This window comes from Ursus maritimus, unplaced genomic scaffold (genome assembly GCF_017311325.1).
Source record: "Ursus maritimus isolate PB19 unplaced genomic scaffold, ASM1731132v1 scaffold_13, whole genome shotgun sequence".
NCBI lineage: Eukaryota > Metazoa > Chordata > Mammalia > Carnivora > Ursidae > Ursus > Ursus maritimus.
Genome location: NW_024423675.1, coordinates 21,597,673 through 21,737,140, shown reverse-complemented (window position 1 = coordinate 21,737,140; position 139,468 = coordinate 21,597,673). Strand labels below are relative to the sequence as shown.

Here is a 139,468-nt window from a genome sequence, read left to right as displayed (position 1 = left end):
AAGGCAGAGTTGCATTAAAGACTGTAGCCAGAGAGCCTCCCTTTGGGGACCTTTTCAATAATCCACTTTTCGTTAAAACTACTGAATTTTTAATACCTAGATTTGTACTTTAAATACCCAAGAAGGGAGGATAACGTGCAGTGTTTCCCAAACTTATTTAACCACAGACCTCCACTTTAAAGAAAGGCTATTAAAGAACACAATTTGGAAATTACTAAAAGAAGGAAGAGTCTACTTGACCAAGCCTCTGGACCACAAAGACATAATATCTTCAAAAGGATATCATTAACTACCCTAAATACTGATTCTGAAAACACACTTGTTTTAAATAAATATATTTTAAAAGTGAATATACCATTAAAATATTTCTCTTTTTTCAGGAAGAAAACAGATAAAGAAACTAGATTAATATCCTAGTAAGATCCCAGAATGTCCATAGCGCTGTATCTGAAGATAAAAGAACCCTTAATTCTTTTCCTTAATCAGTTCCATGAAGGAACTAAAAATGGGTTTTCCAATATCCAGCACACTTGTGATTTCTAAGGGAAAATAACGTTTCAGTTAATTGTAGGAGCTGTTTTAGTTTTCCCTAAAGCATCTGATATACCTGTGCACATGTGAACAGGTAAAAGGGGAACTGAAAAGAGACAACTCAAGTTCAGCCTGCTCCCTCCGATGCAGCAGTATGTGTGAAGCATAGCTCTGAGTATCCTGTCATTGGCAGCTAGGATAACTTAGTGGGGCTGTGAGGCACTCCACATTTTTCTCTCTTTCTACTGCCAGCTTGTAGTTCAGCTTGCTTCCCCCTTCCAGAGTCCTAAATTCACAAAGTAAGATTTATTACCATAGAGAAAGAAGCCATCAAATGCCTTTCCCAGCCCCCACCATTCACAGGAATTTCTTAGAATTTCAGCTTTTTAAAATTAGATTTAGTCCTGATATATTGCAAATGCCTCAGGGAAATATTCTGTTTACTCATTTGTATACCACAGCAGATCAAAAAATCCTTGGGAACTGCTGACCTTGTTTCTCTCAGTTACCATCTCCGGTGCCAAGCACAGAGAGTGTCAGAAACTTGGTAAACATTTGTAGAATGAATAAGGAGTAACATTAAGATGTATAAACTAGCCTATATTTTAGTGTGAATGAAATTCTCCTTTTCTGAGAAGTTTTGGGTAGATCATCAGTTGCATTGGAAGAGTTAAGATAGCCCTGAAGAGGGCCGCCTGCGTGGCTCAGTCAGTTAAGCCTCTGCCTTCCTCTTCGGTCATGAAACTGGGGTTCTAGGATCGAGCCCTGCATCAGGCTCTCTGCTCAGTAGTGAGTCTGCTTCTCCCTCTCCCTCTGTGATCTCTCTCGCTCCCTCTAAGTAAATAAAACTACAAAAGATAGCCCTGAAGAGAAAGCCTGAGAAAGGCTCCTTTTCAATTCTGTCTGGAAACATCATCCTACCATGGATCAGTCTAAAGGAACATGGTTCTTCAAAAGAAACCCCATACTTCTGCTGAAGGCCATATGAAAGTATCTTGTGGGGCGCCTGGGTGGCACAGCGGTTAAGCGTCTGCCTTCGGCTCAGGGCGTGATCCGGCATTATGGGATCGAGCCCCACATCAGGCTCTTCCGCTATGAGCCTGCTTCTTCCTCTCCCACTCCCCCTGCTTGTGTTCCCTCTCTGGCTGGCTGTCTCTATCCTGTCGAATAAATAAATAAATAATCTTTAAAAAAAAAAAAAGAAAGAAAGAAAGTATCTTGTTTCTCCATGTAAGTCCCTCTACAAAAATCTATTTCAATGAGACATCAACAATTGGCAATCCTTTACTGACAGCAAAGTAAGACCAAGAAACAGGGACCCTAATCTTCAGACTTCTTTTCTAACCCTAGAATTCCTGGTATAGTACTCAATCAATTGCTAATGCTTGAATTAATCAACAACATAAAGAACGCTGGATTAGCAGGTTATCTCGCCAATGCAAAGGATCAATCATTAAATACCCCGTTTCTGGAGTCAGATAAACCTGAGATTGAATCCTGGCTCCACTGCTTACTCTGTAATACTGAGTTTCCACATACGAAAAGAAAGATATTAAATTAAGCCTGTATCATGGAGTTGCAATAAGGTTTAAACAGGAATGCATGCAGTTCTTTGCACTAGGCCTGGCACACAGTCCTCAAGAAAAGTGAGCTATCATTTAGAAACCTAGATTCACATTCCACCACTACCTCCCTACGTATCCTTGGGCTCATCACTAGGAAGAAGGCAATGAAAACATGAAAACAAAATTAAGTGCTCTCTAATGCTGGGATTATCAATCATAAATAAGGTATCAGAAAACGGATCAAAACTTCCTGAAAAATAAAAGCCTTAAACAATTCAGGTATTTTTTGGCATTGTACTTCAAGTTTGCATACATTTAATCACAGATGACTCAGCATCAGAATATCAAAATGAAAAGGCCTGAACAGGCCGACTTCGGGTATTCTCAAATACTTCGGTGCCTGCTGGGAAGGATGGACCTGATGAAACACCTGTGTGTGCTGGGGGTGGGGGTGCAGGTCTCAGTACTAACTGCCTTAAAGACAATCTTGTTTCCATTTTTTTTCCACAGATGAGGTTAAATCTTTTTTCTTAGACCTTAAAATTTATCACTTATCAGCTCTGTATAGCATAGCATCCAAGTAAAGGTCACTGTTCAATCTAGCTGCTGTGTTATACAGAACCATTACAAGTGCATAGGCAGGCACCCACAGCACGGTCTGGTTCTCAGTCACCACTTACCCTGCGGTGGGCACCTTTGTGCAAGGGCACAGCCAAACACAACAGTCAGGCAGATAAGCACAAAGATCTTCAGTATTCAACTGGCATAGGTATACCTGTATAACTATTTATACAATATACACCCACACATACACAAACATGACAAAGTTGTCAGGATTTAACTGAGTAAATGAAGAAGGATATTCATCAAAAATGAAAATACAGAGCATCAAAAAGTTCAGGAGAGCAGATTCCTGTCCCCTCCCTCACCTTCAGCTGGCCAGTCCTGGGATACTGTAGCCAACAGGAACTTTGGGGATGGAAGATAGGTAGAGGCTTCAACATTGTAAAACTCCAACCCTCGGCAAAACTATGGCCTTTCCCCAGCACCTGCTCACTCACACGCTCACTCTCATAAAATGAAGATAGGGAAAAAAACCCCACAGATAGCAAATGACCTACTCACCTGAGTTTGCAAGAACAGTGGTAAAAAAAAAAAGACTGTTGTCTTGTTGTTTGAACTGCATTAAAAATCTGCAATCCCAGGCAAGGATATGCTAAATGCTGAAGGAACCAGTCTTAAAATGTTGACTGTCAATTCTGCCTCCTTGAACTTTTCCCTACCAGATATCCAATGCTCATATAAAAAAATTATTTTTGTTCAATATTGCATATCAATCCTACTAAACTTTACAACAGTTGCCTTCCATTAAAAATAAATACACGACATTACATTTCTAACACTGTGACCTGTGTAACACCGTAGTTCAAGAGCTATTTAAGGAACAGAAATTCCAGGTTAAATATGGTATATTATCACATCTGCAAAGAGAGAATGTACAAGAATATTCATTGCAGCACTGTTTATATTAAGTTTGGAAGTAATCTAAATGGTTTTTTAAAGGGAGAATGCATTAGTAAAGTATAATACATTCATACAATGGAAAACCTTTAATTAAACTATAAAGAATTTAAGCCACCAGCTCAAATTGAAGTATTATGTGGGTAAACTGCAAACAATGCAGAGTAGAAGAAAAGCAAGCTGCAGAATGATACATGCAATACTATTTATACAAGGTTTTAAAAGTCCCAACATTACCTCTGCCCTAGAATTTGTTATAACAGTCTTGCATGTTCCTTGTATGCACAATAAAGACCTAAGGAATATTCACTCTAGAAATAGAAAATTAAGGTTAAAAAAAAAAAAAGACTATTAATCATATAAAGTTTCCCCAATGGCAGGGAGGAGCCTTATTTAGTAATGGAAATCACTTACCCCTTTAAGTCATAAGATGGGTGTTCTATCTCCATTCTACTACTCACCAAGACACTATTTTACCAAGCTTCAGTTTGCTCACCTAAATGGGGTTGACACCTGCCTCACAATTGAAGTGAAATAATGTATGTAGAAGAGTTTATACAAAAGGTCTTGGACTTGTTTTTTTGCCTATCAGTCAAGAAATCACGTAATAATGCTCTACAAGGAAAAAGATGTTGAGTCTGCACTTTTTCATCTAGTCTCATATATGATTAAATATGGCAAAGAACACAACAGGAAAGGGCAACCCCTCACCTTCCTCCTCCCGGTCCCCGGATCTGGCTGCCTCCTATGCTTTCTATATTTAGCACACAGTGCCCCCCCCCCAAAAAAAAAACAACAAACAAAACACGAAACCGTGGCTCTTGCAAAGGCTCCCTTTGGAACTCCCCGTGACCTTGGAAAAAATCTCTTTAATCTCGCCAACCCTGCCTCCCCTCACCACACACACCCCTCTGCAGCCCCGGAGGCAGATAACCGAAAACCCAACGGTCATGGCCAAATAAGAGACCGTAAAAATCACAGTGCAATGTTGTTGGGTTTGAAAGGTTCTGTTTGTTTTCAAACATTCAGAGGAAAGTATACCTTAGACTCAAACCCTACTCCTAGAAAGAAGATCTGGGCAAGTAAGTTCTGCAACTTGTTTCCAAACACACAATCCCCACATCTGGATCCAATACAGAGCCAGGCACACCGAGGCCCCTGAAGCGGCAGGAGGCGTTTGCAATAGGACAGACCCACCTCTCACACCCTCCCGCACACAGGCACCCACCCAGGCGCACACGCTGGCGCCGACACACACTCCGCACGCGGGATGCGCCCAGAGGCCCCGTCCCCGCTCTCCCCCCACTCCCAGCTGGCGCGGCGGGCTCCGCGCCTCACCTGTCTTGAAGACCATCTTGTCATCGTCCTTGGACCCGAAGGTCTTCAGCATGGCCACGAAGAGCACCCCGCAGGCGTTCTGGATGCCGAACACGGACCCGTTGCACCACATGGCGGCAAGCATCACCAGCCAGCCCCAGCCGCCCTCGGGAGGCTGCGGGGGCTCAGCGCTCGCCGGCCCCGCCAGCTCTACCTCCACCTTCTCGACGGACGCCTCGGGGCCGTCCGAGAGTCCCGGGCCGGGCAGCGGGGCGGCCCCCACGGTGGGCGCGGGACCCGGTGGCTGCGCCTCGCTCGTCCCCCGCGCGGCGGCGGGCTCCTCGGGGAAGGGCACCATGGCCCGAGGCGGCCCCCTCGGGCGCCAGGGGAGCGCGAGGGGTGCGAGTTGCCGGCTGGCTCGCCGAGGAACTGCAGAACGCCGAGCGGGCGGGCCGGTGAGGCCGAGGCGAGGGCGGTGGAGCCCCCGGTGGGCGGGCGGCGCAGGGCAACGGAGGTTGCAGCCAGGAGGAAGGCGGAGGCGAGCGAGCACCTCAGAGCTCAGGGACTCGGGCCTCCAGTCCACAGCCCCGCACCCCCCACTGCGTCGGGGGCCCGCCAGCAGGCTCTTAAAGACGCCCCCCGCCCGCTGGCTGGGGGCGTGGCCGGAGCGGGACGTGCCCCAGACTCTCCAATGATTGGGCTTCAGGAGAGCGGAGGCGGGGCCCACCGCCTGGAGGAGCCAAGACCCAGGTGCCCGCGGGTGGCCGTCTCTGCGCGCGCGCCTGCGGCAAGGCCTCCTCCTACCCAGTGGGGGGTCACAGATGTGTAGGTTACCTCGCGGCAAAGTATTAACGGAAGGGGCGCGAATCCTCCTAGGTACAGGCTGGGTGTGTCATCACACAGCACTACGGGAGCTTCTTTAGCCTTAGCTCTCTGACAGCTTCACAGCCAAACTAACATTGCCTTTTTGTTTAGTTTTTGTTTTGCTTTTTGGCATTCACCTCTTATTACTAATTATAATATATAAGCTACGTAATGCCACCTGCTTAATTAAAAGAAAGTCAGAAGAGGACTTACTGAATTATTTCATTTCTCCTGCTTTCATACACAATTTCCTATAAATACTTGGCACGTTAAAGATCCCCATTTTGTTAGACGCAGACTGTATAATACCAAAGCCTTCAAATAACAAACATTTTTGACAGCTGGAAAACGTTACTTTTAAACTACAGCAAGTTGTTTTCACTTTAAACAAAAATGAGCACGTATATTCAACTCCTCTATCTCCCCTAAACGTGGAGCAGCAATGTATGTGAAAGAAAAGGAAAAACGGCCGTGCAATATTGAGCACACTTCTTAATTTCTCAGTTATTCAGATTCTTCACTTCAAAGTCAAAATATACTAGTTATTTTGTATTATGGTGGAGTACACGGGTAAGTGTGATTGATCGTATTTCTTCCTCTACCTGTTAATGAACTCGTAGGAGAAAATCCTGGGATAGAACAGGAGGCTCAGATGGTATTGCAATACATATACAACAAAGAGAAGTGGGATGGAACCCTAAAATTCTCTTCAAAACACTGCAGAAGAGCTTCTACAGCAAGTCGCCATGGAGCTGAGCCCGGAATCCAACAGGGAACTTGAGCAGGCAAAGATAGGAGAAGAGCATTCTAGGAAGAGAAAATCACCTAAGATGTGGAAAGCAGGGTGTGCTCGAAGAACAGGAGACATAGCTCAAATATAATGTGTCTTAGGGATGGGGTTAGAGTAATAGACTAAGATTAGTCTTACAAGTGCACAAAAATGAATCCACAAGGATGTTAATCCAGCATCGTTGGAAATAAGGATAAAGTGGAAGCGAAGATACACATCAGTGACTGGTTGATTAAATACTTACTACATATTCTCTAGAAGTTAAGATGTTTACCTCTATTGACTTTAAAAGTTACATGCAACATTTTATTTAGCAAAGAAAGCACATCATAAAACAAGGTATGGGTTATAACACAAAATATAAAATAAATATCCATGAGTCAATACTGATATAAGTAAATGATTAAGTATATTAAGTCTTCCTCTCAAAACCCATAATCCCAGTCTAATTGTTTAAAAAAATAAATTAGACAAAGGTGCCTGGGTGGCTCAGTCAGTTAAGCCTTGAACTCTTTTTTTTTTTTTAAGATTTTATTTATTTATTTGACAGAGATAGAGACAGCCGGCGAGAGAGGGAACACAAGCAGGGGGAGTGGGAGAGGAAGAAGCAGGCTCATAGCGGAGGAGCCTGATGTGGGGCTCGATCCCATAGATCCCATAACGCTGGGCTCACGCCCTGAGCCGAAGGCAGACGCTTAACCGCTGTGCCACTCAGGCACCCCAAGCCTTGAACTCTTGATGTCGGCTCAGATCATGATCTCAGGGTTGTGAGACTGAGCCCCTGATCAGGCTCTGCACTGTGCGTAGAACCTGCTTAAAATTCTCTCTCTGTCCTTCCCCCTGCTCCCACAGGCATGAGCACACTCTCTCTCCCTCTCTCTCTCTCTCTCTTTAAAAAAAATTAGGGGCGCCTGGGTGGCTCAGTCAGTTAAGAGTCTGACTTCAACTCATCTCGGAGTCCTGGGATGGAGCCCCAGATTGGGCACCCTTCTCAGCGGGGAATCTGTTTCTCCCTCTCCCTCTGCCCCTACCCCTGCTCGTGCTCTCTCTCTCTCTCTCTCTCAAATAAATAAATAAAATCTTTTTTTAAAAAATTAGACAAGTCCCAATTGAGGGACATTCTACAAAATACCAGACCAGTACTTCTCAATGCTGTTAAGGTCATCAAAAACAAGGAAAGTCTGAGAAACTGTCAGATCCGAGAGGAACTGAAGGCAGTCTGACAACTAAATAGAATGTGACATCCTAGATGCAATCCTGGAACAGGAAAAGGACATTAGGTAAAAACTAAGGAAATCTGAATAAAATAAAATAAATTATTAATATTGGCTCATTAATTGTAACAAATGTGGAATACAAATTAAGATGTTAATAATAGGAGAAACTGGGTGAAGAGGTGTGGAAACTCTGTATTATCTTTATGATTTTTCTATAAATCTAAAACTGTTCTAAAAATAAAATTTGTTTTTTAATTTTTTTTTTTAAGTAGGCTTTAGGCCCAGCATGGAATTGAATTTACAACCCTGAGATCAAGAGTCACATGCTCTACCAATCGAATCAGCCAGGAGCCCCTAAAGTTTATTTTTTAAAAGTTTATGTATCATGATCCCATTCTTGTAAAAATATGTATACATGTACATAACAATTTTTAAACATGATACGGTTTATTTCTAAGTTTCACTTTATATATGATTGTTATACATATAGCATTTATAACATTATTTCTAAGCATTATATAGTGTGCTTTATTTTCAAATTAAAGTTTGACATTTTTCACAGGGATTGATTTAGGAATAACTCGGACTTAAAGGATTAAAAAGTTAATGCCCACAAGCCACTTAGTGCCTGGTATATAACAAGCTCTTATGAAATGTTAGCAGTTACTACCATTATTATTACTATTAATGACATCAATGATTCCTTCTAGTGACTTCCCAATACCAGCATTTTATTGGAATCAAACAATTTAAATGGATGTTTGCATTTTTATAAATACAACCTTTATTTAATTACAAATATATCAAGTTAGGAAATTAAAATATGAAAACAATGAAATTTAGGAGCTTAGATGTCCTTGTTCTCAACTATTATGTTATCTATTCCTTAAAGAGAAATTTATTTTCCACTAGTTACTCTATCCCCAACTCACAAAGGTACCACTTAAATAACCTGATACACGGTCTACAACACAAATAAATGGAAAGATACTCCATGCTCATGGAATGGAAGAAGTAGTATTGTTCACATGTCCATACCACCCCAAATCAAACTACAGATTCAGTGCAATCCCCATCAAAATACCAATGACATTTTTCATAGAACTAGAACAAATAATCCTAAAATTTGTATGGTGCCACAAAAGATGCTGAATAGCCAAAGAAATCTTAAGAAAGACACACAAATCTCCCTAATTTCAAACAATACTACAAAGCTATACCAATAAAAATAGGATACTGGCACAAAAGCAAACAGATAGATCAATAGAATAGAATAGAAAGCCCAGAAATAAACTCATGCACAGAAGGTCAACTAATCTATGCAAAGGAGGTAAGAATATACAATAGAGAAAAGACAATCTCTTCAATAAATGGTGTTGGGAAAACTGAACAGCCACATACAAAAGAATAAAACTGGACCACTATCTTACACCATATACAAAAACCAGTTCAAAATGGATTTAAGATTCAAATATAAGACCTGAAATCATAAAACTACTAAAAGAAAACATAGGAAGTAAGCTCTTTGACATTAGTTTTATATATATATTTTTGGAACAGTCTCCTCAGGCAAGGCTACAAAAGCTAAAATAAACAAATAGAATTACATCAAACTAAAAACCTTTTGCACGGCGAAATAAACCATCAACAAAATGAAAAGGCAACCTGAGTGGCACAAGATATTTGCAAATCATAGATCCACTAAGGGGTTAATATCCAAAATTTATAAAGAATTTATACAAGTTAATATTAAAAAAAAACCCAAACAACCCAATTTAAAAATGAGCAAAAGACTTGAATATACATTTTTTCCAATGAAGATGTACAGATGGTCAACAGACACATGAAAACATGGTCAACATCACTAATCAAGGAAATGCAAATCAAAACCACAACGAGATAGTATGTCACACCTGTCAAAATGGCTAAAATCAACAACACAAGAAATAACAGGTGTTGGCAAGGATGTGGAGAAAAGGGAACCCCTGTGCATTGTTGGTGGGAACGTAAATTGGTGCAGCCACTCTAGAAAACGTTATGAGGTTCCTCAAAAAAATTAAAAGTAGAACTACCATACTACCTGGCAATTCCACTTCTAAGCATTTTTCCAAAGAAAACAAAAACAATCAAAGAGATATATGCGTCCCTACATAATGCAGTATTATTTACAATAGTCAAGACCTGGAAGAGATCTGGGGATGCCTGGGTGGCTCAGTCAGTTAATCTGCCTTTGGCTCAGGTCATGATCTCAGGGTCCTGGAATCAAGTCCCACATTGGGCTCCCCGCTCATCAGGGAGTCTGCTTCTCCCTCTCCCTCTGCCTGACACTCCCCCTGCTTGTGCTCTCTCTGTCTCTCTCTCTCTGACAAATAAATAAAATCTTTAAAAATATATTAAAAAATAAATTTAAAAAAAAGATGGAAGCAACCTAAGTGTCCATCAATAGATGAATGGATACATATATGTCATGGGATATTATTCAGCGATGAAAAAGAATAAATCTTACCATTTGGAACAACACAGATGGACCTAGAGGGTATTATGCTAAGTGAAATAAGTCATACAGACAAAGAATTCTGTATTATTTCACTTATATGTGGAACCTAAAAAAGACAAATGAACAAGCAAAACAGAAACTGACTCATAAATAGGAGAAACATACTGTTAATTACCAGAGTGGGGAGCAGTTGGGGGTTGGAGAATGGGTGAAATAAGGGGGATTAAGAGGTGCAAACTTCCAGTTACAATATAACCATGGGGATGTAATGTACAGCACAGGGAATATGTCAATAATATTATAATAACTGTATGGTAACAAGACTTATGGTGTAGGTCATTCATAATGCATAGTAATATTCAATCATTATTATGCACACCGGAAACCAATAGGATATTGTATGTCAATTATACTTCAATTAAAAAATTAATCTGATACAAAATTTCTCTCTCGTTATTAACTTGATCTGTTTGGAACTATTGGCTCATTTACACTAGGGGAAATTATTCTTCTAGACTATGTTCTGAGTAAAGGGCATATACTGAAGATTACCAGTAAAAACAGAAGTTCCAGTCTGGTTAAGCCACGGATTGGCTTCGCCTTCATCTCCACTGCTTTGCCTTTCTCAAATGTCTAAGTTGGTGAAAGAAAAGAAGATGTCATGATATGAAATGAAATAATCAAGCAAAACACTTTAAAAATAATAAAGTACCTTAGACATTAAAAGTCAAGAGTTATTTAAGGTTTCTATGCTCTTTGAAAAAGATATTCTGGACCACCAGTTGGATTCTGGGTTGAAATCTTATTATTAAATCTGGCAAGTTTGTGCTTGGCATTTTGTTTTTCTGTATCAAAGGGGGAAACTTGAATCAGATTTCTTATCTGAATGCTTTTTACAAGAAAGTTTTTACTTATGTTTTTTAAGATTTTATTTATTTATTTGAGAGAAAGAGCATGGGCAGGGGGGAGGCGGAAAGGCAGAAAGAGAAGCAGACTCACAGTTGAGCAGGGAGCCTGAAGCAGGGCTTGATCCCAGGACCCTGGGATCCTGACCTGAGCTGAAGGCAGACACTTAACCGGGTGAGCCACACAGGCTCCCAAAAGTTTTCACTTCTGAATGCCAGTAAGCTACTGACTGAAGCAAAGACTTGGGTGTGAAGAGAAACTACATTCTATTTCTATGTCTACACCTGCCACTAACTTACATATTGTTATTGGATTGACCTCTTGCTTCACCTTCTCCATCTGAAAATATGGAACTGTTTATATATAACTACCTCCTAATAATGCTATGTTCTTTAATGAGTTCCTATTTATTAAGCACTTTGTGATCATGAGATAAAAGGATTTAGAAAATACAAAACAATATAAATGTTCTTTAACTCTAAATGCCAGCAGTAACTTCATGGTTAGGCCTTTTCATCATAGTTTATATTAAACTTATTATTTATAGGGGCACCTGGGTGGCTCAGTTGGCTAAGCATCTGCCTTTAGCTCACATCATGATCCCAGGGTCCTGGGATTGAGTCCTGAGTAGGGCTCCTTGCTCAGCAGGGAGTCTGCTTCTCCCTCTGCCTGCTGCTCCCCCTGCTTGTGCTCGCTCACTCTCTCTCTGACAAATGAATAAATAAAGCTACACTTACTATTTATAAACTAATTATTTAGTAAAATATCCTTACTTGACTCTTCACTATAGTCAGAAATGTCATTCTTTCCTACTTAGGAGGGTCTCATTTTTTAGCTAAATGTTAACACTTTCCACTCTCCAAGGAATGTTCTCCATCTAGTCCGGTTCAGCATAATGCTCCTTAAACATCAGAGTTAATCTGAATATACTCAATACTAAAGTACTAAGTTATGTGGTCATGGATTTCCAGTTATGCTCTATGTAATCCTGTACATAATACCTTCTTTGATGCCATTTTAATTACTGTTTTAATTACTGTTTTAAATCTAGTGGCCAACAGTAGCTTTGGACTGCCTTAGTGGCTATGGACAAATTGTAACACATAATCTTTCTGTGTCTCTATTCTCCAAATCACAAAATAGGACTAGTACTATCATGGTGATTATTTGGTAGGAAGTTGAGAATGTTTGGTAGGAAGTTAGGAACTGCTACAATAAAATCAAATTTAAACATGCATACACAGATATGTGACCTAGAAATCTTTTTGTGAATGCTTTGATTAAAACACATGCACAGAGATTCTCCAACACTGACTTGCACAAATGATAAATGAGGATTTTAACACTTAATACTGCACTTTATAAATGACACTGAATTAACTCTCTGACCTCCACTTCCTCACCTCTTTTAAAAATCCCCTCAATCTGCTCCTCCCCTAGAATCCTCCTAATCCTCCCAAATCTAGGCTAATAAACTAGAGCTCTTCCTTTATATACCTCTACCCTAGATAGGGGCCCAGGGCAGGCTACCCCCACATGTACCCCCAGGGCATATTGATTATTTTGAATTGAAGTTACTTAGAAACAGTAGTGCAAGCACACTCAGACCCTCCTCTGTCTCCCTGAAAGCAGGAAATGAATCTCCCATATGACAAATACCCTCCCTATACTAAGAGGTAAAAAAAAAAAAAAAATCCTTATCACCAGAGATAGGCACTTTGAAGTGGAGAAGCCATAAAAGAAAACCTTGTTACTTTTTTCTAATCCACTAATTTGGCCCAAAATCCACTTAGAATTCCTTTCTAATTAAAAATCCCAAACACCTGTTTTCCTTATCCTGTAAATTCCCCACAAATTTATTCTCTCTTTGTCTAAAATGTACAAGAACTGCATGCCTTGGTCATTTGTTTGGGTCTCAATTTCATTATTGGGCCTCCATGTGCACGTAATGAATCTGGTTTTTTTCCTCCTGTTCATCTGTCTCATGTAAATTGAATTCTTACTCCAGCTGGAAGAACGTAAAGGGTAGAAGAAGAATTCTCCCTCCCCTACACCTAGTTCTCCCAAATACAATCCAAAGCCAATTCCAGCTCCAGAAGGTCTTCTGACTGGCCCCCTCCCCTCCATTTAGTTGCTAGTTCCCTAATGAATCCTTATGATTTCACATGGACTGCCAAAACGACCTCCTAACTAGTCTTGCTGTCAAAATCTCTGCCTCCATCAATTCACCCTCTACCCTATCTCTGCCCAAACTCTATTCTCCAGGCTTAAGACCAGCTCCTTGTTTAAAGAACAGGTATAAACACCTCTATGCCTGACATCCTGCAGACTCTGCTTTTGAAATGACTTCCTTTCCCATTTCTGAATGGTGAGATCTAACCTGACATTCAAGGCTCAACTCTAAAATGGAAATCACCCCTGGGAAGCCTTTATCCATTCAGTGGTTTTCAGTTTCCTTCACTAGAGTAAGAATTTTCAGACAGGTCAAATCAGCTCATGAAGCTTTGACCCACAGCACCAAGAACAACATAGGTGCACAACAAATATTTGTTGAACCAAATTGAACAGAATTTTTTAAAAAGTTCTTTTAAAGAATCACAAAGCATGAAATTGAGGACATCGAGTCTGGTCCCATATGTTCGGGTGGAAATTTTTCAACATTTTTTAACAACATGGCTTTGTTTCCTAATTATAAAAGTAATACATGCTCATTATAGCAAACACCATAAAAACAATGAAATCAAGATAATTTATTATTGCATCACTCAAATAACCTCTCTTAACCTTTAATGTTTTTTATAATTTATGTACTTATGGGAGATAGTCAGTTTTGTAAATTCCTTTGTTGCATGTTTACCCTATAAAATACAGATCTGGTATAACCAAAAAAATGTAAGTGACTCTTTCAACCCTTAATGAAAATTGCTGCATCCAAGATGATGAGTGAGACATAAAGAAGCCTGCTGAGGTGATGATGCCCAATGGGCAGCTAGAGTCACTTACTAAATAGGGGCTCTTACTAAATGTGACTCAGATTTGTATGTCAGTAAAGCTATTTACCAATTACCATGTATTACAAATTTTCAGCATTGCTCACAAAGCCATAGGTCTACTCTACATCCTTCTAGGTTTTTTTTTTTTTTCTGTCCATTTTTAAACGAAATCAGAGTCACAGTGTTGTGGACTAAATTGTGCCCCATGAAATTAGAATGAGGTCATTAGAGTAGACCCTAATACAACCTAACTGGTGTTTTTCTTTTTTTTTTTTTAAACAGGTAAACTTTTCTTTTAAGATTTTATTTATTTATTTGAGAGAGAGAGAGAGCACAAGTGGGGGTGATGGGGGGAGGGGCAGAGAGAGAGGGAAAAGCAGACTCCCCCCTGAGCATGGAGACCAAAACAGAGCTTGATCCTAGAACCCTGACATCATGACCTGAGCTGAAGACAGATGCTTAACCAACTGAGCCACCAGGTGCCCCTCTTTTTTTTTTTTAAGATGTATTTATTTATTTGAGAGAGAGAGAGCACGAGTGGGAGTGCCAGAGGGAGAGGGAGAGAGACAAACCCAAGCAGACTACCCACAGAGTGCAGAGCCAAATGTGGGGTGCAATCTCACAACTATCGTGACCTGACTGAAAACCAAGAGTCAGAGGCTTAACCGACTGGGAAACCCAGGCATCCCTTACTGGTGTTTTTCTAAGAAGAAATTAGGACATACAATGAGAGACACCAGGGAAAGGCCAATGTGAAGATGGAGGGGAAGGGAACCATTTGTGAGCCAAGAGAATGGCCTCAGAAGAAACCAAATATGCTGACACCTTGACCTTGGACTTCTAGCTTCCAGAGCTGTGAGACAATTTTGTGTTGTTTGGGCACCCCAGATTGTGATATTTTGTTATGGAAGTCCTAGTAAACTAATATACATCATAAAGCACAATTTTATGTCTTGCATTTTCTTCATTTAACCCTCATATCACAAATAATTTCCCATATTATTAAATATTCTTTGGGTCATCTGGGTGGCCCAGTCAGTTGAGTATCTGACTCTTGGCTTCAGATCAGGTCATGTTCTCAGGGATGTGGGATCGAGCCCCATGTGGGGCTCAGCACTTAGTGTGAAGTCTGCTTGAATTTCTCTCTCCCTCTCCTGCTCGTGCTCACTCACTCTCTCTCTAAAATAAATAAACAAACCTTTAAGAAATATTCTTCAAAAATATGATGTTTGGTGGCTATAAAGTGTTCTACTATAGAGATGGACCAGAATTTATTTAATCATTTCCTATCACTGACATATCAGTTATTTCAGGTTTTCCCTATTATAAATAATCTGCAGTAAACATCCTTACACACAAATCTTTGTCTGCATCTCTGATAATTTTTTAGGATAGAGTTCTAGATGTGGGATTACTGGCAAAAAGCATATGAATACTTTAAGGCTATTAATTTATTGCCAAATTTTAAAAAAAAAATTTATTTATTCATTTGAGAGAGAGAGAAACAGAGAGAGACGGAAAGCACCAGCAGGGGGAGAGGTAGAGGGAGAGGGAGAAGCAGACTCCCTGCTGAGCTGGGAGCCAGACGTGGCTCTTGATCCCAGGAAATTTTAAAGCAACTTTATCAATTTACCCTCCCATCAATGCTACATAAGAATGCCCACATTGGGGACGCCTGGCTGGCTCAGTTAGTGGAGCATGTGACTCTTGATCTCAGGGTTGTGAGCTCAAGCCCCACATTGGGTGTAGAGATTACTTAAAAATAAAATATTTTTTAAAAAAAGAGGGGGATGCCTGGGTTAAACATCTGCCTTCGGCTCGGGTCCTGTTCCCAGGGTCCTGTGATCAAGCCCCATGATGGGCTCCCTGCTCAGTGGGGAGTCTGCTGCTTCTCCCTCTGCCCCTTCCCCCACTCATTCTCTCTCTCAAATAAATAAAATCTTAAAAAAGAGAGAGAGAGAGAATACCCACATTAGCGTACCTTAGAAAGTATTGAATAATATGATTACTTTTAAATCCTGCCAAGTCAGGTTTAAAATGAAATCTCAACGTTAGTTTATGTTTCAGATCTGTAGTTATGAGTGAGATCATGTTTATTGATGACCTGTGTATCCTTTTTTATAAATCATCTCCAGTTATTCTCCACATTTTCCAACAGGGAAATTGATGTTTTTCTTATTGATGTTCACGGGTATTTCTCCATATAGCTGCCATGCATTTCTTGCCAGAGTTAGTCCCAGGCATTTCATTTCCATGTTGTCCCTGCTTTAGTGAATGAAATTCTTTTCCATGAGAACTTCTAACTGGTTATTGCTAATATAGTAAATGGCAATCAAGTTTTTATATAGTTATCTGATCCCACCGCTCTAGTGTATTACCTTTTTGAGAAATCTGGAAGAATTTATCTATAGTGCTTCAATTAGGATTAAATGGTTATTTTTACTTTGGTCTAACTTTGACAATAAGGCAAGCTCCACTAGATTAACATAACTAATACAAGCCTAATAAAAACCTTTATCATTTTATAGTTTTTGTTAGATCCTAATTCTACACCTTAAATGGATAAGTTTTAACTGTGTGTGTACATTTATGCAGGTCACATTTCTAATTGCAAATAACATCAACATTTTCTTTTTTTCTAATGCAACAACTTTTGACACAGTGACTTGCCTTCAAATATCTGCTTCTCATAGAAAGTGTCTTTAAAAACAAAATATTCTGCATCAGTGTGTATACTGTTGACTGTTCCTTCAGCCTTCTCAAACTCTGTGCTGTGGTGGTCTGTAGGACAGGGCAGAGACTGACCGGGGCTTGCTGGACACTGCTCAGGCTAGCGTCTGAGCATCTGTGCCCTGGTGGGTGCCATGTGGGTCCAGAGTCTGGTCTTCAGCAATTTGTGTTCCAGAATTCAATTATTTCCCCTCACCTCAGGGTCATTTGTCTTCTAGAGAGTGACTCAATCAAAGTAAATCCATAGTAAAACTAATTAAGAAACTGGGATATAGTTTTTAAACGTAATTATATACTTTCAGGCCAACTTGGATATTCTTAGGGGTTGCACAGTGCCTTATTTTCCCAGAGGGAAAAATCTGCATCACAAAACCTATTACTATCAAAAGGCTGTTAGGGGATCCTAAGCCAGGTTAAGAAGGTTGAATACTCTTCAGAGAAAATGTGTTCAAGCCTATGCTACCCGGATGCCCCCTAATTCCACTATAGAGGACACAGGCTATTATAGCAAGAATACTCGGAATCAGAAAACGGGCTTCTGTCATTTCACCATGTGTATGACCTCTTTCCAGTTACTTGCTGTCAGGAGCTTATCTGCAGGTCAGTGCTGGAGAACCAAACAGCATGTAACCCCAATCCACCCACCCCACACACTCCATCTTCCCAGCCTCACCCAGTACCTCAGCCGTGCTACAGCTTACCTCAAGTATGTTTTGGTATCACTAAAGGTATTTGGTGAAACCCTTTCTTTTTTCCTTCCTTCCTCCCTTCCTCCCTTCCTTCCTTCCTCTTAGGAAGTGGGATCTGGGTATATTTTGAGGAACGGAAACTCATTCTTCAGTAGCATCATCTCTGCGAATATTCTGGAATGAGAACATGTGTATTAGATACTAAATCAGCTTCATTTGCAGAGGGTAACATTGTCCAACCCTATCCTGAATTTTGAGAGTATGCCCTATTGGTGGCCCATGGCTCTCCCTGCCTTGTCCATCTGTACCAAGTGTCCCCAAAGTATGACTGCTCAACAAAAATCTCTTGAGTGCAGTATGCTACCTTTAGCACATATTTTTAAAACATTTTTTTTACTGTAATCAACAGTTAGAAATACATTTAATGTAATAACCCAGTACACACACATACACACAAATTGGAACAAAAGTTTAACAAAACAATATTTACTTTATAAATCACGTTCTGATCTATTTTATTTCATTTAAAAAAATAACTTGCTAATCTTAAAAATAAAGAGCCAGTGGTTTTACTGAGTAAAGCAAATGGCTTTACTCGGGGATAGCAGAGGATTGCAATTGGGGACGCACAAGCTACGGCAAAACCATAGGCAAGTCCAGAGAAGGAAACAGAGCAGCACTCTTTTATAAAGGAAAGGGGGGAGTTGGGACGGGCTGTTACAAACAGAGAGGCCGTTGAAGTAAACTGAGTTGTGACAGTCTCTCATTGCCAGGCAGGGGGAAAAACTTCTTCCTCCTGCTGGGGTAGTAAAGTGTAGGCTTCTTCCTCTTGGGCCTGAGGAGCTGAGAAGGAGTGGTAAGGCATGAGAGCTTCTCCTGCTGGTCTCCTGACTCCATTTTAAATGAGGTTCCCCTTTATTAATTTTCACAACCTGCTGGTGAAAATTCTAAATTGATTTTACAACCTACTAATGAATTTGGATTTGAGGTTTGAAAAACACTGATCCAATCCAATGCTCTCATCTTACAAGTGAAAAAACTGTTGCAGGGGAAGAGGAAATGACTGTGTTTTGACCACTCCATGAACACACACACAGTGATGGCACAATAGTGACAAGACTCCAGGCCCCTGATCCTCATCATGACCTTCCCTCAGAACTTCCTAAGACTTCTCCTGTCTTCATGTATAGAGACAAAATTACCTATTTCTATTTTAAGAGTTTTTTAAGCTTAAAATAATTAAAGCTAGAGAAAATTTAAAGTTCAGTTTCTCATTCTCATTAGTCACAGTTCAGATGCCCAATTACTACATGTGGCTGGTTAGACTCCCATATCAGACAGCACAAAAATAGAATATTTCCATCGTAACAGAAAGTTCTGTTGGACAGCCCTGATCTAAGGAGCAAGATAACAATCCCCTTCCACTCTGATACATTCAGTCAGTCTGGGCATCTCTCTTCAAATGAAACAAGGACAGAGAAAAAAAGAAAAACTAGAAGAAGATAACAACAAAGCTAAAAGACATCATTGGACAAATAATCTGAAGGATCAGAGAGATTTAGTCTGGAGAAGAGGAAAACCTAGTGTAAATGTGAAGATTATCTTCAAATATTGAAGGACTGTCATAGGGAGAAAGAATTAGCATTGTTCCATGACTTAAGGAATAGAATTAAACCCATGGGTCAGAGTTAGAGGGGGAAAAGATTCTGGTTCAACAGAAGGAGGAACTTCTTCCATGTCAGAGCTTGGACAGGGCTCAGGAGGTTAAGTGTCTGACTCTTGATTTTGGCTCAGGTCATGATCTCAGGGTTGTGAGATCAAGCCTCACATCGGGCTCCATACTGGCATGGAGCCTGCTTATGATGTTTTCTTTCCCTCTCCCTCTGCTCCTCCCCACTCCCTTTCTAAAAATAATGATAATAAAATAAAAATAATTTGGGGTGCCTAACTGGCTCAGTCAGTAGAGCATGCAACTCTCAATCTGAGTTCCTAGTTCGAGCCCCACATTGGGCATGGAGCTTACGAAGAAGAAGAAGAAGAAGAAGAAGAAGAAGAAGAAGGAGGAGGAGGAGGAGGAGGAGGAGGAGGAGGAGGAGGAGGAGGAGGAGGAGGAGGAGGAAGAGGAGGAGAAGAAGAAGAAATGTAATTGGAATTAAATGGAGCAGAGGGACAGAAAAGAAGATGCAGGAGGAAAAGGAGATCTTGAGAAAAGGAAAGACGAAGAGAAGAAGGAATTGGGATGGGGAGAAAGAATGAAGGGGCCCCTGGGTGGCTCAGTCGGTTAAGCATCTGCCTTCGGCTCAGTTCATGATCCCAGGGTCCTGGGATTGAGCCTGCGCCGGGCTCCCTGCTTGGAGGGAAGCCGCTTCTCCCTCTCCCTCTGCCCCTGCTTGTGTTCCCACTCTCGCTATGTCTCTCTCTGTCAAATAAATAAAATCTTTAAAAAAAAAAAGAAAAAAGAATGAGATATTTGTAAGAGGTCTGTGATAAAAGGCACAAATAGAAGCTTCAATTTTGACTCTCCCTGACTCAATAAGTGACCTAGTAAGTTTGCTTAAAAAGGAGTAGAAAAATATGAATGGGATATGTAACCAGAAAGCTTGATAAAGGGAGAGACAGAAACAGAAGAATACAATAAACACAAATTATTACTTTTTGAAATACCAAAGTGGAAAATATTTGACTACCCACAGAGCCAACAGGATTTCTTCTACTACTACCTATCCACCCTCTAGATTAAAATAATACAACTATTTTGAAATGAAGATTGTATTGGTTTTCTATTACTACTATAACAAATAACCACAAATTTAGTGGCTTAAAACACTAGTAGCTTAAACAAATTGATTTTCTCACAACTTCGGAGGTGAGAGGTCTGAAAGGCATCTTAACTGACCTAAAATCAAGGTACCTTCAGGGCTGGTTCCTTCTGGAGACTCCAGCAGAAAAGTCTGTTCTTTGCTTCTTCCAAATTCTAGAGGCTGCCTGCATTCCTTGGCTCATGGTGACATCACTCCAATCTTTGGCTTCTGTGATCAGATCTCCTTTTCTGATTCTGACACTCCTGACTCCTCCTGTAAGGACTCTTGTGATTACTTTGGACCCATCCAAGTAATCTGGGATAATATCCCGATCTTGAAATACTTAACTTAATCACATTTGCAAAATCCTTTTTACCATGTAAGGTAACATATTCACAGGTTCTTAACCAACTAAGCTACCCAGACATCCCTAAAATATTCACAGGTTCTCAGAATCAGAATGTGGACTCCTTAGGAGGTCATTATTCTGTTTACCATAAGGATGGTAAGCATTTGCATGTAATAGTTAGAAATATTATATGAAAGTATTCAAAATTAAGGTCACTGACCCAGCATTTGTAGGACATACTCTATTAGGGAGCATGGTGGTAGAAAATGCAATGAATCAGGATGCAGAGGTCCCAGGTTCTAGTCCCACCTCTGCCATTAGCTATGACATTAGGCAAGTCGCTCCCTCTTCTCTGGAATTCCCCTTGCCTGTGAAATAAACTCTATCATTCTCTAATGCAGAATTGTCAAATTAGTACTCTTAGCTTAATTTTTTCTTCCTTGTGAAAAAGGGCATAAATCTTTCCTGAAAGTTATCAGTTCACTCATTGTTGTTATGAAGCAAATTTTTCTCTTAATGACCAAATGGTCTGGGCTTCTAGATAAACTCAAGGGCACTTTATGAAACATGTCACTTAGTCCCTGGAATAGTGTGTGTACTTTGTGTGTGTCAATCAAGACTCTTAAGAAAACAATGCTCTGAAGTTTGTTAAGATAAGACCTATGAATTTTATATGAGTTCATCATCCTAGGCTTGTCCTCTCAAATAATGATTGAAACTATTATTTACACACATATATTCACTTATTCAATAAACATTCATTAGTACACCGAGTACCGCAAAGCACTGTGCCAGGCTGATTCCTAGCAACCTCGGTTCTTGATTATAATAAAGCTACTATACTTTAGTCTTACCACTCAACAAACAATTCAAAAAACATTTACAAGGAGTAAGCACAGGAAATAGGAACTCAAGTTCTCTGGCCTCAAGTAATACCATACAAATATAATATGAAGTAACATATTAAATATGCCTTAAGATCAGGATTGGTTTTTTTCCAAATTTTTCATTTTCCTTTGTATTTATAATTTTTTTAAAAGAGGAAGGGATGGGCAGAGGGAGAGAGAGAATCTTAAGCAGGCTTCACGCCCAGCGCAGAGCCCAACAGAGGGCTTGATCTCATGACCCTGAGATCATGACCTGAGCCAAAATCACAAGTCAGACACTTAACCAACTGAGCCACCCAGGCACCCCATGTATTTATAATTTATATTGAAAAAAATGTCAGCCTCCACCTCCACTCCTTTCCAGGTGCTCCTTCTTCTAGTACAGGAATATGAACGTAGACTTCTGATATTAGGTTCTGAGTATTTTTCCAGTTACAAATAGGATAATCCCTTTCTTTCATTTTTAAAAGTATGTGTGTGTTTTTCCCTTCAGGATAGGATTTTGAGGGGTTTTCTCCCCTGTTTTGTTTATCCACGTTTTCTAATTTTTCAGTAGTGAACATTTATTTATCATATAATGAAATATATCAAAATGTTTTCATGGAAAATAGATCCTTACCACTTATGATAAATTTACTGCCCAAATGATCTCTCTGTTGGAAAACCTAGAAGTACTACTTGATTTCCCCAATGGTAGTTAGTGCATGTCTATACCACCTGATAGCTTCAAGGAATAATTGTAGTCATAAAGTATTTATGAGATTGTAAGATTAAATTTTGGCTCCTCTCTGACTCATTCTGGAACTGAACAACTGTTAAACTTCTCTGCACTGTGATTTCTGGCCACATTTCACTCTGGGAGTTCTTCCCTAACCTGGCACAAATTAAGAATGATACGGGCTTTGAAGGTCAAACAGCCTTCGAAAGCTTTCTATTTATTATATTTATATCTGCTAATGGTCACTTATGATATAAAAAATTGCGGGAGTTAATTTGGCACAATTATAAATCTCTCAAAACTAGTAAGTCTCAAAACTTGACTAGCTAATTAATGTCCAAATTACATACTAAATCCTCATTGCAGCTTCCTGAAGGTCAACAGGTGAAAGACAGAAGCTAACGTAAGCACCAGCGTAAGGTTATAATTTAACCAGTGGTTCCCATTAGAGATGACCACATTCCTACACAGAAAACAAAATGTTTGTTCAACAGTTTTATCTGTTTTCTTCCATGAGATTTGAAGGGATTGACAACTGAGAGCCAGTAATGTATTATTCTAACTCCAGCTACTTTCTTTAACAAACTTCAGGATGGAGCCCAATTCACTCATAAAGCCCATCAAAGGTGGTAGTCTAATATTTGATTATACTCCTTGACTCAACCCCAGAAAGATTAAGTCACCCAAGGTTACATAGTTACAAGAAGAGGAGGGATCAGAACATAGAGTTCCCAGTCTCTGGAATAATCAAGGAGCCTTGTTTGGTGTTTTACTGAATCACACAATCCCCTTTTTAGTTTCCAGCCATGACAGTCTCCAGTTCTCACGTATCACAGCTTATTGTTTCAGTCCTTTGCTTTCTTCATTCACTCAACAGTTATTTTTGAGCACCTGCTCCTTGCCAGTCACTGTATAAAGCATTGATAGGATAACCAGCACATTATAGTGTTGTGCCATTTACAAGCCACTGTCACAAACACCATATCATTTGGTCATGTAGTGTGAATAGTGTGACCTACTCAAAGTCAGGCACTGGGACTCATTCATCATTGCATCGCCTGGGACTTAGTCTATTGCCTGCACAATGCACCAAACATGCATTGAATGGATGAATAAATGAAGGAGAAAATGAAGGGGTGAGTGAATACAGAAGGCCTCATATCTCTGGTCTATGCCATTTTTTGTTTTCATAGGATTGGCAAACATTCACTTTTCTCCTTAACTCTTTTTTCCTTTAGAAAATCTTTCTGGTTCCTACTCATTGCTTTCTCTCCTGTAGAGCAACACCTCCTAATTATGCTCAGAGGCACACCTCAGTTCCCCAGAAGTTCCTAAAACTCCTACCTGTGTTCCTTGGCCAGGACCCTTGCTATTAGCTTTCAATCTCTGGGTAAAGGGATGCAATGGATCAGTCCACCTGTTTTTAAAACTGATCAACTCTCATAAAGAGTTTAGGGGGAGAAAAATTTGGCAATTGGATTATAATACAAATTCTTGTCACTTGTCTTACTACCGTGGAAGAATAATTTAATTGGAATAAAAAGCCATGAAACTAGGTTTTCCTTGTTAGATTTAGAAACCCAGAAAGCAACAAGTCAAGAAACCTAGAAAACAATGGTGGAAACCACAAGTTAAGCTGATGTGCAGTTAGTGCTCAGGGTGAAGTCAACAGACAGAATCAGGAAGCAGATTGTGTCCAAGGATTGCTAAAAGAGTTCAAGCAATTATCTATTAGTCTCACAAACAGAAAGCCTTTTTTTTTCCTATTTTTTTTTTACATACCTCCAGATCACCCTAAGATTTTAAAACTTTTCAAGGCATCACCTTGAAAACAGCCCAGAAGACAGATAAGACCCCAAGAAAACGAGGCACACCTTTCCCATCTAAAGTGGCAATGGCCAACTTCTGGGGAAGGTGGCAGAGTAGGAGGATCCTAGGCTCACCTCATCCCATGGCTACACCTCGATAACACCCATATCAGTGTAAACAACCCATGGTAGGACTCACTAGCCACAGCTAAATGGAGAGAAAAGGCCACATCGAAAAGGGTAAGAAGGGTAGAGATGCAGTCGGGAGCCAAACAGACCTATGGGACTGTCCACAGGGGAAGAAAACAGATATCCAGATCCAGGAGGCACAGAGAGCCCCCAGTAAAATCAACTCAAGGTGGCCTACACCAAGACACATAGTAATTGAAATGGCAGAAAAAAAAAATAGAGTGATAAAGAGAGAATTTTTAAAGCACCAAGAGAAAAGAAAATAGTTACATACAAGGGAAACACAATAGGGCCATCAGCTGATTTTTCAGTGGAAACTTTGCAGGCCAGAAGGGCGTGGAATGGTATATTCAAAATGCTGAAAGAAAAAAAACCTGTAACCAAGAATACTCTATCCAGCAAGGCTATCATTCAGAAGAGAAGAGAGAGAAAGAATGTCCCAGACAAACAAAAGTTAAAGGAATTCATCACCACTAAAGCAGCTCTACAAAAAATGTTAGAGGGTTCTTTGAGTGGAAAGGAAAGACTATAAGCAGGAGTAAGAAAAGTAGAAAGCACAAAAGCAGTAAAATTAAGTATATCTATAAAAATCAGTCAAGGGATTCACAAATTAACAGGATGTACAATATGATACAATATACCTAAAATGTGGGGGAAAGGAGTAAAAATTTAGTGCTTTTAGAATGGGTTCAAACTTAAGCAACCATCAACTTAATACACACTGCTATTTGCATAAGATGATATACATAAACCTAACGGTAACCAAAAAAAAAAAAATCCAGTAATAATCAAAAATCAATAATAGACACGCAAAAAATAAAGAGAAAGGAATCCAAGTATATTGCTAAAGAAAGCCAACAAACTGTGAGAAAAAAAGAGTAAGAGAAGAAAGGAACAGAGAACTATAAAAACAATCATAAAACATGTAACAAAATGGCAGTAAGTACAGACCTACCAATAATTGCTTTGAATGCAAATGGACTAAGCACTCCAATCAAAAGACAGAGGTTGATGGAATGGATAAAAAGTAAAACCCACCTATATGCTGCCTACAAAAGACTTATACCACACCTAAAGATAACATGCAGTTTGAAGACGAAGGGATGGAAAAGCATTTATCATGCAAATGGCAGTAAAAAGAAAGCCAGGGTAACAATACTTATATCATACAAAATAGACTTGAAAACAAACAGTGTAAAAAGAGACCAAGAAGGACACTATTAGAACCATAAAGAGAACAACCTAACAAGAAGATATACCAATGATAAATATTTACACATCCAACATGGGAGCACCTAAACACATAGCTAATAACAAACATAAAGAAAGTAACTGACAGTAATACAATAATAGAAAGGGACTTTAACACCCCACTTAAATCAATGGATAGATCATCCAAACAGAAAACAACAAAGAAACAGTGGCTTTGAATGACACATTGGACCAGGTGGATCTAACACATATATTCAGAACATTCCATCCTCAAACAGTAGAATACATATTCTCAAGGGCACATGGAACATTCTTCAGAATAGATAACATGTTAGGCCACAAAACAAGTCTCAACATATTAAAAAAGATTAAAGTCATGGCATCCTTCCTGTCTAACCACAACACGATGAAACTGGAAATCAACCACAAGAAAAAATCTGGAAAGAACACAGATATGTGGAGGTTAAATAAGATGCTATTAAACAATGGATGGGTCAACCAAGAAATCAAAGTGCAAATCAAAAAATACACGGAGAGAAATGAAAATGAAAACACAATGGTCCAAAATCTTTAGGATGCAGCAAATGCAGTTCTAAGAGGGAATACAGGCCTACCTCAAGAAACAAGAAAAATCTCAAATAAACAGCATAACCTTATGCCTAAAGGAATTAGGAAAAAACAAAACAAACCCCAAAACCAGTAGAAAGAAGAAAATAATAAAGATTAGAGCAGAAATAAATTAAATAGAAACTAAAAAAACAAAAATAAAAACCAATAGAACAGATCAATGAAACCAGTAGCTCGGCCTCCACCTGAGCGTGGCAGGAGGTGCGGTCAGCCCCACCCCTGCATCCTTCCCTGGACAGAAGAGAAGGTCTTTCCACTGCTTCATGACCCCGGCCCTTCCCAGTTTACCTCATCCTCTCTGCTTTGTATGACCCTATCCCTCTATTATCATTTGGATGGTTAGGTCACTGAGGAACACAAAAACACTAATTTGAAAAGATATATGCACCCTTCTGTTTACTGCAGCATTATTTACAACAGGCAAATTATGGAAGCAACCCAAATGTTCATGCGTAGATGAATGGGTATAGAAAATGTGGTAGGTGTAGGGGTGTGTGTGTGTGTGTGTGTGTGTGTGTATACATATATATTTGGTATATATATGTATACACACACACAATTTATACACACACACACACACAATGGGATATTACTCAGCCATAAAAAAGAATGAAAGTTTGTGATTTGCAACAACACAGATGGATGGATTTAAAAGGTATAATGCTAAGTGAAATAAATCAGTCAGACAAAGACAAATATATGATTTCACTCATATGTGGAATTTAAGAAACAAAACAAATGAATAAAGAAAAAAAAGAGACAAAAAAAGACTCTTAACTACAGAGAACAAACTGATGGTTACCTGAGGGGAAGTGGGTGGGGGGATGGGTAAAATAGATGAAGGAAATTAAGAGAACACTTATCATGATGAGTGCCAAGTAACATATAGAAGTGTTGAATCACTATATTGTACACCTGAAACTAATATAACACTATATGTTAATTACACTGGAAACTTTAAAAATAAATAAAAATAAAAAATAGCCAAGAAAAGTGGCAATGGTCCAGGTCCTTTGCACACTTGTTCAACAACTATTTATTGAACATCTATTTGTCAAGCAGTCTCAAGAATATAGTGTTAAAAAAAAAAAAAAAGACAAACAAGGACCCTTCTGGGTGGCCAGGGAAGAAGATGACACTTCAACTCAGCCCTGAAGTACATGCAGAGCTCCTTGGGCAAAAGGTTCTGGCCGGCTCCCCCAGCCAGAGACCAGAGAGGGACAGAGGGTAGGAGATGAGATCCACAATGGACGCAGATGAAGAAGGGCCTCAGTTCCGAGCAGGCAGCTGAGTTTTATTCTGAGTACAATAGAGAGCCATAAGGCGGCAAGAACTGAAGGTAAAATGGCCATCCAAAATGGCACAGAAGTTACTGACTATCCCTTTGCATCATTTCTTTGGATACCATTTTAGAGGATTAGCTAAGTCAGTACATTTCATTACTTTACTAAGCTCTTCCCTTTTGATGTAGGTTTTTCCAGGTTTTGTCCAAATTATCACATTAAATCTTCATGAAAACTTGCTCTATGTCAAAACCATCTACCGGTCTTTGACAAGAGACTTCAAAGACTTGGCCACCCCAGAGCACGACTGGGCTGTGCCTTGTTGAGATGATATTTCAATAATGCTGCGGGAGAGAGTCAAGACGAAGATCTGCTCCTGCGATATCTTTCACCACCAGGGCAAATGCATCTGCTTGTAGATTTTCATCAGGAGTAAAAGTTTATTTCCTCACTCAGCACATAGTCATGAGCACTAGAGATATGAAAGTGGGGAGAACATAGCCCCGATTCTGTCCTTAGTGAAGTAGGATGGACTCTTGTAAGAGCTCAGATCTGTTGCCCTCCTTTTAGTCACTCTCCTCTCCAGCTACACCCCTCATGTGTTTAGTCACTCTCCTCTCCAGCTACACCCCTCAGGTGTTTAGTCACTCTCCTCTCCAGCTACACCCCTCATGTGTTTCTGTGATGGATAATGGAGGAGAGCTCGTGGGAGAGTCACAGGGGAAGAGGCAGAATTGTGTCCTTCAGGCAGCTCACGTCTGGTAAACGCATCCCAGAAACATTAAGCCTGAGACCAGGTGAAAATCGAGATCAAAGTTGACCCTCGGAGAAAAGAAGGCAGGCCAGGGTAGTGGCTACAAGCATGGGCTCCGGCATTATCCAGGCGAGGGCTTGGGGAGTGTTCCGCCACTAACAATGACAGGACTGCAGGCAACTTACTTAACTACTTTATGTCTTAATGTCTCACCTGTAAAATGGGAACAACAGTACCTACCTCACTGGGTTGCTGTGAGGACTAGAGGAAGTAGTATGTGAGACACCTACCTCAGAGCCTCACGGGTGGTACGTGTTCAACAATCTGTGGAGAGGGGCGCCTGGGTGGCGCAGTCGTTAAGCGTCTGCCTTCGGCCCAGGGCCTGATCCCGGCGTTCTGGGATCGAGCCCTGCATGGGGCTCCTAGCTCCTCTGGGAGCCTGCTTCTTCCTCTCCCACCCCCCTGCTTGTGTTCCCTCTCCCGCTGGCTGTCTCTCTCTCTGTCAAACAAATATATAAAATCTTAAAAAAAAAAAAAAATCTGTGGGGAATATGGCCCCAAAGAATACCGCAGAGACCCGGATGCGGAGAGAAGAGGTTGTCCCACCGCTGTGCTCTGCAGGTGGGCTGGCAAAGACCGGGCCCACAAAGCCGCCCGTGAAGGGACACGCACGCGGCCTATACCAGCTTGCACACATGCACATCAGGTCAGAAGGGAGCTAGGCAGGGTATTGGCACCAGTGGGAGCGCTGCCTTCTCAGCCCCCTCCCCCTTCCCCCGTCCCAGGAAGCACATGGAAGGTGGCGGCCACAGCAGCCACCGGGAGATCCTGGGAAACGGGGTGTGTTTACTTGTTCTGTTAAGTTTCTGTCTCCCTCAGCCCACGAGGCCCACTCCACCCCTCCAGCCACGCAGAGGAAAACGGACACTTTAACTGGGCCTGGAGGAACACGATGCGGCCCAGAACCGGCTGCCTTCACAGCCTTTACCTGTGCCACAAAGAGTTATCCAATGCCTGGAACATTCATCCTGCTCTGAATCTGGAAGCTAGGACGACATCAAACAGGACAGGGACAAACAGAGCTTTGAGTTTTAGAGGAAGGAGGGAGGGAGGAGTGACTGCGTCCTGTTGAGGGGCCTGGGGGTGCTCTATGAGACAAATGACTTCTGAGGGGATGGAAAGGGAGGGTGTGTGTAGATCACAGACACTATTACTCAAGCAGCTCAGCTAATGAGGGAGAGAGAGAGAGACTCGGGAGTGGGGGGAGGTACAGAGAAGAGAGAGAGAAGGCATTAACTAGAGAGAAGGAGGATCAGAGAGAGGAGGATGCATGTTCTTAGACCCACCTGATTTGAGCAGGGGTGCAGGCTGAGGGAGAGTGCCCGGATGGCTGACGGCGCCAGCTCCCAGAGGGGCTGTCAGGGGTCTGGACTGGCCTGAGCAGATGGGGCCGATGTGCCATGCGGAGAGGAGGTGAGATTAGTTGTAAATGTAGGTAAAACAGAGCGGGGGCAGGTTGCTCAGGTCCTTGAAGCTCTGTGGTTCAATTTTCTGGATGAAGTAGGGAGTCAGTTCCTGAGACAGAAGGAGGGTCGGTCAGGTGGAGCTTGGGGAGATTTTGCAAGAGTCACTGAAGGTTGCTGATTGGTACGGGAGACCCGGCTGCCACTGGAGACAGAGGTTGCCTTGCAGCCAGAGTCCTCACAGGTGTGCGCGGTTTCCTTCTGCAAATGAGAGAAGCCTGTGTGTCCCCATGTAGGCAGACTACAGAGTGAGCAACAGGAAGTTGTGAGAAGGGTGGTGAGGTTCAGGTCGTCAACCGTGTGGTCAAATCTGGATAGAAAAGACGGAGGTCAACAGAAGACTGACACACTCGGACAAAGTAGGGAGACAGTGAAACTGGAGGTCCCTTGGGGGACAAAGAGAAAGTGAGGGTGGAGTGAGATGAAACAGCTGGGAAAACTGTGTACTGGGATGAACAGTGTCCTCCAAAAGTCCATGTCCGCTGGAACCTCAGAATGTGACCTTATTTGGAAATAGGCTCTTTGCAGATGTTATTCGTTAAGATGAAGTCATACCGCAGGAGGGTGGGCCCTAAATCCAATGACTGTTGTCTTTATGAGAAAGCAAAGACACAGAGCTAGCCACGGGCACAGAGGAGACTGCCCTGTGAAGACAGAGGCAGACATGAGTGCTGCATCTACCGACCGAGGAATGCCCAGGATTGCTGGCAACTACCGGAAGCTGGGCAAACCGCATGGAACAGATCCTCCTTAAGAGCCTCTAAAAGGCAACTACCCTGCCAACACCTTGATTTTGGACTTCTAGCCTCCAGAACTATGAGACAACACATTTCTGTTGTTTTAAGGCACTCAGTTTGTGATAATTGTCATAGCAACTCAATGCTGTGTTAATGAAGACAGGAAGAAGGTCACGGTTTAAAAGCTGGGATTGACGATAACTGCGTCACCACTCCTACTTTTGTGCTCTGTCAGGGCAGTGAGGTTGAAGAGGGTTGGTGGATGCTAGAGAGATCCCGTGGAGGTGGTCTCAGCATGACCTTGGCAACTCAGTAGAGGATGACCGGAGGAGGGGAGAGGATGTGCACAAAATGAGCAAAAGTGACCAAGGTTTCACAGACAGTAAATGAGAGACCATCTTCCCTGATCTCCTTGCTCTGTGAACGGCACTACTATTCTCCCAGAGGAAAACAGGATATAGTCTGAGAAGATTCAGGAGTCCTGGTGTCTTCTCAGGAAAGACGTGGGGGAGGGGCCACACTACAAAGTGACGAGTAGGTTTTGATGAGGAAATGGAGGTGGTTAGACGGGATGAATCGTCAGATGTTTAGGAATGAAAGAGGAAGCTCAAGTCACACTAGTCTTTGCTGGGCTAGAAAAGACATGTCCTTTGGACATCGGTGTGGTTTGTCTGCTAAAGTTTACCTTGGATTAAGAAAAATTAATGTTACTCTCATTTTTTTCTCTCCCGCCCATATGTATGCATAGATAGAGGTATAGAATATATGTTACATAGGACCACAGGCCTGGCTATTACAACCTGGTACTTGAGTCAGCCACAGACAGTGAAACAGACTCACAAAGTGCACGCCTGTGACCATGAGTGTGTGTGTTGGGGGGGGCGGTGAGGACACAGGGAGTGATTAGAGACAGGGAGTGCCCTTTGGTACACTGGTATTGTTCTTCTAAGACTGTGGCTCCCTCCCACTGTCCCCACCCTGCCTACATGCTGGTCTCTCTCTGGAGAAGTGGGATAGTGGCTGCCTTCAAGAGGTCCTGGGCCTGGGTCTTCTCTGGTCAGCAGGGGCTGTGGCTCCAGGGGAAGCTCAGGGATTACCTCCTCCCCGGTTTCTAGATCACAGCCAAGGTGGTTCCCGCCTCTTATCTCTGCTAGATAAGGGCCCATCTCCTAAGGTTGTGTATGTCTGACTCTGACAGCAATTTGTTGTTGTTATTCTTTATTACTTCTAAGTAGGACCCCTTGGCATACGTTCCTGGCATAGAAACAAAGAGCTGGTTAAAGCTAATGCCTTGTTCTAATGGAGCCCTGGAGATCAAAGCCAGAGGATGGGGATGGGCAACTCTCTTCCAAGAGCCTGATAGGCATCTCCCTTCCAGCACAATTTTCACACTCCCCTTTCCTCTGTTTGCTCAGAAGATTCCTCACTGTAATATAGTTCTCTTGCTCCACTTGCAGTCTGATGCCAAGGGGAATTCACACTTATTTATTAAAACTTGACAAAGAACAGAGTTGAGTAGGATGAAAATTAAGAACAGAAGAATCAAATCAAAGGCATAGGTGTTTTATTATGCATTCCACCACCCACACTGACCAGTCTGACGATGAAAAGATAAGGGGTAAAGGGCTGAAGGGGAAAAGCCAGAGAAACTGGTGAAGGAAACTTTTCTTTACTAATCGTTTCTCTAGGCCACAGCTCCATCTCATCCAAATGATGGGACAACATGGGAGGGATAGAATAATATACTAGGAATACTGAAGAAATGCAAACCTTTTATTAATTCATTCAAGGTCTTGAGCACCTGCTATGTGCTGGGCATTGTGCAAGGAAGGCTCAGGGAATATGGAAAATAATAATATACAATCCTTGTTCTTGTGTAGTGGCAAGGATTAAGGATTAAGGCCTAGACAAAGCACACAGAGAAGGGAGCTGCAGATAACCTCCTGGGGAAGTTGGGAAGGCTTCAGGGAGGAGGTGATAATTCAGGTAATTCTGTGAGGTTGAGTAGGAGATCACTAAGTATTAGAAACAGGTACAGAGGGGTGCCTGGGTGGCTCAGTCATTAAGCGTCTGCCTTCGGCTCAGGGCGTGATCCCAATGTTCTGGGATCGAGCCCCACATCAGGCTCCTCTGCTGGGAGCCTGCTTCTTCCTCTCCCACTCCCCCTGCTTGTGTTCCCTCTCTCGCTGGCTGTCTCTCTTTCTGTCAAATAAATACATAAAATGTTTAAAAAAAAGAAACAGGTACAGAGTTGTAGAGAATATATTTGTTCAAGGAACATTACGAAGCTGAAGCTTGAGGTAATTCAGGCAGTGGTAGGGGATGGGGCCAGAGAGGCAAGCCGGGAACATACTCTGAAGAGCCTGTTCTACCACACAAGAAATTCGGATTTTATGTAAAGGGAGCTCTGCGGGGAGTATTTAAGTAGGAGAGCTGCTTGGTGAGACTTTCCTTTTAAAATGGTAGATCAGATGGCGTGCCTGGCTGGCTCAGTCTATAGAACACTAACTCTTGATCTCAGGGTCGAGAGTTCAAGCCCCACGTTGGGCATAGAGCATACTTAAAAATTAAAAATGAATTAAAAATAAAATGATGGATTGGACTAAAGGCTGGGAGACTTCAAGGCTGGTGAGCTGGGAGACCCCTGGGTGAGTGGGAGTGCTCTTAACAAGAGTACGCGGCAGCCAGTAGGCTTGTTGGCGGGGAGCTGTAGGTACAATTCAAACCCACTGAATGCACTAGGTGCTCTCGGGTGCAGCTGACAATATGAGACGGTTGAGGTAAGGACTTTTAGCACAGGCAGGGACAGGCCTACAGGTGGAGACCCACCGGAGGTGGAGAATCAAAATGGACACTGGTAGACAGTATAGAGGGTAAGTATGAAATTATGAGCGACAAACTACAAAGAACTTAGAATCTGAGTCAGTGATCCAAGGAGGAGAGCACTGTAGACAGAGAGAGCTTTAAGGAGTACCTGTGTCTAGCCAGGAACGCCTGACTCTCCCACACTGGATGAAGTTGATGAAGATGAAGAAAATTCCTCAGGGGAAGGCTGCTGAAATCTTCCTGTCTTGTCTTTGTTTGGCCCTGCCCTCTGCCTCTCACCTCGGCCTCCTCTCTAGTCCATGTCGAACCCTTCACGCCACAAGGGGAGACAAGACCATGTGGACAGGTCAGCCCTCGGACAGCTCAGTTGCTGCCACCTGGCAATGAAAAGCAATTTATTTTCTCAGTTATAAGATTTGTTTATTTTTTTGCCATTATGAAATAAAACATACCAAAAAAGTTGGAAATAATGGAAAAAAGAGAGAATACCTCTAGTTTCAGAAACCTCCTTCCAGTCTTTTTCTACATACATAGGGATACTGCTTATTGTTACTTTTGTTTGTTTTATACATACCCATAATGGTTTATTTAAAATATTTTAAACATGTTATCATACATGTTTCATAAATATCACTTTCAGGGGCTGCATAGATTGCTTTGATTGGAAATAATTTATTTCAATAGGTTAAAACACATATGTGGTAAAAAAAAAAATTCAAAATGCAGAAAGGATATACATGAAAAATTAGTTTCTCCCATGCCTATATCCCAGCCACCCAGTTCTCTCAAACATAATACCAGTTCTAGTCTGTTGTGTGTTCTCCCAGAGATAGTCTACATATATTCAAATATGCATTTACAAATAAATAACCTTCCATCTTCTCCCCCTGAGGTTAGCTAGCATATTATACATACCGTCTACACTTTGCTTTTTTCACTCATCGGTGTTTCTTGGAACTTTTTCCAGGCTGCCAAATTAAAGCTGCCTTGTTTTTTTTATTGGCAAAGGAATTTCTTAGCAGGCAACAAATACGGTGGCTCTCTCAAGAGTGGCCGGACCCTCCCTTGAGCCAAAGTGACAGGAAGCAATAGCCTGCCTGCCAGGTCTTGCTCATGTGAGCCAGGAATGTCAAGTCTGAGATTTCCACTCCCCACCCACAGAGTGGGGATATTCGGAAGCCCAGGAGACAGTCATGTCTGCTGTTAATAAATGAAGACAGCAAATACAGAGAAAATGAGACAGGAAGAGTGAACTTTGCTCAAGAAATGAGGTTGTTTTCTGTCTGGCGGTCACTAGCTTGTGCAAGTACGCGTGTTCCAGGAAACCTCCCCAGACCTCCCTGTCGTCAGTCGCTCCAAAGCTTCAAACGCAGATGGGCTGCTCCGACGATAGTGGGACAACGTTGCCCACAAATGTCCCCCTCCTCCTTGTCATGGCCCTTTTCCCTTAGTTTTCTTGAAATCTCCCAGCTAGAGGAACAGCCTTCTGCCCTAGCTTTTATCCTGCTAGCCTTTTAGGGTGTGTTACCTTACCAAATCAACCAATCCATGCATTAAACATTCAGAAAGGCACCAGAAATCTAAGGTTTGATATAATAACAACATTGAGTCCTAAAAGGAGGGAGATTAACAAAGAGAAGTGTGAACAGCAGCCTGAGGTCTTTGCTGGGAACAAGATTTTCCTTTAACTTCTACCACCTACCCAACCCCAGACAAACAGAAAGAATGGTTTATCATGTTTATAGTATCAAGGAGACCCAAAATTCCGTATTGCATGGCTCTTGATCTCAAAGAATGTACAGTCCTAGCACAATGCTAGGCACTATGGACAGAGACAAAAACAAGGTGGGGAGAAGATCATGGTCCAGATGGTAAGACAAGACATTGGCATGAAAAGTCAAGTATCAAGGTAAGAGATGGCACTAGGTGGTGAAGAACAGATGTCAAAACAATAATTTAGATCAAGTTTTCAAACTATGGTTCTTGACTCCTCACTGGATCATGAAAGCAAATTTAGTGGGTGGTACATGTGACCAGAATCCTTTTTTTAATGGAGTAGAATAGAAGGTGTGGCATATATTTTTGATTACTGCTTTGTAAGGCTTTTTTTTCAGCTATATATCTGTATGTACGTATGTGTGTGTCTGTATGTCTCTCTCTTTCTCATATATATATATATTTTTTCTTCCCAGTTACATGTGTTCTGGCCATGAGAAAACATATTTATTACTGTGGATTATAGAATAAAGCTTGAAAACAACTGACTTCCCAGGAAGAATTGGTCAATGTACGTTTGAGTAGCCAGGGAAAAATTCCTCAAAACTACAAGAGCAGCACAAAGTAGGTACACCAAAAATGTTTACTGAGGCAGCACATGCTACAAGACTTTGAGAGAAGGCCAAATAAAGCAAGTTTGGGCTCAGTGGCCCTGATAAGTATGGGAAAATTCTTGGTGTCCACATGGGGGTTGCTCAGGCAATGCACCTTGTATCTGGAATTTGTCCACTTTGCTCCAAGTCTGCCATTCTAATCCAAGTCCTTGTTATCTCTGGTTCTGGACTCTGGTCAGGGCCTCCACACTGGCATTCTTCTTCTGGTCCAGCCCTCTGTATCAGTTAGGAGTGCATTCAGCTGTAACAGGAATCCCTACTGCCGTGGTTTAAACAAGCAGGGGATTGTTCTCACGTAGCAAAAAGTGTAGGGGGAGTCTAATAAGAGCTTGCATAGCTGCTCAAAGGTGTCATCTGAAAACCAAGCTCCTTCTATGTTCCTGCTGTATATCCTCAACATAAAACCTTCATCCTCATCGTTACAAGATGGCTGCTGCACCTCCAGGCATCGTATCCTTTTCCAAGATAGGAAAAAGAAGAAAGAGTATAGGGCAAAGGAACGTAACTTTTCATCAGTAAAACAATAGCCTTTCCTGAGACTATTAAATTCCACTCAGTAGACCTGCAAATTATATCCATTAGCCACTTGTAACACTGTCACATGGCCACCCCTTGTGCCAGGAGAACCAGTCAGTTTGCATTTTGGCTGAACACATCGATGCCTTGAGCAAAAAACAAGGTTTTGTTGGCAAAAAATTAATATCTAGAAGCATCTGCCACATCCCCTTCAGCATAGCCCCAAACTCTCCAGTGGTTTTCCACTGCTCTTAAGTGCAAATTTGAAATCCTTACAGTTATGCTGTTATGGACTGAATTGTGCCCTCCAAAATTCATAACCTTAGCCCCCTGTTGAAAGATAAAGTGAGGCATACTAAAAATTTTAAGGGTTTATTTAAGCAAATAGCAACTCAACTTGGGCAGCATCCATCTCGCAAAGAGAAAGGAACCCTGAGTTGCCGCACAAACGACTTTCACAGCCAGAAGGGGGCGGAACACGGAGGTTGTACTAGGCACAAAGGCGGTTGGTTGTTACAAGGTTACTCTCCTTTAGGGGACGGCAGGGGCCTATCAGGCAAATCACCAAACTAGCGCTGATCAGGCAATTCCCGATTGGTTTAAATTTCCATTTCTGGGAGAGATGAAACTGTAATTAAGTCAAGTCTTGGTTTGGTGATGCGAGGCTTAGCGCAAGCAATTCCATTTTGGGCCTGCTGTCTTGCGTTTCAATACCCCAGTATTTCAGAATGTAACTGTATTTGGAGGTAGGCCTTTAAAGAGGTAATTAAGTTAAAATGATGCCCACGGCCAATGGTTCAATCAATCATACCTAAGTAACGAAGAAAAGGACCACGTTCAGAGAGCTTCCAGGTTGATGAACACGTGGATATTTGGGAAGAGTGGTGCACCCAGACAGCAGGGACTGTCCGTGCCCTTTCCCCATACGTTGCCCTACACATCTCTTCCATCTGGCTGTTCCTGAGTTACACACTTTTATAGTAAACCAGTGTTCTCGTCAGTAAAATGTTTCTGAGTTCTGTGAGCCACTCTAGCCACTCTAAATTAATCATACCTAAGGAGGGGGTCGTTCGAACCTCCGATCTATAGCCAAGTTGGTCAGAAGCACAGGTGACAGCTTGGACTTGGCAGTTGGCATCTGGAGGATGAAGGGATGGGGCAGTCTTATAGGACTGAGTCCTTAACCTGTAGGATCCGATGCTGCCTCCAGATAAATAGTGTCAGAACTGAGTTAATTGCTTAGAGGCATAGGGAACAAAACACATATCCTACAGCCCTAGCAAACTAATACAGCTGCTTAAAGGAGCTAAGCATGATCTGGCTTCCCACTAACCTTAGACTCCCTCTGACGCCATGCTCCCTTGCTCACTGCCTTCCAGCCAGGCTGGCCTTCTCTCATTACTACAACAGGTAAGCCTTGTTCCAGGCTCTGGGCCTTTACATGCACTATTCCTTCTCTCTAGAGCTCTGTTCACCCTGCTGTTTAAATGACTAACTCCTTGCCCCACAGATCTCAGCTAACATACCACTTCCTCAGAGATGCCTCCTTGACCACCTCATACAATGAAGGTGGTTCCTTGATATTCTCTATCCCAGACCAGGGTATATTTCTTTCATAGATCTTACAAAAGATTACTAGGATTTGTAATAATTTCATTTGCTTACTTTTGTCATCATGTTTTTTGTTTGTCTTTTCCAGTAAAATACTTCAAACTCCATCAAGGCAGGAACACGTCTAGTTCATAGATGTGTCCCTATGGCCTAGCACATCCTATACTTTCAATAAATAATTTCTGAAAGAGTGAACGGGATGTATGTTGTCTGGTATTTCCTGTTGGTTAAATTTATTTTTAACTAAGTGTGAATGAGAAGAAGAAGGGCAAGCCTGGCCCTTCTGAATGGAAGATGGGTAGCAGTTAGATATAGTCAATACCCACAAATATGCCCTTGGGGCTTGGGGGATAACATCCTCCTGTTTCCTTTGAGCCATTTAATGCTTTTTACTGACCTCACTGGCACGGAATGAAGCTGATCTTCCAAACAGTTTGCTTGTTAGTGATTCTAGCAACAGCTTGGTGAAGGAGAAGTTTGGAGGTAATTGTGACTTAAAATTGGTCAGAATTTTGTGAACTGTAGCAAATCCCCCTCTAACTCTGTTCTAAACTCCACCTAGCTCATTAAACGAAGACATCCAAAGATATTCAAACCCTCATGTGCTCCCTTTGCAACAATCTAACAACAAAAAACAAAACCCAAGCTATTTAAAAAGTTTTGTAGAAGGGGAGGATTATTCCAACCATCACATGTCATAAAGGTTGAACTGTTCAACAAAAGACTACCAGTGGAAATTGGAATCTGCTCCAAGTTTTTAACACTGAGCCAGGAGTAAAAAGAGTCTGTTATAGTCTCTACATCTAACTTGAAACCTCAAGATTCAGAACACTGATTGCCCTGCCTCAGCTGGCCATAAATGTCTCCTTGTCTGAAAACTCCACGTCTGCCAGATTGTTGGAACAATGCAATATTATTTCAAAGCATCTAAGTTTGTGCAAAAGCAGAGAGACTAACTAACCAAAAATAAGGATATAATAAAAGTCACAGGAGTTCCATTAATAACATTTATTTCAAAAGGTGTTTGTAGTTTCTAACCCAAAGGTTTTTGTTCTTCTGAACAGGTTTGAGGGAACCAAAAATATTGTATTTTCATGTTTCTGCTAAATGATAAAATAGGGACCGAGTTGGCTAATCGTCAATATTAGATCAGAGTTTTACCTCTAAAAGAAATCCAAATATTAGCTTTCCCATTTCTCTCATTTTATAATGTGACCAATAACCAAAGAAGGTGAGCCTTCTTTGAAAGGATCATTGTGTTCCTGGAAGGTTATGTACAAATAATATTTTTGGAAGTGGAATGATCTAATATCTAAAGTTGCCAACTATTTTAGGGATCCTTATAGTGAATTTTGCTTGTAATATTAATAACCATGTTTGTAATGAAAATATTCACCTTTTGATTCTTCTGTCTTTGAAAAGCAGAATTTAGAGGCTCAGATTTGTCTTGTAGGACTATACACAATGACCAAGTAGGATTTATCCCATGACTGCAAGATTGGCTTAACATACAAAACATCCAAAATACATCACATTGATACAATAAAGGTCAGACCCCACAGGATCTTCTCAATAGATGCAGAAAAGCATTTGATAAAATTCAAGACCCCTTCATGATAAAAAACACTCAACAAACTAGGAACAGAAAGGAATTTACTCAACCAGATAGAGTGCATCTACAAAAAAACCCACAGCTACCATTATACTTAAAGTAAAAGACTGGGTATTTTTCCCCTAAGATGAGGAACAAGACCCCACTTCTATTCAACATAGTGCAGGACATTATAACCAAGGCAATTAAGCAAGAATAACAAATAGAAGGCATCCAGATTAGAAAGGAAGAAGTAAAACTATCTATTAACTGATGATGTGATCTTGCATGTAGACATCCTAAGGAAGCCACTAAAAAACTATTAGAACTAATAAGCAGGTTCTGCTAGTTTGCAGAATACAAGATCAATGTACAAATATAAATTTTAGGGCACTGGGTGGCTCAGTTGTTTAAGTGTCCAACTCTTGATTTTGGTTCAGGTCATGATCTCAGGGTCATGAGATTGAGCCCTGCCTTGGGCTCCAAGCTCAGCAGGAAGTCTGCTTCTCTCCCCCTCCTTCTCCCACTGCTCTTTCCCCCACTTGCACACATTCTCTCTCAAATAAAGAAATCTTTTGAAAAACAAAAAACAAATATAATTGTATTTCTATACAATATTTACAATGAGCAACCAAAAATGAAACAAAGAAAAGAATTCTACTTACAATAGTACCAAAATAATAAAATAATTAGGACTTAACAAAAGAAATACAAGACTTCTGCACTGAAAACTACAAACATCTTTGAAAGAAATTAAAGACCTACATCAGGGTACCTGGTGGCTCAGTCAGTTGAGCGCCCAACTCTTGATTTCAGCTCAGTTCATAATCTCAGGATCATGGGATTGAGCCCAGTGTTGGGCTCCATGCTCAGCTCAGAGTCTGCTTGAGATTCTCTCTCTCCTCTCCTTCTGCCCCTCCCCCACTCATTTTCTCTCTCTCTCAAATAAATAAAATATTCTTTAAAAAAAGACCTATGTAAATGGAAAGATATCATATGTTCATGGATTAAAAACTTAAAATCGTTGAAATCTTGCCATTTGCAAAGACATGGATGGAGCTAGAGAGTATTATACTAAATTAAATAAGTCAGTCAGAAAAAGAGAAATACCATATGATTTCACTCATATGTGGAATTTAAGAAACAAAACAAATGAATATGGGGGGAAAGAAAGAGAGGAAAACCAAGAAACAGAGTCTACTACAGAGAAAAAATTTATGGTTATGGGCAGTCGGTGCAGGGATGTGATGGGTTAAATAGGTGGTGGGGATTAAGGAGGGTACTTGTGATGAGCACTGAGTATTGTATGGAAATGTTGAATCACTAAACTCTATACCTGAAACCAATAACTATTATTACACTGTATGTTAACTATCTGGAATTTAAACAAAACCTTGGAGAAACAAAAAAAACAAAAAAACAAAAAAACCCTTAAAATTGTTAAGATGGAAATACTTTTCAAATTGATCTACAGATTCGACACAATCCCTGTCAAAATCATAGGCGACTTCTTTGCAGATATTGGCAAGCTGCTCCTAAAAATTAATATGGAAATTCAAAAGACCCAGAATGGCCAAAATAAACCTGAAAAAGAATAAAGCTGGAAGACTCACATTTCTCCATTTCAAAACTTATTACAGAGCTACAGTAATCAAGACATTGTGGTACTGGCATAAGGAAAGACATATAAGTCAATGGAATAGAATCAAGAGTCTAGAAATAAAACCTTATATTTACTGCCAATTGATTTTTGACTAGGGTGAAAGACCATTCAATTGGAAAGGAATAGTCTTTTCAGCAAATGGTGATGGGACACTGGATATCCATATCCAAAAGAATGAAGTTGGACTCCCTACCTCACACCATACAAAATTAATTCAACTGGATCAAAGACCTAAATGTAAGAGCTAAAACTCTGAAACTTTTCAAAGAAAAACACAGGAGTAGGTCTTTGTGACATTGGAATAGGCAATAATTTCTTAGATATGACACCAAAAGATAACAAAAGAAAAAACTGATAAATTGGACTTCATCAAAATTTAAAGTTTTAGTACTTCAAAGGACATCATCAAGAAACTGAAAAGACAACTCACAGAATACAAGAAAATATCTGCAAGTCATATATCTAATAAGGGACTTGTGTGTCTAGAATATATTTTTTAAAAACTTTACAACTAAGTAAAAAAAGACAAATAACCCAATTTAAAAATGAGGAAAAGGATCTGAATAGACATTTCTCCAAGGAAGACAGACAAATACCAATAAGTGCATGAAAAGATGCTTAACATTACCAGTCATCAGGGAAATGCAAATCTGCCTGAAAACAGCATTATGACAACCTCTTATTTACTGACAAAGAAGCATCCCTTTTTGTTGGCAGACAAAATAAAAAGCATCCCCAAAATACACAAAGAAGTAGAATTTCATATCCACTAGAATGGCTATAATAAAAATGGAAGGCACCTGGGTGGCTCAGTCCATTGTGCATCTGGCTCTTGGTTTTGGCTCAGGTCATGATCTTGGGGTTGTGGGATCAAGCCCCACTGCAGGCTCTGCATTCAGCAGGGAGTCTACTTGAGTTTCTCTCCCTCTCCCTCTCCTTCTGCCCCTCCCCCTCAAATAAATAAATAAATCTTTCAAAAAAAATGGAAGATAACAAATGTTGGTGAGAACGTGGGAAATTGGAACCCTTGTACATTGCTGGTGGGAATATCAAATAGTACAGCTGCTGTGGAAATAGTTTGGAGATGTCTCAAAAAGTTAAGCACAGAATTAACCATATGATCAGCATCCATTTGTCCCACTCTAGGTATATATCCCAAAGAATTAAAAACAGGTATTCAAACAAATACATGTACATGAATGTTCATAGCCACATTTTTCACAATAGCTGAATGGTGAAAACAATCCAAATGTTCATTAACAGATGAATAGAGAAATAAAATGGGGTAAATCCATACAATGGGATGTTATTTGACAATAAAAATTAATGAAGTGTAGCTACATTGCACAGAGTGGATGAACCTCAAAAACATTATGCTAAGTGAAAGAGGCAGTCACAAAGCATCACGTGTATCATTGTTTGTATGAAATACCCAGATTAGGCAAATTCATAGAATGCAAAGTGATTAGTAGTTGTCAGAACTGGCAAAAGAGAAAGAAGTTGAGAGGATGATGGCTCAGGGGAGGTGGTTTCTTTTGGGATAATGAAAATGTTACAAAATTAATTGTAGTCATAGTTGCACAACTCTGTGACTATTCTAAAAGCCATTTAATCATACCCTTTAAATGTGTGAATACCCCAAATAACCAAAGCAATCCTGAAAAAAGAAAAGCAAAGCTGGAAGCATTACAATTCTGGACTTCAAGTTGTATTACAAAGCTGTAGTCATCAAGACAGTATGATATTGGCACAAAAATAGACATATAGATCAATGGAACAGAATAGAAAACCCAGAAATGAACACGCAACCATATGGTCAACTAACCTTCGACAAAGCAGTAAAAAAATATCCACTGGAAAAAAGACATCCTTTTCAACAAATGGTGTGGGAAAAACTGGACGGCAACTGCAGAAGAATGAAAGGGAACCACTTTCTTACGCCGTACACAAAAATAAATTCAAAATGGATGGAAGACCTAAATGTGAGATAGGAAACTATCAAAACCCTAGAGGAGAACACAGGCAGCAACCTCTTTGACCTCAGCCGTAGCAACTTCTTACCAGACATACCACCGGAGGCAAGGGAAACAAAAGCAAAAATGAACTTTTGGGACTTCATCAAGATAAAAATCTTCTGTACAGCAAAGGAAACAAACAACAAAACTAAAAGGCAGCCTATGGAATGGGAGAAGATATTTGCAAACTACATATCTGATAAAGAGTTAGTATCCAAAATCTATAAAGAAGTTATCAAATTCAACACCCAAAAACAAATAATCCAGTCAAGAAATGGGCCGAAGACATGAATAGACATTTTTCCAAAGAAGACATCCAGATGGCTAATAGACACATGAAACGATGTTCAACATCACTCATCATCAGGGAAATACAAATCAAAAACCGTGATGAGATACTTACACCTGTCAGAAGGGCTAAAATTAATAACACAGGAAATGACAGATGATGGCAAGGATGCAGAGAAAGGAAATCCTTTTACCCTGTTGGTGGGAATGCAAACTGGTGCATCCACTTTGGAACAGTATGGAGGTTCCTCAAAAAGTTAAAAATAGAATTACACTAAGGTCCAGTAACTACACTACTAGGTATTTACCCAAAGGACACAAAAATACAGATTCAAGGGTGTACATGCACCCTGATGTTTATAGCAGCATTATCAAAAATAACCAAACTATGGAAAGAGGCCAAGTGTCCATCAACTGATGAATGGATAAAGATGTAGTGTGTATCTATATATTACATTTATAATATTCCAAAGCATGTATATCAAAAAGAATGAAATCTTATCATTTGCAACAATATGGATGGAGCTAGAGAGTACTATTCTAAGCAAAATAAATCAGAGAAAGACAAATAGCATATAATTTCACTCATGTGGAATTTAGGGAACAAAACAGATGAACATGTGGGAAGGGGGAAAAAAAGAGAGAAAGAGAGAAGGGGAGGCAAACCATAAGAGACTCTTCTTTAAAAAGATTTTATTTATTTGAGAGTGAGAGAGCATGTTCTCTCTCTCTCTCTCTCATTCACTCTCTCTCTCAAATAAAAAAATAAAATCTTTAAAAAAAAGAGAGAGAGAGCTGTTTCTTCTACAAATGTGTATAAAGAGGATCCTGTTAAATGTAGTAAATGACGGGCCCAATGATATCCTTCAATAAACTCAGCAATAGCTTAAATGAGGATATTCTTAGAATACTCTTTAACACAGGTTAGGGCACCAAAATAAATGCAGCCAACCCCCTGGCTAAATCGAAGAATGCACTCTGGGGAAAGAGATTGTACATCTTGCAGAAGAACTTTCATAATTGTTTCTCTCAGCTTATTTCTTTTTCTTTCCTCCTCCTCTTATTTACAAATACAAAGCATGTCTGTTGAGGGAAACAGAGACAAATGAAAAGAGGAAATTAAAATCACCCATAATCTCACCACCTAGAAATGATTACTGTTAGCATTTGGGTCCTTGAAGTTGGGAGATAACTAGTATTGGAAAAAAAGTTTTTTTAAAAGAAATCCACTTAAAACAAGAACCAATATTTTCATAGTAAATGGTGTTTGGAGTGGAGAGGAAAAGGTTTGATTTGGATTCTATCTGGGAAAATAAAACTAAAAATTATGAAAATGTACACAATTTAAACTGTTTTTGCAAGTGTGAGTGAACCAAACTTTTAGATGTGTGATTTTATGACTTTATTTGTTTGATAGCCTGAGTACCTAGCCTTCATTTCATTGTTTGCCCTTACAGCACAATTCCATAAAGAGTGTGGTTCTTACAAATATATTTGAGTATTTCACCCATTTTCCAAGGGCCGAGCTTATCTTTGCTAAATACAGAGTGACAGTAAGTTCAAGATTACACTCACTGGTATATCCATACAGTGGAATATTATTCAGCCATAAAAAAGAGGAAAGTACTGACACATGCTACAAAACGAATGAGCCTTACGCGAAGTGAAAGGCCAATCACAAAAGACAACACACTGTATCATTCCACTTATGTGAAATTTCCAGAATAGGCAAATGCATAGAGACAGAGAGTAGATGAGTCAGAGAAGGAAAGAATGAGGAGTGACTGCTAATGGGAAAGGGATTTCTTCCTGGGGTAATTAAAATGTTCTAGAATTAGATAGTGGTGATGGTTGCACAACTCTGTGAATGCACTAAAACCACTGAGGTATATACTTTGAAAGGGTGAATTTGATGATATATGAATAATATCTCAATAAAGAGTATACTCCCTGACAACTTCATGGAGAACAGCCATGCTCTGCTCCTAGTAAATGACCCATCTTCTTGCACAAATTGAGGACCTTGAGGATGAGAAGGGCTAGTAAGTAGCCCATACCACATTCCCTGGAGGCGACAGGGAACCACAGACAACAGCATGACGACCCCCTCTTGGGGAGTTGGGTCTTACTCCTATCCATTTTGTGCCCTCCCCATGCATGGCATGGAAACTGCCAATAAGTTCCTCTGTGAAAGACCCTACATATACTGCTCTTTTATATAAGAAACTGATAATTAACGATTTGCTTTATTGAATTAATATGACACAAAGTTATATAATATGAAAATTATGCTTGCACTCTTACCTGACAATTCCAGATGTGTATAGGCAAGGGCTGAAGGAGATCATGAAAGAATGAAAGCAGCCGTTTCTTGACAATGGGATGTTTATTCCTTCTCCTTCTCTCTCTCTTCCTCATCCTTTTCCTCCTCCTTTTCCTCCTCCTTCTGTTCCTTTATTGTTCTTAAGTTTGCATAGTAATTATAATTAATGATATAACTTAGTCCTCCAATACATTTTCCAATTGTACAATTGCTTCTTTTATCTGGGTTAAAACCCTGGTAGGTATCATTTGAAATCACTGTTATTACTTTTAAATGGACAGATGCAGGTAAATGCTGAAGGATCCCCCTCATGTTTATCGTTAACATGTGCTCACACTTTATATACACTGACTACAGAAGATGTCGTTTGACTGAAGGAAGATAACACATCCTTTCTTTCGCAGCCTTTCAAGGAATACTTGAAGGTTTTCTGAGTGCCTATTGTTAAACTCAGACTTAATGGGAAAGGAAATCAATTGCCTTACAAATTAGTGCAAATTACTACAGTTGGGTTATAAACTGGATTTGTATTTGCTCAATAATTCACTTTGAAAGACCAAAGTCACAAGTTTAGTTTCAGTTCCATCTAGTTGTAGTCGTTATTCACATTAGTAGGAAATGTGTTTATTAAAAAAAGGAAAAAGAAAAAAAAACGCAACAACAAAAAAGAACTTAGAACTTAGTCACCTTCTTATACCTCAATGTCCCACTATTAAAAGGTTAGACTAAACCAAACCTTTTCTCCATCTAACTTCCACTCATTGGTTACATTTATGACTCTGACATTTCACAGAATAACTGTAATCCCTTTTCCTCCTGATTTATTTTTCAGATACCTGGAGACAACTATTACACCCTTAATTCATCCATCTTCCATTTCACAAAGACTTTGTGCCGGCAGTTCCCAGTTCCCGGAATGCACGCCCCCAAATCTTCATATACTGCTTTCTCCTCAACATTCAGGACTCAGTTCAACTCCTGTGTCACTTTTACAGAGAAATCTTTCCTTGTTGTTCTAGTTAAAGGAAACACTTCTGAGTCACTCGTCACCTGTTCTGTTTTATTGTCCTTTTCTCATTTATCACATTCTAAACTTATGCTATCCGTTCACATGTTTTACTGCCTCCTTTCCTTAACTAAAATATGAGCCTCGTGGCACCTGGGAACTTCTCTCTTGTTCTCTCTAATGGAACTGTATGTCCAATATAACCCAGCCATTCCACTCCTAGGTATCTTCCCAAAAGAAATGAAAACATTTGTCCACAGAAACTTGTAACATGAATATTCATAGCAGCTTTGTTCATAATAGCCAAAAACTGGAAACAACCCACATGTCCACAAACAGATGGCTAGGAAGCAAAACAGGTGATACCTCCATGCAAGGGAATACTACTCAGCAATGAACTACTGAGAGATGAGCAAGATGTATGAACCGCAAAATCTTCTTGCTGCGTTCAAGAAGCCAGTCACAAGAGCTGTCCTTTTCTATTCCATTTATTGCATAAAATTCCAGAAAATCTTCACCAATCTGTAGTGACATAAAGCAGATCGGTGGTTGCCTGGACTTGGGATAAAGAGATAATGAACTACAAAGAAGCATGAAGAATCTTTTTGGGGTAATGAAAATGTTTCCATCTTTAATATGCCAGTGCTTTCATGGGTATATACAATGTCAAAACTCACCAAACTATATACTTTAAATGGAGGTACTCTTTTAAAGATGATAGATAGATAGATAGATAGATAGATAGATAGATAGATAGATAGATAGATAGATAGATGATAGACAGATGATAGATAGATAGATAGATAGATGATAGATTTATCTATCTATCTATCAGAAAGAAAGCACAAGCAGGGGGAGCAGCAGGCAGAGGGAGAAGCAGGCTTCCTGCTGAGCAAGGAGCCTGATGTGGGACTCGATCCCAGGACCCTGGAATCATGACCTGAGCCAAAGGCAGACGCTTCACTGACCAAGCCACCCAGGCATCCCAGGTACTCTTTAAAAAAAAAAAAAAGATTTATTTATTTATTTTAAAGAGAGAGAAGGTGTGGGAGTGGTGGTGGTGGGGAGGAACAGAGGGAGAGGGTGAGAGATTCTCAAGCATACTCCACACTAAGCATGGAGTCCAACATGGGGCTCAATCTCAAGACCCTGAGATCATGACCTGAGCCGAAACCAAGTCAGACACTCAATCCACTGCACCACACAGATGCCCCTAAATGGATGTACTTTATTATACATAAATTATATTCTGATTAAGCTGATAAAAACAAATTTTGTTCAATGAACGCTTTTCTTCCCCTGGGAAATTATTTCCATATCTGACAAGGTTTGGAGATTTTCATCACCCTCATTGCCATCTTCTGAACACACTCCAGGTAGCTCAGGTTCCTCCAAGGGTGGTGCCAGAGCTGGAACCAATACTGTAGATGTGGTTTGGGCAAATCCGAGACACTGGGTCTCTGTTACCTCTACTCTTTTACTAATTTTCGTATCAGGCAGTGCCATTTTCAGACTTCCTTGTCTGTCTCATGTATACTATTTCAGTCAACCTGAATGTTCTGTCAGTGCAGCTTCTATTTCTGTGGATCTTTCTGGAAGTCTCCTCACACTGATGACTGACAATGGGTTTGTCCCTTGGGTCATTTCCCAACTGTAGAACCATGTCTTCCTTATCCTATGTTTATTTAATTTAAGTAATCTCTATGCCCAACATAGGACTTGAACTCACAAACCCAAGATCAAGAGTCACATGCTCTACCTACTGAGCCAGCCCAGTGCCCCTATCTAGTTCCCCCTCTAGATACTGAGCTTCTCACTTATCTTACTCAATTTCTCCTTTTGGCCTCAGGCCACCTTCCCATCCTGCCGAGATATTTTATATCCCAGGATACTTTACCTTTACGTCATCTAATATTCCCATTGCTTTATGTCATCCACAAATCTAATAAGTGTGTCATCTTTGTCTTCATTCAAGTGGAAGATAAAATTCTTTAGGAGACAAAGGCCAAGGACAGAGCCCAGTGACTTGCCAATAAAGATTTCCTTTGCAGATGCCACAGATTTATTCATCATTTATCAACATTCTTTGGGTACAGTAGTCCTTCAAATTGCTATGAAGTGGCCTAAGTGTTTTAGTTTTATCACATTTCTCCATTTGATTCACAAGAATACTTTGAGAGACGTAGATGTCTTGTTGAGAATCCACTAGACTAGAGATGAGAAGACAGAGGGTCTAGGACCGGCTTTACATCTTTCAGCTGTGTAACTTCAGACAAGTTACTTTATCTCTCTGAGCCTGTTTCCTCAACTGGAAATTATATGTAATACCAACTGCACTGTACATCTTACAGGATATTTTCAATAGCAAATAAAATGAACATACAAAAATGCTTTCTAAAAATATTTCTCCTATTTCTCCAAGTCATTTCAATTAGCCAGGTACTTCTGTTACCACATCTCACCCACCTTGACGGTAGGAGGATTACTCTCTGGAACCCTCCTCAACCACAATGGCTCTACTCCTCTCATATTCCAAGCATGGAAATAACATAAGAATTCTGTCAGTTAGTATCATATTACCTGCCTTATTAGGCACTTTAAAAAGTCATACTTTGGCAGCAGCTCTTTCTGTCCATGGGTCCTGTCCCCATGCTTTAATAAGATCACCTTTTTGCACTAATAAATAAATAGTCATACTTTGTCATCCTACTGCCACCACAAAAAAACTCATTTGTTTCCTCTGCGTTTCTGAGAAAATGCTGGGAACTAACAACTCTAACACTACTCTTAGAGAACCATACCAATAATTGGTGATGACCATGGTTTTTTGCTGTCCTTAATTGGATCCCTGTCCTTTTAAATCTCAGCTGAGCTCTCAGAGAGCAACAGCAGAAGACGTCAGTTTCTTTTAACGTCACAAATCCCCCCACAACACCACACTGTCTGCTCTCCTTCCCTCCCACATTTTCCACAGCCAGAACTCTTTTGAGGAGCTCCCATGCCACTTGAGCTTTGTTTATTGATTTTTCAAGACTCCATCTAGTTCTTCCCTAAGGTCTCCCTATATGGAGGAATGTGTTGGGAGTACAACTCAAACCATTTGTGACCTGGACTACGTTTCAGTGATGAGTCAAATGAAAAGAAATGGGCCCTAATGGGGACAGCAATGAATTCTCAAGCTCTTCCCTCCAGTGCCCCAAACCCCAGAGCTGAGTCTGAGAGGCTGAACCACAGGTGCTGTCATAGGTTGTCATCTAAAGAGATGTCTCTAATCTGTTGGGTCACCTTGCCATCTGCTTTGTCAGGTGACTCTGGGGAACCAGCTAAGGGATTGAGGTAATAAGCTTCTCACGTGGATAAATGTGAATCTTCCAGGTCTTTATCAAATGCACCAATTAAACAGTTTGTACTTTACTTCCAGGAACCTCTGAGCTCATCTGCAGTGTTTTGAGAGGGACAGAGGTGTTACCTGAATACAGCCACAACTTTTGCTCAGCCCTAACTCTGGTTGCAAGTTCCTTACCCTGATCTGGCATCCAGAGGTGGTCCTCTGAAGCCCTGGGTTCCAGCTGAGTGGGAGGGCATGCCTCACAGAGCCAACATCTGCCACTCTGCTACTTGCTGAGCCCTCAGAAACCCAGTTTTGAGTTTGAAGAATCAATCCAAATCCAGTCAAGTACTTAAAGTTCAGGGGCTTTGATCTTTGCTTGGCAAAAGCCCTAACTGCGGAGTTCTAGAAGTTTTGCTATTTCCCCATTATCTGCCTTCTTTCATACTGGCCCCAGCCCTGCTCAGCAGGACCCTGCAGTGTGGTACCTTCCCCCTGTGTTTGGAACCTACTTTCTGATACACAGAGTGTGTCTGAAGGGTGGAGGTGGGGGTGAAATGGGTTGAGGGGAGGGAGGAGGGAAAGTTGTTTAAAGGAAGAAGCAGAACAAGAACAGATTTACAATGCATGTTGGTTATCTTAAATAAAAAATAATTTAAAAAAAAAAAAGACCTACCTTATTTATCTCTCATTTTATTTCCCAAAGGGCTTTGAGATGGAAAAGTGCAAATGGCTCCACTCCAACCAAGGCAGTTAAAATTCCTAAGATGGGCCACTCTGGGTGATACAGGAAACACACAGTGATAGCTTTGCTGTCTTAAAGTTGAACAACTCAAGTTGTCAGTTTGAGAGAAAAACAATAAATATTTAAAAGCAAGTTGACTGGGGTGCCTGGGTGGCTCAGTGCGCTAAGCTCTGCTTTCAGCTCAGGTCATGATCTCAGGGTCCTGGGGTGGGCTCTCCACTCAGCTCACTCTCCCTCTCCCTCAAATAAATAAAATCCTTAAACATAAATAAAAGCAAGTTGACTTTCTTGTCACAGCTAGCATAAACCTCAAACCAGCTAGCCCATTTTACCTCCTTGTTCCTAGTAGCTTATTTCAATGGATGTGAAGAATATTCTACCCAATTTCATTAATATATATATATTTTTTTTTCACTAGGATATATCCACCTTTAATGCAGTTATGGGATATTGTGACCATGTTGATGACCTGTTAAATGTGCTCTAAGAACACAATGAAGACCCTGTATATTTGCAGGATCTTAATTTTATAATGGACAAAGCAACCAACAACTGAAATTTAATTAAAAAACAAGCCTTCCTGGGCACCTGGGTGGCTCAGTTAGTTAAGCTTCTGCCTTTGGCTCAGGTCATGATCCCAGGATCCTGGAATTGAGCCCCACATTGGGCTCCTTGCTCAGTGGGGAGCCTGCTTCTCCCTCTCCCCTGTCCCTCCTCCCTGCTCACGCTTGAGCGTTCTCTCTCAAATAAATAAATAAAAATCTTTTTTTTTTTTTTCGCTCCTAAATAAAAATCTTTAAAAAAACAAGCCTTGGGGCGCCTGGGTGGCACAGCGGTTAAGCGTCTGCCTTCGGCTCAGGGCGTGATCCGGCGTTATGGGATCGAGCCCCACGTCAGGCTCCTCCGCTATGAGCCTGCTTCTTCCTCTCCCACTCCCCCTGCTTGTGTTCCCTCTCTCGCTGGCTATCTCTATCTCTGTCAAATAAATAAATAAAATCTTAAAAAAAAAAAAAAACAATCCTTCCCTTGTTGGTCAAATGTTAACAGTGATTTGAACTTCCAGTGTAGTTTCCAAGCCCCACCTGGGGGGGAAGGGGGGATATGAAGTGGCTTAAAATAGAAACAAAAGGAAAAAGAGATCAGAAGCTAGATCATCAGATAACTGAAAACTGACTTGGGCTAAGTTCTTTTTACCCCCCTTGCTTTCTTGAGTAATGACAACTCTACTTTGGAAAATGTTTAATACCAAGAAAACAAATAGCAGCATTTAGGTTATAAAAAGGAACCAAATTTCATTAAATTATATGTAGCTTGGTATCAGTATTAACACCCTAGAAAAAACAAAAGGAATTTGGTATTTAAAATCAAAAAACCTGTTTTCTTCATCTACCAAAATCCAAAGGGTTAAGTAAAACTTAGTTAAGTAAAAATTGAGGCAGTTTACCACCTCTATTGAAACGAATATACATTCTCCAATTTATGTATGTTGTGTCCTAAAGTTCAAAGACAAATGGAAATTAAAATGCACTTCCCACAAAACCGGTGACATAAATGGTGGATCAAAGGTTCTAGATGGCCCAACAACTTCAACGAAGTTTTCTCTCCCCGCCCCCCCCAGAAAGGCTTCTAACTAGATCTCAGTAATACTGTATAATACTTTTCTTACTGAAGAGGATGCATTCAAATACTTACTAGACATTCTATAATCTCAAGATAAAAATTACATCGGAAACAAAAGGATGCATTACCAAATCTCAAAGAGGATTGATTAAAACAAACACCCTGGGGTGCCTGGGTGGTTCAGTAAGTTAAACGTCTGCCTTTGGCTCAAGTTATGATCCCAGGGTCCTGGGATCTAACCCCACGTCAGGCTCCCTGCTCAGTGGGGAGCCTGCTTCTTCCTCTATTCCCTCTCCCTACTTGTTCTATCTCTCAAATTAATAAAATCTTAAAATAAATAAATAAATAAATAAATAAATAAATAAATAAATAAATAAATAAAAACACACCCTAAGGGGCCCCTGAGCATGTGACTCTTGATCCCTGGAGTGGACGTTTGAGCCCCACATTAAATAAATAAATTTTAAAACAAACACACACCCTAAGACAATGTCCCACATACCAAAAATGTGGCCATCTCTATCAGTTGAATTGCCGGGAGAGGTCCTCCTGGTAGAGAGGTCAAGGTATGCAGGGTCCTTCCTGTAGGTGGCTAGGAAGACTCATTGCTTTGCTGAATCATGATTTCCGTGAGTGTTAGCTAGAAGTAGGGGATCAAGCATTGGGTAAGAACTCTGCATTCATTGTTTCTGATGCCCCTTTCATGGCTCCTCTTCTCCCCAACTATCGTCCATTTACTTTTGGATGGCTTATTGATGAACTATTTCAGCCTTTCTCCGCATCTAGACATAAAATGCCTGCTTCAGATCTAAAACTCTGTGGTCTTTGGGTAAATGTATAATCAAGGAACAAGAGCTAATGAATGATACCTGCTCCCTTTTCATGGGGAGAGGTATTAACCATCTGGAAAGGGATGGGGAGAGACAAGGCTAAGGAATGGGTTTATCAGAGGAGGGGAAAGATATGGAAGATAAAATTGAGGCTCTAGCTTTTTGCTTAGCGTCAGCAAACTCACGTAAATGTACGCACACACAGGCGTAACGGAGCTCCCTGACATGGAATTGAAAATAAAAGCATTTCCACCTCATATAACAAATTAGTTTATGTATGTTTGTGTTTTGCAACATGGTTGGTTTGCATTTGTATAAAGGAGCTTCTTTACCAGGAACCTAAATTTGAACATTTAGGGAAAACAAGTATGCAACACTAGGAGGAGGAAGTAGAGTTTCTTCCCATTTTCCTAGGCACAAGGTCCATTTTTAAGAAAATTTCAAAGTAAGCTATTTGCCTTTGGCACACTCCTACTTGGTATGAAAACACCCAGGGTCTTCACGTGACCTTTAGCAGCTAGAGCTACTCAGTACCCTAAGTGCCCTTTGTCTCAAACCCTACCCACCTTTCTCACTTCTAGCTCTACCAAAACTGCTTTCCTCTCACAGAAGGGAGGGGTAGAGCTAAGTGGCAGAATCTCTTAAGATAACCAATAGTATGGTAGGTAATATGTCAATGATCAGGTAGTGGAATGTTTGTTTTTCTACTTATTCATAATTTTAATTTAAGCTTTATGATTTATAAATTAAACTTATAAATTGATTTGTGAAAAATAAAAGTTCTAAAAAGTGTGTATCTGATTTAGAACATACTGTTTCTTTCCATTTATATGTCTCTCTTTCTTAATAATGCTCTGCTGTTTGAAGATAATTCAATTTATTCTTGGACTTGTGTTTTTTTATTATAATGAAAACCTTTCTTTCTGAGACATATGGTAAAACTTTATATGCATGTATCAGACCTTACTATTATTAGTAGATTGCACAAAGGCATTTGAACTAATGGCTAATGAAGAGATGATGTGCTACCAACCTCCCTGCCACTTGTTCATGCATGACTGAATCAAACATTACTAACCACAACCTTCTTTTTAACAAAGTTATTCTCTAGTGTTGTAATCAATGGAATGAAACAAACTGAGCAAATATCTAATCTAATTCCCTCATTCTCCCACCCCTGCTCAAGGTAGGCTCCTTTCAAGGTCTGAAGTCTTCCTAACAAGGGATATAATTGGCAATTGGCATGTTGAGAGTTATTCCTTTTAGCGGAATTATGGTTGTTAGTTATTTGCTAACTGGCTTTTTCTTACAGGAGAAGTCCTCGGATTAAATTCGGTTTAAAACATCTGAACAAAGGAGGCTGGTACTGTAGCCTAACACCTCAACAGCCTTGATTCTTTCCCTCCCACATAATACCGCCAGCTCCTGTGCAAAAGGCAGGTGACTCTTGATTGATCCATTTCCTCCATGCCTGATAATGGAGTCAGAAGGAAGCATGCTTCTGTATCACTAGTTTATTTCTTCTTAAGTCAAGGTAGAAGCGAGAGGATACAGTTCCTACAGGTTTGAATGCTTGATCATACTTAGGTGGGAACTGATGCAGTGAAAGAAAAAAAGTGCTTTAGCCAGCGTGCAGTGAATACATAGCTCAGATCCAGACACATTCAGGCTTTAAATCTTCACCATGGTTGGCGTATTTGTTTCCTACTGCCTGGGACAGTGTAGTACAAACCGTAAGGTCTTCTCTTGATCCTGTGAAGCCGCTTTCTCTAGGACGGCGCTGACTGAATTTGTGTGATTTCTCCCAATCTGGGGGAGAGGGGCTGCTTTCTGCACACGCTCCCTAGCCACTTCCAGAGGCTCACTCATGTTGCCCACCTGTGCGCGCTGGTGGCAGGCCACAGGGTGGGATGATGTATGGGTGAGGGACTGAGTGTTGTGTGTGCCGTGGACCATTTGTGGGGGTCATCTCCAGTGACTCACGGGCAGATTCCTAATGGAGACTGTGCCATGGTTTGTATGATCCATGTTGGCTTACTGCCCTCCAAGAGCCGTGGGTGCTGTTCTCCTAGGTGCACCCCACTCCCCAGCTGAGCAGTACATCTCAGGATTCTGGGTGGGGCTAGAGAGAGGGTTCTCTTTGGCAGCATCCTGCAGAGCTGGGGGAGCCATGTGCTCACTCACATGTTCTCCCTTCCCTCCACGGGGAAATCACAGGCTGGGAGGTTTCTCTTGGTGGGGAGCTGTGTCACATGGGCAGGGCTGATGAGGTTAAAGCGAAATTGTTCTTCGTGCCCTCCTCAATCTGTCCAAGATCAGATTTGTTTTGCTCCACAGTGTGCTGTGTCTTCTCTGCTGGACTTCTTCACAGGCACTTTCTTTAGTTTTGTGTATGACTGTGAAGATCAGTGGGGTTTTTTTTGGGGGGGGGGGTGGAGATGGTAGAAAATTAGTGGACACACTCTTAAGAGAAATGTTTTAAGACACAAAGTTAAAAATCTCAAATGAATCTCTAACTGGCAAAACTTCAGGCAAAATAACAGAAGAGTAAAAAACAAAAGTCAGGTTATAGATATGTGTTGGGAGATGGGGTTATCTTTCCAGGTAACTCATACTAAGTGTGTATACAGTTCCTTTGGGCCATTTCTACTTTCCATGGCTTTCTCCCTTTATCGAAAGCTTAACCCAGAAATTCTTTAAAATACCAATGGTTGTTCCGGAGATCCTCTCTACCACCAATCCAATGTTGAGATCTGGGGGGAAGCAGAGGGACTACCATAACAAGGAAAATGGCCCACCAGGATAGATCTCAAAAAGGCTTACTTTCAAATTAATACTAGTAGATTAGTGTACATAATATATGTAATATATAGTTTAGGTAAATTACCATGCTATAAAAATATTTAATAAAATCTTGTAAGAAACTTAGAAATGACTGATGATTGAGAATTCTCTTAAGTAAACAGACTACAATAACATTATAGTCACTGGCTAAGTTCTATCAGTTTTTTTTAATTCTCTTTGATTTTTTCTCCTGGTCTTCTGTTATCCTTTCTGCAGGTCGCTTCTTCAATCCCTTCATTTTCCTGGTTTGTAGTTTGCTTAGGTCTTGCTTCTGCATATGAATCCTTCCATAAGTTGTTCCAAAAGTATCATGGGAGACATTTTTCTTCTTCTTTGGCTATGAAACAAGAATGTATATATAAATATATAATTATATATATTTATTATAATGGTATCTACTGTATAAACTGGTAAAAATCTAGTTTACAACAACTATCTTACTAACAATTTCCATTAATGAGCTCCTATTCAATAATATAGTCTATAGCCCTTTCTTCTCAAACTTAAGTATTTCACTTGAGAATCTTGTTAAAATGCGTATTATAGGGGCGCCTGGGTGGCACAGCGGTTAAGTGTCTGCCTTCGGCTCAAGGCGTGATCCTGGCGTTCTGGGATCGAGCCCCACGTCAGGCTCCTTCGCTAGGAGCCTGCTTCTTCCTTTCCCACTCCCCCTGCTTGTGTTCCCTCTCTCACTGTCTGTCTCTCTCTGTCAAATAAGTAAATAAATAAATCTTAAAAAAAATGCATATTATAATTCAACAGGTCTAGGGTAGGACCTGAGATTCAGCATTTCTAACAATTCCCAGGTAAGCTGTCAGACTACACTTTGCAAAGCAACACTACAGACTATGCTAACCACTGTCATGCGCTGACAGAATTCCTGTGTTTAGCTTAAGGAATTGTGACTATCGTTTTGATCTTTATTGGCGTTCCAGAAATGCCATTTCTACTTCTTTTTTAAAACCATTCGAAAGTCAAAATACATTTTATACAAGTATGGGTTACATACACATCCTGTACTCTAAATCCCCAATCTCCACAATGCCCCAAACAATTCTTTCTTGCTAAAAACTGGCAGTCTTGGCTACCAGAAAGCTCTTAGCCATAGCTGATGCATGGTTTCTATAACTTTTATTATCCTTTACTTGCATCTTCCTCCTTTTCTTTGTCCTGAAAGTCTAATTTTATCTATATTATTGATCTCTTTCTGTATGTTCTTTAGTGTCCTATGCTGCAAACCTTTTTTGGAAAGAAGAGTGGAATATACAAATAAACATGGCATCAATTTGCAAGCTACAAACCTTGAGGGCTTTTGGCATTTTCATAGATAATTTATAAAGATCATCTGATGCCAGATGTGTCCTCCTCAGAACCAGATCCAATGAGGGCCCCATCTCTTCCAATTCAATCCTTGGTGTTCTGCAACCAGATTTCTTCAACAGTAACCTTTATGAAATAGAAAAAAAAGAAATGTTGCTTTGACTCTGATGGAAGTCCTATCCCCTCAAATATTTTTGTTCAAGAGAATTACAGTTCCATAAAATGACACTGTCATTTGGAGGTTAAGCTTCCTAAATACTTCCTGCATTGAGGCCAAGTATATTCTTGGTTTGCTACTTTTTAAAAATAGAACACAAAAGAATACAATATTGTTGGGCGCCTGGGTGGCTCAGTCAGGTAAGCGTCTGTCTTCAGCTCAGATCATGATCTTAGGGTCCTGGGATTGAAAGCCACATCTGGCTCCCAGCTCAGTGGGGAGTCTGCTTCTCCCTCCCCCTCTGACCCACCCCCTACTCGTGCTCTCTCTCAACTAAATAAAATCTTTAAAAAAAAAAAAAGAATACAATATTGTTGAGAAACAGCAAGTGAGACAGACAATTCTTCTAAGAAATGAAATCCCTTTTTTTTTTAAGAAAAAATTATTTATTTATTTATTTATTTATTTATTTGAGAGAGAGGAAGAGTATAAGCTGGGGGGTGGGGAAGCAGGGTCCCTGCTGAGCAGGGAGCCTGATTACACAGGGCTTGATCCCAGGATCTTGAGATCATAACCTGAGCCCAAGGCAGATGCTTAACTGACGAGCCACCCGGGTGCCCCAGAAATGGAATCCTTTGATTTGATTTCTTCATCTTACTTATAGATTTACATAATAATAAAAACAATTTCAATTGGGCCTTTGAAACATTACGTTTACATAATTAACAAATTCTTATTTCTCTAAGACCCATTCAGAATCCGCTTTGAGCATAGTACAGACATTTCCAGTTCTCTATAGACTGGAATGAACTTTAAAATCCTAATATAACAAAACCACAACTTTCTAGACTCCATATGTCCAAATAGCTCTGGATCTGGAAACAGATGGGGGACACAGGAAGGAGGAGAGGAGACTAACAAACTCTTTTTGTGAGTGATACCACAAGAACAGCTCAAAGACCTGAAGATTATTTGAGCTGACTCAATTTGTTATAGTGGCCAGATCTCTACATGGAATAAAAGAATTAAATTTTTAAAAATGTTTATAAAAGATCAAACATTTCAAAAGAAAAAAAACGATCAAACTTTTTACACCGAAGGTGGAATATGAGAGAGGCAACAAATGACATGAGAAAAGAGACAGAACTAAGAGTAAAAGCACAATAAGGAATACCCAAGAACAACAAATTCCAGGAAGCAGAAGTGAGTGTGCAGAAGCTCATTTACAGCCTTTGGGCCCCAAATGCATCACATGCAGACAGTCTACCCATGTCCTGGCTGTAAAAAGAGTCTTAATGATAGATATGCTGTATCAGGCACAGTCATTTACATCAACCCCAACAAGGCAAAAACAAAACAAAACACCAACGTAGGATATGTAAAAAGCAGAAATGTTAAACAATAAAAAAGCTCTAAGAACAGTAAAAGATAGCATGAATATCAGTGTGGGACTTGAAGGGAGCAAGCAGAGGGGGAAAAAGACAAAACAAGAGTGCTTAGACCACTCTCTTCATAGTCGTTCCAGAAGAAGAGAGTTGACAGTACTCCTGTCTCAGGCCCACGGTGGGGGAAAATATTTTTAGAAGCTAAAGCTGGTGATATCAGGGCATCTTCCCTAAAAGCTGATTCAAAGCATGTGGCAGCAGTGACCGTTTGACTCTGTTGTAACTCATGTATTTCTGCTTTTGCATCCACGTTTTCAATACCTCCAAATAAGTATATTTATAAAACTGAACTCATAACAAGATTAGTAAATTGAGTGACATCTTATGTTCAGCAGACTACTTAAGAAATGAGGGAAACTGTATATATAAAAAGGGCAAACTGAAAGTGTTTCTACCACTTAAAATGCTAATTTTCACCTAAATGAAAAGTTGTAGACCAAGAACAGCTCATGGCATGCCTGATGGATTCACATCACCCAAGTACCTTTTTATCTATGCACATATCCTCCTACCAGAGTAATTTTTTTTAAAGTGTGTTTTTTTTTTTTTTTTTTTGACAAAGATAGCCAGCAAGAGAGGGAACACAAGCCGGGGAAGTGGGAGAGGAAGAAGCAGGCTCCCAGTGGAGGAGCCCAATGTGGGACTCGATCCCGGAACGCCGGGATCACGCCCTGAGCTGAAGGCAGATGCCTAACAACTGCGCTACCCAGGCGTCCTCAAAGTAATTTTTTGAGTGGTGTATATAATTAATATTATTTCCAAATAGCTATATATATATATATATAGATAGATAGATAGATAGATATCTATATATATATAGATAGATAGATAGATATCTATATATATATCTACACATGCTGTTATTTACCAAAGAATTAAGTTACAGTGCCATACTGTCTATGTAGATGATCTTTCTAAGATTTCATTTATTTATTTGGGAGAGAGAGCACAAGCAGGGGGAGTGGCAGGCAGAGGAAGAGGGAGAAGCGGACTCCCCATTGAGCAGGGAGCTAGAGGCGGAATTTGATCCCAGGATCCCAAGATCATGACCTGAGCCCAAGGCAGACGCTTAACCAACTGAGCCACCCAGATGCCCCTGTGTAAATGACCTTATCTGAATTACTTCAATGGGCATGTTTATTGGAAGATCAAACTGATAGAAAAGAAAACTTTCTCCAATTTTCATATTTCTATGTATGGGTTTCTGGTGATAGACCTATAATTCTTTTTCTTTATTAAACTTTTAACAGTGAGGGGTGCCTGGGTGGCTCAGTCATTAAGCGTCTGCCTTCGGCTCAGGGCATGATCCCGAAATCCTGGGATCGAGCCCCGCATCGGGCTCCCTGCTCCGCTGGGAGCCTGCTTCTTCCTCTCCCACTCCCCCTGCTTGTGTTCCCTCTCTCACTGGCTGTCTCTCTGTCAGATAAATAAATAAAATCTTTAAAAAAAAAAAAACTTTTAACAGTGAAATCTAGAATCTAAAATTATTATTTTACAATCTAAAATTATTGTTAATGTTTTTAAAAAACCTATTTACTTTTTCTCAGAGGGAATGTATTAATAAAGAACTTACAAATGATTTTTGATATCACACTAAGCAAAAAGAAGAGACTGACATTGACTCATTAAAAACAAAATTAAAACCCTTTCCTTCATTCCCATCCCATCATACACACTCACTTTTTTTTAAAGATAGACATTTCATTTCCAGGCCATCATGTCTCCAGCCAAATACCTACGCCCAGAACTGTTACATCATATGCCTATTAATCTCCATCTCAGATCCTAACCTCAAGCTTTGTTTTGTCTCCCTGTAAGCTCTAAATCAAAAGTGACATTCAATTCTGCAAGGTTCTATGGTACAAAATACAGGGACACAAAGACAACCCAACTCCTTCCTTTTCAGATGGGCTCAGGCTATTAGATATGTCGATGGGTAATTTCCATATATTTTAAAACATTATTTGTAGGGCGCCTGGGTGGCTCAGTCCGTTAAGCGTCTGTCTTCAGCTCACGTCACGGTCCCAGGTTCCGGGTCCTGGATCCCGGGATCGAGCCCCGCATCGGGCTCCCTGCTCGCTGGAAGTTCTTGTGCTCTCTCTCTAATAAATAAATAAAATCTTTAAAATAAATAAATAAATAAAATAAAATATTATTTGCCTATTTCTTGAGAAAGACTGCCATTACCACTCTTATTCAAGTTGTAATTTCCCTATTTTTCTCCCTTCTATATCCCTTTCTTCTGCTGTTCTGTTTTCATTACTTAAACTCCTTGCCTACAATGCTGTTTGCTTTTTAAGGTATGCTAATACTTCCTTGTTTTGCTTGTTTCTCCCCATAAAACCTAACCAATGCCATGGTAAAGGCAAATGTGGCAGTTACTAAAAATTTCCTGTTTTATATTCATGGCTTTGACTTTGTAGTGAATAAAATTCTCCAAGGAATATAAACGGTCACTCACATATGAGGAATTAATTATTATACAATACATGGGAAGAGGTCAGTAACAATGATTTATTCCCCCCAAAAGGTCAGATCAAAGGTTATATTAATATAATTTCATGTTTATACTTTCTTTCATCCAAGAAACTCAAAGCCATTTTCTAAGATTAACCTTGTAAACTCCACAAAAAATGTGTATCAATGTTAACTATTACCTTTTACCAATTACTTAAGGGCTGGTTCCAAGTAAAAGAAAGAGGGCAGGACATCAAAGCATAGCCTGCAAGAGTGCCTAAGGAGCCACACTAAGTCAGACACACGTCTCCAGCATATTTCCACCTCTATCCACAATTCTCTCCCTTTTTTTTAAGATTTTATTTAGTTATTTGACAGAGAGAGAGACAGCCAGTGAGAGAGGGAACACAAGCAGGGGGAGTGGGAGAGGAAGAAGCAGGCTCCCAACAGAGCAGGGAGGAGCCTGATGTGAGGCTCGATCCCAGGACCCTGGGATCACGCCCTAAGCCGAAGGCAGATGCTTAACAACTGAGCCTCCCAGGCGCCCCAACCCTCTCCCTCTTATAAAGGAATTACTATTGATCTTAGAGGGACCGCAGAATTACATAAATGTTATCACTACCTTTTGCAAAGGAAATATGGAGGCCTTAAGAAGTGACCTGACTAGGTCATGTGGCTAAGCCTGGCCCAGAGAGCCCGCTCACTGGGCTCAGAGGTGATGCTCATTCCTTGGACCACTTCTTCCTTCCTCTCCCACGGGCAGCACAGCCTCTGCAGACTAACCTAATCTACACTGAATGATTTTTTCCCCCCACTAGCAGCTTACTCTCAATCACACAGTCCATTTCCTATTATAAATCAATAGCTAGCAGGTATTACAGGGCCTGTATAAAAAACCTGGGATTAAATTTACACTAGTGTCTCTGATCTCAAAAGTCTAAACTTTTTTTTTTCATTATGGGACATGCCATGCTAACCTAATGTGATTCCAGCAATTCTTCTTAAAGTAAGTAGATGGGTGGATATGTGTAATTACACTGCTAGTATATCCATGTTCTGAAATCTGATTTGCTAATTTTCTGTCCATTTTATTTTCTCTGCATTTCTTTCTTTACAAATTTATCTTTCTTTTCACTAAATGTAAGTTCTGATACAAGTGAATATTTTCTTTGAAACTGTTTACAATGAGAGTTTCAGATCACTGTTATTATTAGTTTCTCATTCTCAAAGATTTTGATCTTTATATTTTTAGCTCCTTCGTATCCCCAGGTGGGCTGAGCACAAGTTTTCAAGAAGATTTTTTTTACGTTAGTGATTTTCACCTTTCTTATTCTATAAATTGGAGTCATCTACTTCATAATATAGTCTTCAAAGCACCAAAGTTAAGTTTGGAAACTCAAACAGACTTAAGGCTTTCAATCTCTACAAGCTCAAAATGATTATAAAATCCCTCTTGCTTTAAAAAATAAATAAATACATAAAAATAAAAATGATTATAAAATCTCTAACTACATCTTGCAACCATGTGGATATTTTATTGCATTTTGCCTACTATTATTATTACTATCTAAACAAAAGGAAAATAGAAGAGATGATACCAATCATGGTGAAAAGAACAAAGCATTTCTGACTCAATACAGTTGAGACAAAGACAGGAATTACTGACAAGAGGTGAATATTTAGTTTCATTTGTACATTCACTAACATAAGTTGGTCAACCAGGTATTCCATCATGAAGAAAAAAAAAATTAGGGGCCTGGCTGACTTAGTCGGTAGAGCCTGTGACTCTTGATTTCAGGATCATAGGTTCGAGCCACACATTGTTGGTAGAGTTTACTTAAAAAAAAAAAAAAAAAGTAAGGGCACCTGGGTGACTCAGTTGGTTAAGCGTCTGACTCTTGATTTCAACTTGGGTCATGATCTCGGGGTCATGAGATTGGGCCCTATGTTGGGCTCCACGCTGACCATGGAGCCTGCTTGAGATTTTCTCTCTCCCCCCTCCCTCTGCCTCTTCCCCCGTTCACTGTCAACACTGAACGGCCAGTGCCTCTCAAGCTGCACTGCCATAAGTCAAAACTGCACATCAGTCTGAATTCAATGTACAAAGGAAGGCAGTTTGTGGGAGCTGATATATTCTCCAGGAAAGTGTGGGCTTGATCAGCCAGCGCCAACGCTTTATCTTAAAGAATACACACACACACACACACACACACACACACACACAATTACCTCAAAAGGCACAAGTGTAGCATGTCATTAAGCTTTTTAATGAAAACAAAATCAGTGTTAGGATTTATATTTATATTGTGGTAGGAGTAGGGCTAGAGGGTCTTGGCTGGAGAAAGAGGGTAAAATGAATCTAGCCACTGAATCTTCTCATTCCTTTTAGACTCCAGTTTTTAGGTTCAGTTTTGAGATTTGCTTTGGCTGACCTAAGACTTGTGGCTTGGTGCTCTAAATCCAGTCAAGAAAAAGAAGGAAGGGGGGGTGCCTGGGTGGCTCAGTCGGTTAAGCGTCTGCCTTTAGCCCAGGTCATGATTCCAGGGTCCTGGGATTGAGCCCCACATTGGGCTCCTTGCTCAGCAGGAGCCTACTTCTCCCTTTCCCTCTGCTTGCTGCTCCCCTTGCTTGTTCTGTCAAATAAGTAAATAAAATCTTATTAAAAAAAAAAAAAAGGGAGGGGCACCTGGGTGGCTCAGTTAGTTAAGTGTCCAACTCCTGGTTTCGGCTCAGGTCATGATCTCATGGGTCATGAGATCGAGCCCCAAGTCAGGCTCCATGAGGCGTCTGCTTGGGACTTTCCTTTTCCCTTTGCTCTTCTCTCTCTCTCTCAAATAAATAAAAATAAAGATCTTAAAGAAAAAAAAGGAAAAAAAAGAAGGCGGTATCCCATAAAGTACAGTCAAGACTGAATTAGTGTTCTAAGCTCAGAAGAGTGCAGCATCAGGTGCCCTGAGGCCCTGGAAGAGCAGGGTTCCAGAGGCAGAAGTGAGCAGGGGAATGACAGATTTGAGGAACAACATAGACCTGCTGCATGCTGCTACTAGTTTGCAAACTCTCCAAACAAACTTTTGACCAAACACCAATTCTACGTTTGAGCTCTACAAAGGTCACACTAAAATGCTAACCCTGGATTCAAAAATATGGTAAGAAATGTACTTACTTATAGCTTCGAAAGTAAATCTTCCCATTCAGTGCGGTGAAGTGCAGAACATACTCCAAACCAGCCAGGCGGATATTTGGTACTGTGGGGCCTCTGAAGAAATCTGAAAACAAATTTGAGATTGTTAAAAAGAAAAAAAAAAAAGACTAACATGCTTTTAAATTCAGTTACAGAAAGCCAGATTGTAAAATGCTCTATATTGTATCAATATATACTTAAAAAGGTAAAAAGGTGGCACAAAAACTGATCCCTGAAGAATGTCTGAGAGTCCCACCCCTCTACCATGTAAGCTCATGACTTTATTTCTGTGTTCAGTTCACTGAGCCATGTAATTTTTCAGTTTTGAAATTCTCACTCAAGGGGCACCTGGGTGGCTCAGTCGATTGAGCGTCTGCCTTCGGCTCAGGTCATGATCCCAGGGTCCTAGGACTAAGCCCTGCGTTGGGCTCCTCACTCAACGGGGAGCCTGCTTCTCCCTCTCCCTCTGCCTGCCGCTCCTCCTGCTTGTGCTCTCTCTGACGAATAAATAATTAATATCTTAAAGATTTTATTTATTTATTTGACAGAGAGACAGACAGACAGTGAGAGAGGGAACACAAGCAGGGGGAGTGGGAGAGGAAGAAGCAGGCTCCCAGTGGAGGAGCCTGATGCGGGGCTCGATCCCAGATCGCCGGGATCACGCCCTGAGCCAAAGGCAGACGCTCAAAGACTGAGCCATCCAGGCACCCCTAAAAATTCTTTTTAAATTAAAAAAAAAAAAAAGTTCTCACTCTAAGCCAATGCTTAACATATGAGTACATCATATTTATCATGCATATTAACTTTTTTAAGAATGTAAATCACAGGGCCCCTGGGTGGCGCAGTCATTAAGCGTCTGCCTTCAGCTCAGGGCGTGATCCCGGTGTGGGATCGAGCCCCACATCAGGCTCCTCCGCTGGTAGCCTGCTTCTTCCTCTCCCATTCCCCCTGCCTGTGTTCCCTCTCTCACTGGCTGTCTCTCTCTGTGTCAAATAAATAAATAAAATCTTTAAAAATAAAAATAAATAAAATAAAAATAAAAAATGTAAATCAAAGCATTAAAAAATTTTATGAGAGAGGTAGGTTAAGATGGCAAATCTCTATGGGGCGCCTGGATGGCTCAGTCAGTTAGGCGTCCAACTCTTCATTTCGACTCAGGTCATGATCTCAGGGTCGTGAGATCCAGCCCCACATCAGGCTCTACGCTGGATGTGGAGTCTGCTTAAGATTCTCTCTCTCACGTCCCTCTGCCCCTGCCCCCACATGCTCTCTCCCTCTCATAAATAAAGTGTTTATTTTTTTAAAGATGGCAAATTTCTATAAAAACAGCTGTTCAGGGGTGCCTGGGCGGTTTAGCTGGTTAAGCGTCTGACTTTTAGTTTCAGCTCGGGTCATGATTTCAGGGTTGAAGGATCAAGTCCCGCGTAGGGCTCTGCATTCAACATGAAGTCTGCTTGTCCCTCTCCCTCTGCTCTTCCCCCTGCAGTCTCTCAAATAAATAAATTCTTAAACACACACAAAACAGCTGTTCAAACTTTGACTATTAAATCAAATTAGCCTTTGTTTTATGGCAGAGGCCGACATGGAAGAAATTCTAACAAGAAATCTCAATTATAGGTAATAAATTAAATTGTTAAAGCCAGAAAAGAACCACTGGGATCCGTGAGTAGGCTGTTTTCCCATAGTGTGGTAGTCATACCACTACTGGGACATGAGATGATCTTAAATGATACACAGGCAGATGTAATCTTCTATGTATTATTTATTTTATCAGATACCACTTTCCAGTCATGGTAGGGACATAAAGTTTCCTTTAAAAAAGCAAAGGAGTCAGGGTAAAGAAACATCTCCAATGAAAACACTATGAATACCACATGGACTTGGCTAAAGTTATGAAGATAGCACATGAATGAAAGATTTCTGAGAAACAACAATCAAGTGTGGTCCCCTCATTATATAGCTACAAAGACTGATCCCCAAGAAGGCTAAATGGAAACACACATATTTAGTTAAGATACAGTTACACATGAAAGTTTACCCAACTTAATTACTCAGGAAGAGCTGCAAGGCAAGTGATGTGGTAAACAGCAAAGCTCATTCTGTCCCCATCTGCAGCCACCCAGCCACTTTGTCTCTTCTGACTAGCTCAGAAGAAGGGAATCATCTCCTTGGGCATGGACATATACATCCTTTGTTGTTTTCTCTTTTTCAGAGTTAATTGAAAGAAAATCACTAATTTGCATAAAACAGACACAAGCGTGTATGCACATGTATATGCCACCCTTCCCTACTTCCCCAAATACAAATCCCTCAGGGATATTTTTATAAACAAAGTATGTACTTTTTCAAGGTGTTCTGATCTAAATTTGCAACATAATTAATGAACAGGTTTCCCATGATTTTATCAAAATCAGACTCTCCTTCAGGGGCCAAGTTATTAATAAAGCCCACTCACTGTCTTGGTAGCATTAGTGAAGTCAGTCTTTCTGGGGAACAGACTATGTACATTTCGGTTTCTCCTCAAACAGCTTTTTACACACACACACACACACACACACACACACACACACACCCCTTATTGCTCAAGAGGACAAGTAACCTCCAAAAATAAATAAATAAGGCAAAGACTTGAATAGACACTTCAACAAAAATATATGAATAGCCAACAGGCATAGGAAAAGATGTTCAACATCACTAGTTATCAGAAAATGCAAATTACAACTTCAATAATAGCACTACTTTACTTCGTAGATTTGACTTTAGGAACACATTACTATCGGTATGCAACACTCATTAAAATAACTAAAATTAAAAAGAATGGTCTACCAAGTACTGGCAAGGAAGTGGAGCAACTGCAGCTCTCATATACTATTGGTGGGAATGTAAAACAGCATAACCATAATGGAAAATAGTTTCTTTAAATGTTAAACACACACTATTCAAATGATCCAACCATTTCACTCCTAGCTAAGGATTTACCCACAGGAAATCAAAGCATATGCCCTTAAAAAATTTGTACACAAATGTTCACAGCAGCTCTAGTAATCAAAAATTTTATCTAATCAAAAGCTGGAATCAACCTAAATGTCCATCAACAGATGAAGAAATAAAGAAATTGTGGAACAGCTATAACTAGAATACTGCTCAGCCATAAAAAGAAATTAACTAATGACACAACAAATCTCAAAACTAACTGAGTGAAAGAAACCTGACCAAAAGAAGCACATACTGTATGATTCTATTTATCTAAAGTTCTACAAAATGCAAATAATCCATAATGACAGAAAGCAAATTAATGTTTGCTTAAAATACAGAAATAGGGTAGACTGCAAAGGGGCACAGGCTAACTTTTGGGTGTAATAGGTTCTGTATCTTGACTGCAGTGGTGTTTTCAGAGGTGTATATATATGTCAAAATCCATCAAATTTTAAAACCTTTAAATATATAGACTTGCCACAGACCTGTACCCCTGAAACAAATAATACGTTAAATGTTAATTTAAAAACATAATAAAAAAATAAAAAAACCTGAAACTAAAAAAAAAAAAAAAAAGACTTGCTTGCATGTAAATTATACCTCAAAAGTTTTTAAAATATAATTTAAAATGAAAAAAATTAAAGTAATCCCTAAAAATCAACAACAAATGAACCTGTGTAATGAGCATAATCATACAGAAAAGAACTATTAAGTAATTCAAAACACGGTGATCTTGGGGCACCCAGGTGGCTCAGTCAGTTTAGCATCCGACCCTTGATTTCTGTTCAGGTCATGATTTCAGAGTCCTGGGAGCCCCGAGTCGGGCTCTGCACTCAGCGTGGAGTCTGCTTGAGATTCTCTCTCCCTCTCTCCCTCCCCACGCTTGTGCTCTCTAAATAAACAAACAAATAAATAAATCTTAAAAAAAAAAAACCCACAGTGATTTGACCACATACTCTTTTTTTTTTTTTTTTTTAAGGGAGAGCGAGCAGGGGAGAGGGAGGGGCAGAGAGAGAATCCAAAGCAGGCTCCACACTCAGCTCAAAGCTCGATCTCACGACCCCGAGACTATTATCTAAGCCAAAATCAAATCAAGAGTCAAATGTTTAACAAACTGAGCCACCCAGGGGCCTCTGACCATAGTCTTAACAAGATATATTTTATAGACAAAAAGAACGGCAAGAAAAACAAAAACAAAACCACAAAACTTTCAACTCAATATTCATATTACCAGTAGTAACAGTGGTATTTTATTCTGAGACTACTGTATGCTTAGTACAGCATAAAATAAATTCATAATTGTGCTGGATCATGGAGAACCTGGATTTTTGTCACGGATGAAAGAAGGTAGATATGTGAAGTCAATGAAGTTAAAATCCTCTTGTCCTAAATTTGAGTTAGAAGTTTCGGTATGAACTCAGGATACATTTTATCTTAAACAAATTTCGAAGTTCTGTTCACTAAAAAAGCCTACTAACAATGACTAACCATGAAAGAATTCCTAGCACCCAGACTGTGATTTCTATTTCTCAATTTAAAAAAGTTCAGATCTCCTTAAAGAAACAACTGATTCCAGGAATGGAGCAATGGAAGTATAAGAGGAGGCTGAAACATCAAAGGGGTAATGAATTAAAATGTGTTGAAACTCAGAACATTGCCAAAAAGACTGACCCTAAAATGGGCAGGAATGATGGCTGAGATAAAGAGAGATATTAATGAGTAAGGATAAAGATTAAAAACCTGGTTAAATACAAGCAAGGGGGTGTATGAGGTAGAAGACAAACTGGTTATGGTCAGAAGGAAAGCCCCAGCTTGGACCTTTTTTCAATGGATCAATTCCAAGTAAAAAAATAAGGTCTCAAGCGTGGCTGTGTCCATGAATAAATATACTGAGAAAAGGTACAGAAAGCTGACCAGGGTGTTGATGGGAAAGACCAGGGGATCCAGAGTTAGAGAATAGATCAGATCCTGATCCTGCTGCTTACTAGCTCTTCACTCTGGACAAGTAAGTTAACTGATCTCAGTTTCTTCATCTACAATAAGGGACTATTACCATAATAAACTGAATGTTTGCCCCCCCACCCTCCAATCCCTGCCAAATTCATATGTTAAAGTCCTAACCCCTAATGAAGTTGTATTTGGGCCTCTAACGAAGAAATTAAGAAATCAAGAAATTAAGAAATTAAATGAGGCATGTTGTAAGGCTGGGGTTCTGGTCCCATAGGATAGTGTCCTTATAAGAGACCCTACAAAGCTGACAACCTCCCTCCTCTCTCTCCCTCCCTCCCTTCCTCCCACGCACAGACATGAAGGACAAGCCAGGTGAGCACACAGCAAGAAGGCAGTAAGAGTCCTCATCAGAACTTTTGATCTTGGACTTTTCAGCCACCAGAATTGGACGAAATACATTTCTCTTTTTTAAGCCACCCAGAGTATGGTATTTTTTATAGCAGCCCTAGCAGACTAATACGATTACCTTCGTAAAGCTGCAGATTACCTGACCTAAACTATGGCAGTTATTTTCATCATTATATATTTTTCAAGTGGAATTTAAGAATTAGGAAATGAAAAAGGTTAAAAAAATTAAAATGACCACTGATACGGAGAAAGGCAATAAAAGTAACCCCCTTAGGTAGTTAAATTTTAAGATAGACTTTAAAGGAATATTTAATAAAACTAACCTATTACTTGATTTACTATCATCTTTGTATATAAGAAATAGTAATATTAAGAAGTAACCATAAAAATTAGGATACACGGAATCTAAAAATAGATATTCAGTGATTTTCTATAAAGAAAAGCAAGACCACTATGAATAACTGCAAACTATACAGTATTTAAGAAAGCAAAACAGAAGCAAAATTCAGAATGAACAAAATGGGTACCTGGCATAAAAACACTGAAGTTAATAAGTTAACTTTTCTTTCTGGCCAATTGCCAAAAGAAAAAAAAAAAAAAAAAAAGAACTTCCTAAAAGGAAGCAAGCCCTTGATAAAATTCTTTCCCTACTGTTCTACTTTATTTCGTATGAACACAAAACGTACACCAAGGAGTCTGCAGGTGGTCTTACTTCATATTTACATTAAAGACTCACCTTTCCTTGAGGCCCGACAATCTCACTTCATCCTCTACCTTTCTTTTTCCCCAGATTCCTTTTGGGTTTTCACTCCCTCCCCCTCACCACTGCATTATGTGGTTAGTCCTGCCATCTAGTGGAAGCACGAAATAATACAGTTTTCATAAATACCACTTAAAAGCAAATGAAAGCCTTCTGTTTTAATAAATATATATTGCTAATTAATAATTAATGGAAGAACTAGGGGGAAAAAGGCAGAAAAGCTGGGCCAATGGAGTACAAGAATGAGAAATCTTGGCTAAAAATCACCCTTCGCATTTTGGGGTAACACTGAAAGAAGGAAATGTTCATCACTGTCTTTCATGAATTTTTTTAATTCATGAAAAATTCAGGTAAGAACCTATAGCAAAGACTGCAACAAGTCAATTGTTCAGCATGGGCAAGATGGATGGCAGAGGCAGAAAAGCTGAGCCTTTGGTTTTCATTTTGGCTCAGCTACTTAATAGCTCTTAACTTCTCTAAGCTTCCATTTTCCCATCTGTAAAATGGGAGATTGCTAAACTCAAGAGCTTTAATAAGAACTGAACAGGTAACAGTGGTACTCAGTTCTTTAAAAAATAGCCACTTTTTAAAAGTAATCTCTACACCCAACATGACTTGAACTCATGACTCCGAGATCAAGAGTCTGATGCTCTACCAATTGACCCAGCCAGGTGCTCCCCAAACAGCCATTATTAATAAGAGAAATGAAATTTTGAAAATTGCAATCCCAACAATAAATAATCACAACAAGGAAAAATGAAAGCAATGTGTCTGCCCACAAATGTTTTTTAGTTGGTTCAGATTTGATTCTTTTTTTTTTTTTAAGCTTTATTTATTTTAGAGTGAGAGAATGAGAACACAAGCAGAGAAAAGGGCAGAGGGAGAGAGAGAATCCTCAAGCAGACTCCCCGCTAAGAACAGAGCCCAACACAGGGCTCAATACCAGGACCCTGAGATCACGACCTGAGCCAAAATCCAGAGTCAGCTGCTTAAACTGACCGAGCCACCTGGGCACCCCGGTTCGCTCAGATTTGTAAAGAGCATGTGTACAATTTAATTTACTTACAACAGGCAGTGCTTCCTGCCCACAGGTCCTGTCCCTGTGCTTTAATAAAAACACCTTTTTGCATAAAAAAAAATTAATAATAATTTATTTATAACATATACTCCATCAATTTTCCAAAGTGATCTAAGGCAAAGTATATAAAAATCTAAAAGAAGGGCAACCAAAAAACTATAGCAAAGCTTCTAAGAACGATTCAAGAAGGGACGCCTGGGTGGCTCAGTCTGTTAAGCATCTGCCTTCGGCTCAGGTCATGATCCCAGGGTCCTGGAATCGAGTCCCACATCAGGCTCTTTGCTCAGCAGGGAGCCTGCTTCTCCCTCTGCCTGCTGCTTGTGCTCTTTCCTCTCTCTCTCTCTGACAAATAAAGAAATAAAATCTTAAAAAAAAAAAATGGTGCAAGAAAAACTCAGATGAATAAATTATTTAAATTTGAAAAAAAAGGTTGTTGAGTATCAGAAGCGTTTATACCTCTAGGGACAAACTAAATTACTTTCTAGAGTTAGAAAAGAGCTGGCAAAAGTGATCACAAAATATTAAGCAGGATTAATATTAGCAACCTTTAAGAAATTACAGAGAACAATAATGCCAGCTTTTCAAAAAAGGGGAGAAAAAGTGATTTAAAATAGGTATTTTTAACATTGATCCCAGATAATGACAATAACTGTATACCGGATTTTAAGAAGGTGACTTGTGAACACACAGGAAAAGATACAGTCATTACATAAAGCATTAGGAACTAATGTAGTTCACTAAGAAGAAGTCATCTGTAAGACAACTTTACAAGGTCGTGAGAATAAAGTGATACATATAAAGTACCTAGTACATGCCTGGCACTTAGGATGACAATGATAATGAGATAATAGGACCTAGGAAGTCACTGAAGGTTTCCTTGGGAATAAACTTGATCTGAAACTTGCAAGAATGAAAGAAATAGGTAAATAAGAATGAAATCAGAAAAGATAATAGGAATGTGCAAAATATATTTTCAATAAACCACTTTTTTAATATAAAAAGGAGGGAGGAAACTGAGAGAGATAAAAAACAAAACAAAACAAAGAAACCAAGTTATAGGGGTTATAGTGTAAAAAGCCTTGCACATCAGCCTAAATTAACAGAAGTTTTTGAGTTCCAAGCGGATGTAACAATCTTGAAAATTTAACTTTTCAATTTTCTAAATTTAATGATGCCAATAATGACAGGAAATGCGTGTAAGCATTTTATAAAGCATAAAATGCTTTATAAATAGGTTGATACTGAAGTTTCTATAGCATCAAAAAAAAATAATGGTCTATGCAATATAGCATCCCTTAACCTCTCCCCTGCTAGTGGGGAATAAACAATAAATGAAAAGGGGGGAAAAAAGAAAGATCAAAAAGAAAAAGCTGTGTACCTACAGTGAAGTGGCAAAGTGTCACCAATGACAGTCCTAGATTGCCGACCTCAGCTACCCTGGGGATAATAAGTATTAAAATGCTTACCAATAAGAAGACTTTTCAGCCTTCTGTAGTCTTCTGTTACATCAAAATCATCACCAGCAAATATTAACATGGGTTTTGTTCCCTCGGGACATTTACTATTCTATGAAGCAGAAAAAAAAATTATAATAATTATCAATTCTAAACTGTTTATAAGCTGATTTTAAAGTAATCAATACTTATATACAGTGATTAGTTCTCATATTTTGACTGTCCTAAAACTATGTTTATGAATACTGATTAAAATCTAAAGACTTGGGTACCTACGTGCCTTAGTCAGTTAAGCATCTGCTTTTGGCTCGGGACATAATCCCAGGGGTCCTGGGATTGGGCTCCCTGCTCAGTGAGGAGTCTGCTTCTCCCTCTACCCCTCCCCCCTGCTCGTGATCTCTCTCTCTCTCTCTCTGTCTCTCAGATAAATAAATACAATCTTTAAAAAAAAATCTAAAGACTTAAGACTACAGTTGCAACTTTTAAACTATAGTTTTTTGTTTCATTCCTTCACATTTTCAAATTAATAAGTGGTCAAAGAATGATGCAAGCTACTTTCTAACATTATTCTATTCAAAGAATAAAATAAAAAGCTAAAATTGCTGTAAAACATACATAGCCCTTTAATAGCCAGAGTCTCAGAGTCTAAACCAAGTTAATTTCTTTGAATTATTTACTACACTGTGCCTTTCCTACTGTATCACATATACAGTATTTTTAGGGGCGCCTGAGTGGCTCAGTCTCTTAAGCGGATGCCTTCGGCACAGGTCATGATCCTGGGGTCCTGGGATCAAGCCCCATCCTGAGTCGGGCTCAGCAGGGAGTCTGCTTCTCCCTCTACCTCTGCCCCTCCCCACTTTTGGTGCACACGTGAGTGCTCTCTCACTTGCTCTCTCAAATAAATTTTTAAAGACTTTAATAAACAGTATTTTTAAATGAAAGCTAATCTAAACTACCAACTAAACATTCACATGGGAAGCAACAGAATTTCATACAAGCTACAGAAAGTATGAGCAAACCTTCCTCAGCATAACGAAGATCTTATTATAAAATCTTATGACCCTGAAAGTATTTTATCCAGTTTTGGATTTTTTTTATACAAAGAACGTGATGTGAATAATAAGAACCTTTAAAAGCCACAAAATAAAAAAGAAAAAATCTAATAAAAAAATTCTTTAACTGAAGGATTAATTTCTGAAGGCAAACAGGTGTTGGTCTGAGCTTTCCATTGATTCTAGCACCTCTACTCTGGTTCCAATCAAGGACTGCACAAATCTAGAAACAAACAAACGCACGCACAAGAAAACAAACATCCTCTGCCCTAGGACCAGAGGTCACCTGGTGCTTTCCTGTTCACCATGACCACTTTTGTTGACACTCTCTGCTTCCAAACTCTGAACCTTAATTGTCTGTACTTAGCAGGTGTGCCTAAGATCTGTCTGTGTGATCTAGGGCCTGAATGGACCTACAGACCCAGTGACTCTTCCACTTTCTGTCTGTACCGACCTGACACTGCTACTTCTACCCCTATGTTTATGGGGGCTGTTTAAGTATACAGAAGGTAGGAGAAAGTGATTAGACATCCTGATCACAATGCATCAATGCATAGTAATAAAAAAAAAAATCACCTTAAGTCATGACCCAGTATACACATCATAAAAATATAAATGAACGAGGGGGCGCCTGGGTGATTCAGTTGGTTAAGCGTTTGCCTTAGGTTCAGGTCATGATCCCAGGGTTCTGGGATCGAGCCCTGCATCAGGCTCCCTACTCAGTGGAGAGCCTGCTTTTCCCTCTCCCCTCTGCCCCTTGCCCCTGCTCGTGCTCTCTCTCTCTCTCACTTGCTCGCTCTAGCTCTATCTCAAATAAATAAAATCTTAAAAAAAATATATAACTGAACAAGTTATATGAAACAGTACTTAACATTTAGGTCACTGATATTTTCCACAATGTGAAAACCTGGAACTAGAAGAAACTGCAACAGATGAGCTTTATTTGAATAGTCTGAAAGGCACTAAAAATTAGAAAAACTATATATGTACTAGGATTATAGTACACTAAAAACATCATAATTATGTGACATCCTTGAGCTAACCTTCTGAATTGTTTTTATTTTAAAGATTTATTTATTTGAGAGAGAGAGAAAGAGGACGAGCTCAGGGAGGGGCAGAGGGAGAGAGAAACTTTAGCAGACTCTGCACTGAGCACGGAGCCCAATACGGGGCTCAATCTTATGACCCTGAGAGATCATGACCTGAGCTGAAACCAAGAGTTGGATGCTTAACCTACTATACCACCCAGGGGCCCCTGAATTAAGTTGTTTTTTTTTAAACAAAGGGGAAAAAGGGAAATAATTCCTATAAATCATACACAAACTCCCCAAATAAAATATCCCCAGGCACCTGCAATTTATCTTATCCTGCCTAAAATAAAAGCAACTAGCCTTAAATTTTAATCATCTCATTCACTAAGGCTTATTTTATATAAAATAACCATCCCTAGAAGTTTGGCCACATCTGAGAAAATAGTCCTAGAATAATCACTCAATTTCCTGGTAGAATTGAATCATCTGTTGCTTAAGAGTAAACAGAAGGATGAGGCTTGGCTTGGTGATAAAAGTAGGAAAGTGAGAAAAGAAATACCAGTGAAAAAGTCTTAAAAGAGGTAGATGTAAAAAGGAAATAAATATGAAGAGAAAGTATAACAAACATGCAATTCCAAAACAAACTAAAAATAGATTATAATGGAATAATGAGGTAAAAGTGAAGGTCTGGCTAATAGTCTATGTAGAGGGGGGCGCCTGGGTGGCTCAGTCAGTTGAGCATCTGCCTTCGGCTCAGGTCATGCTCTCAGGGTCCTGGGACTGAGCCCCACGTCCAGCTCCCTGCTTAGCGGAGAACCTGTTTCTCCCTCTTCCCCTCCTCACTGCTCATGTTCTTGCTCTCTCAAATAAATAAATTAATAAAAATTTTTTAAAAACTTAAAAAAAAAGTCTATGTAGGAACTGCCAATGTAAGCATCATCAATCGTCATCAATTAGTGACTTTTATAGTTATGGATATGCTCCATGAGTGAAAATTCAGTATTCAATTTCAATAGTTCTTGTTAAGAATGAGATCTGAAGAATCATCGAACTTTACATCAAAAACCAGGGATGTACTGTATGGTGACTAACATAATATAATAAAAAAATCATTAAAAAAAAAAAAAGAATGAGATCTGAAAATAACGTTTTTGTGGTCTGGCATAGAAGCTACACAGGCACAGAAGTATTCTTTTGTTTAGGAAGTGAAATGCAAAGAGTGGAGGGGTTGGCATGCTCGGATCAGCCAATGCTTACTCCCACTAACTGGTAGTAGCAGCAGCGGTGAAGGTGAAATGGGGATATGCTGCTCATCTCCGAGGATTCAGGCATTGCCCTGAAGACAAACTGTAATAAAATGATAGCTTCCACCACGATAAAGCACATTTTATACACATTCCCAAACACCTTCCAAAATATTATCTTCACTGATTAGCATTTTCACATATATTATCTCATTTGATATTGTTATACCTATTTATTTAATTTTTTTAAAGATTTATTATGTTTTTGAGAGGGGGGGAGCGAGAGCAGGGGGAGGAATAGAGGGAGAGGATCTCAAGCAGACTCCCCACTGAGCAAAGCCCAACAAGGCTTGATCTCACAATCCTCAGATCATGACCTGAGCAGAAATCAAGAGTCGGACGCTGACCAACTAAGCCACCCAGGCACCGCTGATATCGTTATACCTATTTAATACTTGATCGCAATGGAAAGTAAGGAAGTAACTGACTTGTCACGTCACAAGTCATCTAAATGGCCAACACAGGCCTTCAACCCAAATGTTTTGCCTCTAAATCCAATCTCAGGCCACTGTGCTACCTTGTACCCAAAGAAGCTGCTATAGCTAAGTCAGGAGTTCGTAAGAGCCTTTTTCAAACCCACAGAAAACTTGGAAGGCACATCCTCTTTTTAGGGGTGACTAGGAAAAGGAGTCATTACGTATTTTACAATTCTTTCAACTATACCATGACCTTCAAAGCACCATAAACTACGAACAATTATGTAACTTTCTATTACAAACTTCAATATGCATTCTTTCAATATTTGTTTATACCATTTACTATACATATGACTCCCAAGTCACCAATAAAATTCCTCTGGGCCTTGATCTCCAACTTACACAATAGGGAAAGTAATTTCAGCCTTACACAGGGTAGCCATGAAGTCTAAATAAAATAACTACTTGATGAAATATTTGATGGAACAGATTAAGCCAGAAGCAGAATTCTGAAGAAGCAGAAGCCCAATTTGGACCCAGGAACTAAATTAGGACAGTTTTCTTGCCTTTCTAAGACCACTTATTACTTTCTATTTTATAATCCCATTCAAACAAAGGAGACACAAAGATGCGAGTCCTGAAGCGAAGCACTGAACTAGCATTTTAGTGGCCGGCAGCCTAATACTGTAGGATCAGCTAAAGCATCCTAGGTTTAGGACAGGGTTCACTTTGAAAACTCTGGTGTTGGGATGCCTGCGTGGCTCAGTCGGTTAAGTGTCTGCCTTCAGCTCAGGTCATGATCCCAGGGTCCTGGCATTGAGTCCCACGTTGGGCTCCCCACTCAGCAGGGAGTCTGCTTCTCCCTCTGCCTCTCCCCCCATCCCTGCTTGTGCTCTATCACTCTCTCTCTCAAATAAGTAAAATCTTAAAAAAAAAAAAAAAAGGAAAGAAAGAAAACTCTGGTATTTCTGAGGTCCCATAACATAGGTGCTGTGACAATTCAGAGGGAGAGGACAGCATTTAAACTATGGGCCCAGACAAGAGTTAATAATCGCTCTGAAGTCTAAGTGCCAGAAGATCCACATATGTGTTATATGCTGTAACTATATACTTCTTTTTAAAGTAAAGATAAAATTAAGTTTGCTTTTATCTCAGAGTACGCTAGGATAAAGTTCTTTCCTATTTAAGCTACAAAACTGTAACAGTACTCTTCACCACAAGATGTCACTATTGCCTAAGAGCAATATTACAAAATGCCTTTCATTTTTAGGCTTAGTAGCTTACCTTAATATCTTTTAGAGAGACAAACTTCTCGATACCTAATTCAATCATATCCAGCACATGGTAGTCATACATACGACCTAGAAGGAAAATACATTTTCTTTTAAGCATTTATTTTTTCCCAAACAGCCACTTTATATGTACCCACTAAATCTGCATGTTCAAAATGTTAAGTCTCTGCCTCTTTTTTCCCCTCATATCCCACCAAACATGTTCCCTCTTTCTTAAACTTTCAACTCTACCTAGAATAGACTGTTGCAATGTTGGCCCTGAAAGAATCTTGGAAATTATTTAGCCAAACTCCCTTATTTTATGTAAGAGTAAATAAAGACCCACAGAAGGAAAAGGGCTTGCCTACACCAGTGACCATGCCAGACCAAGTGCAATACTTACCAGGGAAGGGTTAATTTATGTGGGAAGGTACGCTACTTCGTGTTTTTTCTCTAACACTTGTAAGGTAAATATATTTTATATTAAGAAAATATCTGCAACTTTAGGTAAAGTAATATTTACGTGCCTAATTGTTTACCTGCAGTCTGGTAGATAAAAAGTTTTATTCAAAGTCACGAGGAAAATTTTTTTAAAATGAGCTTAGAGCTTACTTGTTACTCCTGAATCCTAAACACCATCAATTAATCTCAGTCACAAAACTGACTCTGTAAATAACAATATTAGAAAGTAAATGATAGGGACACCTGGGTGGCTCATTTGGTTAAGCATCTGCCTTTGGCTTGGGTCATGATCCCAGAGTCCCAGGATGGAGCCCCACATCAGGGTCCCTGCTCAGCGGGGAGGAGTCTGCTTCTCCCACTCTCTTTGCCACTACCCCTGGCTCCTTCTCTCTCTTTCTCGCTCACCCTCTCACTCAAATAAATAAATAAAAATAATAATAAATACTTTCTTTTAAAAAAGAAAGTAAATGATATTTACCGATTACTAGATTATTTGGCCGCTTCTTATTATGGGAGCCAAACATAAATAAAGAACAATCTGACTTCTTTGAAAAGAATTCCTGTAAAACCAAAAAAACTCTAATTAATGCATTAATAAAAGAACTTTAAGAACTGTACTTCCGAACTTTAAAAAAAAGTAATGAATACTTAATGAACTAGATAGGAATAAGAGGAAAGGGACTTTATTTCTAGCTTTTTACTTCCATTTTTCTGATTTGGGGTACCTCGGGAAAAGAAATAAGTTCAAGACTAAAAATATGTTGAAAAGTTTAGATTAATAAATAAAATGAGACTATTTATTCTCAGCTGTGCAGTTTTGGAACAGCACACTAAGTATTTCATTTGCTGAACAAATGTCTTTACTCATTAGACATTACTGCTACCATCAATGGTACATCTTACTATGCATTTAAAATACACATGAATAGGGGCACCTGGGTGGCTCAGTCAGTTAACTACAACTGTTTTTTTTTTTTTTAAGACTCATTTATTTATTTGAGAGGGAGAGAGAGCGCACACGCGCAAAAGCAGGGGGCAGAGGCAGAAGGAGAGGGAGAAACAGACTTCCTGATAAGAGCAGAGCCCAACTCAGGACTCAATCCCAGGACCCCGAGATCATGACCTGAGCCAAAGGCAGCAGCCACTTAACCAACTGAGCCACCCAGGAGCCCCTAGGCCTCCAACTCTTGATTTCAGCTCAGGTCGTGATCTCGTGGTTGTGGGATCAAGCCCAATGTTGAGCTCCGTGCTCTGCAGACCGTAGGCATGGAGCCTACTTTAAAAAAAATAAAATAAAATAAAGTTCATTAAGTGTCCAAATAAATTTCAAATAAATGAAACGCTTTCTTAAAATTGTTTTTCAAGATTTATTTACTTGACAGAGAGAGAAAGAGAACGCACGAGCAGGGGGAGCGGCAGGCAGAGGGAGAGGGAGAAGCAGGCTCCCCACGGAGCAGGGAGGCTGACGTGGGGCTTGATCCCAGCACCCTGGGATCATGACCTGAGCCGAAGGCAGATGCTTAACTGACTGAGCCACCCAGGCGCCCCAAAATATTGTTTCTTTTACATTCTCTTACTATGACTAACACCCCAAAGCTATCCACGAACTACCTTTCACATACATGTATAGTACTCATCTCTGTTGTTCTTCTCCATAAAAGTCCACTTCTTATTAAAATTCTAGAGCAAGCATAATCAAATTATCTGCAAAAGGCCAGACAGTAAATATTTTTAGGCCTCTTATATGCTTTTATAAAGAAACCCTTTAAAAATACAAAAACCATTCTTAGTTTACGGGTCTCACAGAAACAGGGATCTGACCTACAGAAGGGATATTTGCCAACTCTTGTTCTAAAGCACAGTTCCAAAACCGTAGTAGAAGAAATGTGCTGGGGGAAAAAGTGCTCCTGGAGGGATACGTGGTCAGGAGAAGGAATTCAACCACATTTCCAACATGACCACTGTTTCCACAGCCATTTTGAGCTCTAGTAGTGTGAGGTTTTCTACACTCAGTGAAATATCTATCTCTGGAGGTGGGATATCAAAGAGAGGAAAGTCACAATTTCAAGTGTAAGAAAAACCGTCATATCAAAACAGGATTGAAAAAGAAGTACAGAGGGGCGCCTGGGTGGTTCAGTCGGTTAAGCGTCTGCCTTCAGCTCAGGTCATGATCTCAGGGGTCCTAGGATGGAGCCCTGCATCGGACTCTCTGCCCAGCGGGGAGCCTGCTTCTCCCTCACCCTCTGCCTGCTGCCCCCCCCTTGCTTGTGCTCTCTATCAAATGAATAAATAAAAGCTTGAAAAAAAAAAAAAGTACAGAATGCTACAGAGTCTACATCACAACACTGCTGCAAGTGGTCACTCAGCTACAAGCATCATGGTGCCAAAACGAAGCAAGCCCTTGATAAGCGGTATATGAAGAGACAGAATTTTGGGTTAGAGCCCTTATTTTCAATTTCACAATCTCTTAAACAGATGACTGGGAAAAACCCAAGACTATAATGAAAGTAATTTTGCAAAAAACTGAACATTGGGGTACCTAGGTGGCTCAGTCAGTTGAGTGTCTGCCTTCTGCTCAGGTCATGATCCCAAGGTGCTGGGATCAAGGCCAGCATCAGGCTCCTTGCTCAGTGGGGAGTCTGCTTCTCCCTCTGCCCCTCCCCCTGCTCATGCCCTCTCTCTCTCAAATGAATAAAATCTTTAACAACAAATTTTTTTAAACCCTGAATATTGATTTTTCTTAATGTTATAATTTTCAATGCAGTTAGTTGCTACATTAGGAGAAGATGTTTAATTTTAGTCTTCTAATTAATTACTAAGATTCTATTCCAAAGTTCGTTCTTTCATTTTTTTTTTATTTTTTTATTTTTTAAAGAGTTTATTTATTTATTTGACAGAGATAGAGACAGCCAGCGAGAGAGGGAACACAAGCAGGGGGAGTGGGAGAGGAAGAAGCAGGCTCAGAGCGGAGGAGCCTGATGTGGGGCTCGATCCCATAATGTCAGGATCATGCCCTGAGCCGAAGGCAGACGCTCAACCACTGTGCCACCCAGGCACCCCCAAAGTTTTCTTTTAAATTCACTAACTAGGGGTGCCTGGGTGGCTTAGTCAGTTAAGCCTCCGAGTATTGATTTCAGCTCAGATCATGATCTCGGGGTTCTGGGATCAAGCCCCATGTCAGGCTCCGCGCACTCAGCAGGGAGTCTGCTTGAGGATTCTCTCCCTCTCCCTCTGCTCTTCCCCACTGCTCATGTGCACGTGCCATGAGTGTTCTCTTTCACTCTCTAAAATAAATAAATCTTTAAAAAACAAATAAATTCACTAACTAAAAGGAAAAACAAGTAATGGTGTTCCCCTCAAGAGAACATAATCCCATTCCAATTTTTTTCAGTATCTTTTAATCTTTTTTTTTTTCTAAAGTAGCTTTACACCCAATATGGGTCTTGAACTCACATCCAGAGATCAAGAGTCACATGCTCTACTGACTGAGCCAGACAGGCGTCCCCCATTCTGACTTTTTTTAAGTCAATGTAGTTTAAACCACTTATTCTCTTAAGATTTTCTTTAGAAAGAAAGCAATACCACCACATACCCAAAGTCCATTCATCATTCACCATTTACTATATACCATCCTTTATCTTCCGATTTCATTCACTAGCTTTTTTCATTTAGTTTGGTTGCCAATACATTCAAATAGGAATTTGATTAGTGAAGCAACTGACAATTATTAGCAATAATTCAGGTAGCATTCCTTGTTCTAAAAATATCCAAAGAAAGTCAGATTTTTAAAAATCAAACTTGCTTTATAAAAATAGACCTATTAACAAGCTTCCTTTTGAAAATCCATTAATTAGACACATAAAATATAATTCAACTTTTAAAAATTCTGTTGATATACTTGTAAGCAGTGAATAATACTGGTCATTGTGAAATGTAAGATCTACAGTCATATTTTTGAAAGTATAAAATCTTATTTCAAAATAATAACTGTCTTATTTCCCCTCCACTTCACATTAAAATTCCCTCACATAGGATGATTTCTAATTCAGAAACATCACAAATTAGGAGTACTAAAGGAGTAGTAATTAGTCTGAATAATCATTTACATGCTCTCTTAAATCAGAAAGATTCTTGGGGTGCCTGAGTGGCACAGTCAGTTAAGTGACCAACTCTGTTGCAGCTCAGGTAGTGATCTCAGGTTCCTAGTATTGAGCCCCACGTTGGGCTCCACACTCAGCATGGAGTCAGCTTGAGATTTCTCTCTTCCTCTCCCTTTGCTCCTCCCCTGCCCGCATGCACACTCTCTCTTTAAAATAAATAAATTAAAAAAAAAAAAAAAGATTCTTGTACTCACCAATGATGTCTGATCCTCAAATGGTCTTGTAATGTTTTTCCTAAGAATATTTTTAAAAGGTGACCTTAATTTTCATAATCTTAATAGCAATTCACCCATAACAAGTAATATATTAAAGAAAATTTTACATTCAAATAATCAAAAATAAAGCTGGAGGGATATTCATTCATTCAAATATGTATTTAGTGCTTATTATGTGCCAGGCACTGTTGTAAGAACTAAGGATCCTAGAAAACAAACAAAATCCTTGCTTTCATGGAGCCTACGTTCTAGTGGAATAATAAAAATTTTTAAAATAACTGTAGTGGCAAAAATAAAACAAGGTAGGGGCGCCTGGGTGGCACAGCGGTTAAGCGTCTGCCTTTGGCTCAGGGCGTGATCCTGGCATTATGGGATCAAGCCCCACATCAGGCTCCTCTGCTATGAGCCTGCTTCTTCCTCTCCCACTCCCCCTGCTTGTGTTCCCTCCCTCGCTGGCTGTCTCTATCTCTGTCAAATAAATAAATAAAATCTTTAAAAAAATAAAAAAAATAAAATAAAATAAAAATAAAACAAGGTATTCTATTAGCATGAAGAGTAGAAAATCACTATTTGAGCTAAGACCTGATAGATAAGGAATAAGCCATTGAAAAGTTTTGAGGCTAAGAGTATTCTAGGAAGAAGGAACAGAATAAGCAAAGATCCTGAGATGGGAACAAGCTTAGACTATTCAAGAAATGGAAAGAAAGCAAGTGTCACTGAAGCTTAGTGTGCAAAGGGAAAATGGTGGGGCATGAGGTCAAAGATGAAGACATGGCCCAGATTATGTAGGGCCTTGTTGATCAAGGTAAGGAATGTAGGTATTAATAGAGTAACGGGAAGCACTGAAGAGTTTCAGGCAGAAGCGATAAGATCGGACTCAAATTTTCTTTTTGAAGGACTGTTCTATCCACTATGTGAGAACGCAGTGTAGTATGGCAAGACTGAAAAGAGCTTGTAATAAGCTATTGCAGTAATCCAGAAGGGAAAGAAAAAAATGGTGCACTAGACCAGGAACATTAGTAGTAGAGCTGGAGAAGCAGTAGGTAAAATATGCTATCTTTCATGCAAAAGGGAAAGAAATACAAATAAATATTTTTCTTTGTTGAAATATGCATAGACAAGTTCTGGTAAAGTATGTAAGAAATTAATGAGAGGTGGCTGTTCTGTAAAGAGTGTTTATATTTTCACTTAAAATTTGACTTCTAACTATGTAAATGAAGTTTCTATACAACAGTACATAATTTTTATGAAGCAAAATCTATATACAACATAATATCGATTTTGCTTAAAGAATAAAATGGACTCCTGGGTGCCTCAGTTGAGCAGCCAACTCTTGATTTCAGTTCAGGTCATGATCTCAAGGTCCTCGGATTAAGCCCCACCTTGGGCTCTGTGCTGAGCGGGGAGTCTGCTTGAGGATTTGCTCTCTCTCCCTCTGCACCCCCCGCCCCGTTTGCACAAGTGCGCTCTCTCCCTCTCTCTCAAATAAATAAACCTTAAAAAAAGAGAGAGAGAATAAGATAAATATACAGATATGAAAATATCTGTACAGATGTGAAAATGGGTGCAAGGGAGTGGGAAATACAGCTTCCAGTTATGGAATCAGTAAGTTACAGGAAAAAAAGATACAGTATAAGGAATACAGTCAACATCGTAACAGTGACAGATGATATAGCTACACTTGTAGTGACCACAGCATAATGTATAGACTTGTCAAATCACTATGTTTTACACTTGAAACTAATGTAACACTGTGTGTCAACTATACTCAAATAAAAGAAAAGAAATATACAGGGAAAAAAATATGTCAGAATGTACATAGTGCTATGGGTGACTATTTATTCCATTTTCCCAATTATCTAAGAGAAAAAAAGAGTATTATTTTTAATGATGCAAGGCAAACAAACCAAGAAAAATTATTACAGCATTTATGATTAACAGCTAACTGTAATTCACAAGTAAGCAAATATGACCTGTTGGAAACATAGAAAATGCAAATTAGACAAAGTATGATTTTCACTTCTTTTTTTTTTTTTTTTTAAAGATTTTATTTATTTATTCGACAGAGATAGAGACAGCCAGTGAGAGAGGGAACACAAGCAGGGGGAGTGGGAGAGGAAGAAGCAGGCTCATGGCAGAGGAGCCTGATGTGGGGCTCGATCCCATAACACCTGGATCACGCCCTGAGCCGAAGGCAGACGCTTAACCGCTGTGCCACCCAGGTGCCCCTGATTTTCACTTCTTAGCTTAAAAATATAAACCAAAAATAGATAATGGCCCATGGAACTTGTATATGACACTCTGCCAAAAGGGCCATCTTTTCAAAAAGCAATATAATTAATATGCCTACCAGGCATGAAGCTATAGAACTAATTCAAAAGGATAACTCATTTGTATAAAAATGGCCATTTTAGCATTATTTATAAGAACAGCAAAAAAGAAAAACCTAAATTTCCTCAAATTAAGTAAAGTTACAAGCAAATTTTAGTATAACCATTTAGTAGGTATTATACTAGCAATGAAAATAATACCTAAGGGATCGCCTATCAATAGAAGAATGTTTACAATATAAATGAAAAAGGCTTGATATAAAATTTAATGTATGGGGGCGCCTGGGTGGCTCAGTCGTTAGGCATCTGCCTTCAGCTCAGGGTGTGATCCCGGCACTATGGAAGCCTGCTTCTTCCTCTCCCACTCCCCCTGCTTGTGTTCCCTATCTGGCTGGCTGTCTCTCTGCCAAATAAATAAATAAAATCTTTTAATAAATAAATAAATAAATAAATAAATAAATAAATAAATAAATAAATAAATAAATAAAATTTAATGTATGGCAACAACACAGATAAACTTCAGGCATTTTGTTAATGAAAGAAAATAGACTCCAGGGGCTACCTGTTGCATGAGTCCATTTATGGGACATTCAGAAAAAGGAAAAACTATAAGGATGGAAAACAGTTCATTGATTAAAGGGGTGGGGAGGAGGACTACAAGAGCACACTGCACAAAGAAATTTTCAGGATGATGGAACCACTTTGTGTATCATGAACTGCAGCGGCAGACACAGTTCAATGCATTTTTCAAATCCCATAAAACTGTACACCACGAAGGGTAAATTTTACATACGTAAATTAAAACAACCACCAAGATGTGGAGAAAAACCCAAACAGAATACAAGCTGTAATAAACGACTCTAATTGTGGTTTAAAATAACACAATCACATTAAAGAGGCAGAAAACACTTAACCTATGTTATACTAGAAAACAGTATTTGAACTGGATACTCTAAAGCTAAAGACACAAAGAACTATGCACACATTCTATACTCTAGTTAATTTGTTTCTTAAAGGGTTAGAAATTCTGAAACTATGTATGTACTAGAAGTATACAAACGAATAAATATGTATATGATCAATAATGAAAGCCAGGTTTCTTACTGTCAGAAGAAAAAAGTTACAAGTAAGGAAAGAAGAAAGGCTGGAATGAAGTCTGTGGCACTGGGTTGGAACTAGAGGTATTAGTATGAACACGTGATTTTTTATGAAGTACTGATATAAACTCAGAGTTTTAAAAATTCATAAGTATAAATTTAGATGTGCATGTATGCACAGGTTAATATGCATAATACATATTTTCAAGCTCTGTCTGAGGGGATCTAGAAACAATGACACTCCCATAGCAACAGAGCATACTTAGTGCCCAGATCTTCGTTTCTAAATTATCAGTCTCTGATATATGGAAACAGGGCTCCATAGAGAAGGGGTTGATTCCAGGGCTGTTGCAAGGAAAAATAAAAGATGAGTGTGGAGCAACTTGTGACACCAGAAAAGAAGTACTCAAACACAAGGAGCATGTTGAAAAAGCACAGGTGCCAACCTAAAAGAGATCCCAATGGCCAAAGGGAGAATTTGAGCAACAGAAAAATGACAGCACTGGATTATAACTCCAAAGAATATAATAAATACCTGTAAGGCCACACTAATACAAATGAGTAATTCAACAGAAGAGAAGATAGAGATTTTCCTTACAAAATTCCAATTAGTAAATGTATAAGGAACGAGGGAGATAGAAAACCACCATTAGAACACCAGAGTAATCACCTCTGTAGACAAGATCCACTGATGGATGCTAAAATGAGTAAGAGAAAGTGTGAGGAGAAAGAGGATTATTTGCATAGTCTTTGCAGAGTCTCAAAGTATTTCCTCCAATCATTTACTAATTACAAAGGGAAAAATAGTAAATTTATAGTGGAGAAACCAAGCAGACACCACTTTAACTGAGGTTAATGCTACCAGCCTAACACATCCTGTATTCTTGCCAAAAATGCATAAGGCTCAATCTATTCATGAGAAACTTTAGGCAAATCCAAACTGAGGGACATTTTACAAAATAATTAACAAGTACTCATCAAAAGTGTGAAAGCCATCGAAAAAGGAAAGACTGGGGAACTGTCACAAATGGGAGAGTAAGGAGACACGTAACTAAATGCAACGTAGGATCCTGGAAGAGAAAAAGGATATTACTGGAAAAATTGGTAAAACCGAATCAAGTCTACAGTTAACATTATTGTACCAATGTTAATTTCTTACTTTTGGTAACTATGGTTATGTAAGACGCAACATTAAGAGAAGCTGGATAGTTATGAGAACTCCACTAATTTCTGCAAGCTTTTCTGTAAGTCCATAATTATTTCAAAATAATATATATATGCTAAGATTATAACTACGTAAGTATTCAATAAAATTAGAACACAAACTGGAAAGAAATAAATTTTAAAAATACTAATAGCTATATGTAAGGGACTGGCATGTTTTTTAAACAAAATACTTTTCTAAATCTCCCATAAAGTAATTGTTAACTTTTACAACAGAACAATATAAGTTAAAATAAAATAAGTCATTACTTACTTTTTATACAGAACGCCATACGGTTTTTTCAGTGCATACTGTAAAACATAATTTATAGCTTTCAAAACAAATTACATTTTGAAAAGCGAAGTAAAAATTAAATTGCATTGTATCAGTCGTTATATAAGATTACGTGGTCCCTAAATCCTATTCTGATGTCTTCTGCTTGGCTCCCTTTTAATCACTTATATAAACCTAAACATAAGCTTAATATCCTAATTTAGACTGGACTTCCTTAATCTAAAGTTCCTATGACCTTTCAAAAATCTATCCAACTTAAATGATTCCTTTCATTTCTTTCAATTCTACATATTCCATTCTTTCCAGGCAAACTATTTGAGAGTAGAAAAAAAAGCAAAAGAAAACTTAAAAAAAATTAATCCTGTCAGGAAAGGGTGACAAAGTTGAAATGTTGTCTGGAGATGAGAGAACAGAGAGAGTCCCAGTAATGACAATAAGAATACTAGTTCGGAGTTAAAACACAGACCTTTAAAAAATTCCTGTCATCCAACCCTCTTTTCATTTTTTTCTTACTTCTTTCCCCTCATACACTAATAATCACTTATTACCTGTATGGTAGAGTTCTGCTCTACCATAAGGAATAACAAAGTTCTAAGGCATTCCCTTGCATTAGGGAAAGGGGTCAATGAGGGAAACAATGAAAATAAAAATGATCATTCATCAACAATCAGAGCGGATAACAAAGGAAATTCAGCAGTAAAACCTATCTTTTTAAGTACTAAAACTTTTCTTTTTCTTTAAGTTTATTTGTTTCAGTAATCTCTATAGCCAACGTCGGGCTCAAACTCACAACCCCAAGATCAAGAGTCAAACGCTCTTCCGACACAGCCAGCCGGGCAGGATTCGGTACTAAAACTTTTGATGATTCTTGACCAAATGTTTCCCCGCCTTGGTGTAATGCACATTACCACAGTGACAACTCAAGAATCATCAATATGAATGTTAACTACCGCAATAATCTGTAATATTGTGCTATTCTTAGAGCTTACTTAAATATAGGGCCAGTACCCTACCAACACAATGACACTGAGACAAAATGGATGAGCATGTATTAGACACTGAGATACCTGAACTATTGTGTTTAACAAGCATAGAGAGTTTAGTAGAGTTTAAAAAGCTATTCAATTACTTAGTTGATTTAACTCAAAGAATCTATCTGCTGTATTCAAGGCTTAAATATTCAACCACCAAATAGGTATCTCCATAGACTCTGCCTTTCAATCACCGATTAAACATTTACTGAGCATCTACTATGTGCCACACACTGGGCTAAACATCAGGCTAAAGAGGTAGAAAAAAACAAAGTTTTTATCTTCATCACTTATATTACAGGTCCTGAACTGAACATATCACTTCTCTCTCCAAACCTGCTCCACCTGGTATACTCTCAAACTGGCATTATCACTCATCAAGAATCCAACCCAGAAACCATGCCCAAACTCTTCTACCCTCAACATCTAGGCTCTGATCATCTCTCATTTTCACTGGCACTAACACACTCCACATACTCGTTACCTGCCTGACAGCAATGGCTGAATTGGTTTCCTACATTTGCTCTCAATTTTCTCTGGTCAATCGATTAAAAGGGCTAATGACATCTGCCACCTCCAATCTTTCAATGGTTCCTTCGAGCTTTCAGAACAAAGCTCAAACTCCATGTTACTATCTGATCCCTGTCTATTCTTCTAGTTCCATCGAGCCCACTTTCCTTTTAGCCATCCCCAATTATTTGCAGGTCCCCAAATGCATCATGCTCCTTCACATTCCCTTTTGCACAAGTATTTTCCTCAGCCTCGGAAGACTTCTTCCTCCTCTTCCTCTCCTCCTACTTGCTCTAACTCCTCCTTCAAAATGAAGTTTAGGTGTCTCCTCTGGGAAGCCCACCCTGTGTGTGGCTACCCTTATGGGATTTTAACCTTGCTTTCCATCCTACCCTGTACATGCCTCCAGCACAGCACTTAATTCACAATGCTGTAATTTCTTACTTGCCTGTCTCCTTCATTAAGCTCACTGAAGGGACAGATGTGTCTTATATAACTATCAATCCTCAACACCTAGCACAGTACTTGGTATTGCTAAAGGAATAAACAATAATATATAGTTATTTCACTTTACCAACTAGATACGTTCCTTAAATGTGAGTAAATCAAATTCTAGTAACTGAAATCAGTTGAAATTTACTAAGGGAACTATAGTAGTTGCTTTAAGGAAAACCAGTGGTTAGTGTCTTGCCAAGGCAAATAACCTCCAACTTGAGCCTTTCTCTAAAGCTAGCAGTTCTTAAGGCAAGGCAAACTTATCCATGTATTTCTCCAGCAGCCTAAACTAGTATGCTGAAAATTTCCTAAAATAATTTCAATACCATTTGAAAAGTAAGTGTGCAGGGGCGTGTGGCTGGCTCAGTCGGTAGAGCGTGCAACTTTTGATCTCAGAGTTTTAAGTTCAAGCCCCACGGTGGGTGTAGAAATTACTTAAAAATACAATCTTTTTAAAAAATTAAAAAATAAGTGTATATAGGGGTGCCTGGGTGGCTCAGTCATTAATCGTCTGCCTTCGGCTCAGGGCGTGATCCCAGGGTCCTGGGATTGAGCCACGCATCGGGCTCCCTGCTCTGCGGGAAGCCTGCTTCTCCCTCTCCCACTCCCCTTGCTGGAGTTCCCTCTCTTGCTGTGTCTCTCCGTCCAATAAATAAATAAAATCTTTAAAAAAAAAAAAAAAGTGTATATAGATACATACCACATCTTTAAGTACTTGTGTCACCATTGAATTTGCGTTTCCCCCTTTAATCAGCATAGCATTTTTAATATTTTCACTGAGCTTCGGTTCTCTCTTCTCGAGGAATCTCTTGGCTCTTTTCGTTTTGGGCTTTCTGTTCAGAAAATCACAATTCATAACAACTTAAAACGTTTTCCTCATAATACAAAACAATGACTTGACTAACGTGCAAATTCTTAAAACCCAACAGATATTACATAACATTTATCAGTTAGGATTCCACTACTAAAACAAAATCTCACTTTTTAGGGACATAATAGTAAAAGGTATTGTTATTACTATGAAGTGTTAATTTTATTAGCTTTTGATTTTTTAAAAAGGCTTTTTCATTTTTTTATATCCCCAGCATTCTTTTATTACTGCTTTTTTCTAAACCTTTATTAAGAAAAAAAAAAAAAGACTCAATGAATACTATTGCTATTTTTACTCCATTATTTTTTCTTCAGTCTAAAGCAAACAGTACTCTTACCCTAACACAAAGAATTGCAAACCAACTAGTGATCAATCTGTGGGCAGTTACTAAACACAGAGAGGCTACTCACTGCCTATCTTTCATCCAGGTTTAAGACCACAATGCCTACCAGGAAGTATACACTATCCAACATCACAGCTGAGAAAGTCAAATATTATTGCCACCAAAGGGGGATAATAATGACAATTTTATAGAGTCACTCTATTAAGGCTTATCTTCACCCAGATCCCACAACACAGGTAAAAGTATTATCTTCATTTTACAGACGAGGCAACTGAGGCCAGGGAGGTAATGTGGCCAAGGTCACACAACTTACACAACTAGGCCAATCTTCAAAATGAGCTAGATTTAAAAACTCATCTAGACTAATCACTCTGCAAAATATGAAGGGAAAACAAATTCGTTATTCTGATTTTATGATGTGACAGGAGGAGTAGAATGTTTTTATATATTTCTGTTCAGAAAAAGGGCTTCACTTCTGCTTTTACTATATCTTGCTTTTCCAACAGTTCTCTGCCATCTACTGAAAGAATTCCTCCTCTCTTAAGTAACTATGACCCTCCATCCCCTTTCAGTCCTACGGGCATTCTGGGCAGGAAAATGCTCAGAATATACACACACTCAATTTATCACACAGAGTTTACAAATTCTCCATCTACTGAAAGAATTCCTCCTCTCTTAAGTAACTATGACCCTCCATCCCCTTTCAGTCCTATGGGCACTCTGGGCAGGAAAATGCTCAGAATAAACACACTCAATTTATCACACAGAGTTTACAAATTCTCCAGATAAAATGTCAAGCAATATAAAGCTTCCAATCATTTATTGTTTGATAAAGATACACGTTTATTAAACCAAATCAAGAAATACTTAGCATGTCTAAACTAAAAAAAAAAAAAAAAGTTCTCTATACTATTTAGTTCATGTGGTTTGTTACTTCTGGCTAGCCAGCAACTAATGCAAATAACATCTTGTACGTTTTATCAGCTGTTTGTCCCCCAATCAGATCGTAGTCTTACTCATCTTTGCCGTCCCGATACCTGTAGGAATATACTGCAGATCTGCAAAAATCGCTGAATTAATGACTGAAAGAAGAACTTGTTTTGATTGCCTGTTAACCCAAGCAAATCTCAAGAAATAACAGAACTATTTAGGAGACCAACAAATATTTTCTGAACGCATTTAAAACAAACATCAACTCAAGAAGAGAAAGAAAAAGCTAGCCATAATCAACATTTCTACGTGCTGTAGCAAAAGCTGTACATACATTCTCGCCAATAATCCTCACAGCTCTTTGAAGTATGATTATTACGAACGCTATTTTACAAAGTAAACTGAGGTTTAGGGGGATTATATGGCCCGAAGTCACAAAGCTTTGCGAACGCGCCGGGACTGTCACCTACATCTGTCAGATTCCGAGGCCTTGTGCTGGTGACTACTCATTACCTCACACTTCTTGGAAGCCCAGGACGTTTCTAACTGGCCAAGATAAAAGCAGCCAACATCTCCGTGCTACCGCCTGGCAGCTCCCATTAGTGGGCTTCCTGGGTCTCCGTCTCCCGGCGAGCAGCACCACCAACGGAGGGAGACCCGGGCTAGTGGCTAGATCCGCCCACCGCAGGCCCAACTGGCAGAGTGGGAGGCACGAGCGGCGGAACGGATACTTTTTCACTCCTTCCCACCACAGGAATCCCACTCTCCAACGTCCCCCAGAGAAAGGACCCAGCGCGCTTACACAACGCGATCCAAAGCGTCCATGGCTACCGCAACACGAACCGGGAACGCACGTGCACCGCGCAGTTCCGCGAGATAGGCCAGTGCCCGGAACAGGCGGAACCGGAACTTGCGCGTGACGCCACTTCCTGAAACCACCCGGTCGTAGATGCCTAGACTACTAACGCGTTCCCTTGGTTACAGATTTTTGCCTTGTCTCTTAGACGGAAATGAACACTCTAGGTAACACCGCCTGTAGCTGCTTGATGTACACGCCTGTGTGTATACACGGAATAAGATATTCAAGGACCAGATGTTATTCTTCTGGGAATCTCCCAGAATGTTAAAAAGGTTGACAACATGGTAGGTATTCACGTAGTGGCTAAAAATATCAATGTGAAATGTGCACTGCTGACTGAACTGTAAGATCAGTGAGGCAGAATTTAAAACTACCACAGTGCCTCGCTCATAAAAGGTGTGCAGAAAATAACACTGCTGACCCCCATTCCCCCCCCAATTTTTAAATTGCCATATACTTCATATACCATAAATTTAACCCCTGTAAAGTGTACATGTCAGTGGTTTCTTAGTATATTCGCAAAGGTACAACTATCACCACTATCTAATTTCAGAACATCTTTATCACCCACCCTCTCAGCCCAGTAGTAATTTTCCTTACTTGTCAACCTCTGGCAACCACTAATCTATGTCTCCATAGATACGTCTATTCTGAACATAACATAAAATTGGATTCATGCAATATGTGCCCTTTCTGTCTGGCTTCTTTCACTATGTTCATACATGTTCATGTTTAAGGTTCAAACGTATAGCATATATCAGTACTTCAGTACATTCATTTCTTTTTTCTTTTTCTTTTCTTTTTTTTTTTTTTTGAGAAAGAAAGAGAATGAGCAGAGGGCAGAGGCAGAGAGAGAAGCAGACTCCCACTAAGCAGGGAGCCCAATGCGGGACTCTATCCCAGGACCCTGAGGTCATGACCTGAGCTGAAGGCAGCCACTTAACTGACTGAGCCATCCAGGCATCCCTGAAATCAGTTTTGCAGATCTAAAATTAAGATGTCACAGTAACATGCTTTTTATATGAACAAATAAGGATCATTTACTTAATATCATATAGCTACATCTTTCTCTTAGATTATCTTTTTTCTCATGAAAGTAAAACATTTCCAATGCCCCATCTTGATACTTCTGGTGTTTGTAGTGTTGAAATGTTTTGCAAATATACACCAATGACATAGACTACTCCTTCCTTGTGGGAAATTTATGTTCTTATAAGTTTACCATGAAAGTAAAACACTTGAAATGCTATATGTACTATATTTCCTGAATTTTCTGTATTTAATGTCAATGACTTAATCTCAATCAATACTATAATCATATTTTAATAACTAGAGTTTGTTGTGCTTTACATTGGGCAAGAAAAATTTGATTTTCAATGATAGTATTTTCACCTATGTAACAAATTTTTTCTAAACCCTTATTTGTGAATCCTACCCAATCTTAACATTACCAATTATGTACAGAGTGACTGCACAACTGTACTTTCTTAAAAGAAAAAAGGAAAACTTAAAACAAGTTTTTTTGTCTTCCAAAGAAATGAAATAAACATGTCAGTAGGGCTGCATTCCCCCTGGAAGCTCCAGGGGAGAATGTTTCCTTGCCTTTTCCAACTTCTAGAAGCTATCTGCATTCCTTGGTAGTCCTCCATATTCAAAAGGCATCACTTGAACTTCTGTTTCTATTGTCACACCTTTCTCTCTGACTCTGGCACTTTTGAATCCCTCTTATAAAAGCCTTGTAAATACATGTGGCCCCCCAGGATAATTTACAATCATCCCCCATCTCAAGATCCTTAACTTAATCGTAGAGCAAAATCCCTTTGGCCAAGTAAGGCAACATATTTACAGATCCCTGAGTTTAGGACACGGACATCTTTTGGGGGCAGCACCATTCTATAAACCACAAGTTTCAATTTCTCCACTCTTTAGCAAAATTTGCTATTGTCCATCCTTTTTTATTAAGCAATCCCTGGGTGTTAAGTCGTCTTCATTTGCATTTCCCTGAGGGCAAATGACGCTGAAATCTTTTCATGGGCTGATTGGCCATTTATATGTATACCTTCTTTAGGGAAAATGTCTATTCAATTACTTGCCCATTTTTAAAATTGTGTTGTCTTTTTATTGTGGAGCATACATAAATTCTTCATATATTCTAGACATGAAACCCTTTTCTGATATACAATTTGCAAATATTTTCTCCCATTGAGTGTCTTCTCATTTTCTAGATAGTGTCCTTTGAAGCAAAAAAGTTTTCAATTTTAATGAAGTCCAATTTATCCATTTTTTTCTTTAGTTGCTTTATATTCTTTCATATCTAAGATTCCATTTCCTAATCCAAGATGATAAAGATTTACACCTTTATTTTCTTTCTTTCTCTTTCTCTCTTTTTTATTTTTTGGCCTTAGGCATGGTCTTTATTCACTTGGACATTGTACAAATATTCCAATTTTCTTTTGCTGAAAAAAGTATAAAAATAGTTTTATATAGGAATCCATTCGTTACTGCAAATCTTCCTAAATCTCTGCAAATGGCTCTAAATGAGGGTAAATGAATGAACAAGAGGGAGACCTAGGGGGCAGGGAGAGGTTGGGCCAATCCTCAGGCACTTACCCAGATTCGTGCTAAAGACGTCTCTGTTCCTTCCTTGTTAGCACCCACCAACACCACCACCCACAGGTTCTTAGGGCTAAGGGCCCAGCAGCAAAGGGCATTTGAAAAGATCTAGGAGGAGCTGTAGAGTCAAAAGGAGGGGGAGAAGTGAAGTCTAAAGGTGGTGCAACAAATACCCAGTTCCATCCCTCCTGGGAGTGGGAGGATCTGGCAGGCACAGAACAGTAGGGCTGGACAAGGTGCCCTGTGGGGTGATGGTGGGTCTTCGGTTCTGTGCCACTGAGTGGCAGTCGAGCCTGGGTTCTGGGAGGACTGGGGGAGAGCAAGAAGTCCCCAGAGAAAAAGAGGCAAACACCTTGGCTCCGCAGTGGACAGGGCTGAGCCTCTTTCCTCTGCTTTCCTAGCATAGTACAGATGCTGGCGCAGGAGTGGGAGTTGTGGCCACAGCTCTGCAGTGAGGGAAGGCTGGGTCTGTGGCTCTCAAGCTAGGAAGAAGTAGTGTTGGGGAGGACTCCAGGCAGCCCCCAGGTCAGACAATCTGTGTCTCAGCCACATAGGGCATGTTTTTGTCAGTTCAAGGTTGAGATCAGTCACATCGTAGTCACATCACAGACACCTTTACTTTTGTCCAAGTTATAGATGGAATTGTGGTCTTCAGGGGTGAAGAAAGGTGGAGGAGGGGGGCAAACACTTCTGAGGACATCAGCTCCTTCAGCAGCTCTGAAGCTCATGCACCCTCAGGTGGGACTGAAGATTTCTGAAAGCTTTTTGGGAAGTTCCAGAACCCCTGTAGGGTCTGCCCTGATGGACTCAAAGGAAGTAGAAGGGTTGGGTCCAGGTGAGCTATTGCTGCTGCTGCTGCTGCTGCTGCTGCTGCTGCTGCTGCTATTGTCCAGCGGGGCAGAGGATTCAGTCTCATGCTGTAGGGTCCAGCGGGACGAAACTGAGTTCACCATTGTCCTTATATCAGTTCCAGAGCCACCACTCATTGCAATCTCAGCTGTTGGACCAGCCACCCACTAGGCTTCAGTGCTGCCAGGAACAGGGCTGAGAGTGGCCACCTGAGCACTGTTTGGGTGAGAGGCATCTTGGTGCTAGGTCAGGGCAGGCTGGGGCAGAGGTAGGGGGCTAGAGCCAGCAAGGGGGATCAGGAAAAGATCTGCAGGTGGCAGCACTGGCACCACCATGGGCAGTGAGCTCCACGCCTCCTTGTTCACCAGCAGCACCTCAATGGGGCCACTCACACTTTTCAGATGCTTCTGGTACTTGAAATCTGGTACCTGAATCTGGTACTTTTCCCACTGAGACCCTCTGGGATGGGCACCTGGAGGTGCTACTACTGCCTGGCAGGAGGATGTCTCAACAAAACATCTGCAGGTGTTCTCATGAGTGACACAGGCCAAGCCGCTGTTCTGCCCTGTCCTCTGTGAACCTCCAGTTGCTCTGCTGCACCCATCTTGTGCTTGTCCAGTTCTTGCTCCTGCTACTGCAGGTCCCTGACATCTGTCTTGAGCTCAATCAGCTTTTATGTTTCTATACAATTTCCAGGGTATTGCAGCCAGGTCCCACACACTTCCACTGGATGCTATTCTTAGATTTTTTTCTGGATCAGCCCTACCTTTCAGCACACTGGTAATGTCATACACCTGGCACAGAGGCTGTCAGCTACCAGCTTGACGTCAAGCATGGCCTCCTGCAGAAGTGACATAAATTTGGTGGTAAGAAGTCCCAAGCTCTTCTAGAGCTGTCTTGGGGTGCCTAGGGGCATCGGCACCTGTGGCCCAGCCTCTGCCATTGTGCCTGCCTGCTGACTTCTCTCAAGCCAGGCCAGACCAGCACCCGACATTTTCTTCAAAGAATCTTATAATTTCAGCTCCTACATTTAGGCCCCTGGTCCCTTTTGAATTAACCTTTCATATTGTTTAAGACAGGGGATCCAACTTCATTCTTTTGTATATGGATATCCAGCTGTCCCAGTGTCATTTGTTGAATAGATTATCTTTTGCTCCATTGTATTGCCTTTGCTCCTTGGTCTAAAATCAGTTGACTAGGGGCGCCTGCGTGGCTCAGTCAGCTAAGCGTCTGCCTTCAGCTCAGGTCATGAGCTCAGGGTCCTGGAATCAAGCACCTGCGTTGGGCTCCGCTCTCAGCAGGGAGTCTGCTTCTCCCTCTCCCTCTCCCTCTGCCCCTCCCCCCCACTCTCTCTCTCAAATAAATACAATCTTTAAAAATAAAATCAGTTGACTATATTTATGTAGGTTTATTTCTGGGCTCTGTATTCTGTCTACTCTGTATTGTCTATTCTTTTGCCAATTCTCACTGTCTCTATTACTGTAGCTTTATACCAAGTCTTGAAGTTAGGTAGTGTCAGTCCTCCTACTGTTTTTCAATACTGTGTGGGCTATCTGGGTCTTTTGCCTCTCCATATAAACTTTATTTTTTTAATGCCTGATTGATTTTAACAAAAGTTTATTCTGAAATGTACAACAGCATCTAAGACAACACTTCATTCTAGCTATAGGTGGCAACAGATACTATGACAGGGAATCGAGATGTTTAAACAGGAGTGGAATTAAGGATCACCATTGCCTCAGGCACAAGGAACAGCTTACTTTTGTCGGATTTCTTAATTCCACCTGTGGCCAGGAGGGCCCTCCCCCACAGCCTTCACTTTTAGCTCCTCGGGTTTCTTCTGCTCCTTTTTCTGTTTCTAATTCAATGCCCTATCTTTCTCTTCTATCTGCTTGGCCCGCTTCTTGGCCTGCTTCAGGGACTTCTTCTTGCCACCTTCCACCTACCACCCCTTCCACAGACCCTGCCACCGGAAGCCTCTCCATATAAACTTTAGAATCGGTTTGCCAATATCCACAAATAACTTGCTAGGATTTTGATTGGGATTGCACTCAATCTGTAGAGCAAGCTGAGAAGAACTGACATCCAGACAATATTGAGTCTTCCTATACATGAATATGGAATATCTTTCCATCTAGTTCTTTGATTGCTTTTATCAGTTTTGTTGTTTTCCTCATATGGATCTTGTATGTACTTTGTTAGATTAATACCTAATTTTTTCATTTTGGGGGTGCTAATAAAAATAGTATTGTGTTTTAAATTTCAAATCCCATTTGTTCATTGCCAGTATATAGGAATGCAGTTGTCTTTTGTGTATTAACTTCTATCCTGCATTTCAGCTACAATTGCTAATTAGTTCCAGGAGTTTTTGGGTTTGTTTTTGGGGATTTTTTGTAGATGCTTTCACATTTTTTATGTAGATGATCATGTCATCTGGAACAAACAATTTTATTTCTTCCTCCCCAATCTGTATGCTTTTAGTTCCCTCTCATTTGATTGCATTAACTAGGACTTCCAGTGCAATGTTAAAAAGCAGCGGTGAGAGGGGACATCTTTGCCTTTTTCCTGACCTTAAAAGGAAAGCTTCAAGTTTCTCACCCTTAATATGATGTTAACAGTAGGCTTTTTGTAGATAGTCTTTATCAAGTTGAGGAAGTTCCCCTCTTTCATTTCTGATATTAATAATCTGTCTCCTCTCTTTTTAATTAGTTAGCCTTGAGTCTTAACAATTAACGATCTTTTCAAAGAATCATCTTTTGGTTTCATTGATTTTCTCAACTGATTTCCTGTTTTCAATTTCATTGACTTCTGTTCTAATTTTTGTTACTTCTTTCTTCTGCCTACTTTGGATTTAATTAGCTCTTTTTTTTTCTAATTTCCTAACATGGAAGCTTAGATGATTGATTTTAGATCTTTCTTCTTTTCTAATACATGCATTCCATGCTATAAATTTCCTCTAATGGCTGCTTTCACTGTATCCACAACTTTTGACAAATTGTGTTTTCAATTAGTTCAAAATATTTTTAAGTTTCTTTTGAGAGTTCTTTTTGCACTGTGTTACTTAGAAGTGTGTTGTTTAATCTGAGTATTTTGGAATTTTTCAGCTCTCTGTTATTGATTTCTAGTTTAGTTTCATTGTGGTTTGAGAGCAGACATTGTATGATTTCTATTCTTTTAAATTTGATAAGGGGTTTTTTGTCCCTAAATGTGGTCTATTTTGATGAACGTTCCATGTGAGCTTAAGAAGAATGTATATTTTATTGTTATATGAAGTAGGCTATACATGTCCCGCATTCCCGTTGACTGATGGAGTTGCTGAGTTCAACCATGTCCTTATTGACTTTCTGCCTACCCAATCTGTCCATTTCCGAGAGTTGCTGAAGTCTCCAACTATTACTGGACTCATCTATATCTCCTTGCAATTCTGTCAGTTTTTGCCTCATGTATTTTGATGCTCTATTCTCAGACACATACATGTTAATGATTGTTATGTCTTCTTGGAGAATTGACCACCTTATCAATATGTAATGTCCCTCTTTATCCCTAATAACTTTCCTTGGTCTGAATTTGGCTCTGTCCGAATATACCTACTCCTACTGTTCGGATTACTGTTAGAATGGTATCTTTCTTCATCCACTTACTTTTAATCTTTATATGTCTTAAAAGTAGGTTCCATGTAGACAACATTTAGTTGGGTCTTGTCTCTTGATCCACTCGGACAATCTCTGTTTTAGTTGGTGCATTTAGAGCACTGATATTCAAAATTATTGTTGATACAGCTGGATTCATATCTATCATATATATTACTGTTTTCTATTTGTTGCCCTTGTTCTTTGTTGGTATTTTTGTCTTCCATTATTTTTCTGTCTTTTGTGGGTTTTTTAAAAGATTCTATTTTCTTTCTTTTTTTTTTTTTTTAAGATTTTATTTATTTATTCGACAGAGACAACCAGCGAGAGAGGGAACACAAGCAGGGGGAGTGGGAGAGGAAGAAGCAGGCTCATAGCGGAGGAGCCCGATGTGGGGCTCAATCCCACAACGCCGGGATCACGCCCTGAGCCGAAGGCAGACGCTTAACCGCTGTGCCACCCAGGCGCCCCTAAAAGATTCTATTTTCTAATTTTTAAAAAAATTTATTTATTTATTTGAGAGAGACTGAGAGAGAGTGGTGGCAGCAGAGGGAGAGGGACAAGCAGACTCCATGCTGAGCATGAAGCCCAATGCTGAATCCCATGACCCTGAGGGACACAGGAGTGTAAGAATCAGAGATGTGATGACAGAAGCAGGTGAAAAAGAGAGAGAGACTTGAAAATCCTACATTGCCAATTTTGAATATAAAGGGGCCTCAACCTAAGGAATGCAGGGAGCCTCTAGTAGCTAGAAAACACAAGAAAATGGATTCTCCCCTGCAGTGTCCACAAGGAATGCAACCCTATCGACATCTTGATTTTAACCCCATAAGACTTAATCTTGGAATTTGACCTCCAGAACTATAATAAATTTAATGGTGTTTTAAGCCACTAAATTTGTGGTAATTTGTTACAGCAGCAATCGGAAACTAATTACAAGCACCAAATGGGAGCATGGAATACGAACACAAAATAAGAGTCTGTAAAGACATGACAGTGAAAGAACTCTTATTTTGGATTTGAGAAAACTAGGATCTTTGCCACCTGACATCCTTGTTCATGATATGCAAGTATGGCTACATTAAACCCTGAACAAAGTACCAGTTGTCCCTCCTACCCCCCCAAAAAAGAAAAAAAAAATTTAAAGATTTTATTTATTTATTCATGTGTGAGAGAGAGAGAGGCAGAGGCAGAAGCAGGCTCCCCACAGAGCAGGGAGCCTGACATAGGACTTGATCCCAGGATCCTGAGATCATGACCTCAGCCAAAGGCAGACGCTTAACCGACTGAGCCACCCAGGTGCCCAAAAGAAAATTTTAAAAGAAAAAAAAATAGGGGCACCTGGGTGGCACAGTCAGTTGAGCGACTGAGTCTTGGTTTCAGCTCAGGTCATGATCTCAGGGTTGTGGGATTGAGCCCCGCCCCACATCGGGCTCTGCACTCAGTGTGGTCTGCTAAACACTCTCTGCCCCTCCCCTCCACTCTCTCAATCTCTCTAAAATAAATAAATAAATCTTAAAAAATATATATATATATATACATATATACACACACACACACACACACATATATATATATAGCAGTATCAACAAACTACATATTGTCATTAACGAAGGTGTATATTCACTCTGTATTGAGTCAATGTGTACTTCTAGATAATTTTATAAACAGGATTCTCTTATTCTGTAAGGAAATAATGGTGGAAGTCATAAAAGAGAGACGGCAAACCCATTTTTAGAATCAATGACATTTCTGGAAGATAACTGGATGCAAGCCTGACACATTAGGAAGTCTGCACGGTTTCATATGAGAACAAAATGAAAACAGTAGATTCTAAAAAATTACAGCTGCTACTGAATAGCTAACCACATGGTATCATCAGTAATTTCACTCACCTGGCCATATCTATCAATAAGTTTGTTACGATCAACTATGTAGCACATAATGAACAAATGCCTGGATTTCCTAACATTTCCATAATGGCCTTAAGGAATAATTGCCCGTGGTGCACCTTAACAAAATAATCCTATTAAATAGAATATTGTTATTTGTAAGCAAAAGCCAACCGCTGCATTCAGTGTCAGAAGTAGTACTGTGACAGCTACATCGAGACTGTAGTTCCAAGATTAGTTTGTAAGTAATTCTACTAAGTCACTAAGGCAGATCAATGGAAAAGAAATTCATTTGTGAAGTTCTAGTCTTACAAAATATTTCATAGTTGAAAAATAAGATTTATTTTACTAAATTCCAAACATTTACAGGTAAGGAACTAAAACACATTATGTTCTCTTCAGAATATAAGACTTTATTATCCTCTTCAATTTAGGGTACAACTACATCAGTCTAGATCAGTTTCTTTAGCAAGATTAGACATCTTAAGAATCTTCCATTCTACTTCCTTATACTTTATTGTTCAAAATGCGTAATGTAGTAAATAGGATTAAGTGCGGCTACTACGGAGTGACTTAAACAAGAGACAAGTTACTTCTCTCACATAAAGGCCAGAGGTAGGTAGTTGCAGTGCCTTCTCTGCCAGAACAGCAGCAATCGTCACAGGTTTGGAAGGACATTCACACTCACAGGACCCAATAGGCCTGATGGGACTGAACCCCGCACCAGACTCACTTAACTTCATTGGAAACAGCACAGCAGCATGAGGTTTGTCTCAACAGGAGGCTTTACTCTGGCACCCAGGTGTCAGTTCAGGTGTAAGGAGACAAGATCATCTGGGTGGGTGAAGAAGCCGTGCTGGCTTAGAAACTTCAGGCTTCCCAAGAACCAACATCTCTTGAAATAGTCATGACTGTAGCTTTCAGGAATCTTTGTAATAAGAAACACAGTGCTTGGGGTGCCTGACTGGCTCAGTCAGTAGACCATGTGACTCTTGATATAAGGGTCGTGAATTCAAGCCCCGTGTTGGGCATGGAGCCTACTTAAAAATACAAACAAACAAACTACACGGTACTTAAGTAAGTCCAAAGTCCATATTTTCCAATGGGCATTTATAGCTGTTGTAGTCTCCCTGGTCTAGACACAGTTTACCAATAAGGGGTCTTTATTTATTTAGTTTTTTTAAAGTAGGCTCTGCATACAGTATGGAGCCCAACACAGGACTTGAACTCACGACCCTGAGATCAAGACCTGAGCTGAGATCAAGACTGGGACACTTAGTCAACTAAGCCACCCAGGCACCCCAATAAGGGGTCATTTTTAATCACAAACAATATTGCCTGACATCACAGTTGACATTCCATTATTACCTTCTCTAGTAGATTTCCAGAGCAACAGTGCCAAAAGGTAAACTTGAAACCATTTTACCAGGAAGGAAAAGAAAGATTAACCTTTATTCTTGGCAGTCCAGGGCAGCATCACATCAGGATCCAATCTTCTATCTTGTTGCTCTGCCACTCATGGCTTGTTTCCAAGGTTTCTTTACAGTCCAAAAACCCTCCTGAAGCTCTAGCCGCCACATCCATGTTCCAGCAGGAAAAAAAGAAAAGATGAACTGGCCCATCTCCCTCTATGCCTTAAGTTTAAGGAAACGTTCCAGAAGCATCCATCACTCAACACTTATAATGCCATGGCGCTGGCCAGAACTTAGTCATATGGCCACATATTTACACATATATGGGAACATTGCTAACCTGAATAATTCTGGGATTGTTACAAAAGAAAAAAGAAAAAACAGGTACTGGGTCAGGTAATTAGCAAGATGGGTCAGAGACAGGCTGATGGAAGAAGCAAGAGATTTACTGGCTTTGAAGAGAAGAGGACCATAAGCCAAGGAATGTAGGCAGCCTCTAGAAGCTGGAAATGGCCATCAATGACAGCAAGAAAATGGGACACTGATCCTTCAATGGCAAAGAATTGAAATCTGACAACAACTAAAGGAACAAAGAAACAGAGTCTCCCCAACCCCCAAACTCCAGAAAGGAATGAAGTTCGGCCAACACCTGGATTTTAACCCAGCCTATGTCAGCTGACTTACAAAACTATAAGATAATACACTTGTATCGTTTTAAGCCACTAAGTCTGCAGTAATTTGTGATGGCTGCAATAAAAAACTTACATACTCACCTTAATAAAGCTTCCAATTTAAAGAAATTTAAAGGGCCCCTATAGTCATTTATACCAGATTTTTAAAAATTCAATTCATATCTGGTCCTTAATGACTCTGGTATATTAAATTGTGCTGTAGTCAAAAATCATGTATAGGAACAAAAATAGTAAAATAGTGAACTGAAAGCTACACAATTATTTTATATAAAAACTCCAAAAAGTTCACTACTAGTTATAATGAGAAACATTTCATCTAGGAGTGATTTCCAAGGCAGTGTCTTGAGGTTCCATAAAAACATAACCTTCTGTGTCAGAAGAAGGGGTATCAATAAGAGGACCAGAATTCTCTACTTCCAAGTTCAGTGATTTCCCCTGTTCATAACTCAGGTTTGGATTATCTTTCGTTTGAATCTCTTGCTCTTCCAACTCCAAAGATTTATCTGAGGCTGCAGCTACCACGTCGTCGTCTTCATTTTCATGCAGAAAGCTACAAATCATGTTGGGTCTATAGGAGAAATCATTGTCCTTGATTTGCAGCCATTCCACACCACCTAATGAGGGACGGTGAGGGATGGGAGGACAAACCAGGAAAGGAATATGGAAAAGGAATTTCAGTTACTTACCTATATTTCTCTTTAATTTTTTTTTTTTAAAGTAGGCTCCATGGAGCCAAATGTGGGGCTTGAACTCACAACACTGAGATCAAGACCTGAGCTGAAATCACGAGTCAGACACTCAACCAACTGAGCCACCCAGGCGCCCCTCTCTTTAAATTTTCATCCTATGAATACATGTCAAAATAAAGCCCCAACATAAATCAATGAACATGGTGCCATGACTACTGATAAACAATCACATTATTTCCATCTTACATGGAGACTCTGGAATGCCCATAGTATATGCAACATCAAAATCACTATAAGTGAAATACAGTCAATAATATTGTAGTAACTATATGGTGACTACACTTACGGTGAGCACTTTGTAATATATATAATTATTAAATCACTATGTTGTACACCTGAAACTAATATAATATTGTGTATCAACTATACTTCAATTTAAAAAAATTTTTTTAAGATTTTATTTATTCATTGGAGAGAGAGAGAGAGAGACAGAGAGAGAGTACATAAGCAGGGGGAGGGGCAAAGGGAGAGGGAGAAGCAGACTCCCTGCTGAACAGGGAGCCCAACTTGGGGCTCAATCCCGGGACCCTGAGATCATGACCTGAGCTGAAGGCAGATGCTTAAACTGACGGAGCTACCCAGGTGCTCCCCGAATTAAAATTTTTAAAAAATAATTCAGACCATAAAAAAATCACTAAAACTAATCAACTTCAGTTACTATTCCAAGCCTCTCTTCCACAGTTCAATTCCCAACTCACTGAGATAATCTGAGCTCTCACTGCCACCTCATGCCTCATAGAAAAGTCTTCCAGTTCCCCACAATTTTCTCCTCAGTTTCCATTATAGATGATACTACCCTATCATCTTTCTTTTTTTTTTTTTTTTTTTTTTTAAAGATTTTATTTATTTATTTGACAGAGATAGAGACAGCCAGTGAGAGAGGGAACACAAGCAGGGGGAGTGGGAGAGAAAGAAGCAGGCTCATAGCGGAGGAGCCTGATGTGGGGCTCGATCCCGTAACACCGGGATCACGCCCTGAGCCGAAGGCAGACGCTTAACCGCTGTGCTACCCAGGCGCCCCTACCCTATCATCTTTCAACTCAACACTCAAGTGCCATTTTGAGTGAACATCTAACTTTGAAATAAGACACCTCTCCAAAAAAAAAAGAAGAAACTTGAAAAAAATTGTTATTCTTTTCATACTTACAGTCACAGCCCTAACCCATCAATGAACCCCCATAATCAAGAACTGTTTCAATAATGCTAGTAATTTGGGGGCACCCAGGTGGCTCAGTAGGTTAAGCGTCCGACTGTTGGTTTTGGCTCAGGTCATGATCTCAGGGTTGTGGGATTGAGCCCTGCATCACGCTCCGTGCTCAGTGGGGAGTCTGCTTGAGATTCTCTCCGTCTCCTTTTCTCTCCCCCTCCACCCTTCCCTGTGTGCACTCTCTCTAAAATAGATAAATAAAATCTTTAAAAAAATGTAAGTCATTTTTCTTTTATCCTTATGACCCCTTCAAATATTTTCAGTGGATCCTCATTAATTTCTATAGCAAGGCTGAGCTATTTACTGTCATCTTCAAAATACCGTTGGATATCTCTAAGACACCGCAACTTATCCTGCCCCCCATTCACACTTCCAACTGCTCCTATTCCTCACCATAAACTAACTCTTGTGTGACTGCTTATTGAAACATCCTTACAGGGGCGCCTGGGTGACACAGCAGTTAAGCGTCTGCCTTTGGCTCAGGGCGTGATCCCATAGTTCTGGGATCGAGCCCCACGTCAGGCTCTTCCGCTATGAGCCTGCTTCTTCCTCTCCCACTCTCCCTGCTTGTGTTCCCTCTCTCGCTGGCTGTCTCTCTCACTCTGTCAAATAAATAAATAAAATCTTTAAAAAAAAAAAAAAAAGAAAGAAACATCCTTACAGCTGATACCATATCTTCTCATATGTTATTACCATAAAATCTCCTTCTATCAGAAGTTGATTAGTCCTTCTCTAACAGCTTCAACAATTCTTTCATTTTTTTTCCCCCTGCAATAGCATCATTCACCTAGTCACCAGGTTAAAAACCTTGAAGCCATCCTGCATCCTATTCTGTTATTTAGCATGATATGTGGCACATTCCAGATACTTAATTGAATGAAAAGAGTGTTGAGTCACATTCATACATGTGTTTCAATGTGATTTACTTTAGAGTGCAAATTCCCAGAAGGTAAGGACCACATCTCCTTCTATTTTGTTCTGCCTACAGCAGATTGCCATGTTTGGTCACCAGCCTCCAATACGGTCCCCAAAGATCTTCACCTTCCTGGTATTCATGCCCCTATTTCATCTCCTCCCACAATGAACAGGACATGGCAGAAATGACAGAATGTGACTTCTAAGGCTGGTTCATAAAACATATTGTGGCTTCTACCTTGTTCTCACAGATCACGTGATCTGGAAGAAGCCAGCTGCCATGTCAGGAGGGCACTCGAACAGCACTGTGGTGAGGCGAGGAATGGAGGCCTCCTGCTAAACGCTGGCACAAACCTGCCAAGCATGTGAAGGAGCCATCTTCTAGTTAGATTTTCAGGTCACCGTAGTCCAACCAACATGCTGACTGCAACATCAAGAGACATCAAGCCAGAACTGCCTGACTAAGCTGATCCCTAAATTCCTGATTCACGGGAACTGTGGAAAATATTTCTGTTGTTGTCTTTTTAAACCATTAAGTTTAGAGGTAATTTTCCATGCAGCAATACATACCAAACCCAGCCTTGAACGGTTGGCTAACTAATTTATGTGATTAAACAAAATACCCAAATCTTCCCAACGGCCTATTAGATTATTAAAGACTACAGGAAAGGAAATTGTGTAACTTTTTTCTTTAAAAAAGAATATCTAAATAATAGCTAAGCTATGTATCTACCTTTCAAGTTCTTTCTAGAGCTTCGAGTACCTCTTTCTTCCTGTTATTTTCACAGAGTGCTAAAAAGGATAGTTTTGGGATACACATGCTAGGAACAAAGATTTTTTATGTACTTATGTGTAATTGGTACAATCAATTTCTACATGATTAATGTACCTTCAAATGTTTATTCCTTAAAATACAATAAATCAAGCCATAAATATCAAGCCATAACTATTCATCACTAGAGTCAGGTTAACTGCAGTTTGAAATATGTCTTTGAGCAATGAGATTTTTTTTTCAAATTATGTGAATTTTCTAAAGCTGAAGTATAATTTGAGGGGTGCCTGGGTGGCTTAGTCAGTTAAGTGTCTGACTTTGGCTCAGGTCATGATGTCTAGGTCCTGGGCTCAAGCTCTATGTCATGCTCCCCACTCAGTGGGGAGTCTGCTTCCCCTCTCCTCCTATCTTTGCCCCTCCCCTTGCTTGTCCTCTGTCTCTCTCTCTATCTCAAATGAGTAAATAAAATCTTTAAAAAAAAAATTGAGGGCGCCTGAGTGGCTCAGTTGGTTAAGCGTCTGCCTTCATTTCAGGTCATGATCCCAGGGTCCTGGGATCGAGTCCCACATCAGGCTCCTTGCTCAGCAGGGAGCCTGCTTCTCCCTCTGTCTGCTGCTCCCCCTGCTTGTGCTCTCTCTGTCAAATAAATAAATAAAATCTTAAAATAAATAAATAAATAAATATTTTTAAAAATTGAAGTACAATTGACATACAATGTGATGTCAGTTTCAGGTGTACAACATAGTGATTTGAAAAGTCTATACATTATGCTATGCTCACCACAACTGTAGCTACCATCTGTCACTACACAACACTATTACAACACCACTGACTGTATTCCCTATGCTGTGCCTTTAACTCCCATCACCTACTCATGTACAGCTGGAAGCCTGTATCTCCCACTCCCCTTCAACCATTTTGTCCATCCCACCACTCACTCCCCTCTGGCAGCCACCAGTTTGTTCTCTGTATTTATGCATCTGTTTTTGCTTTTTGTTTATTCGCTTTTTTTTTAATATATTCCACATATAAGTGAAATCGTTTATCTTTCTTTGTCTTACTTCATTTATGAGCAATGAGCTTTTAAACTATCAAGTGATTATTCATTGTTTCTCTCCACAAACATGTGCCTGCTACGGCTGCAAGAAGCACTAGTCTAAAGTCTCTACTTTGGGATGACCAGCAACTGGAGAAGGCTCAGTGGATGCACGTTAAGAATGAAACTGATGTCCAACAACTGTGGTCCCAGAGTCCCTCCCTCACATGTAAAGCCAGCTTCTTCCAGTTATTAGCTTCCTGGGGAAGGTTGCCACCACTGCTGCCAAGTTTCCAGGAGATCCTCCGGGGTTTCACCTTAGAGAATCCAGATCCTGTCATATCCACTTACAAAGAAGTTTCAATTAAAGGGGTGGGGAGGCTGGTGGCTGCTGAATTCCCTAGGGGTTGGAAATCTATCAAGTTTCTTTGACAGCTCCTCACAATGGTTTCCAGTGCAAAGCAGATAAGAAATTTCTTATATGTCACCAGCGCCCTCTGCTACACTAAAGTCCAAATGAAATTTTTGACTTTACCTTTTTTTTTTAAGTAGTCTCCATGCCCAGGGCAGAGCCCAACACGGGGATCGAACTCAACCATGAGACTAAGACCTGAGCTGAGGGATGGCCTGGGTGGCTCAGTCTGTTGGGCATCTGCCTTCAGCTCAGGTCATGACCCCGGGTCCTTGGATCAAGCCCCACATTGGGCTCTCTGATCAGGGGGAGCCTGCTTCTCCCTCTCCCTGCTGCTCCCCCTGCTTGTACTCTCTCTCTGTCAAATAAATAAATAAAATCTTTAAAAAAACAAACAACAACAAAAAAAAAACACCTTAAAAAAAAAAAAAGACCCGAGCTGAGATCAAGAGTCGGAAGCTCCACTGACTGAGCCACCCAGGTGCCCCTACAGTTCAAATGAATTTTAAATCTATATCTGGTACTTTTCAGGGAACATTCTCAATTTCCATAAAACATAGTTGTTACTACAAAGTACAAGGAATGTCCTGGCAGCAATGTGTCATTGTCAAAGCCAATAGTAAATCACCTACTTTCAGAGAACTAAGCGAACTAACCTATGCTTTCTTCTCCTTCCTTCTTTTCTGTCAGAAGAGTTCGTGTCATGCTGAGTTTCTTCATTGTATGGCATGTATATTTTAGCACTGTTTTATTACTGCCTTCTGTGTCACCTAGAACAAAAAACGAATTCAATTATTTTACTGCTGATGCCACCAAATAATCACACCAAGCCTCAATAATTCCAGTTCAAAGAGTTAGACTAAACCACTTCCTTTGAGATAGGGTAGTAAGTCCAAAATTTAACTCATCCCTCCTGCTCCCAGCACAGAAGAATGACAGATAAAATACGTCACAATGAAGGCACAACTGGACCCCAAAACAACAAATATCTCCAGAGGGCCGGAGCACAAAGCTGGGAGTGAAATTAAAGCTATCTGCCTGCTAGGCTCCGGCCCTGAAGGAGGGATGTGGGACCAGGAATGTGGCCTTACAGGGTAATGAGGTCTCAAATTCTACTACTCGAAATGAAGCACCAAAGTCAGACTTACTACTTGAAGCCAGAGACTGGAGCGATGACATTCTCAGTCATGAGAAAAGGCTGAGAAAAAACCTGCAGCCAACCTGCTGCCTGTGGTTACAGCTTTATAGCAAACCGTGGGCACAGGCAGGAGGGAGGATAAGGCTCTGAGCCGGAGGTGTGAAGCACACTGAAAACTTCCCCACATCACTGACACCACACTTTAGAAAAGATCATACCACCACCTATTAGGCTGAGCCAAATGAAACTGTCCATGTTCAGTTGAAATTGGTCACTTCATATGGCTAAACCTAACACACACTCAGCAATCCAGTAATTCCATTCCTAAGTGTATATCTTAGAGACATTTTTGCATACATGCACAAGGAGACACAAAATACTCATGGCCGCATTTCTGCAGTGAGTTAAAAGCATAGTTCAGATCATGGGCTCTGGACCAGACCACCTGGGTTCAAATCCCGACTCTGTCTCTCGTGTACGACCTTGGGAATGTTATTTACCTCTCTGTGTTTTGGCTTCTTCAAATATAAAATGAAGACAACAATGGTATCTACCTCACAGACTTGTGATGAGGATTAAATGAGTTAACACATGCAGCATTTAGAACAATGCCTGACATATACAAGGCATTCAATAAATTTTCATAGTTACTAATAATTACTGATAAAAATGGAAGCAATCAACATGTTCAGTAACTCGAGAATACACTGTGGTATGGTCACAAATAGAATACTTAGCAACAGGGAAAATAGAATTATACATACCAACATGTATAAATCCCAAAACCTATCCCTACCTGTAAGAAAGATACACAATTTGCTGTAATTTGTATCAAGTGTGAAAGTATACCGAAAAATGCTACTCATTGTTTGTGGATACATATATATGTAATACAAAATCAGGTATAGGAAAGGAAAACATCAAATTCAGGAGCGTAATTATCAAGACAGAGGAAGGGAGTATACACGAGGCATATCCAAGAGGCGTATACACGAGGCTTCAAATGTATCTGGAATGTTTTTTAACTATCTGGCAAAACGGTAGGATTTGATATAGCTAGAAAATGGGCACATGAGATGTTTAATTTTAATATTTACTGTACAAAAGTAAGTCTGCAATATTTCATAGTAAAAAGATTTGAGTCAACAATATAAGCACTTACCATGTTCAACATTTTCTTCAAATATAGCACAGGTCCCAAGAGTATCTGCAGAAAAAGTGAAGGCAACTTGTTGACAAGTAACTAACTTTCTCTGAAACGCATATAAAAAAAGGAGTTCCATCTATCTGACATCCTCCTACCTTCATACTCTCCAGCAAAGACATAGTTGTCCACTTGCAGAATGGGCCTCTCAGTGTCAATTCCCTGCAACAGAATACAGGATCATTAAAAAATCATCATTAGAAAAAGCCTTGCAGGGCCTCCTGGGTGGCTCAGTTGGTTAAGTGCATCCAACTCTTGATTCTGGCTCAGGGTGGGTCATGAGATCTAGTCCTACCTCGGGCTCTGTGCTGGCCACGGAGTCTGCTTAGAATTCTCTCTCTCCCTCTCCTTCTGCCTCTCCTCCCCCTCTATAAAAAACAAAAAGCCTTGGGGGTTTGGGTGAAATGGGTGAAGGTAGTCAAAAGATACAAACTTTCAGTTATAACATAAGTAAGTCCTGGGGATGTAATGTACAGCATTAATCTACTTAATAATACCATAGTGTACACTTAACAGTTGCTAAGAGAGTAACATCTTAAAAATTATTATAACAGGGTGCCTGGCTAGCTGTCTTTATGTAGAGCATGCAACTCTTGATCTTAGGGTTCTGTGTTCAAGCCCCATGTTGGGCATGGAGCTTACTTAATGGAAAAAAATACTCATTACAAGAAAAAAATTGTAACTATGTAGTGATGGATGTTAACTAGACTTACTGTGGTGATTGTTTCCCAGTATATACAACTATTATATCATTATGTTGTTCACCTGAAATATAATGTTATATGTCAATTATATCTCAATTAAAACCAAAAAAAGAAAGAGCCTTCAATATGTAACCTTGCTACCAAGGAGAGTGATCTCCAAAACTGGGGAACCTCTGGAGCTTGTCCTAGCAAGTACAAGGTAAGAGCTAAAAATGCTCTGATCACAGCAGTTAAAATCTGAAGAATACTTCATTCATATCCAAATAGCCGGCAGTATTTCAATCAACATCCTCGTCAAGTTAAGGTAAGAACAGAAAAAGTTTTGTCAACAGTAGCTCAAAGATTTTAAAGTGATAAAACAGATGGTAACATGACACCACAGCTCAAGTCGACAGGAGAGTGTGAGGTCTTTAAAGTCTTAGTAGGCATCTTTCCTCCCTTCTCCAGTTAATCTGTGCGCATATCTAAGAGCCTGTCTTCACTGTTTTCTCTCCCCGCTCACGATCTAAAACAATGTATTTTTTTCTAAATATATAGGTTGATAACAAAATGCTACCTCCTCTAAATTTTTAACTCTCCCCAGGCACACATTCAGACACTCAAGCAGAGTATGGCATTTTCTCCCATAGCCCCTCTGTACTTTTCTATGATTGTCCTTAGAATTCAGTGCTTTGTAAGGAGGAACAGATCTTTGGAGATACGTACTGCACTATTCATTCTTGTTTAAATATAAGAAAATCTACAGAAATCCCCCAATTCTAGAAGACTCACCAAAATCTTGCATTTATTTTCACATTTTGATAGAAAGTCTGAATCAAGAATTCCGGACAATTCCACCAGAACCAACTGCTCCTGGTGGAAGAAAGAGGAGTTAACATGCTAGCACGGGAGTGTGCAGGAAGAGGCAGTTATCAAGCGAAGCCAAAAAGTCCCACTGCAGCAATCTCAACCTTTGTGAACACTAGGTCCTGCTTTCAACGAAAGGAAGCAAGCGACGTTACCTAAGGTAACTTCCTCTACTTCCCCATTCCAACTACGGTGTGGCTGCTAGGGCCGAGGCCGGCGCTCCCGGCTCTGCGCGCCCAGAGCTCTCCCTCCCGCCAGCCGCATCCCGACTCGCTGCCCCACACGCCGCCCCCGCCGCGGAGGCCGCAGCTGTGCCACTTACTGCTTCCTCTTCTTCCTCTTCACCGTCCTCCCGGATCCGCTCCTCGGTCGCCGCCATGATTCCGCACCTTTTCGGAACCTCCGAGTCGCTGGCCACGCCCTCCACGGCCGCCATCTTGAGTACGGGCAGCAGCTCCCCTTGTCTGGCTGCTGATCTAGCCCCGCAGACCGCTCCTGCCAGGACGCGAGATGGCCGCTCCCGTGCCCACGTGGAGGTCCGCTCCAGGCCTCCTCCTTGTTCTTTTCCTGAGAGCTGGAGTGCGGCTCTGGTGGCGGCCTGCCGCGGCAGGCAGGCGACCGAGGACACCCTCAGGCTACCAGCCCGGGTTGGAGGAGAGGGCTGGGGAGGGAGAGAGGATAAGAGGGTGCAAACAAGGAGACCGCTGTGTGAGAGGGAAACGAAGAGGCCTCGCTTTGGCCCGACTCAGCATTTCTTGAAAAGAAATTCTTAATGTCGTGCGAGCACTACTCCTCAATTCAAGTTCTCCTTGAGTCGAGTTAATGTGACATTTCAATGTCACACGTAAGAAGCGCGCACAGAGGGCTTGAGTTTCAGGCCTGCCAGCCTGAGCTCTAAGAGAGGTAGAGAGAGGGACCCAACCAATTATATGCTAATGAGATTGCCGTAGGTGCTGTAAGACAAACGTTGTTAGGGGAATTCAGAGACCTGGGGAAGTGGAGTTTTGAACCGAATTTTCTTAAACTCGTGGGTTTCTCTGATTATAAAATAAATGATCTTTGTATATGAGACAGGATGATCTAGCTCCGAAGAGCATGAGCTTTGGGGTCTGATACTTGTCCAGGTCAGCTGCATTTTTAGCAGCAAGGTCCTAGGCAAGTTGGTTATTGTGAGGACTAAATGACACAATACATGTAAAATAGATTTAGCCCAGCATTTGGCACAGATTAAGCATTTAATGCGTTTTATCTATTAGTGGTAATATACAAAATTTTAGAGTCTTTGTTTTTAAAAAACACTTTCACGTATATCCTTCTAGCTTCTTTCTACACATAAACAATTTTTTTTAAGTGTTAAATGTGTACCTCTTTTTAACTTGCTTTTCTCACTGTATACAGTGTCATGGATGTTTTTCCAGGTTTTCCATGGTAAATACAGATCTACATCATAGTTTTTAGTAACTGCGTAGTATTTATTGTATAGTATTATTTCACAACACTTGCGTGGCCTGGCTGGCTCAGTTGGTAGAGCATTCAACTCTTGATCTCAGGGTTTTAAGTTGGAGCTCCACCTTGGGTGTAGAGATTACTTAAAATATTTTTTTAAAATATTACACAGCACTTTACTAAGCATCTTTGTACATGTTTACCCAATTGCCCCATTAAAGAAATAGGATTTCATTGCTTAAAAAAAGAAAAGATAGAGCACTTAACCTGTTAGTAGTTGTAGATCTGAATTCTAGCTCTGAAATGCAGTAATCGCAGGGAAAGCCTGCTACACTTTCTAAGCCTCAGTGTTCTTATTTACTAAATGAAGATAAAAATATTTATACTTACTGTGTATTTTGCATTTGAAGATTGGATCAGGTATCTCAAAGTGCTTTGGAAATTGAAAAATTACACAAGTTGTCAGATTTTATTGGAGTAAAAGGGAAGATAAAGAGGAGAAGGGCAATCCAAGCTAAGGGAACAGCAGTCACAAAGGCTTGAGGAGTGAGAGTATGTGTGTATATGGTTTTTTTTAAAATAAGATTTTATTAATTTATTTGACAGCACAAGCAGGGGGAGTGGCAGGCAGAGGGAGAGGGAGAATCAGACTCCCCACTCAGCAGGGAGCCGGACGCAGGGCGTGATCTCAGAACCCTGAGATCCTGACCTGAGCCAAAGGCAGACACTTAACTGTCTGAGCATCTGAGCCACCGAAGCACCTGGAGAATATGTGTTTTGCAAGGTCAGTGTTACAATTTAAGAAGTCCCTTTCAGGGACACCTGGGTGGCTCAGTCTGTTAAGCGTCTGCCTTTGGCTCAGGTCATGATCTCAAGGTTCTGAGATCACACCCTGTGTCTGGGCTCCCTGATCAGTGGGGAGTCTGATTCTCCCTCTCCCTCTGCCTGCCACTCCCCCTGCTTGTGCACTCTGTCTCTCTCTCTGACCAATAAATAAACAAAATCTTTTAAAAATTTTTAAAAAAGAAGTCCCTTTCAAATAAACAAGCCTCATACATCTAGTCAAGGTTATTACTGTTTACTATTTATGAAGTAATTATTATTTTTATTTATTTTGAACAATTTACAAAAGGTTGTAGAGTGAAAAGGGATAGAGTAAGAAATAAGATTTCCGTCCCTGTCCCCCTACATCCCCTTCCCAAAGACAACCAATTTTACCAGTTTCTTACATATCCTTTCAGAGATACTCTATGTATTTACAAAAACATGCGTATACACAGTCTGTAAAGTAATTTTAATATTAAAATGTAGCACACAAACTAGAAAACCATTCCCTTGGGAGGAAAGGAGACATAGCATCGGCTTCATAACCTAGAGCTCATGCCCTCTCAAAATTAGCTTAAAGGTTGAAACATCTTGGATAGAAAACAGGTAGTTGTTGGGCACAATACCCCATCAGCAATCGATTTTGAAAGAGGGAGAAAAAGAAGCCTTTTGCCTTCCCAAAATGCCTTTGAGAGGCATTTCAGTGGTTTCTAAATGGAGTCCATTCTTTTTTTTTTCCTAAGATTTTTTTTTTCACTAATGTCTACATCCAACATGGGGCTCGACCTTACGATCCTGAGATCAAGAGTCACATACTCTATCAACTGAGGCAGCCAGGTGCCCCTGGAGCCCATTCTTAATACTTTCTATTCTCAGGGTGCCTGGCTGGCTTAGTCCGTAGAGCATGTGACTCTTGATCTTGGGGTCATGTAGTTCAAGCCCCATGTTGGGCATAAAGCTTACGTTAAAAAAATAATAATAATAAAATAAATAAATAAAAATAAAAATAAACCTTCTATTCTCAATCCTAAAAAAGATAATAAGTCCCAGATGCCAGTTTTAAAAGACTAAATTATCTTTACTTAAAAATAGAAGCAATAGAGGCGCCTGGCTGGCTGAGTTGGTAAAGTTAGAACATCCCATCCAACTCTTGACCTCGGGGTAGCGAGCTTGGGCCCCACCTTAGGTGTAGAGATTGCTTTAAAAAAAATAGAAATAATAAACCAAATCTGGCAGATCTATATATGGAATCTTATTTGCCAATAAGAAGGAATGACGTACAGATACATGCTACAACATGGGTGACCCTGAAAGCATTATACCAAGAAGGTAGACACAAAAAGCCACATATTGAATGATTACATGTATGAGATTTCCTGTTAAGTGAGTCTATAGAAAGAAAAGTTTGATTTGTAGTTGCCAGGGCCCCGGGGGGGGGGGAGAGGGGAATGACTGCAACTGGATGTGGGGTTTCTTTTGGGGGTGACGAAAATATTCGGGCATTAGTGGTGATGGTTGCACAACTCTGAATATACTAAAAACCACTGAGTTGTACTTTAAAATAGTCCATTTTATGTTATGTTTATTATATCCTAATGTAGCTGTTATTAACAACAACAACAACAATAGAAGCTGCTAGTTTGAAACTGAACAGGGAAGAGAAATTGCTTAAGCGATTAAAAAAAAAATCTTTGAAGGCCAGATGAGGGCCAAATACTATGGCAACTATGGAGCAGAAATATAATTTGGCCCTGGATCCAAAAAGATGGCTTAAGGATCCATGCTGGAGGGGGCAGGCAGGAGTTGGTAAGGGTCAAGTGTCAGCATGTTTTGACTGAATCCACTTTAAGCCTTAAAACAGTCTCAAGAGATAATTATTATCAAGAGTGATGTTCAAAGTATTTAACTGCTAATATTTAACAAGATGGCAGGAAAATTTAATCTCTGTCAGTTTTCTCTCCTTTACACTCCCAGATCTTACACAGTACTTGGAGAGAATTTTCCAGTCTCCAGCCCACATTGGTTACCACTGAAATTCCCATGGTTGAAGCCATACAGATCCTTGAAATGCAGGGACTGTTTCCCAGAGCATGGGAATCCCTGCTGGGTTTGGGAACCTCGGTGTTTAAAGCTCCAGCCTTTCTAAGCAGATCATAGGTCTTGGCACCTGTCCAGGGCTCTGGGAGGGGATTGAGGACATACCAGTTTATGCTCCTTCCCAGCCTCCAGTTTTAAATAAAGGCACCGCCTCCCCTCTTCCCTCTCCGACATCTAGCATAATTTCTTCAGTGAGCTCAGACTCTAACAATGGACAGGAAAAGGCACGGTGTTCAAGTAGCTTCAGCTTTCCATTCTTCAGACATCCCAAGACAATGGAATACAAATGGCCTGGCTACCTGCTTGGAAGGGTTAAAGGGGGACATGTGGGGTATTAGTATCTCCATAAATTATCCTGCTACATCAATAAAACCCTTTGGGAAAAAAATCAAACCTTGTCTTGTTGAAGAGTCAAAAAAATTTGTTCACACCCTAGGTCAGTTATAGCCTGGGAGCTTAAGGGCTCAAAGTGCCAACTGAAAAGAGATTTGGTGGCAGTGGCTGTCCCAGTACTCTGAAGATCTTTGTGGTTCCTGGGGCATTGCAAGAAAGGGGGTGATAGTGAGAAGAATAAAGGATAGTGACCTGGTGTCCTTCAGTCCTATAAAGGAAAAAAATGCATTTCAAAGTGGTCTAAGTAGTGAGATTCTACTGCTAAGAAGTAACAAAACGAGGGAAAATTTACAAGTCATTTTAAAAAGAGCCATGTTGGAGACAAATTTCATGATTTTCTGCAGCCACAGTTAGAGCGAATAGAGAAGAATCTATGGAATTTGGTGGAGAGGGCCAATGATTTTAATTGTAGTTAATAAGAGGAATCTTAGGGGAAAAATCAGAAATATAATTTTTAAGAAACATAAATAGGGTGTCAGGCTCAATATTTAAAAAGCCTGCCACTAGGAGGAGACAAATGAATTTCAAATTGTTTAATTGGCTCTTCCTCCTCTAGGACACATTTTCTAAATTGAGAAGAGCCTGTATGTATGTAAATATACTCAAGTATATTTAGTAGCAGAATTCTAGTAAAAAAAAAAAAGCCTTTAGAGGAGAGCGAGGAGCTGAGAGTGAGGAGGGGGGTGAGTATTAACATTTGTCTTAAAAATTAACAGGGGTGCCTGGCTGGTTCTGTTGGTGGAGCCTGAACTCTTGATCGAGGGGGTTGTAAGTTCAGGCCCCGTGTTGGGTGTAGGGATTACTTAAAATTTTTTAAAAAGAGAATAATGTACTCTTAAATAATAGCTCATAGTCCATTAAGTTCCTCTTTCTTTTTAACCCGCGTTTTACTCTGTTCTAGATCTGAAAACTAAATGCTAGACCAGCGGTCCCCAGCCGCATCAGAATCACCTGGTGGACTCGTTAAAATGCAGATTGCCAGCGTCACACCCAGAATTCCTGATTCAGCCAGTCTGGTGTAGGACGGAACAGAATATATGCATTTCTAACAAGTTCCCGGATGACGCTGATTCTTCTGGTCTGGGGAACACACTTTGAGAACCACCACGCTAGATGACTACGGAAGTAAGCCATTTGCTGATAGCCAGATTTAATGAAATGTTGAGAACCTACTAACTAAAATATTTCAATTTGCAAAAAAAGTAACTCAGTATCAGAAACGAGATTTGAATGATCATTTTTTGGAGGGGTTTGAATTCAGAAGAAAGCAGTTTATACTTAATTTGGTAGCAGTGTGGCACTTCTGGAAACTCTTGGTGAAATGAAACAGACACGGAGGGCAGACAGACCAGGTGGTCTACAGGGGTTCTCCTCAAACCAGGACACAGGTACGCCATGTGAAGGTCCTGACAAACCCAAGATGTTTCCAAAGCATCCATTTGGCTCCCTGACAAATAACTAAAAGCTTCCTTTAATGTGAAAATAGGTGGAAAAATAAAATAAAAATAGATGGAAGAGGTTGCAAAATCTGCCTAACTTTTTAAAGATAACAGGAGTCTACCAAGAATTTTCTCCAAAGTGGGGAGAGGAAGATTTAAAAGCTTCTAAGGGGTACAATCCCTAAGGATACCCTCCTCCTCACCCTTTATATTTTCTCTGCAGTTAGAGGCACTTTTGGGAGAAGTTTGAGAAATACTGGTGTAGGGAAAGGACAAGAGGTCATGACGGAAAGGAAATATCAGTGTGGGAAAACAAGCATTTAAATATTATTGACTTAGGGCGCCTGGGTGACTCAGTCGGTTAAGCATCTGCCTTCAGCTCAGGCCATGATCTCAGGGTCCTGGGATCGAGCCCCTCACGTCGGACTCCCTGCTCAGAGGGGAGCCTGCTTATCCCTCTCCCTCTGCCTGCCATTCCCCCTCCTTGTGCTCTCTCTCTCTCTGTCAAATAAATAAATAAAATCTTTTAAAATAAATAAATACATATATAAATCTCATTGACTTAAGAGCACAAAGTTTAAAGGTGTTACAGTGTTTAGGTTAATGAGACGGGCAAAGGGAGCCAATGGACACAGCATCTAAGGGCTTTCGGGGTAGGTAATCTGGCATGTGGGTCTGGGTGGCTTGGAAGAGGAAGCTTTTCTGTAGCTATTCGGGTACTGGGAGATGAGACCCTGGATTGGGGCAGTGACAGAAGAAGGGAAAAGGGGTCAGAGACAGTCCAGGTGAAAAGCAGTAGGACCCAGGAGACTGCCTACATGAGGAGGCCAATAAGAAAAGGAAGGTTTTTTTTTGTTTTTTAAGATCTTATTTATTTATTTGACAGAGAGAGACAGCCAGCGAGAGAGGGAACACAAGCAGGGGAAGTGGGAGAGGAAGAAGCAGGCTCCCGGCGGAGCAATGAGCCTGATGTAGGGCTCGATCCCAGAACCCTGGGATCACGCCCTGAGCTGAAAGCAGACGCTTAACAACTGAGCCACCCAGGCCCCCCAGAAAAGGAAGTTTTTAAAAATCTCCATGTATGAGCCTGGGAGTCAGTTGGGAAGTACGGGGTCGGTGACATGAAGTAGAGCCCCAGCTGCTCTGTCCAAACAGAAAAAAAGGCGATTAACCATGCCCGTGGCTCTCAAGAGTGGTCCCCAGACCCATGTAGTCAGCATTACTCTGGATTCTGTTAGCAATGCACGTTCTCAGGCCCTGCCCCTGACTACTCAATCAGAAACACTGGGAGTGAGGCTCAACGCGTCGTGGTTTAACAAGCTCTCTAGGGGATTCTGATGCCCACTGAAGTTGAACTCTGAGTGAGGCTAGGCAGGTTTCCATATTTTTTTTCTCCTTGCAAGAATTTGAAGTGAGATATACAGAGAAAATCAGTCTGTTGATTGTGGGGAGAGAAGCTGAAAGTCAGTTATAGAAAGACTATGAGTAAGCTGGAATTATGAGTAAGCAGAAACTATAGCTAAATGAGGTAGTCAGCCGGTAGTCATAGAGACAGAGGAGGGATGGTGACACCCTGTGGCTGGGGAATACTACATTCCCGCTGCCCCCGGGGGTGACAAGTCAACCCGGGCTCTGGATGTGCAGGGACTTTGTCTACTTCCCAGTTCGTTTTCCTTCCCCATTGAAGCCCGATCATACTGCTATTCTTAGGTTCCTACGATATTCTTATCTCCTTTATAGTCACGTGTATCCTTAAAATAGCGAGACTTCCCTTTACTTGAGGTGACCTGAGTGGATCTGCATTCCTCCAACGTGAAAAGCTGACAGAGCTCCAAAGTAGATGGAGCAAAAGTTTAAATTAATGAAAAGAATTCATGGACACTTACGTTTTTGTTCTTCCTTAAAAATGAAATTAACCTTCTGAACTACTTTTTACGGTACCTTCAGTAGTCACGTATATTCACAGTGTTGTACAACCAATGTCCAGAACTTTTCATCTTGCAGAGAAATAGTTTTTAAAGAATTACTTTTTTGATGAAATGTATTTTTTGTTATTAAACATTTTATTTCGGGGTGCCTGGATGGCTCGGTTGAGTGTCTGCCTTCAGCTCAGGTCATGATCCCAGGGTCCTGGGATTGAGCCCCACGGCAGGCTCCCTGCTCAGGGGGAGTCTGCTTCTCCCTCTCCTCCCCGCTGTGCTCTCACTTTCTGTCTCTCCCTCAAATAAATGAATAAAATCCTTAAAAAAAAATAATAATAAATAAATAAACATTTTATTTAAGTTTTTCATTTTGTCCAGTGTAGTTAACAGTGTTCTATGAGTTTCCGATGTACAACATAGTGATTCAACAATTCCATACGTCGCGCCGTACTCATCATAAGTGTAGTCTTTAATGACGAAATCAATTTTAATGCTATCACCTCTCCACCTGAAAAACTGAATAACTTCTACAGTTCACCATCAAATCTAATACTGCTCAAGTTCATCCGTGGAGATGTTTTGTTTTGTTTTACTATTCTTATTATTTTTTTTAATTTTTATTTAAGTAATCTCTATACCTGACAGGTGCTCAAACCCACCACTCTGAGATCAAGCGTTGCACGCTCTTCTGACTGAGCCAGCCAGGCGCCCCTACTATTCTTATTCTTACCTCCTTATTCAGGCAATTACTGTAAAAAAATACTATTAGCTTTTCAGCTGGAATGTCTTTTGATCTGTCGTCTCATTTCCCTAGGGTATTTGCCCTAATCCACATCTAAACTTTCCACCCTTCGATTTCAGCATTTTCCATGTATGGTGTCTTTATCTTTTCCTTCCTCTAGTTTTATATTTCACATTCTTCATACTGATCTTCAAGTAAAATAATCAAGCCATTCAGGTAGAGTTGTCCACAGTAGAGATTCCAGCAGCTGTGGAGAAGTGAGGCAGCACCCTAGCCTGGCGTAGTCAGTACTTTAGATAGGACCCCACTCTGCGTCCTGGATCCTTGACCTCTCTCTTCTGGTAAAATAGGGGTTGGATTAAAATAAAAAGTCTCTGAATGTTTTCCATCCATGACATTGCCTATACCATTATATTTTGCTTTATCATCTTTTTTTTCTTTAATTTCTTTAAGAGGAGAGGTTGGGAGGGAGAAGATGGACAGAGGGAGTGAGGGAATCTCAAGGAGGCATGGAGCCCAATGTGGGGTTCAATCTCACGATCCTGAGATCATGACCCGGGCTGAAATCAAGAGTCGGACGTTTAACGGACTGAGCCCCCCAGGCACCCCTTGCTTTATCATCTTGATGGCATTTCCCTTCAGTCTATTCACAAATATTACTTATTTAAGTGGCTTGGTCTTGTAAAATTAATGTTTTACTATCAATACATTTCAAGCAAGGTAGTCAGAGTTCTGAGAACAAGACTGTTATACTTAGGGTCCCTGTTACAAAAGTTTTCATTTGTTACGACAGCTTGGTTTGTATCAGAATGTACATACCTTATCAAACTTCACACTCTTCCTATCCACCCACCAACTAACCCTTTTGTTCCAACCAAACCAATCTGTTGAAACCCTACATCCTGCCTTTTATTTTATTTTTTTCTTTTTGCCACAGGGCCATTGCTACTGTCATTTGCTCTGCCAGGCTGACCTTTGCTCCTCAGTCCTGCGCATTACTTCTCTCTCACTCCAAGAAACTTGCTCTGACTAGCTTACTCTAATCTTACATTCATTCATTAAGCCCACATTTACTGAGCACTTAACATTTGTTAGGCCCTCCTTCCACATTTCCTATGAGTTTCTGTATTCAACTGTTACATTTAATTAAACAAGGAGAACATTAGATTGAGGTGGCTGTAATGAACCCACAATAGGCAAACCAAAAATCTAAGCCTGTAAATGCCTCAAGTTTACAGAGTTGGAACCAAGGACAAGGACGCACAAAGAGCCAACGAGGCTTTAAGGCTGTAGCCAATCAATGAGTTCCTTGCTTTGTTTCCACCTTTTCTAAGTCTCTCCCTAGCCCTTGCACAGCACTTGTAACCATTTATGGTTTGGTGCTGTTTCAAATAGGTTTTTGCTGAAAGGTTCCTGGCTGGCTCAGTGGAGGAGCCTGTGACCCTGATCTCAGAGTCACGAGTTCAAGTCTCACATTGGGTGTAGAGATTACTTAAATAAATAAATGTTTTTTTAAAAAACCAATTTTTGCTCAAATAAACGCCTAAACATTTTAATATGCCTCACTTTAATCTTTTAACACAACTTTAAATCATATTGTTTGCATTCTGCTTTACATTTGTTTGTGTATGTGTATTTTTTTTCTCAACATGATTTTAATTTTTTTGGCTTTTGTCCAGTACTGTGAGTTCATTAAGGATATTGAATAAATGGATAGATGAATGAATTAAATAATATGAAACTGGTTTAATTCAAAGGAATTTGAAGGAAATACTTTTTTTTAAGATTTTAAAATTTATCTTATTTATTTGAAAGAGAAAGACACAGATAGTGAGAGAGAGCACAGGTGGGGAGAAGAAGAAGTAGACTTCCTGCTGAGCAGGGAGCCCATTGTGGGGCTCCATCCCAGGACTCTGGGGTCAAGACCTGAGCTGAAGGCAGACGCTTAACCGACTGAAACACCCAGGCACCTTGAAGGAAATACTTAACTAGAACTTAAAAGGCATTCCACGGGCACCTGGGTGGCACAGCGGTTAAGCGTCTGCCTTCGGCTCAGGGCGTGATCCCTGCGTTATGGGATCGAGCCCCACATCAGGCTCCTCTGCTGGGAGCCTGCTTCTTCCTCTCCCGCTCCCCCTGCTTGTGTTCCCTCTCTCGCTGGCTGTCTCTATCTCTGTCAAATAAATAAATAAATAATCTTTAAAAAAAAAAAAAAGGCATTCCAAGTCCAAACAGCTTTGAGGGCTACATTGTAAATGATTCAGTTGAGTGACCTATCTCTAGACTGTGCACTCCTTCCTAAGCATTTTTGACTGTAATCACTCTCTTTTTTTTTTTTTTTAAGATTTTTATTTTTATTTATTTGAGAGAGAGAGAGAGCATGAGCAGGGGAGAGGCAGAAAGAGAGAGAAAAGAGAAACAGACTGCTGAGCAGGGAGCCTGATGTGGGGGCTCTATCCCAGGACCCTGGGATCCTAACCTGAGCTGAAGGCAGACATTTAACTGAGCCACCCAGGTGCCCCTGGAATCACTTCTTTTTGACTCTTACTCATTCACCATTTATATTATTTCCTCTATAGAAGTGAGTGACTGACACATGTTAAGCATTCAGAAGATGTTTGTTAATTATTAAAAGAAATTAATGTGTATTATTTAGCCTTTACAATTAAGAGAACAAGTTCCTTCATGACAGGGACCCAATATTTGAAGTAGTCTCTCTCACACACACATATTATTTATTTATTTCATAAACTCTACACCCAATGTGGGGCTCCAACTCACCACCCCCAGATCAAGAGTCAAGAGTCGCAGGCTCTACCAACTGAGCCAGCCAGGCATTCCACACACACACAGATTTTAGAATTATGGTTGGCCCTTGAATGACACTGAATGAACTACATGGGTCTACTTATATGCCTGTGGTGTTTTTCAATAAATACAGTACTGTATTCTCTCTTCCTTATGATTTTCTTAATAATATTTTTTTCATTGTAAGAATATAGTATATAATACATATAACACATGTGTCATATATAGTATATATAACATGTACTATATGTACAGTATATAATACATATAACACATGTGTCATACATATAGTATATATAACATGTACTATATACACAGTATATAATACATATAACACATGTGTCATATATATACTATATATAACATGTACTATATACACAGTATATAATACATATAACACATGTGTCATATATAGTATATATAACATGTACAATATATACAGTATATAATACATGTAACATACAAGATATGTCTTAATCCACTGTTTATGTTATTAAGGCTTCCTGTCAACAGTAGGCTATTAGTCATTAAGTTTTGGGGGGAGTCAAAAGTTATCTGCACATTTTTGGCTGTCGAGGGTGGGGGTTGGCGCCCTAACCCCTGTTTTGTTCAAGGGCCAACTGTAATACAATTCTGAGTTCACCGTGGGTACTTAGTAAATGCTTCTTGAGTGGATGAATGGATTGCAAAGAGAAATTTTCCCTTAGAAGAAAGAATCTTCTTTCCCAGCACGAGCAATGGTGCCCTTCAGGATGAAGACCCTGCCGGGGTCCCACAGCCCAGGAGCCAGCAAGAAGGGTCCCCATTCCAGGAACTGTCTCATTGCGCACACTCCACGGGACTGGTATTGAGTTTAAGCGCTTTGTGAAACCATCGGTGCTTTACGTGGAGGCACGTCTGCCGGGAAAGATTTTCAGTCCAAGCAGAGTCCTCCTCCCGGGGATCAAACCGAAGTTCAAAGTCCCGCTCCCGATGGGAGAGCCCAACTCTGGAGGGCAAGGTTGCGATCTCCATCATCGGGAGACGCCGGTGCGCTGCGCGTGCTGCAAAGCTGATGCGCATTTTGGCCGGAAACCCCGAAGGGAGCGGTGTGGAGACGCAATGCCGCTCAGCCTGGAACCCACGAAGTCTCTTGAAAACGAGAATGTTCATCCCGTGCTTTTCTCTCCACAGGGACGAGCAGCCTGGATGCAGCCACGCAGTCACTGGAAATAGGTCAGGAGGCTGTCTAGGAACCTGTTACCAAAGCGCTGTGATTTTTGTGATTGGGATCTCAGTGCAGGGGTCAGTCTGGGTCAGGAGCCTTAGCCTCAGACGCCCCGTCTCAACTCTGCCTTTGTTCTGTGGCTAAGGGCAAACAAGTATTGTCGGTGGCCTACCCACCTTTCCCCTGCATACACAGTGGTTTAAAGATTCAAACGTGAGTTATAATTAAAACAAAACAAAACAAACTTTAAAAAACATCTATAAGGGCGCCTGGGTGGCTCAGTCGGTTAAGCGTCCGCCTTGGGCTCAGGTCACGATCCCAGGGATCTAGCCCCGTGTTGGGCTCTCTGCTCAGCAGGGAGTCTGCTTCTCCCTCTCCCTCTCCCTCTGCCTGCTGCTTTCCCTGCTTACACACTCTCTCTCTGTCAAATTTTTAAAAATCATTAAAAAAATTAAATGAAAAGTAAAAATAAAAAACATATATAGATATATACGTAGATATAGATTAGTATTGTCAAGAAAGGCAATCTTGCTTTGCAGGCTCCAAGATGCGAAAGAGCTAAGAATTAACAAATGGTTGGTTCTGCTTTTTCATAGTGTTTTGTATTAGGTGGGTGTGGTTAGGATCTTTAATGTTCCAGGGAGCTTTTGTAGGTAAGGAAGAACTTTACTGTTTATTCTTTCATTAATGCTAATTTTGAAAAAAAAATGTTACATTATTATTAAACAAGCTTTATAACCCCCCCTCAAAAGAATCTTCTTCCCAGTGTGATACTGGCCTCCCTATATTAGAGTCACTTGGGATGCTTGTTAAAAATATAAGTTCTTCAGCCACCACACAGACCTACTGGAATCAGAATCTTGTGGGAGCAGTGTTGGGTGGGTGGGTGTAAGGGCCAGAAATAGGCACTTTTAACAGGTGCCTCAGATGATTCTGATGCTCCCATAATTTTGAGGACCCTTACCCTAAGTAAAAGGTAGAGCAAACAAATAAGGCTCAGGAAGGTAGGGGCTCAGCAGCCAGATGGCCTGCGTTCCCCAAGCTCTACCTCTTACTAAATATATGTTCTACGCATGCCGTTTAACCACCCCGTGCCTCGGTTTCCTCATCTACAAAATGGGAAGAACCGTATAATTATCTTGTAAAGTTGTTGTGAGGATTAAATGAGTCAATATATGTAAGGTGCTTGGAACAGTCTGATAGGATAAACCTATGTATATGTTGGCCATTATCAGAATTATAAGTATCCACTTTCCAACAACTGGTACATCTCTGTATAAAGCCTGTCGTGTTGTAGAAAACCTAACCCACAACGCTTTTCCTTTCTTTCTCCTTCTCTGTTTTAGAGAAGCGGACAATTCAAACCAGAATGTTGCCGTATCGCAGGGTAAACCTGCACAAAGAAAGCTTAGATCTTTCACCACATGCTGATGAGCCAGGGATCAGTCCTCAGTCTTTTCTACGGCTTCCCCATAATTAAAATCACATAAAAGGGCAGGGATTCCAAAAGCCTAACGTGTTTTCTCACTTACCAGAAAGTGTTTGGGGAGCTACGAAGGGCCACAAAACACAAAGCCTATTGTAGCAACAGTCCCATGGCCCAATCATCTCCTGTCCCGAGTCTGGAGACCATGCGGACTCCAAGGCCTTCTTCCTCTTGTCTCCCGGAGATTTGCTAGCCTCCGATAGATGGAAAATATTCCCAAGACCAAACCGAGAGTGTACAATTCCCCAGTCCCCTCCCTTTATGAAGTGAGATGAGCTTTGGCAACCGATCCCTTGAGGATGGGTCCTTGACAGCGGTGCGCCTGGGAAGTTTAGGACAGTTTTCCACAATGCGCTCCTCGTTGGTGTGTGTATCCAGACTGGATATAATTAATTGACTCTTTTTAAATTGGGCTTTCTTCTTCTCACATGACTTCTGGAAAGTTAGTTAAGATTAGAATTTCCATTTCCCTACTCGTAAAAAGGAACTTACATTAGAATATTAGTACTACAAGGAATTTTTTGAGACAACTTAATATAACTCTTTAAATGTTTATGAAGAAGCTAGATCCAGAGGGGTTGAGGGACTTACTTAAGGTCAAAGAGCTTGTAAGTGGTTAGGTCAGGAATAAAGCCTGTGGAATGTAGTTAATTTTGCTATTAACAGAGGACTAAAATTGAGGAACTACTGAAATCTTTGCTTGAAAGCCAAACTTTAAATGCCATTGGTATTTTACTTTTTTGGTATTAATTATTTCTGACAATACAGGTCCTGAATAAAAACATAAAACATTATTTTCTATTGTTTCATCTGAGACTATAACCTGAAGCTTATGTTAAACATAAGATATAGAATTTTCAAAATTTCTTTAGATACATATTTTTCATAATAATTTGGAATCATAACTTTAATTTATTTAAAAAATTTTTTAAGATTCTATTTATTTCAGAGAGAAAGAGGGAGGGAGAGCACACAGAGGCAGAGGGAGAAGCAGACTCCCTGCTGAGCAGAGAGCCTGAGGTGGGGCTCAATCCCAGGACCTTGAGATCATGACCTGAGCCAAAGGCAGATGCTTAACTGACTGAGACACCCAGGCTCCCCTTAATTGATTTTTTAAAACATTTATTTATTTATTTTAGAGAGAGAGAGAATGCAGTGGGGAGGAGCAGAGGAAGAGGGAGAGAGAAACCCAAGTGGATGCCACTGACCTCAGAGCTGTGGGGCTCAATCCCACGACCTTGAGATCATGACCTGAGCCGAAACCAAGAGTCAGATGCTCAATCGACTGTGCCATTCTGGTGCCCCAATTTTAATTGATGTTTTAATGAATCTATTTATTTATTTGTTATTAGAAAGAGGGGGAGGGGAAGAGGGAGAGAGAATCCCAAGCAGACTCCATGCCCAGCATGGAGCTCTACATGGGGCTCAATACCACAGCTCTGAGATCATAACCTGAGCTGGAATCAAGAGCCCGACACTCAACTGACTGACTCTCCCAGGTGCCCCATAAATCATTTTTTAAAAAATTATTTCATTACAGGGCACCTGGCTGGCTCAGTTTGTGCAGCATGTGACTCTTGCTCTTGGGGTGGTGAATTCAAGCCCCATGTTGGGTTCATAGAGCTTACTTTAAAAAGAAGAAGTAGAGGGGCGCCTGGGTGGCACAGCAGTTAAGTGTCTGCCTTCAGCCCAGGACCCTGGGATCAAGTCCCACATTGGGCTCTGCTTCTCCCTCTGCCCCTTCCCTTGCTTGTGCTCTCTGTGTATGTCTCTCTCTCTCTGACAAATAAATAAATAAAATCTTAAAAAAAAAATCATTTGTTCTTTTTAAGGAAGGAGGTGCTTGCTTCAACTCTACAGAACTCTTCTAATGATTCCTTATATCATTTTCTATGTGGAAGTCACTCTGGTAGGGTGGGAACACAAACGAGCACCATCAGTAGCTTTTCAGAAGCCTCTTGATAATTTTAGATACAGCTTTAGGAAGAAGAAAAAATATTTTACTCACATTTTTGCTAACTTTAAAAAAAAAGATTTTATCTTATTTTTTATCATAATCTCTACACCCAGTGTAGGCCTTGAACTCACAACCCTGAGGTCAGGAGTTGCACGGTCCACCTACTGAGCCAGCCTGGCGCCCCCTCACATTATGCTAAATTAACAGTATCTATGTATCCTTCACGAACTTGTGTTCCATGAAACACTGTCCAGAAGCTGATAAACAATTTGAGAGTAAGAGACCATGTGTCACTTATTATCATGTCCTTTGGTGTCAAGCATTACAACAGCCTACATAGTAGCGGATTGATATATATTCGATGAAATGGAGCAAATTCATTACAAAATGCCAGTTTGTAGATAAAAGTTCAGTACATAAGGGCAAAAAAGGATTAACTTGGGGAAACAAACTTACCTTAGTTTTTCTAACTTTCTTAACATGAAAACCACATATATTTCTATTCAGAAGTATGTTACCAATGCAACGGGGTGTCATATAAAGTTGAAGCTTAGAGGGGTGCCTGGCTGGCTCAGTTGGTACAGCATGAAACTTTTTGGGTTTTTTTAAAAGAGTTATTTATTTATGTTTTAGAGAGAGAGAAAGAGAGAGAGCACATGTGAGTGGGGGGAAGGGCAGAGGGAGAGGGAGAGAGAGAATCCCAAGCAGACTCCCTGCCCAGCGCAGAGCCCTTCGGGGATGGGGGGTGCAATCCCATGACCCCGAGATTACTACCTGAGATCATGACCTGAACCGAATCAGGAGTCAGAGGCTTAACCAACTGAGGCACCCAGGCGCCCAGAGTGTGCAACTCTTGAGATTGGGTTGTGAGTTTGAGCCCCATGTTGGGTGTAGAGATGACTTAAAAATAGAATCTTAAAAATAAATAAATAAAAATAAAGTTGAAGCTTGGAAAAAAAGATAAAATATAACAAAAACTAATTTCAACATTCTTCTGTTTTATTGTGTTTGACCGTACTGATGTTCTCTTGGAGAAATAACAAAGTTTTTTTTTGACTGGCATGGAACGAAAGTCCCGCACTGCTCATGGGGGTGTGGGGATGGGCCACAGAAGCTGCATACAGCACTTAATCATATCGGTGCTAACTTGCTGTCACAGATGTCACATCCTGGAGAAAGTCGTGAGATGCGAAGTTTAAGAAATGTCCAAAAATGACAAATTACAGTACAAAACTTAAATATAAGTGCCTTTATCATCAGGGAAATGAATGAAAGAAAAAGCCTCACGGCCCTTAAGCAGTTGTTTAGCAGATGTCAGTGGCCTCGTTTATAAAATGAGAAAATTGGGTTGGGTAATACTGTGATCCTTACTACATAGCTTGCTTCATGCTTTTTCAGGAACCAAAAGTTCTTGTGGCTGAGACAAGGAACTGACAAAAAACCAGGTATGGCAAGAACAACAGTAAGGATGGTGCCAGAGTCATACACGGTATCACCCTTCAGTAACGCCACCCAGCGGACCTCGGTAGCCCTGCACCCGACCCTGCGGTATCCCCTGATGCTATCCACGATGATAACGTGGCCAAAATTCGGCATTAAAGGGGTTTGCTGTGTTCTAGAGCTAGATGACACAACAGTGTGGCAGTCAGGAAATCTTTGTTCCAGTCTGGGGGTTCTAGCTTTCTGATCTTCAATCATTCTGCAAGTTGTTAGGCGGGTGTTTACATGTTGGTATTCTCCACTCTATTGTAATCCCATCCAGCGCAAGGATCACGCCCTCTTCACGTCTATATCCCATTTCTACCGTGCATGTGCTTTGCAGATAGTACATACTCAGTACATGTCATTTGAATGATCTGTCTACAAAATGCTATTGAAACTGAGTTTTTAAATGGCATTTCACATGAAAGAATATAATATTCATATAGTATCTACCACCTAAAATATTTGCTTTGCCTTATGCGCGTTAAACATTTGACCCTTTCTTCGAGGGTTAGATCATGAAGCACTCATTCATTGTTACAGCCCTTGATGATGACTTCTTATTTTTTGTACCGCTCAGGTGTCTTAGCATATTGGGTTGATATCACATTAGGTTTTTAGTTTATCACAGGAAGAATCGTTCCGTGTCTCCTGGTATCCTGAAGCATGGTGCTTTCACAACAAAGGTGCTAAGTAAATATTTGCTAACGATCATAGTGATCATAATGACCCATCATAAGTGACCGACTGTTATGCTTTCAGATAAGTTGCTTATAGAAAATCCCCAAAATACTTACACTGCGTGTTTTCTGGGAGGAGAGTGCTTGGGGAGTAGCCCCTTTGTCACTGTGTTCTTTGGTGCAGGCCCTCCTCCCAGACCCCTGCAGCCTGCTTTAGCTCATACCCAGGCATAGCCTTCTCTATATTTTATTGCTTTTATTTTTCTGGAAGCCAGGGGATTTGGAGGAAGATCAAATATTTTTAAAAAGAAAGAGAAAGAAAATAAAAATGTTTGTCCATGAGTTAATTGTGAACATATTGTACAAAGGGTAAAAAGAGAATAGACATTGTAGACATTTGAGGTCACTGTAATCTAATGGGATAATCTGGATCACACCACTGAAAATATCTAAGAATGTATAATACAGAAATATAAATGTACTATATCTTGGGGCCCCTGCGTGGCTCGGTCCGTTGTGTCTGATTTCAGCTCAGGTTATGATCTCAGGGTCCTGGGATGCAGCCTTGTGTCGGGCTCCCTGCTCAGCGGGGAGTCTGCTTCTCCTTCTCCTTCGGCCTTTCCTGCTTGTGCTCTCTCTCAAATCAATCAATCAATACATAATCAAACTTTAAAAAAATGTACTATAGCATACATATACAACTGTATCTGTATCTCTACACTCAGAGGCAGAACTAGTCAAAGGAGCGAGGAGGAGGAGAGGAAGGAAAGCAGGAAGAAAAGGCAAGATGAACATGGCTACTAAGAGGGAGGGATGGTGCTAAGTGAGGCTTTGGGGTGAGTGGGTATGACCTTCATGTGGTATTTGGAGCTGACTGGCTTCCTAGAATGGAGCTCACTCTCAGCAGGTTAAGAAGCTGGTTGAGTAAGGGGGAAAAGGTCAACTGAAAGGGGGCCTTAAGCCTCAGTGTGAATAGTCGACAGTTTCTGAGAAAATCATAAGCATTACACATAACTTACCTATATTCGAAACAGTGCTTGAGGAAGAGAAGCTGTGCTATGCTAGTATTAGCTAGCTAACATTTAGTGAGCGCTGACTGTAGGTCAGACGCCTATACGTTAACTGTTCCACGTATTAGCTCATTGCATCTTACAGCCACCCTGTGAAGGAGGCACTGCTACCTCTGTTGTACAGGCAAGGAAAGGGACGCAATGATCTGTTCAAGTAACATATTTCCCCAAGGTCCCATTGCTTCTGAGTAGCAGACCTGGAATGCGAACGTGGGCAGTCTAACTCAAAAACTGGCGCTCCTACCCATTATGTCCCATGGCCTTGTCTTTCCACAGAGCTGTTTATCTACACAACAGGTAGCGAGGAGATTCCATTGGAGTTGGTAGTAGTATGAAGCATGTAGGGAGCTTGCACTGTGGCCACAGAAAAGAAAGGAAGGGATGAAACTGAAAAAAATTCCCAGTAGAGAATCATTTTTTTTAAAGATTTTATTTATTCATATGAGAGAGAGAGAGAGCGAGAGAGCACTAGCATAAGCAGGGAGAGGGGCGGAGGGAGAGGGGGAAGCAGACTCCCTGTGGAAGGTAGAGCCTGACATAGGGCTGGATCCCAGGGCTCTGAGATCAGGACCTCAGCCAAAAAAATCAGACACTTAACCGACTGAGGCACCCAGGCGCCCCTCATTTTTTTCTTTTTAAATAGGCTCCATGCCCAGCATGGGGATTGAACTCACAATCCTGAGATCAAGAGTTGGGTGCCCTACCAACTGAGCCAGGCAGGTGCCACCCCATTGGAGAATCAATTAGACTTGCTAGGTAGATCTGAAAAATGGAGAAGAGAGCGATTAGAGAGGTAAGGATGATGTTTGTGTTTACATGATTTCATTCCAAAAATATTTATTGAGCACTTCCTATGTGCCAGGGACTGTGCTGGGGAAGAAACACTGAACCAAATAGGCAAAGTCCTGGCACTTATGGAGCAAGATTGTGTTACTAGTAAAACAAAACAATAAAAACAGTTATGTATGCATTGGCCAAGTCTAGAAGGAAATACAACAAACTGGTAATACTAGTTGTTTAGGAGGGGAACAAGATGGAAGCAGGGGCACATATGGAAGGGAAATTTCAGTGTTATGCTTATTGAATTTTAACACATCTGTTTAAAAATAACTTTTAAAAAGATTTCATTTATTTATTTGAGACTGAGCAAGAGAGAGAGAGAGAGAGAGCATGAGCAGGGGGTGGGGCAGAGGTGGAGGGAGAAGCAGGCTCCCCACAGAGCAGGGAGCCCACCATGGGCTGGATCCCGGGACCCTGGGATCATGAACCGAGTCGAAGGCAGACACTTAACTGACTGAGCTACCCAGGCACCCTGTCATTATTATTATTATTATTTTTTAAGATTTTATTTATCTATTTTACAGAGAGAGAGACAGCCAGCGAGAGAGGGAACACAAGCAGGGGGGGTGGGAGAGGAAGAAGCAGGCTCCCAGCAGAGGAGCCTGATGTGGGGCTCGATCCCAAAACGCCGGCATCACATCCTGAGCCAAAGGCAGATGCCCAACGACTGAGCCACCCAGGCGCCCCCATTATTATTTTTTTAAACTGAGGTAATAAGACTGTGTGCTAGGTCCTAAGACATATGTACGTGTGTATGTGTGTATGTTTGTCTGTATACGCATAGACTTTCTGGCAGTTCATACAAGGAACTGGCAAAACTGGATGTTTCTGGGGTGGGAATTGGATAGGTAGGGAATAGACGTAGGAGAGTGACTTCACTCTATGCTTTTTACCATTTGCATTTTTAATAAATTCAGTTATTGATTTATACATAAGTATATTTTTAAGATTTATTTATTTATTTGAAAGAGAGAGAAAAATAGAGACAGTGTGAGCGTGGCAGGGAGGAGCAGAGAGAAACCCAAGCTGACTCCGCGCTGAGCGAGGAGCCCAACACAGGGCTTGAACTCAAGACCCTGAGATCGTGACCTGAGCGGAAACCAAGAGTCGGATGTTTAACCAACTTTGCTAGCCAGGTGCCCTGAGTATATGTAAGTTTTAATTAAAAACTCAGTTTTGGGGGCGCCTGCCTGGCTCGGTCGGGAGAGCAAGCGACTCTCAGAGCCAAGGGTCATGAGTTCAAGCGCCATGTTGGACATGGAGCCTACTTTAAAAAGAAATTAAAATTTAAAAATAAAAATTGAGTTTTGAAAATAGCAGAGCCCTAGGGAATATAGGTTTTCTATAGAAAGAAAATCACGTAAGTCTCTTTTTTAACAAGCTTTTTCTTTTTGAGTATAGTTGACACACAATGTTCTATCAGTTTCAGCTGTACAACATAGTGATTCAATATCTCTATACATTATGCTGTGCTCCCAAGTGCAGCTGCCATCTGTCACCATGCAACACTATCACAGTATCATTGACTATATTCCCTATGCTGTGCCTTTTATTCTCTTGATTTATTCATTCCCTAACTGGAAGCCTGTATCTCGCACTTCCCTGAACCCATTTTGCCCATCCCCCTACCCCTAAAAATCGCACACGTTGTTAATATGTTTTATATACTCCTGTGCTTTCTCCAAGTTGTAACTTCTTTTTTAAAGATTTTATTTATGTATGTATTTCTTTGTTTGTTTTTTAATTTATTCGTTTGTTCAGAGAGAGTGGGGGGAGGGGCAAAGGGAAAGGGAGAGAGAATCTTAAGCAAGCTGTAAACAGGCTCTATAGCCAGTGGGAGCCCGACAGGCTCGATATCACAGGCCCTGAGATCAGGATCTGAGCCAAAACCACAAGCGGAAAGCTTAACCGACTGAGCCCCCCAGGCGCCCCTCCAAGCTGTAACTTTTACCAAAGTTTACATTCAAAGAAAAAGTATGCGTGTATGAGCGCACATGCAATCTAGGGACCCCCCCCCCAAAGTTGGTGGTTGTGAAAATAAGAATTGAAATGTTTTGGCCTTTGGCTAATGTGGGAAAAACTCCTCAGCTATCAAAATTCTCTAGATAAGCTTTCAAAAAAGGCCCAAGGCAGTTTCACTTCATACAATAGATAGACTGTTGAAACAGGTTCAGCTGGTGGCCAACCCCCACCTGGAAGCTTCAGGGATTCTGTGCTTTCTCGTAGAACTAACTCACCCTGACAGGAGAGCTGATACTCGACTTTACATCGCAATTGATCCGCTCAGTCTTCACCAACTTTGGATCATGAAACCCCTCAATGTTTCACAGGAGTAGGATGGTCAATTTGGTGAAATCATGCTTAGGAAATTTAGTTTTGTTGCAGATATTATAACTTCCACGGCTTTACCAGCTTTATCGTGGTATAGTTGACGTACAATAAATTGCACACACTCAAAGTGTTCAACTTGATAACTTTTGGTATGGGTACAGCTATCACCACAGTCTAGATAAGGGACATAGGCATCACCTCTAAGAATTTCCTCCTGCCCTTTTATACTCCTTCCCTCCTGCCCTTCCAGACCCTCTCCCTTCCCTGAGCAACTGTCAATCTGCTTTCTATCTAGAGTGGTTTGCATTTTCTAGAATTTTATACAAGTGGAATAATATAGTTTGTACTCTTTTTTTCTGCTTCTTAACCCTTGGCATAATTATTTAGATTCACCTATGTCATATGTACCAATTTTTTAAAATTAAAATTTGAAATTCTAAGTCCACATGTGGTTGTAAGAAATAATACAGGGAGAGATTGTGTACCCTTTACATAGTTTCCCCCAGTGGTAACATCTTGTAAAACTATAGTCTAATTGGGGAGTCTAGCTGGCTCAGTTGGTAAAGCACGTGACTTGGAGTCAAAAAGTGAATTCAAGACCCCTGCTGGGCCTAGAGCTTACTTTATTTTTTTTAAAGATTTTATTTATTTATTTGACAGAGAGAGAGAGGGAGAGCGAGCACGAATGGGGAAGGGGCATAGGGAGAGGGAGAAGCAGACTCCCGGCTGAGCAGGGAGCCCAATGAAGGGCTTCATCATCGTGACCTGAGCTAAAGGCAGATGTCCAACCAACTGAGCCACCCAGGTGCCCTCTAGAGCTTACTTAAAAAAAAAAAAAAAAAAGAATAGAAAAAATACAATAAACTACAGTATAATATCAGTCAGGATATAGGCATTATACAATGCATTAATCTTACTGTCTTCTGAGGGTTTTTAGTTCTATACAACTTTATCACACGTAGGTTCATGTATCCACCACCACCATCAAGATATAAGAATTTTATCACTGCAAGATTCTCATGTTACCCTCCTATAACCTCACAAACCTTCCAACCACACCCCTCAAATCAGTTTATTCCATGTAATTTCTTACTAGTATTCCGTTGTATGAATATGCCACCATTTATTTATTCATTTACCTATTGATGGACAGTTGGGTCGTTTCCAGATTTTGACTGTTACAAATACGGCTGTTACACACATTCATGTATAAGTCTTTTTGGTTTTTTTTTCAGTAAGCTCTACATGGGGATTGAAGTCATGACCCCCCCAAATCAAGAGTACCATGCTCCATGCCAGGTACCCCATGTACGAGTCTTTATATGAACATATGCTTTCTCTTTTCTTGTTGAAATACCGAAGAATGGAATAGCTGATTCATATGGTAGGTGTATTCCTAACTTTTTAAGTAACTGACAAACTTTTTCAAAGTGTTTATACCCACCAGCCATGTGTGGGAGTTCCAGTCGCTACACATTCTCCCCAACACTCCAGCCTTTTTAAAAAATACAGCTTTGAGGTATAATTCACATGTCATACAATTCACCCATCTCGAGTGTACAATCACAGGGGCATCTGGCCGGCTTTGTTGGTGAAGTGTACAGCTTTCGGTCTCAGGGTTGTGGGTTTGAGCCCCACGGTGGGTGTAGAGATTTAAAAGTAAAATCTTTTTTAAAAAATTAAGTATCCAATTACATTGCTTTCTGAGAAGTGACAATAATCCTGCTTTGATGAAAGTAAGGTTACCTCTGGCAGTTTTGTTCCTTCCTCAAATATTTATTAAATGGTTACTATGTGCCATACATATAGTTCTAGATCCTTGGTACATGAATTATCTCTTACAAAGTAAATAATCACCCCCAAATTTAGCAGCTTAAAACAGTAAACTTTCTCTCACAATTTAAATAAATTTGAAATTTGGGAGCACCTCAATTTGTTCTGGGTTAGGGTATCATGAGGTTGCAGAAAAGATGTTGGCCAGGAGCAGTCATCCAAAGGCTTTATGGGCCTAGAGGATTTCTTTCCAAGATGCCATGTAAAACCCTTCGTTTGGAGTCACACTTGGTAATTGCCATACCATCCCCTTGGCTACTTAAGTCAGCTCTATCAAGTGAGAACAATCAGGGGCCATCTTGGAAGCTGGCCTCCACACTTGGGAAATAAAGAAATAAAACAGACATACTATCTTTGCTCTCAAAGTTTACATTCTAGAGGAAGCATCTGGATAATAAACATGATAAATTACGCAGCATCTAATGGAAAAAATGAAGATTAAGGAACAGGGGTGCCTGGCTGGCTCAGTTGGTAGAGCATGTGACTCTTATCTTGGAGGTATAAATTCAAGCCCCGTGTTGGGTATAGAGATGACTTAAAAATAAAATCTCAAAGGAAAAAAAAAGATTAAGGAACATTAAGATTGCTTTGGGGTCAGGTTGCAATTTAAAATAGGTTGTTCATGGGGTGCCTGGGTGGCTCAGTCAGTTAAGCATCTGCCTTCAGCTCAGGTCAGGACCTGAGGGTCCCGGGATTGAGCCCTACATCAGGCTCCTTGCTCAGCGGGGAGACCGCTTCTCCCTTTCTCTCGGCCCCTCCTACTGCTTGTGCACACTGTCAAATAAATAAATCTTAAAAAAACAAAATAAAATAGGATGTTCAGGGGCATCTGGCTCAGTCGGTAGAGCATTCGACTCTTGATCTTGGGATCATGAGTTTGAGCCTCATGTCAGGAGTAGAGATTACTTAAAACTAAAATGAAATAAAAAAATAGGGTGTTCCTGGTAGGTATTATTGAGATATTTAAACAAAACCTTTGGTTGGTAAGGGCCTGACCTATGTAGGTATCTAAAGGAAGAGCATTCCAGGGCACAACTTGTGCAAAGGTTCTGAGACAGGATCATGCCTGGTATGTTCTAGAGAAATCAAGGAGTCAATGTTCCTGGAAGGGGTGAGCAAGGGGGAAAGTAGATGAGGTCAGAGAGGAGGAAAGGGGAGGCACCTGGGTGGCACAGTTGGTTGAGCATCTGACTCTTGGTTTCCTTAAAAAAAAAAAAATATATATATATATATATTTAAAGTCAATTAATTAACATATAACATATTATTGATTTCAAAGGTACAGGTCAGTGATTCATCCGTCTTATATAATACCCAGTGCTCATTACATCACTGCCCTCCTTAATGTCCATCACCCAGTTACCCCATCCCTCCCACCCCCGCCCCTCCAGCAACCCTCAGTTTCCTATGATTAAAAGTCTCTTGTGGTTTGTCTCCCTCTCTGATTAATCTTTTTAAATTTTTCTCTCCCTTCCCCTATGATCCTCTGTTTTGTTTCTTAAATTCCACATATGAGTGAAATCGTATGATAATTGTCTTTCTGATTGACTTATTTCACTTAGCATAAGTGAAGCTCCATCACATTGCAAATGGCAAGATTTCTTTTTCTTTTTTGATGGCTGAGTAGTATTCCATTGTATGTATGTGCATGTGTGTGTGTGTGTATATGTGTGTG

The 139,468-nt window shown here is 40.3% G+C and overlaps 3 protein-coding genes and 1 pseudogene across 4 annotated transcripts in view; all 4 read right to left on the bottom strand.

The window, feature by feature from the left end:
- The window catches only part of SLC16A10 (solute carrier family 16 member 10), a 121,847-nt gene extending 116,530 nt beyond the window's left edge, over positions 1-5,317 (bottom strand). Inside the window, exon 1 of the mRNA XM_040627645.1 lies at positions 4,956-5,317. Within this exon, the coding sequence (XP_040483579.1) occupies positions 4,956-5,292 (337 nt within the window). The 5' untranslated portion in view covers positions 5,293-5,317. The remainder of the gene's footprint in view (positions 1-4,955) is intronic.
- A 50,826-nt stretch (positions 5,318-56,143) lies between these two features.
- Positions 56,144-93,230, bottom strand: RPF2 (ribosome production factor 2 homolog). 2 transcript variants are annotated; one of them, XM_008706216.2, is made up of 10 exons: positions 93,109-93,230; positions 90,863-90,995; positions 88,106-88,143; positions 83,181-83,220; positions 79,305-79,386; positions 78,378-78,454; positions 73,303-73,402; positions 64,647-64,749; positions 57,406-57,550; positions 56,144-56,441 (listed from the first exon to the last, which is right to left on the bottom strand). In XM_008706216.2, the coding sequence occupies exons 1-10, from the start codon at positions 93,129-93,131 to the stop codon at positions 56,262-56,264; spliced, it is 921 nt and encodes a 306-aa protein (XP_008704438.2). In that variant the 5' UTR covers positions 93,132-93,230; the 3' UTR covers positions 56,144-56,261. The 2 variants fall into 2 exon arrangements, with proteins under 2 accessions (XP_008704438.2, XP_040483575.1); XM_040627641.1 differs by lacking the exon at positions 93,109-93,230 and adding an exon at positions 92,820-93,049.
- A 2,366-nt stretch (positions 93,231-95,596) lies between these two features.
- LOC103676995 lies at positions 95,597-97,570 on the bottom strand (annotated as a pseudogene).
- Positions 97,571-101,900: 4,330 nt separating this feature from the next.
- On the bottom strand, positions 101,901-113,966 carry GTF3C6 (general transcription factor IIIC subunit 6). Its single transcript, XM_008706217.2, has 6 exons — positions 113,558-113,966; positions 113,161-113,241; positions 111,784-111,847; positions 111,644-111,688; positions 110,000-110,113; positions 101,901-104,866 (listed from the first exon to the last, which is right to left on the bottom strand). Exons 1-6 carry the CDS (start codon positions 113,669-113,671, stop codon positions 104,565-104,567), a joined length of 720 nt encoding a protein of 239 aa, XP_008704439.2. The 5' UTR covers positions 113,672-113,966; the 3' UTR covers positions 101,901-104,564.
- Between the last annotated feature and the right edge of the window lie 25,502 nt (positions 113,967-139,468).

Bases quoted from the DNA above. Each gene is read 5' to 3' on its own strand.
- RPF2 (XM_008706216.2), bottom strand. From the start codon at position 93,131: ATGGACGCTTTGGATCGCGTTGT. The intron at 64,750-73,302 runs GTAAGCATTTTA...ATTTGTTTTCAG, and splicing joins GCTGAAAAGTCTTCTTATTG to ATTTCTTCAGAGGCCCCACA. The intron at 57,551-64,646 runs GTAAGTACATTT...TATTTCATAAAG, and splicing joins ATTTACTTTCGAAGCTATAA to GTTACTGTTGAAGAAATCTG.
- GTF3C6 (XM_008706217.2), bottom strand. From the start codon at position 113,671: ATGGCGGCCGTGGAGGGCGTGGCCAGCGACTCGGAGGTTCCGAAAAGG. The intron at 113,242-113,557 runs GTAAGTGGCACA...TTCTTCCACCAG, and splicing joins AAGAGGAAGAAGAGGAAGCA to GAGCAGTTGGTTCTGGTGGA. The intron at 110,114-111,643 runs GTAAGTGCTTAT...TTTTTGTTCTAG, and splicing joins TGAAGAAAATGTTGAACATG to GTGACACAGAAGGCAGTAAT.